The 144,179-nt window shown below is 35.9% G+C and overlaps 2 protein-coding genes and 1 pseudogene across 4 annotated transcripts; 2 read left to right on the forward strand and 1 right to left on the reverse strand.

The window, feature by feature from the left end:
* Positions 1-15,437: 15,437 nt before the first annotated feature.
* RBM11 (RNA binding motif protein 11) lies at positions 15,438-45,473 on the reverse strand. Its single transcript, XM_078452889.2, has 5 exons — positions 45,367-45,473; positions 41,413-41,575; positions 39,998-40,070; positions 29,667-29,763; positions 15,438-27,924 (listed from the first exon to the last, which is right to left on the reverse strand). The coding sequence occupies exons 1-5, from the start codon at positions 45,460-45,462 to the stop codon at positions 27,640-27,642; spliced, it is 714 nt and encodes a 237-aa protein (XP_078309015.1). The 5' UTR covers positions 45,463-45,473; the 3' UTR covers positions 15,438-27,639.
* Positions 45,474-45,475: 2 nt separating this feature from the next.
* Positions 45,476-115,351, forward strand: LIPI (lipase I). 3 transcript variants are annotated; one of them, XM_060640273.3, is made up of 11 exons: positions 45,476-45,589; positions 48,458-48,591; positions 68,113-68,498; positions 70,943-71,051; positions 73,314-73,415; positions 78,292-78,381; positions 79,359-79,526; positions 81,264-81,368; positions 95,141-95,252; positions 101,005-101,181; positions 114,780-115,351. In XM_060640273.3, exons 3-11 carry the CDS (start codon positions 68,187-68,189, stop codon positions 114,868-114,870), a joined length of 1,266 nt encoding a protein of 421 aa, XP_060496256.2. In that variant the 5' UTR covers positions 45,476-45,589; positions 48,458-48,591; positions 68,113-68,186; the 3' UTR covers positions 114,871-115,351. The 3 variants fall into 3 exon arrangements, with proteins under 3 accessions (XP_060496256.2, XP_060496254.2, XP_060496257.2); XM_060640271.3 differs by having other exon boundaries at positions 45,574-45,672; XM_060640274.3 differs by lacking the exon at positions 78,292-78,381 and having other exon boundaries at positions 45,574-45,672.
* Positions 115,352-127,923: 12,572 nt separating this feature from the next.
* LOC132684345 (transmembrane emp24 domain-containing protein 2 pseudogene) lies at positions 127,924-128,488 on the forward strand (annotated as a pseudogene).
* The last annotated feature ends 15,691 nt before the right edge of the window (positions 128,489-144,179 follow it).

The raw sequence follows: 144,179 nt of genomic DNA on the forward strand, positions 1-144,179 counted from the left end.
ACAGAAACAAAGATCTCTAACACAACTACTCAAGTCTCCCATTGCAGTATGCAAGCAGCCATCGACAATGTTGTGGCTATATTATTACAATACATATTTATTTTAAAAAATAAACAGAAAACTGAATGTGGCCTATAGTTCATAATTTACTAACTCCTAATATATGTGATATCTGTCTTTACAATTTTTAAAGACTTGTTTTATGACTCAGTATAAGTTAAGCTTTCTTAATTGTTTAGTGTTCTTGTTGGTGTGATGATAGATAGATGGATATATAGTGAGATAGAGATAATAGTCAAATAATTAAATTATTAGTTACATTTGATATCAATATCAAATATGAATTATCAACATTTTGATATCAATATCAATTATTATTATAAGTGCTGCATTAAATGAGGGTGATTGAGGCTGGGGTATAAAGACCAGGTCATTTCAGTCCAAAACAGGATAGCTCTAATTATGAAAGGACGTTCATGTCTCCCTCTGCCCATTACTGCTCACATCTCCCTCCTTTGGTGTTGATCCCAAGTGTACTCTCTGATAAACATCTTGCACACTAAACTCCATGCAAAATTTACTTTCTGGAGAATCCAAACTGTGACACATCCTTTAAAAAGTGGAACAGCTATATCAAAGGATTGTATAAATGTGAAAGTGGAAAGCTGACAAAATCAGTATAATATACACACACCCTTATTAAGTGAATGTCGAGGTGACAGAGCATTCCCCTGACCCTTAAAGTCATGTTCCAGAAGTTAGAGAATAGCTTTCGAAGGGAAGGGACAGTAGAAATGATACATATTGAAGGGCTCTGAGCAAAGGAGTCCAAAACAAGAGTCCAAACTTGGATTAGAAGATGCTCGGATAAGAGAATACATTTTGGGTAACATAATCTAGCTCCATGAGGTACAGGTGGGAAAGAGCTGTATACTTGATGTTTTTCAGAGACTCTGAATTTTTTTTTAATTTTTTTTTAACGTGTATTTATTTTTGAGACAGAGAGAGACAGAGCATGAACAGGGGAGGGGCAGAGAGAGAGGGAGACACAGAATCTGAAACAGGCTCCAGGCTCTGAGCAGTCAGCACAGAGCCCGACGCGGGGCTCGAACTCACGGACCGTGAGATCATGACCTGAGCCGAAGTCGGACGCTTAATCGACTGAGCCACCCAGACGCCCCCAGAGACTCTGAATTTATTGTGTATGCTCTATAAATCTATCTTACTATGGGTGGCCTTTCAAAACAAGAAAACTGGACCAGAAAGGAAAAGAAAACTAAAATGTAAGGAACACTGGGGTTCGGCTAACATAAGGAAAATAATTATCCTGCAATGTTAAATTATCAGAAACTTCTAGAAACTGTTGAGTTTAGCTGAAGTAGTAGGGGGATAGCAGAGGAAAACTTCAGGCTAGAGTATGTAGCAGATGCTGTGGATGAATCTTCACTCTTTTCTCCGGCCCATCTGAGTTCACTAGCAGTTAAGTACAATGTCCCATAGCTCCCAGCTTTCTCCCTCCAGCCCAGTCAGTCTCCTTTCTGTCTGCAAATTCTCCAGAGCCCTGGAAAGGTTGGAATGGGTAGTTAATGTGCCCAAGGCAATTCTTAGCTGATGGGGGATGAAAGTCCAAGGATAAATGGCCCAGTCTCCTCACCCTCCAGTGGGATGACTCTGGGGTACAACTTTGGATATTGTGATTTGCAATAAGAAATAATGTTTGGTCTTCAACTTCATTTCTGGGATAGGGTTCCGAAAACCCTTGGAATTTCCTAAGAGATGAGAGTTACGAAGGGGTCTCTTGTGATGTTAATGAGGTGACTTTTGGAACCCACCTGAGGGTAGGGCCTGAGTGACAAAAACTCCAACCCTGTGATTTGAATGTTGGACCTTTGAATCCCACTTCCCTGAACTCAGAGGGGGAGGAGGGGCTGGAGGCTGAATCAATAGCAGATGGTCAATGATTTAATCAATTGTGTTCATGTTCATTCAAGGAGCCTCCATAAAAACTCAAAAGGACAGGCTCCGAGAGCTGTCAGACTGGCGAGCACATGGAAGTTTGGGGAAAGTGATGTGCTCAGAGAGGTCATGGGAGCTCTGCACCATTTTCCCATACCTTGCCTATGCATCTCTATTTGGCTGTTCTTAGTTATACATATTATTCATAATAAACTGCTGCTCTAGTAAGTGAAGTGTTTCTCTGAGTTCTGTGAGCTGCTCTAGCAAATTAATTGAACCAAGGCAGGAGTTGTTGGAACCTCCAATCCGGATCCAGTTGGTCAGATGATAACCCAGACTTGCAAATGGTGTCTGAAGGGAGGTATTGTAATCAGGGCCCAAGGGTGCAAGAGACCTGTCTCCAGGGGTCTCAGATAGAACGGATTCAGCTACTCCCTGCTGACAAAATTCAAAGGCAGAGAGAGACGGGTGGCATAGAAACAAGAAAGGAATTTATTTCAGTGAGGTCAACACCAGGAAGATAGCACACTACAATCTCAGTCTCAAAGACTGTCTCCAAAATGCTGAAAATACTTCTAGGTTTATATAAGAAAATGTGGGACAAAGGTCAGTGGGTACAGACAGCTGGGCAGTAAAGGTTGGATAGGTCCTTGTTTTGGGGTCAAACGTGTGGGGTCTTGCTAGAATCAGGGCAGTTGTTATTGCTTGGGTAGGTCAGGTTCCCATCACAAGATGCCTTGCCTGCCAGGTCTTTTGCCTGAGTTAAGAGATAAGCTAGAAAGAACTTAATCAGTGAGAAAGTACAGACTAAGGTCAAAATGGAGGTCCTTAAACTCTTCTTTCACATCTTGCAGGACTGAGCGCTTACTCTCCATGCAGGCTTAAAGAATGAGAAATCAGGGTTGAAAGGGGAAATTGAGATGATAAACTTCTGAATATTTGGGAGCGTACCAAAATAAGAAACCTCAAAAAACCTGCAGACTGGGGCTATCACCGTAGGGAATTCCTAAATTTTATAAGGCAGCAATCTTTAAATATCTCTGAGAAAGGAAATGGGTATATAGATGAACTTTTCCTTCAGATGTGACAAAACACATTGTCAAATTAAATCCTTCAATGGGAGTGGTCTCCAGTTGTTTTTACTGGATCTGGAAAACTTATGGAGACTATGAGGCAGAAACCAGATGTAGCCAGCCTCAAACAGCCATGGAGAATTGCTCAGGCTGCTACCGAGAAGAACACAAAACCACGAAATATTTTAATTTCTTTGGACTCTAACTTAAAAATTTTTAGAGTTTTGGGGCCTTAACTCACAAGGGCAAGATTATTTTATTTCAGTCTATGGGACTTTAATTTCCTTTTCATTTCTTTCAGGTTGTGAGGAGATTAATTTTGTTAATTTCTCCCTGGAAACATTGTCAGTGATTATATTAAAATGAGGAAATCGTATATTGACATTTGATTACTAATGCATTTTTTGCATTTTATTGTTGCAGTATCTTAACATGATTTGACTTCCTGGCCTCACCAGCTGCAGTCTATATTAGTGACCATCGCTGGACTTAGTGGGAACTTAAAATCAGAATTGGCATTTCCAGTTTCAATTCCTTGACCTTGAATGAAAAAGAGGTTCAAATTCCAAGGTGAAAAAAACCCTATGAAATACACCAGAAAACTGCAAACTAGAAAGACCTTTAAAAGAACAAACACAAAATAGAAGAGCTATGAACACCACCTCCTATGGAGTGTAGACACTGACACAACCAAAGGGTGAAAAGTTTAGTTCTGCAGAGCCGACATATGTTCCCAGGACTGTGATTTCTCACATGAGTCCAGGGCAGATGGGGAAGAAGATAGGAGTTAAATCCCTACGACTTCCAGGTTTTTATCAATATGTCCATACAATCAGAAAATATGGATTAACAGGTTTCTTCAAGGAAGAACTCCACACTTCCATAGGGTCAAGTAAATAAGATATAGGATAAGAGGCTACAAAGAATTATTTGGAAATGTCCATGGAATGAAAACATGAGGTGAATGAACAACATATTTCCCTCTAATACCCCCAGGCTTTCCATTCTCTTAATCCATTAGGCTTAACCCTTAGGTCAAAAGCCAATCAGGGACAGGATATTTCCCATTTGAGGGTGAGACTTGCCGCCTACCAGAGCAAACAGCTTCCAACTTTAACAGCCAACTTCTTCAATACCCAACATTGCTCTTATAGATTACCTCCTAGGTCCATTAAGTAGCTGTGTATATTTCCTCCCACACAGCAGAACACTAAAATTAAATGAACCCAAAAGTGAGTTTCAAGGTGACAGAGCATTGCCCCAAATTTGAGAGATATGGTCTAATATTCTAAAGGAACAGTTTTCTAAGGGAAGGCACTAGGTATCATGCTTCATGAAATATTGACCTAGTGCTTCATGAAATATTGACCTCCTTATACTTTAACTATATTAACAACTCTTTAGATATTTTAGGAATTCTGTAACATAAAACTGTTATGATTAAATTTATTTCTCAAGCCCACAGCATTGGAATTAGTACCAATACTGATGCATTAACATTAGAGTTTTCTTTCTGTCATAAAAATATAAATATAAATGAAATAGAATCAAAGAAAAGTTGACAAAGTCATTGGTAGAAGTGACCCACCTCTTCCAGAGCTACCAGGAGACAGAGGCCCTAGGGCTGCTGCTCAAAGGAGGAGCTCACAGTGGATGGGCTGGGGGATCACCCTGTCTGGATGATCCTTCTGCAAGTAACAAATCACACTGTTAGTTTCACCTGCACCTTCTTTGGCTCTAGCTGTCTACAGACCCTGGGTCTAGAGTGCTTTCATTGTTATCCTACTATTGGGAGCAGTATATCCAATGATTATTTGGGCCATGCTTTGCTTTTCTTTCTTCCAAGATTCCTTATGGGTTTTTATCTCTTATTTTTGGTAGATAGATAGATAGACAGATAGACAGATAGGTAGGTAGATAGATAGATAGATAGGATAGATAGATAGATGATAGATGTGTTGATACAGATACATACCTGTCAATTAGGAGAGTCTACTTGTCTGCCGAGACTATTTTATCTGCCACTATGAACTGGTAACCACTTAAAAGCTCCATGCCAATCTTTTACTCAGTAAAGTGTTGTGCATATGTGTGTGTCATATCAAATCTTTTGTGATAGTTAAACTCTACTACTTAAGATTGTTAAGACTGATTCAAATCCCAAATCCATGTTTTATGAAGTATGCAGGGGGCTCCCCAAGATTTCTAGAAATACCCAACATAGTCATAGCCATAGTCATCTTTATCTTCAAATTTCTTCTTCCACTAAATTAGTATAAATAATACATTGATACTGCTCCACACCTTATTAACTCAAACACTGAACTCAGTGGTTTTTTTTTTAACACAAGTGCATGTGTGCTCATGTATACACACACACACACACACACACACACACACACACACACAGGGTCTTTACTGGCCTACTTGACTTCACTGATAATCTGGATGGATGACTTAGGTTGACATTACATTGATGAGTAATTTGAAATTGTAAATAATTTGAAACTGAGTATTAAACACTATCTCTTGGTACTTTCCACCAACAAAGGATCCAGTCTCGTACTATTTTGATCAGCTGTATTGTCTCTCTCTTGCTCTCCTTTCTGTTTTTCTCAATTTCCCTTCTTTACTCTCTCACACAATTCTATTCATTTCTATGCAGTGCTGGCATTTTTTTCCCTAGTTTCCCACTAAATGATTGCCCTCTAATGGCGTCTCAAGGTATTTTGCTAAATAAAGACGCTGCCTAATCACCCCCTTTCAGCTGTTAAGCTAATTCATTTTGAAACTTTTCACTTGCAATAGATTAAGCCAGTTTCAGCATGATTTTTATATAACTTTATTTTCCAACTTCTTTAAATTGTTGAGAAATTGATTAGAAAGACGTTAGTATTTTTCCACTTATTTTGCAAAAACATGATTTCTCTGAAAAGAAATGATCTGTCAATATCAAATACAAATATCTTCCAAGAAGTAATTCACTGGGCCACATATCATCACAATTCATCATGTTTTGTGTAACAGAAGAAATTATTAAAATTAGAGGGTTTAAGGAGACATACCAAGGGTTTTGCTGTTTGTTTTGTTTAATGGCACTGACAACTGGCTTTTATGACCCATATGTAAAATTCTGTTGGCTGAAATAATATTTTTCATTCTCAATGATCAGATATGAGTCAAATACCTATGCAAATACTCGTGTGATTAAAAAATATCTAATGTATTTTAAAGCTGTCCATGGCACCCCTGAGATACAAGTCAGGAGGATTCTCTGCTGAATTTCAAGAGGACTCATTTTTTTTTTTTTTTTTGGAGCAGAGCTGTAACCCCCACTTTTCTCCTTCTGTTCTGCCAAACAATCAACCACATCAAATATCTGCAGTTAAAGCACATTGTAAATATTTGGGAACAAGTGACTGCTATTCAGGAGAGAGTTCAGGGCTGGAATATGGACCACAGGGAGGATTCACAGAGATTATGGATGAGATATTTTTGAGAAATAAAATAGTGAGAGAATAGCAAAGGGTCAAAGGAGATATACTGGTCAGTCTGAAAATATACTGACTGCCCTTGACTCTGTACGTTTTACTAGAAGCTCAAAGTCTAAATCTTCTTGAATTAAGAAGTGAAACTTGATTTTCTTTAATAGATAGATAACTAATTGTTTCTGTCTATCAAATCTCTGGATTTGATCATTCAGACCAAAAAAAAATTCTCTACTCAGAATTAGCTAGATTAATAACCAAAACCTTTGTTTAAAGTTATTTACAAACCCCCAAGGTAAGTGATGATGATTGGAACTCAAGCATCCTATTCTCTGGAAGTAGTTTGTTGTTTGCCCTATAGTTTCTAGGACTGGAAGGATTTTCTTAGCCTTCCTTTGACATCTGCTAAAAAGGGTCAGTGATTCTATATAATTAGTCTATATTCATGACTGCCATCTATCTTCTCAGAAAGCTGTAGGATTATGATATTACAACTCTCAGACACATGTAAGATGTAATTTTTCTCTTTCTTAGTTCTCATTGCAAAAATGAATTTTGTAAGGGACCTAATTATTGTTATATCCATGGTAGCAAAGAGCATGATGAGTCAAAACATTAATGTTGTTTTTGCACAGGTAAAACTATAGAATAAGTAGGGTGATCTGGCGAACACTTGCATGATCTAGTCATATCCCTATTGCTTCACTGCATTCTGGGATATCCAAATAGTGGCCTTGGACTTGTTAAGAATTTTAACTTGCTTTCCTGCTGTGTCACATGGCAGCAATTTATCCCTTACAATCTGACTACACTAGGTAGATAATGGGTAAACAATTTGAGGAAATGAGATATATTCCTCATCTAATCATGTTTTCTACAGAACGAAAAATATTAAAATTCTTCCTCACACAGATGACTTAAATTGGAGAATTGTATCAATTATCTGACTCAATGGATAAACATAACCAAAGAGATATGGAAAACTGAACATAGCAATAACATATCCTTGTATTAATATTGAAAGCTATTAACTGGTGCTTCTGCATTGAGTGTTTTCTCATTGATGTGGAACAGAGCTTTGCTTTTATGTATTTGTATGGCAAAAGCATCAGTCCATTTCCATGTCCCATCTCATGATTACAAACAGAATTCTTGCAATAGATATGATGAATTAGATTTTTGTAGTCCATAAAGAAAAATAATATTTACTAAATGTTTACAAGGTGTCTAGGACATTCTTAGTTGCGTTTATCCTTAACATAGGAAATAGATCATTGTTTTTCACTTTCAAATGAATAAAACTGAGAATAGAAATGGTACAGATTTCATGGGCTATGTTTCTATATTTGATTTGGATTGGATATAGATTTCAGACATTCAGTTTCTTGAAGAAATGTTAAAGGATTTGTTATACAGAGAATTTAGGACAACTAGCATATGGCAATTTCTGAAAATGTCCTAAGTAGCGATATAAGTCAATTTAAATGCATATATTCCTGCCATCAAACTATTAATCAATGCACACTGACTTAAGTGCTAGTAAACAATGATATCTTCAAATGATTGGTAAGAAAAATCAAATATCTAGTCCATTTGATTCAAAGGCACTATAAACGAATTTTAATCTAAAACAGAACCAGAGAATTTAAGATGGAAAACCTCATGGATGTGCCCTCAAGAAAGCAAAACTTAAGGACAGAGAGACTGATTTCCCCCGAATACCTAACAGGTAGAAAACTAGTAATATTCAGATTTTCCTTTTTTAATTTTTTTTTACATGTATTCACTTTTGAGAGAGACAGAGCGTGAGCAGGGGAGGAGCAGAGAGAGAGGGAGACACAGAATCCGAAGCAGGCTCCAGTCTGTGAGCTGTCAGACATTCAGAGCCCAATGCAGGACTCAAACTTGTGAACCACGCAGATCATGACCTGAGCCGCAGTTGGACGCTTATTCACTGACCCACCCAGGCACCCTGGATTTTCTTAAAAGATAGGAAAGTAACCAGAGATTTTGGAAAGTTTTGTTTCTTTTCCAGAGTCTTAAACAAGAAATGACCGAGGTTGGGTTGGCTGGCAAAATGAGTTAAATTAAGCTTTGTATGACTGGACCGGTTTTGGCTGGCTGGGGAATTTTGAAGAAAGGATGGTCTGCATTTGTTTTGATTTTATCAGGCTCTAACTGACCTCCCCCACCCTTTACACTCCTTCCCATAAATACAGCGCACCCCAAACCCTCAGTAGATTTGCTTGTAGCTTGTTACAGTTTGCCTGTCCTGAATTACAATTCCTCTGTTATTCCCGAATAAATTCATCTTTATTAATGATTTTTAAGCTTGCCTCTTCATTGAGGTCGACAGCATTGTATCTTCTTCAAAAGCTGTGGAGACAGAACAGATGAACTTACTTCTATGATACGAGGCTGCATCAAGAGGACTAATGAGATTTTTACAACATGTTTACTCTTTTGTTTCAATTCATTGTGCCCAGAGCATGTATTTAAATGCTTCTCTTAGTAAAAGATAAAGTAAATGATAGAAAAGTATTAGTAATTTGCATTTTGTTTTCAGGATTATTTGGAAATCAGATCCATCGTTTATACAGTATTTTTTCCCCACCTGCTTGTTTTGGTTTCCTTTTTACATCTCATGAATAAAAAGTAGTTCGACTAATGACCTCGTGTCTTTTTAAGAAAATGGCTATAATTAATTTGCCTCACTCAGCTTCGGACTCAAATTATCAATTCTAGAAGCAGAAGACAAGAAAAACTCAAAGTGGCCACAGGAGTAAACTTGTCTGAAGCTGGGAAATTCCCTACCATCTGCCAGGCTGGTGGAAGTGAGAAGAAGCCAATCAGCTCAGCTGTGAGAAGCAGGAGCCATTCTCCCTCCATTCTCTGCCATTCTCTTCCTGTTTCAGAACTTGAAGATCGCTATCAAATAGAAAATTAACAGCTATTCCTCTACTTTGTAATATCAATATCTACATCCCACTTCAACTTTTTCTACACCTAATTAGATACCAAAATTCACATACTACTGGTGGGATAGAACCAGGAGCCACCCAAAATCAAGACTGATGGTGGTGGCTTACTATCCTCTGCAAAGTGTAAGGCTCACAAATAAAGCATTAGAAACAGGGGTGGAGTTGGGAAGATCTCTGGTCACACTGAGGGTTCTACAGATCCATGTGCATTATCTGTTTAGAATGTTAAAAACCCAGGTGGTGAATACAGAAAAGGCTCATCTCATTCCTGCAGGACAGAAATAGATAAGAGTCTTCTAAGTAATCAAAGAGCTTATGAGCTCGGCACATGCTCCTGAAACAGTGTTCTGGATAAAGTCCCAACACAAGAATGGGAATTGCACCCAAGTTGGCACACAATGGACATAAACTCATTCCTTATTGCATGTAATTTGGTAAATACTGTTTGAGGAGAGTTCTCGTTTAAAAATGAGTACATTTTAAAAGAGGGGAATTAAAATGTATGATAAAGCAACAGAATAGAAGTCTTCATAAAGTTTCAGAAAAAGAGGAAACTCCAGAGATTGATTACTTTAAGCAATGTAATAATGAGCATGTTTATTTACCTCCTGACACAAGAGGTTTCCACATTAATTAAACATGGCAGAAGAACCACAAAGAAAGAACAGGTTGGTGTAAAGATGAATAAAACATTATAAAAAGGGAGATGAATGAGAAAAAGAGGGGTTTTATATATACCATAAATGAAAAAAAAAAAAGCAAAATTGGAAGAAGAGGACAGCATATCTCAGGTAGAATCAACAAGAATACATTCACACCTTTAAATATCCTGTAAATGAGATGAAATAAACACCTTGAATATACTCTCAGATTAAAAAAAAAAGAAAACAGAATGATAAAGAGCAAAATCCTAAAAGTATGAAGAGGCAAAAGCTATGTTTCTTACAAAGAATAAGAGAATACTCATCCTGGTCTTAAAGTTCAGCTTTGGAACTTTTTTTTCACATATTCATTGGCAATTTGCTTTTTATCTTCCGTGAATTACTGGTTAGTATTATCTACAGTTTTTAAAACTAAAAGATTTTTAGCTCTATCACTGATTCATAAATGCTGGTTCTTATTTTAAAACTCAAACTATACAGAAATATAAAGGGGGGAAAAGGGTTTATATCTTCTAGTTCTCATTATAACTCCTCTGAAAGTTAACCACTTTCAACTCATGCAGCAGGAACACTAAAAGAGCTCATCCTTCTGAGTCTATGAAGGCCTAGAAATGCATATAAGTAAATAAATTCACTAATGGTCAGCAGTTTGCATAAAGATGTCTGGCTCAGCATGATCTACAATAGTGAAAAACAGTTCAAATTCCTAGCAGAGTAATCAAGCAGTATTATGACATGTAGGTTCTCCAGCCTGCATTAGCTCAAAGTTTGAAGCATCTTTCTCTTGCCCTCACCTGTTAATGGAAAGACAGGAGTTGTTCAGGAAGTGAAGTGTAGGATTCTCGAAATTGAAATACGGGGAGGTTGCATTTTTTGGTAATGGGGCCAGGTCTAATATATGACCATGGGAGGGAGCGTATGAGGTTAAGAATTGAGAAGCTTCGAGAAGAATTCAGGGAACTAAGGGACCAGTCCTTCGGAAGGATCTGCTGGATGTACATTGAAATCACTGAAATTTTAGCGGGAATAGATTTGAAGACACTGATAGTGAGCCAGGAGTTAGATTCTGGAAATGAGAGAACACTGTAAATGATGCAGTGAGTAGGTATGGCAGGAGATATATTCCAACAGAGAGAAGAGAGAATGATCTTGAAGTGGAAATGTTGAGGAAAGAGAAACTACCCCTCCTCCAGGCTGAGCAGAAAGGGACAGGTACATAAGGAGACAGCCTCCTCTTGAGAAGGCTGCAAGGGAACCAGTGTCCTCAGGGGAGACTCCAGTTTCAGTTAGAGCATGAAGGCAACAGAACAGCTTAAGGAGACAGGAGATCTTTCTGTTGAAAGACTGTGAATTCTTTATTTTTTTACTAAAAAAAAATTTTATGTTTATTTATTTTTTGAGAGAGAGAAGCAGAGCACGATTGGGGGAAGGGCATAGAGAGTGGGAGACACAGAATCCGAAGCAGGCTCCAGACTCTGAGCTGTCAGCACAGAGCCCAAGGCAGGGTTGGAACCCACAAATCTCAAGATCATGATCTGAGCCAAAGTCAGAAGCTTTGGCCACTCAGGTGCGCCAAAAGACTGTGAATTCTCAAAGGAATTTAGCAGGAAGTTTCAGGAATTGGGAAGGGATGGAATATAGGTAAGAAAAGGAATTTTCACAAGCCTTCTGGTCCCTATAGTCTGGGAGATGAGGGGTAACTTAATGTGCTTTTTTGTAGCAACTGAAGGAAATCAAGATGAACACCATAATAAGATCGATCTTAATGGTGTCAGGGAAAATAATTATGGGGGTGCTGTGGGTACCAGGATTAAAAGTAGCGGGGGGAGAGAATGGTGAAGCTCTTACCAGAACATTACAGAGCTACAGAGCCCTCCTTTATTAGTAATGAGAGGGAAGAGGAAGGGACATTTTGTCAGCACACAGCTTGTCCCTTTGGATGGAACCCCAAAAATAATCCAGTCACCTGAGGGATTTATAACTCTGATTTAACCACGAAATAGCTATAGAATCCAGATTCTTATTTATAGAATACATTATATTCTATACTTATACCTAGATTCCTACTTAATAGTTATAGGAAATATTGGGGATCCTAATACCACTTAGATGTTTGGAGTTAGAAAGCCTGAGAATCACAAGGCTGGATCTGCATGATGGTCACTGTGAATAAACAGGATGGATTGGGAAAGAAGGTGGGAGGAGCCGACTTTGTCTCCCTGAAGGAAATGTAAAGAAATGAAAAGTGTTGAGTGAGATAAACAGTGCTTTTGTAATATTACTCCATCTGAGAAGATTAAGCTGGGTTTGAAGCTTTCCTAGGTTGTGTGGTTTACCCTAATCATAGTTAAATGTGAAGAAGGCTAAGAAAGAGCTGTACAGATGACCAGCTCAGAGAGGACACCCAGAGTTAACAATAAGCAGAATACGAAAATTCTTAGAACATCTTTAAGGCAAGTTGATTTCCCAAGTCTTTTTAAGGCCAGCTTTTAAACGTATCTGTTTATGGATATAGCATATGATTAAATGGGATTTTTTTATGGTTTGAATTAAATGAGCATTAAAAATTTTACAGATTAACTGTAAGGATTGAAGTCTGTAGTTTTACTTACTCTCTAACCATAAGGAGGGAGAGGTGCCATGGAGATCTAAACTCCCCAGCTAACGGATATGTTGCAAAAGATTAAAGGCAGGTTGACTGCAGAGATGCATTTAAATTGTTCAGTGAGCATATGGAAAGTTATTTGGGTTGGTTAATGGAATGTGACAAAAAAAATCAGTTCTTTCCCCTCCATCTCACTTGTATTTAAAAGCAAATAAAACCAATCAGAAATAAAATAAAATTTGGAAAATTGGGCTTGGCAGAAATGTTTTAGAGAGGGATGAAAACATATCCCCCCTTAGCTTCATCTGACTTCCAAAGATATGGGAAGACAAGGAGTGGCCAAAACATAACTATCTTTATTAATAAAGCTTGGGAGGAAAACCTAGAGTATTACATCTAAATAGTCCCCAATTATTAAACTCTAAAATTCACGAAAGCTTATTAACTCAGCAAAGGTGGTGCTGGTCCAACTTATTGTATAAGGAACAGAGAATACCTATACCTGAGACCAACCTTACCCCAAGAAGATCAATGGAAACAGCTGTTCTTCTTCTCCATATGAAAATGATATGAATGCTTTTCTTCTGTATCCCACCAACTGTAGACTGAGATGTCTCATGCTGAAACATTGTTCCAATTATTTACTGCAATGCAATAAATTATCCCAAAGTGGCTAAAACCTGAGTGGCTAAAAAGCCAAAACATTTTATTTTATTTCATGATTCGGTGAGTCAGAAATGTAGGCAGAGCTCAATGGTGAGGTTCTTCTCCCTATGTTGTTGGCTGGAGTCATTCGGTGTTATTCAGCTGATGGGTCCAAAACGGATTCATTCATATGCCTGGCATTAGCAGGAATGGTTGGAAGGTTGGATTCAGCTGTGCTCTTCTCCCTCTCCATGTAGTCTCAGGACCTCTCCACATAGTCCCTCTAGCAGAATTGCTTACATGGAGACTAAAGACTCCAATGGTAAGTATTTCAAGGTACAGAAAATGGAAACATTAGTCTCTGAAGGCTTAGGTCCAGAAACTGGCATCTCATCACTTTAGCCATATTCTATTTCCTAAGGCTGTCAAAGAGCCCATTTAGATTCAAGGGGAGAAGACAAATACCCTCTAACTCAGTGAGGAGAGAACCAAAGAACTTAGGGTCATCTTTATTGTGTTTTACCTGCCCTCCGACTGCACAGAAAATACATTCAGCCCCTTCCGTGACCCCTGAGGTTCTCATGTTACAGCATCATGCTCAGGTGGTCATCATCTGAATCAGGTCCAGGTATGGATGGGTTCTTTGGCTCCTAGGATGTGGTTCCTCTCTATCTGATAAGCTGTGAACTAAAGAGATACGTTTTTCTGTCACCACAGGATGGTGAGCCAAAAATAAGTGCAGTGCAAATAGGGACAGAATTAGATGCACAGCAGTTACTGGGGTTAGTAATTTTGAAATCCCGAAATGGGGACAGTTTTACTCCTGGGAATGATTCTCCTTGGTTCTTGGCACTGCCTTCTAAGCTCTTGGTTCTGCCTTTTGTGTCCTCATCTATATGGAATGGCAAAGTTTGTGCGACAAAGTGTACTTCTTAGCCTGCTTCCTGCCCACAGTAAATTGGGGATGTCCAAAGACTTTTTATTTTGTACTTTCTAAATCCATGCCATTAAGCATAAACCATATACACACACTGTTGTTTCTTTGTTTGTTTACTGAGACGGGCTTTTTTCTACCTTGGGACAAGAGTAAGAATGATGTGGGGCAACATCTATATGATCTAGCAGAGTACTAGGAGACATGTCCTTAGTTTTTGTTTAAGATGCCAACAAGGGGATTTACAGCAGCCAGACACTTGCATTCTTTACCCTAAGTTTCTTTTAGTATGCTGGATTTTAAAGCTATTGCTATATACTAATTTTATAGCTATTGCTATATAACAATTTTATAGCTATTGCTATTATAGCTGGATTGCTAAAGCTATTTATTTCTTTGAGAATCTTTTTCTGGGTGTAATAGCTGAAAAACCAATCTTATTTTCAAATCCCCAAATCCCTGAGCCTTTATATCTCTTCTAAATTCTTAAAATCTGAATGAAAATGGTACAGTTCTTTCTTTAGTTTCTCTTCCTCTTCCCAGCCGCCCTTCCATCTTGTGTGTAGTTACAGGAAGCTAGAAGCCTGTTGAGATTTTCCACATTCTGTCTTTAAATCTCTCCAGCTAGATCCAGAAGTTCATTAAATACCATTTTTATTTTCTACATTATGACAGGAAGCTATGTTACCAAACTTTTCAATTACAATTTCCTAATTGTTTTTCAAAGTCTCACCATCTTCTGAAGTGTCTTCCAGCTTGACTCTCTCCAATAACGCTAGTATTTCCTGCTCTTGAGCTAGAGGTAATGTTATATGAATTTCAGATTAGCTATATGAATTTCAGATTAGCCTCTTCCTAGTTTGTGGATACTAGAGAACCACACCGTGGGAGGGCTCTCCACGGAGAAACACCTGCCTGACAGATTTACATGTTTAAAGACTAGGAGATCTTTAGTCGTTTTTAAGTATTATGTGTCAATACCACTGAAAATAGAATTAGCACATTTTTATAAGTGGCAAAGAATTTTCAGGAAAAAAATTATGATACAAGAGCTATTAATTAAATGAGGATGAGAGAAAAAAAGACAGTAACATTAGATTGTTCACTTTCTTTTATTTCTTATTTCTAATGATACATTCAAAGAAAATGTTCAAAAATATTGATTGTGTTTTATCCTTTTCACTGTAAATAGAGACTCTTAAAACTGGAATAATTAATAAAATGTAAGTTACTTTGACACAAGAGGGCAGCCTTTTCCTATAGATTTTTCAAATAAATTTCCGGGACTAATTCTGTAGATACTTTAGCTCACTTTAGAAAAGAGATTGAAAGGAATCCCAAAGCAAAATTAGTTCTTCAAGGTGATTATTTTGCCATATTCTTTATGTAATCACTGGCAAGTAGTCCTTTAATTTAAACTATTTTACGTCAATACAATAGAACAAGCAGAAAGACACATTTTAACTACAATAAAACTTTATTGATTTAAATGTTTTATGGAGAGGCAAAAAGGCTATGGAGGTAGAATCTTATATTGTGAAGCTAGAGTAATTAAAACAATGCAATATTAGTGTAAAGCCAGATGGTTCAAAGGAATAGAATAAAAAATACACTTTGCTGCAAGAAAAAAACAAGTAAAATTTTATTATATGACAGAAGAGTCATTTTAACTAACCATTTGGAGAATGAACAAGGTTAGGTTCCTGCCTTATATCACACAATAACATTAATTCTAGGTTGATTATATATTTTAATGCTAAGTATGAAATAAAATACGAGAAGAAAACCTGGAAATAGTCACATAATTTAGTAGGAAAAAAAAAGGTCTTCCTGAGAATGTCATACATGGTAGGTACCACAAGGGAGAAAATGATAGACTTGAATATAAGCTAAATTCTCCAGCTCACAGGTACCTAAACAAAACTGGAAGCAAATGACACACAGTGAAAGTATATTTGCAACAAGTATAAATGGTAATCAAGAATATTCCTTCTATGTAAGGACCTCCTTAAAAATAATTAAGAAAAATATGATACTCCAAAAGAAAAAAAATGGACAAAAGACTTAATTCACATAGAACAGGAAATGATCAATAAGTTAGAAAAAACGCTCATGTTATTTTTCTTCATAAATTTTATTTGTAATAAAATCTATGAAAACTTAAAAAAGAAAAAAATAGCACACATGGCTTATTAGATTGGCAATTATAAAAGAAACTAAATATTGAATAAGGGTAAGGTTGTTGGAAAATGAGCTAGCTGTCTCATTTTGAATGTTTGTATTCCCTAAAATTCATATGTTGAAAACTACCCCTTCAAGGTAATGATATCAGGAAGGGGGACCCTTGGGAGATGATTAGGAATAGATGAGGTCATCAGTGGGGAGTACTAAGCCCTTTCGGATTAGTGCCTGAAGAGTCAGGTGAGAACCTGCTTCACTTTTGTCCTTTCTGCCATGTGAGGATACAATAAAAAGAGCATTGTCTACAAACTGGAAGTGTGCTCTCCCCAGAACTTGACTTTGCTGGCATTAGACATCCAGCCTCCAGAATTATGAAAAAGAAATTTCTTTTATTTATAAGCCACCTAGTCTATGGCATTTTGTTATAGCAGCTTGAACTAATGCTGCTGATAGAAATGTAAATTGGCATAATCTTTCTGAAGAGAAAATCAGAACAAGAAATATTAAGCGACTTACCCTAAGTTAACAGCTAGGAAGTGACCGAAATCAGATTGAGATACAGAGATCACTACCAGTTAAACCTATGGTCCTTACATTACCATAAACTCTTGGATTTAAGGAGTGTATCATTTAGAATGCAAATCAAACACCCAAGCCAAAGAAAGGAATTTATTGTAAAACTACAGGGGTCTTAGGTTGATTTTTTTGAATGAGGGTCTCAGATGTTCTTGTTACCCTCTTTTGTTTCTTTCTGTTTTTCTCCACATATCTATGTTATTCTATTCTGTAAAGGACTTCATCTGTTTTCCTTACCTACAAGATGAAAAGCCAGCTGTAGATAGCCCCCAAATTTTCATTTTTTGAATAAAACCACTCTTTCCTTTTGTTTTTGTATTTTCAGGCAGAAAAGACCATGATTGAGCCTCCTTGGATTGGGTGCCAATCCCAACCAAGCACTTTTGACTACAAGTGGGGGGCGACAAGGATTGGCTTGGGTTGGGTTTTATGCATGTATTCCAAACATGTGTGACTAAGGAAGCAGTGTCCTTTTATGAAATTGCTGTTATAACGTGATCATGGTGAGGCAGGATTGGTCTTTAAATGAGATTATTTAATGTGAGGCAATCCACAATATGTGTGTAGACATAATCATAATCAGTTTCCTGAACTTCAAAATGGAGGACTAGACTCTTTATAGACTCGTCATTTTGAATTTAACAATTTCAGGGAGAACTTCAGCATCCTTATGTTTTCTGAGGTGTTTTCCTCAGTACTAACATCTGGCATGCAGTAGCCTGAATAAATAGTAGTTATTATGGTTATTAACCTTGTACAGCTCCACTCTATGGGCAACAACTCTGTTTTATATTGTACCTTTCAAATCTCAATATAGTCAATATGCCTCAATTTCAGGTTTCTTGAAGCTAGTGACATAAAAATTTAACCAAGCAGGAGCTCCAGGTGGCCCAGTCAGTTGAGGATACAACTCTTGGTTTCAACTCAGGTCATGCATGATCTCATGGTTTGTGAGATGGAGCCCCATGTTGGGCTCCACGCTGGGTGAGGACCCTGCTTAAGATTCTCTCTCTCTCTCTCTCTCTCTCTCTCTCTCTCCCTCTGCCCCTCCCCCACTCAGACTCACTGTCTCAAAAAAAAAAAAAAAGTTACCAAACAAAACCTTCATTAGGAAGGTTGCTTTTCAGGGTGTCTGGGCAGCTCCATCGGTTGAGCACCCAACTCTTGGTTTTGGCTCATGACTTCATGGTTCGTGGGTTCAAGCCCTGCGGCAGGCTTGCTGCTGTCAGCACAGAGCCCGCTTTAGATCCTCTGCCCCCATCTCTAACTTGCCCTCCTCCACTCATGCTCTCTTCCTCTTTCTCTCTCTCTCTCAAAAATAAACATTGAAGGGGCTACTGGGTGGCTCAGTTGGTTGAGCATCTGACTTTGGCTCAGGTTATGATCTCATGGTTGATGAGTTTGAGCCCCACATCAGGCTCTGTGCTGACAGCTAGAGCCTGGAGCCTGCTTCAGATTCTGTGTCTCCCTCTCTCTCTGCCCCTCCCCCACTCATGCTCTGTCTCTGTCTCAAAAATAAATGAACATTAAAAAATATAAAAAAAAACATTGAAAAAAAAAGAAGGTAGCTTTTCATTGTCACTCATCTTGGCAGGAGGTGATTTTCTTGCATTTAAAAGCTTTTTTAAAAATATTTTTTTCTACTGATGTCCCTCTTAAATACACAAACACTCAACGAGTCCATTTAAAATTTCTCACGTTGGGACATCTCGGTGGCTCAGTCAGTTAAGCATCCGACTCCTGATTTCGGCTCAGGTCATAATCTCATGGTTTGTGAGATTGAGCCCTGCATCAGGCTCTGCGCTGACAGTGTGGAGCCTGCTTGGGATTCTCTCTGTCTCCTCTCTCTCTATCCCTCATCTCTCTCTCTCTTTCTCATCTCTCTGCCCCTCCCCACTTTTGGGCTCTCTCTCTCTCAAAATAAACAAACTTAAAAAAATAAAATTTCTCATGTTATGGGGATAAAAGGTACAGCATAGAAAATATAGTCAGTGGTATTGTAATAGCATTGTACGTACTGATGGTAGCAACACTTGTGGTGAGCACAGCATAAGGTATATATAGACTTATTGAATCACTGTGTTGTACACCTGAAACTACTGTAATATCGTGTGTCACCTGTACTTAATACATGTCTCATGTTTATATTTCCTAAATGGTACATATTATCTGGAGAAAAAATCAATGAAATCTGGAGAAATAAAACTGAAATCGGATGATTAGGGTATCAAAGAATAAAAAAGCAGTTTTGCCATAAAATGGTTCTCTTGCTCAGAATATTGTTGGGAAGCTTCCATTTAGTTTACCCGAAGTAACTTTAATAGATTTGAAATTTATCCTCAGGGCAGAATCTTGATAGAGAGCCTCATTTTTAGTCCCACTGACCATTGGGCCCCGATTTCTATGAAGGAGATGTGACAATGACATTCAATCTAGCATGAGGTAATTATGATACCTGTTTACAAATTTTTCTCAAAAGTACTGACCAATTATTATAGATCCTGTAAATAAATTTTTAGTACCAACAGTATAGTAACATATTTAGAGCACTGGAACAGACCTCACAAGACTTATATTCTAGCCTTTTCTCTGCTGAAAAAAGATGTGTGTTTTTGGGCAAATGAGCCTCAGCTTCTTCATTTATAGGGTATTTTTTTTAGGACTAATGTCTGGCATTCAGTGGCCTGAATAAATAGTAGTTATTATGATTATTAACCTTGTACAGTTTCAGCCCCTCATTCATTCATTCATTCATTCATTCATTCATTCATTCCTACTCCCCAAATCCAGTAATGAATACTTAAACAGTAAACAAAGAAGGTTTGATTAATGTTCTTATTTTTTTTTTAATATTGCCTGAAAATTTAGTTCTTTGAAGCAGTTCAGTGAGTTTATCTGCAGTGTTCTTCGGAAAAGTACATGATGGAATTCTGAAAAATTCTTTTCATAAAGTTCCCAATTGCTTCTGTGGGCAGTGGGTGAGAATAATTGTCTTTGTCCTATTTGGATGGCAGGGGGAGGAGGGAAGTAACTGCTGTGTAGGCAGCTGGATAACCCGTAGGTAGAAGGTAGAGATTACTAGTTTATGAGAAAGGCAAACCTGAGATTTTCATCAAAGAAATGACTTGTAACCACCTCACTCCCATTTTCACACATAACCCATTGGCTAACTTTCTGGAGTTCATCTTCTTATTTTCTAACAATGACATTTATTTTTATCAGATTTTTCCTGTGTGCACATATTCTAAGGAAAGAAATTGGGCCAAATGGCTGGTCTCATTTGCCTTCCAAGATCCTGTGACATGGCCCTGAGCTATGCCACTACCTAGGAATGAGGTTTTAAGCTCAGGATACTTTAATTACATTTTAAAGCAATATAGTCACTAATATAAGAATGTCTGGCTAAAGAAACATGCCAGTTTTCCAGACCTAAGTATTGTACAAGCATTTGAACAATAAAAAATAGTATGATATATGGATATACATACAGAGGCATGTTAGTTGAATCAAAACTGCCTTAGCTCATAGGAAATACAGTTTAAATATTACTGAATTTTCACCATTTAAGATGTTTTTTAAAAATGTAGTATCAGGTGTCTTATATAAATATAAACAAGCAAGTATATTTGCTATTAAAGGGACCAACAACCCATCAGAGTGGTTTGAGGATAACTTTAAGCTGAAAACATCTGAACAAATAGCATCCTCAGAAAGAAACTTTATCTAACTTCCCGTTATGGCCTTAAGTAGAGCCATAAACTTTCTCCTGAAGGGGCTCATGTTCGAGAGAATACTGATCCTTAACCCTGTCAGATGAGAGTTAGGCTGCCATAAACGCCCCTTTGGGAGAGCTTCAAGCCAGGAAGGAAACTGCCTATCAGCACCTGCATGAAAACATGTAAACACATGTAAACAAAAGAATCTTCCATACTTTCCCACTGAAGCCCTAACCCTCTCCGCTCATTTGGCAAGCTGGTGTATAAACCATTGGCCCTTGCAATTTGAGGAGCCAGTCCTTATAGTATGCTCCCACATGCATGTGAAGTAACCTTTTCTTAAATTCATTTATTCAGGCAAATAATTTCAAACAAAATTACTGAATTAACCTTTGTCAATTTAATTTCCAGGCTCCAGACTACTTACACCTAAGTTGGTAGCAGAAAAGTTTTCCTCCTAACACTACCCACCTTGGTAATTAAAGATAACCCACTTGAATACATACCCCTACTTCCCATGATGTTAAACTCCAGTATCTTTACGGGAGGCAAACATATCACAGCTTGACAGTTTGGAAACAAGGTCCATTTTCTTAATCTTTGTGTCTTTGGTTTCCGAAAGTAGCTTATAGATTGTTGTCTGTAAGATGGGTCACTTTGGAGTCACCAGCTGTCTTGTGATAGGACTCAGGATGAATTTCTCCTCATCCCATTGATGGGTTCAAGAGGAGACTCCATTGAAACTTAGAACAAGAAAAGAGAAGGCATGGTTCACCGCCCTCCAATTATTCCCTGTGAGAAGCTGCGTGCCTGTGAGTCTATGGGCCAGTGCAGGGGTCACTGCTGCCCCGAACTTAAAGACCTTGGACACATAGGAAGTTGCTGTCTCCGCTAAGAGAGAAAGGTGGGAGGAAGCCACTTATCCCCTAGGGAATTGAGCTTAAGTTGAACACTTGTGGCTGGAAGCAGCAGCAGGAATCCTTATTTTGGCCAGCTCCTTTTCAAAGTAGGTATGTGGGTTATTTTCAGACACTCCTGCTCCTTGCATAACAACTGACAATTTACTTTTCCTTAGAGATTCATTCATCTATTTTCTTAAATGTTTTTTTTTATGACAGCAGACATATTTCCTAAGCTGTTTTTAAATTTTTTTTAAATGTTTTTATTTTTTTGAGAGAGACAGAGCATGAGTGGGGGAGGGCCAGAGAGAGAGGGAGACACAGAATCCGAAGCAGGCTCCAGGCTCTGAGCTGTCAGCACAGAGCCCGATGTGGGGCTTGAACTCCTGAACCCTGATATCATGACCTGAACCAAAGTCAGATGCTTACCTGACTGAGCCACCCAGGAGCCCCTCTAGGATATTTTAAACTGTGTCATATTATTATTTAAGATTTCCCTGACTTAAACTATAGTCAACTTTTAAGTTTCTAAACACCATCAACTGTATCTTACTTCAGTTCCTTAACTTCCTCTAATTTTATTTGCCATATTCTGATCATGCTGTCATTTTCTTACCTCTAAATATTCATTTTGCTGAGAAATAAGCTCCTCATTCTGGATGTTTCAAAATACCACTCATTGTTCTAAATTCAAGTTTAATGTCACCACCTTCATAAACTCTGCCTTGTCACCTTTGTTGACTACACTGTTTATTCTGTGCAAAAGGCTGGCATCACTTCTTTAACTTACTTTCTGCTCCACACTCCCATGACAATGGGTGGGGGCAATAAATTCGGTCACTGGGAGTATTCCCTCCTTCCCTCAGGACTGTATCCTCTACAGGAGTATCTAACATACGAACACAATCACTATTTTAATATAAAAAAAAACCCTTCGGCAAGCATTCCAAAAGAAATTCAAAATTGTTTATATTGTACAAAAATCTAAAGATTTTACCTCTTCATATCCTAAAAAAACACACCATGATCAAAGATTTATGTGTAAAATTGAATTCAGCAAAATTCTAAAACAAAATAGATTTTTTCTTAATCTTTGATTATGAAAGGCTTTCTGGGAAAAATCCCCAAAACTATAGGAAAGACTAATATGTATGATAAGATATTAACTATGTCGTGGACTCTGGGTCTAAAGTTCTCTCTTGTCTAGCAAAAGAGCTGGATGCAGGATTGAAAGTGAGAGATGGCTAATGTCCGGGAAAAGACAAGAGCCCTGAATAAGGGTCCTTGCCCTGTTTTTATTCAGATCAGAAGGCTTACAAACGTGATGGGCATGTACAAATAGACAAAGAAACTGGGAACATTAACTTGGGCATGTGAGGGAAAAGGGGGTATTTGAAGATATACAGTGTTTGGGGGTTTGGATCAATATAACAGAAAATCCGGGCGCAGGGCAGTTGGGAGGAAGGTTGTTTACCGCGGATGTGAGGCAGCATCTCTGTTTATCTTAGCTAGCCTAGGGCATGAGGCAGGTAGGAGGAATAAACTCAGGGTTGACAAGGCACCTTCTCTTTTGGTCACCATCTCTGCTCTGGGCTGCTTGCCTGCAGTGCAGGGTCCATAGTCCAACTCAACAATTTACCTAACCTGGCTCTATCCTACTGTGAAAGCAGCTTTTCTGCCACAGTACTAAATTGGGGGTGCTTCCACCCTGAACATCTAATCTCGTTTATTTCATATTCCTATGTATTGGTCACCTTTGCACCGTTCCTATTTTAGGCCTTTGCCTCTCCCTCTCTATTCTGGGGACTCTGCACCCCCTCTCTATTTTGGGGTGCCTTTGCACCTCCATATTCCTGGCGCCTTTGCACCTCACTATTCCCAGGGTGTTTTACACCCCCTATTCTTGGTGTGCCAATCTGGTTTACCCAAACTTGGGTGTGAGCATTTTATGACTTTGTATTTCTTTATGCTTTGTTAACCCATTGGTATAAACCCGGGGCACTCCTAAGCTTATCCCCCACAAACTATATGAAAATTAAAATCTGCTCTGGAAATTAAATAAAAAAAAACCTGGAAAATTATTTAAATGTATATAAAAAGGAGTGAATTTTCTTAAGATAAAGAAGGATTTAAAAATCAGCAAATAGAAATTCCTTTTAGACCTGACACACTGACATACTGAGAAACAGAGTTTTATCTCCTCGTTCTCCAAAAACCGATTAAAACAAGAATAAGAATTTAAAAAAAGAAAAAAAAATATTTAAGCAGCAGAAGTTGGGAAAAGGGCCAACAACAAAATTTTTGACATTCTCTAGATTTTTAAGAACACAAACTAACCAACCCAATAAAAATCTCTTAACCACATATCTTCCTTATGTCCCTTTCTCTCCTCCCTTTCACAGGAAGAAACTTGAATAAATTACCCTTTTGCAGTCCATTAGCTATAGTTATTTTCTCATTCTCACTCGAAATCAGTCTGATCATGCTTGTGCCAGAATCATTTAACCAAAATGTCTTATATGAAACATCATTGCTAAATCCAGTGACCAATTCTGAGTACTTATCTTACCTGATCTATCAATAGCATTTGACACAACTAATTATTTCTTCCTCCTGGAAACACTGTCTTCGCTTGGATTCCCGGATACCATGTTCTGTTTGTCATTCTACTGCGGTTCTTCCTCATCTCCCTATGGTACAAATACTGGCAATACCCAGGGCACAGACCTTGGAGCTCCTCTCCTTTCTACCTACACACACTTCCTAGATGGTCTTATCCAGTCTTAAGGCTTGAAATACCACTGATATATAATATTTAAATCTTCAACCTAGATCTTTCTCTGGACTGATTTATATGTACAAATTTCTTGATATCTATTAGATTTCTGACATGCAAATCATAATTAACATGTCCAAAATTCTCCAGATTTTGCTCTAAAACTTACTCCTCCATAGTTTTGCCCATATCAGTAAATGGTAATTCTTCCAGTTGCTCTAACCAAATACCTTAAGAGTCATCGGTTACCCTTCATTCCCTCTTTCCCATGATTAGAATGCTTAGTGAATGGTCATCTTTACCTTTAAAATACATCTAGAATCTGACCACTTCTATTGTTACTGTTTTGATCCAAACAACCATGTCCTCTTGACTGGATAACTTCAATAGTCTCAATATTTCTGCCCTTGTCCTACCCTCACTCCCCACACCCCATCCACAAGACATCCCTGCTAAGAATAATATGTCAAGGTTGTTACAATGACCTGTAAGTTCCCATTATCTTCTGTTCACATCTCTGCTGTGATCAACCTCCTCCACCATATTAGCCATATTCTCTTTCTTCCCTGGAATGCTTCCCCCATGGGGTCTTTGACTCTGCTGTTCCCTTTGCCTGGTGTTCATTCCTCAGATATCCACATGGCTTTCTTTCCTGCTTTGAGTTTTTAATCCCTAAACATGTTCTTTAAAATATGTATGTGTGTGTGTGTGTGTGTGTGTGTGTGTGTGTATGTGTGTGTATACATATATATGTGTGTATATATATATATCTTTTTTCCTCAGCAGTTTGCTGAGGAAACATCTAACTTTGTTATTGACCTTAATTTTTCTCTTTCCACTACACTATTCCATAAGAACATGATTTAAAAAATACATTGCATAACCCACGTTCCTGTATCCTTAAGAGGTTGGGGTGATATTGACAAGAGGCAAACCATTTTACTAATACAGGTTTAAAACTTGGAGCCATTCTTCCAAGGATGGGTAAAGAGCAGGCCTAAAAATGTGAGAACAGTTGAGAGTCAGGATAGAAAACTGGACTTCTAGGTATTCTCCCTTTTTTTCTGTGTATTCGGGTGACTGCCTTTCTTCCTCCCAGGATTTATTGTCTTGAGGAATGGAGACTCTCATGCCCTCCTACTGTGCTCTGTTTACCTCTACTATAACATTATCCTGAAATCACCTAACTCTGCATCTATGCCAGAAGACCATAAACTCCTCGAATGTTGGGATCAAACTTTTCCAGTAATGTCTGTCACCTCAGCACCAAACTCTGTGTTTGGAATGATAATCATTCCTTGTTGATTGATTTGCTTTAATGAGTACTCCAAGCAGGAAATGAAGAGAACCTGAACAAGGTCACAATGAGGAGTTAATGACTACTTAGAAATGGGAGTGACAGGAACTGTCTAGAATAACTCCAAGGGTTTTGATTGGCATGCAAGAGAATCTGCAATGTTTTCCCTTGTGATTAACTTAGAGGTGGGATAAAATCAGTGAAGATTTGTTGCCAGCCTGGGGCAAGCAGCTGGGGTGAAAGTTATTTTCCTATCCAGGATATTACTAATTTTCTCATATAGAAATAGAAGCAAAGACATTAATTATTAGGATTCATAGTGTATGGGACTGATTAACAGTATTCACTTACAGTATGTTTTCATTTATTAAGCTCCCCAAGCAAGGTCCAGTAGTTGAAACAATTATTGTTATATCCAGGTTCCTTGCAGTAGATGATGTTCTATAAACTTGTTGAGAGCCAATCATTCTCAGAGTTTATAACACAGGAAATATGTGAGTTTGTATCCTTCCTTAAATACTGGTTATATTTTCTAATTACAATGCAAGTAGCACATGTGTTTCTTAACCCTTATACCTGTTGATGATATAACAAGATGGTATTGGAAACTGAAAAGGAAATATTACTGGGAACCAGGTAATAGATTACTTGATCTCATCTGCTAAAGCAGTTTCTACACACACATGAAGTAATTTTTGCAGTTTGGGCATGACTGGTGGTAGACTTAGTCCACAGTTGTGGCCTCACGTGACCTTGTAGAACCCATTCTGATCAAATAACATCATCACTGTCAACTTCAGAAAATCTCACTTAATGCAAACCAGAGAAGTTGTGTTCACTGATCTTCCTCAGGCTTGAGGTACAGAAGCATCCTTTGTAAAAAAAGATGTCCTTTGAATTTTCTGCATTAAAATATAATTTCTACGGAAATCCAGAGCCCCTCTCTCTCTCTCTCTCTCTCCCCCTCTGTCCCTCTCCCCTGCTCCCATTCTCTCTCTAAAATAAAAAATAAAATAAATGAACCAGAGACAAGAAATATGATTTGATAATAAATATTAAATATCATACATTAATGAAGAATCATTCTATTTATTGTTCATTATCAAGATTTAAGTATGTCAAATATACTATATCAAACCCAGCTGACAAAAGAGGTTGGGTAATACTGTCATAGCTAATTTTCATGAACTACAATTAAGCGAGAAGTAAAGAGGCAGGCATTCCTATTTCTATACAGTCACGTAAAAAGGGAAGGATCTAAAAACTAGTCCCATGATAAGCTTTCCTTTGGTATCCTCATTTTATGAAATAAAGCTGCAGGAGAGTAAGGCTCAGAAACACCATATTTAGACATAAAAGATAAAATGTTGTTCACAAAGGAAACTAAAGCCTGCTTTTCCATCTTTGTTAGGAACAACATGCAACTCCTAAATATTTACACTAGTTTTCATTCAGAAAATCCACCGCTCCATATAGGCAACAGTCTTGGAGAGCAGGGTGCCTTATCCACAAGTGCTCAGGAAGTGACTTCTGATTGAGAAGTTAGTGCAATGCCATCATCAGTACTAAAATATAATAACTCAAAGTGTATTTCTTGTTGACAATGTGTCAAAAATACTATTACAAATACAAAAAGTACTACATTATATTATTTTTAAGTCTTTGTCATTCAAGACAAAAATTTTTGTCAATTAACAGGAAATCAGATGTCATATTATTATATATTTCAAACAGCACAAGAAAGCCACGAAACTGGTCATTTAGGAGAATACAGGTTGTTTGTGTTTTTGTTTTTGTTTTTTTAAAGAAAATGAAGAGCAGTATAGACAAATTTCATTTGAACATAATCCCTAATATCTTTTCTTTTTCTTACACTTTCGGAACTTTTGGCTATATTCATTTCCTCTATTATTTTCTGTGCTACTGTCACTGTCACTGGTTTGTTTTTGTCTCTTTCGTTTATTGGTCTGATGAAGGTCAGGTTCACTGGGCTGTTGGTGAGTCCATTCGTAAGAGCTGGGTCCAGCCTCTAGATCTGGAACACAGTTTAGGGGAGAAGACATGGCCGTGCTACTGGGAAGCGGTGCCGTCACCTCGTAGTAGGGAAGCTGCAGTGCTGGGTTATACGCGTGCCACTGCCGTGAAAAAGAAGATAATCTTCTACCAAAACAAGCCCAAAACGTTTAAAAAAAGTTAAGTTACAAATAACTACGAGCAAACTAAACCACGTGTTAGAAGGACAGTGACTTTTCAAAACAGGAATGTGGTAGTTTCCTTAAATGGTTAATGTGAAGATTGAAGGTAGTATATGCCTTATTACAATACAGATTAGTGCTGCCTTACAGAAATACAGTACAAGCCACAGATACAGTTTTACATTTTCTAGTAGCTACAATAGGAAAATAAAATATTTTGTTTATAATACTGTTTCTAATATTAATAATGTATTTTATTTATCCCAAAATATCCCAAATACTGTCATTTGAACATGTGAATAATATAAGAATTATTAATGAGCTTTTTTACTTTCCCTTTTCCATACCAAGTCTTTAAAATTTGGTGTGCATGTTATACTTATAGCACGTCTCAATTAAGATGCTACATTTGCACAGACAATACTTGATCTGAATTTAGATTATCCAAAATTTACATTTGAAAAAGGAGATTCACATACCCAAGGTTTCAAATATTCTTAAAAATATTCTAATAACTGAGGGCGCCTGAGTGGTTCAGTCGGTTAAGCGTCCGACTTCGGCTCAGATCATGATCTCCTGGTTTGTGGGTTCGAGCCCTGCGTCAGGCCCTGTGCTGATGGCTCAGAGCCTGGAGCCTGCTTTGGATTCTGTGTCCCCCTCTCTCTATGCCCTTCCCCTGCTCATGCTCTGACTCTCTCTCCATCAAAAATAAACATTAAAAAAATTTAAAAAATATTCTAATAACTGAACTGAGTATCTGTTTTTAAATTTTAATAAAAATTAAAATTAAGTAAAATTAAAACTCAGCTCCTTATTCTCACATGCGGTAATGGCCACCGTACGATAGAGCATGTTTGTCCACTATTAAGATAGAGAGACACTTTCTTGTTTTTAATTCAAATTTCTAACTACACAAAGTAGATGAAAGATTAATAGAGACAAAATGAACTTGTGTGTGTGAGTACATGCATGGGTGTGTATGTTTCTCATCTCTACCAACAACATGACATGTAGGAAGAAGGGTATTGACAGTTTTGAATGAGAACTAGTTGTCTGTGAATATCTCACTGTAACTAAGAAAAATTTTTTCCAGAAGTTCAATTCTCGATGTTCCTTATGTTTACAAAATGAAAATGCCTACCTGAAACATCTGAAGCTCACATATATGTTGGATATTTAAAAAAAAAATCACAATCTGTGAATCACACTACTTGTGTTACAATCCCACATCTGTCACTGACAAGCTGTCTTGGGCCTATTTGTATCCCTCAGTTTTATTAGGCATAAAATGAAGAGTTAAAAGAAAAATATTTTCCTAAGTTCCCCTTTAACTTATTGTGACCATACTAATAATTTCTAGGCTGGAACTACATTTTTGAGAGCCTTTGGAAATAATGCAGTTTACTCTACCAACTGAGAAGCTAAATTAAATTAAATTTAAATGAGAACTCTCTATTCAAATTTTCCTTGGACCACAGTGCATCCTCACTACCATCTACCCGCTTTGTACGGACACACTTACTCAGATACTAAGTTTGAGACTGAAGATGCCTGTGTTAGAGCCGACCACCACTGGGCAGAAGACAGCCTCTGCCTTCACTCCAGGTTGAGATTTGAGAACCGTAAGTTCCACCATAGTCTGTATTATATTATACATTGAACCAAAGGCATATCAAACTTACCATTTTCTGAAAGAAAAAATATTCTTGAGGTAAAGTTGCACCGTTAATTGGAAAAAACTGCATGGGAAAGGAAGATCTGCCCACAACTTCTTCATTTCTTTGGGAAGGGAAAAGAAAAATTAACGAACAGTTAAAATTCTTACACACAAATGTCCTTTTTTCTAAAAAACAATAAAAAAATAATAAAAGCTCTTTGTAATTAAAAAACAAAGCTTCCCTAAAACAACTCGATTAAGATTAATTAACTTTAAACATATACATACAAATGATCAGACATTATACTGATAAAATAGTGACCTCATAGTGCCTTATATCTTATTAATTACTAACACACTGAAATTTAAATATATAGAGTCACATCTGACTTTCTGATAGGAAAATGTTCAATATGTTATACTTGTACAAAGAAAAAGAACACTTAGATATGAAGAGAGCAAAGCTAGTCATTAGTAACCACCAAGAATGCATTTAATTTTCTACAGATATAAAAAGTGAAAGAAATATAGAATTTATCCTCAATTTATTTTGGAAGGTATCTTCACTGTTTAACTAGAAAAATTATGCTCTTTCCTAAATGGACTGCTAATGTTGCCATCAAGCCATGTTTGCTGATTTCTTTCACACATGAATTAAGATAATAAAAATCCCTAATTCAAGAACAGTTGTGAGCTAAAGTTTCATTTGTAAGTATAATATTTGCTTCTATGAAGATGTTTAATAAATTCCAATGTTAGAACAACTAGCCTTCATTTGCTACTTGCTCCTCAGTATTCCACAATTTTAATGCTAATACGACTAATCCTTAGGAAAGAGATGTGCTGGGAGAAAGGGTAAAACTAACACAGGCATGTTTTTGGGACCTGGGAAGATGGCGGCGTAGGAGGACGCTGGGCTCACCTCCTCCTGCTGATCACTTATTCCACCCACATTGGCCTAAATAGCCCAGAAAACCATCAGAAGACTAGCAGAACGGACTCCAGAGCCAAGCATAGACAGAGGCCCATGGAAGAGGGTAGGAAGGACAGAGAGGCAGTGCATGCTACACGGACTGGCGGGAGGGAACCAGGGCGGTGGACGGGCAGCCCACCCGGCAGGGCAGAGCCCCGAGTCTGAATTGCAAAAATGGAGGGGCTGGACTCCGTGAGTTCTGACAGCCAGCGGAACTTAACATCTGGAATGTTATAAGTCAACAGCTCTGCTCTTGGAGAGCAGGGAGGGCGAGAGGACGCCAGGAGAGTTGTTGAGCCCCGGAAGACAGAGCTCAGCTCAGCAGGGGAACAAAGGCACTGGCAAGTGCCCTCTCCCTCTCTCATTCCCCAGCCAAAATTCCAAAGGGAACCAGTTCCTGTCACTGAACTTGCTTGCACCCTGCAAACACCCAACGCCGTGCTTCTGTGGATCCATCCCTCCAACAGGCCTGCCTCCCTCCAGGTGCTGCAGGGCCCCTCCCGCAGGGGACCACCAATGTCAAAGTGAGCTAAGCCTGCCCCTCCCATCCCTGTGCACCTTGTGGATCCACCCCGGCTAACACGCCAGATCCCATCGAAGCAGCACCACAAGCCTGGCAGTGTGCAAGTAGCCCAGACAGGGGCCGCACCACTCCACAGTGAGTCCTGACTCTGGGAGAGGGGAAGATAAGGTACACACCAGTCTGACTGTGGCCCCAGCAGTGGGCTAGGGGCAGACACTGGGTCTGACTGTGGCCCCGCCCAACAACACAAGTTACTCAGAACAGCACAGAAGTGCCTTGCAGTTTGGAGCCACCACAGGGACTACCCAAAATGACAAAATGGAAGAATTATCCTCAAAGAAACTCCAGGAAGTAGCGACAGCTAATGAATTGATCAAAAACAATTTAAGCAATATAAAAGAACAAGAATTTAGAATAATAGTCATGAAATTAATCACTGGGCTTGAAAAACACATACTGGACAGCAGAGAATCTATTGCTACAGAGATCAAAAGACTAAGAAATAGTCATGAGGAGCTAAAAAAATGATATAAATGAGGTGCAAAATAAAATGGAAGTGGCCATAGCATGGATTGAAGAGGCAGAGGAGAGAATAGGTGAATTAGAAGATAAAATTATTGAAAAAGAGGAAGCTGAGAAAAAGAGAGATTAAAAAAAAAACAGGAGTATGAGGGGAGAATTAGAGAACTGAGTGATGCAATCAAATGGAACAATATCCATATTAGGAATTCCAGAAGAAGAAGAGAGAAAGAAAGGGGCTGAAGGTGTACTTGAAGAAATAATAGCTGAGAACTTCCCTGATCTGGGGAAGGAAAAAGGCATTGAAATCCAAGAGGCACAGAGAACTCCCTTCAGACGTAACTTGAATTGATCTTCTGCACGACATATCATAGTGAAACTGGCAAAATACAAGGATAAAGAGAAAATTCTGAAAGTAGCTAGGGATAAACAGGCTCTAACTTACAAAGGTAGACACATAAGAATAGTAGCAGACCTATCTACTGAAACTTGGCAGGCCAGAAAGGAATGGCAGGAAATCTTTAATGTGACGAACAGAAAAAAATATGCAGCCGAGAATCCTTTATCAAGCAAGTCTGTCATTCAGAATAGAAGAGATAAAGGTTTTCCCAAAGAAACAAAAACTGAAGGAATTCATCACCACTAAACCAGCCCTACAAGAGATCCTAAGGGGGAATTCTGTGAGTGAAATGTTGCAAGGACCACAAAGTGCCAAAGACATCACTACAAGCATGAAACTACAGACATCATAATGACTCTAAACCCATATCTTTATATAATAACACTGAATGTAAATGGGCTAAATGTTCCAACCAAAAGACACAGGGTATCATAATGGATAAAAAAACAAGACCCATCTATTTGCTGTCTACAAGAGACTCATTTTAGACCTGAGGACACCTTCAGATTGAAAGCAAGGGGATGCAGAACTATCATGCTACTGGAAGTCAAAGGAAAGCTGGAGTAGCCATACTTATATCAGACAAACTAGACTTTAAATTTCAGGCTGTAACAAGAGATGAAGAAGGGTATTATATAATAATTACAGGGTCTATCCATCAGGAAGAGCTAACAATTATAAATGTCTATACGCTGAATATGGGAGCCCCCAAATATATAAAACAATTAATCACAAACATAATCAATCTTATTAATAAGAATGTGGTAATTTCAGGGGACTTTTAATACCCCACTTACAACAATGGATAGATCATCTAGACACAGGATCAATAAAGAAACAAGGGCCCTGAATGATACAGTGGACCAGATGGACTTGACAGATATATTTAGATATATCTGCATCCCAAAGCAACAGAATATACTTTCTTCTTGAGTGCACATGGAACATTCTCCAAGATAGATCACATATTGAGTCACAAAACAGCCCTTCATAAGTATAAAAGAATTAGATCACACCATGCACACTTTCAGACCACAATGCTATGAAACTTGAAATCAGCCACAGGAAAAAGTCTGGAAAACCTCCAAAAGCATGGAGGTTAAAGAACACCCTACTAAAGAATGAATGGGTTAACCAATGGAAACAAATGAAAATACAACAATCCAAACACTTTGGGATGCAGCGAAGGCAGTCCTGAGATGAAAATACATTGCAATCCAGGCCTATCTCAAGAAACAAGAAAAATCCCAAATACAAAATCTAACAGCACACCTAAAGGAAATAGAAGCAGAACAGCAAAGATACCCCAAACTCAGCAGAAGAAAATAAATAATAAAGATCAGAGCAGAAATAAACAATATAGAATCTAAAAAGCTGTAGAGCAGATCAATGAAACCAAGAGTTGGTTTTTTGAAAAAATAAACAAAATTGATAAACCTCTAGCCAGGCTTCTCAAAAAGAAAAGGGAGATGATCCAAATATATAGAATCACGAATGACAATGGAATTATTACAACTAATCTGTCAGAAATACAAGCAATTATCAGGAAATACTATAAAAAATTATATGCCAACAAATTGGACAACCTGGAAGAAATGGACAAATTCCTAAGCACCCACACACTTCCAAAACTCAAACAGGAAGAAATAGAAAACTTGAACAGACCCATAACCAGCAAAGAAATTGAATCAGTTATCAAAAATCTCCCAACAAATAAGAGTCCAGGAACAGATGGCTTCCCTGGGGAATTCTACCAGACATTTAAAGCAGAGATAATACCTATCCTCCTCAAGCTGTTCCAAAAAATAGAAAGGGAAGGAAAACTTCCAGACTCATTCTATGAAGCCAGCATTACTTTGATTCCCAAACCAGATAGAGACCTAGCAAAAAACAGAACTACAGGCCAATATCCCTGGTGAATATGGATGCAAAAATTCTCAATAAGATACTAGCAAATTGAATTCAACAGTGTATAAAAAGAATTATTCACCATGATCAAGTGGGATTCATTCCTGGGCTGCAGGACTGGTTCAACATTCGCAAATCAATCAATGTGATACATCACATTAATAAAAGAAAAAATAAGAACCATATGATCCTGTCAATCGATGCAGAAAAAGCATTTGACAAAATTCAGCATCCTTTCTTAATAAAAACCCTAGAGAAAGTCGAGATAGAAGGAACATACTTAAACATCATAAAAGCCACTTATGAAAAGCCCACAGCTAACATCATCCTCAATAGGGAAAAACTGAGAGCTTTCTCCCTGAGATCAGGAACACGACAGGGATGTCCACTCTCACTGCTATTGTTTAACATAGTGTTGGAAGTGCTAGCATCAGCAATCAGACAACAAAAGGAAATCAAAGGCATCATAATTGGCAAAGATGAAGTCAAGCTTTCACTTGTTGCAGATGACATGATATTATACATGGAAAACCCAATAGACTCTACAAAAGTCTGCTAGAACTGATACATGAATTCAGCAAAGTCACAGGATACAAATTTAATGTACAGAAATCAGTTGCATTCTTATACACTAATAATGAAGCAACAGAAAGACAAATAAAGAAACTGATCCCATTCCCAATTGCACCAAGAAGCATAAAATACCTAGGAATAAACCTAACTAAAGATGTAAAAGATCTGTATGCTGAAAACTATAGACAGCTTATGAAGGAAATTGAAGAAGATAACAAAGAAATGGGAAAACATTCATACTCATGGATTGAAAGAATAAATATTGTTAAAATGTCAATACTACTGAAAGCAATCTACACATTCAATGCAATCCCAATCAAAACTGCACCAGCATTCTTCTCAAAGCTAGAACAAGCAATCCTAAAATTTGTATGGAACCACAAAAGACCCTGAATAGCCAAAGTAATTTTGAAGAAGAAGACCAAAGTGGGGAGCATCAAAATCCCAGACTTTAGCCTCTACTACAAAGCAGTAATCATCAAGACAGCATGGTATTGGCACAAAAACAGACACATTGACCAATGGAATAGAACAGAAACCCCAGAATTGGATCCACAAATTTATGGCCAACTAATTTTTGACAAAGCAGGAAAGAATATCCAATGGAAAAAAGACAGTTTCTTTAACAAATGGTGCTGGGAGAACTGGACAGCAACATGCAGAAGAATGAAACTAGACCACTTTCTTACACCATTCACAAAAATAAACTCAAAATGGATGAAGGACCTGAATGCGAGACAGAAAACCATCAAAAGCCTAGAGGAGAAAGCAGGAAAAAACTTCTCTCTGATCTCAGCCGCAGCAATTTCTTACTTGACACATCTCCAAAGGCAAGGGAATTAAAAGCAAAAATGAACTACTGGGACCTCATCAAGATAAAAAGCTTCTGCACTGCAAAGGAAACAATCAACAAAACTAAAAGGCAACCGATGGAATGGGAAAAGATATTTGCAAATGACATATCAGACAAAGGGCTAGTATCCAAAATCTATAAATAACACACCAAACTCCACACCTGAAAAACAAATAATCCAGTGAAGAAATGGGCAGAAGACATGAGCAGACATTTCTCTAAAGAAGACATCCAGATGGCCAACAGGCACATGAAAAGATGCTCGACGTCGCTCCTCATCAGGGAAATACAAATCAAAACCACACTCAGATACCACCTCATGCCAGTCAGAGTAGCTAAAATGAACAAATCAGGAGAATATAGTTGCTGGCGAGGATGTGGAGAAATGAGAACCCTCTTGTACTGTTGGTGGGAATGCAAACTGGTACAGCCGCTCTGGAAAACAGTGTGGAGATTCCTCAAAAAATTAACAATAGATCTACCCTATGACCCAGCAATAGCACTGCTAGGAATTTACCCAAGGGATACAGGAGTGCTGATGCATAGGGAGACTTGTACCCCAATGTTTATAGCAGCACTTTCAACAATAGCCAAATTATTGAAAGAGCCTAAATGTCCATTAACTGATGAATGGATAAAGAAATTGTGGTTTATATACACAATGGAATACTACTTGGCAATGAGAAAGAATGAAATATGGCCTTTTGCAGCAATGTAGATGGAACTATAGAGTGTTATGATAAGTGAAATAAGTCATATAGAGAAAGACAGATACCATATGTTTTCACTTGTATGTGGATTCTGAGAAACTTAACAGAAGACCATGGGGGAGGGGAAGGGAAAAAAAAAAGGTAGAGAGGGAAGGAGCCAAACCATAAGAGTCTCTTAAAAACTGAGAATAAAGTGAGGTTGATGGGGGATAGGAGGGAGGGGAGGGTGGGTGATGGGCACTGAGGAGGGCACCTGTTGGGATGAGCACTGGGTGTCATATGGAAACCAATTTGACAATAAATTTCATATTAAAAAAACTAACACAGGCAGGTAAAGGCAAAAATGAGGACAGGTGAATGACAGGAAGCAGTTAGATGGATAGGCAGAGATCCCATTTATAAGCGGTGACAGTATTGCAAAAACCAGAGGAAGAGTAAATTTCATTAAGGAAGGAATTAGACAGCTGTCAGTTATAAAAGAGGAAGTGTATGGGAAGTAAAGATGTGAAGGATGAAAGATTTTTCGGTGGGGGGGGGGGGAATATAATAGCCTGATTTGGAGACAAGGTGCAAAGACCAGAACATGTGTATAGAACAAGCGATAATAAAGAAACAAATGGAAAGTGCAATGATATTCTAGAGTAGGGAAGATATGACCTCAGTAGCAGAAATAGTGAAATTAGCACCATCATGAAAGCAATTACAGATTCTCTAAAACCATGATCCTTCCTATGTGAGTATCTGGGCATGCACAGTTGTCTACATAGAAGAATTGCATGTAAATTGGGAAGGGTTATGAGCTAAACTGTCACCTCCAAATTTATTATTTTGAAATCCTAACCCCCTATACCTCAGAGTGCGACCTTATTTGGAAATAGGATTGTTGCAGATATAATCAAGAGGAGGTCATACTAGAGTAGCATGAGCCGCTAATCCAATAGGACTGGTGTCTTTATTTTTGTATTTTTATTTTTTTAAATGTTTATTTATTTATTTATTTTGAGAGAGAGAATGAGAGACTGGGGGGAGGGCGAGGCAGAGAGAAGGAGAGACAGAATCCCAAGCAGCCTCCGTGCTGTCATGTGTAGACGCTGATGCGGGGCTCAAGCTCATGAACTGTAAGATCATGACCTGAGCTGAGATCAAGAGTTGGACGCTTAACTGACTGAGCCACCCAGGTGCCCCAGGACTGGTGTCTTTAAAAAAGGGGGAAATTTAGAGATGGGTGCACACAGGGAAAACACCATATGAAGATGAAGGCAGAGATATAGGTGATGGGTCTATAAGCTAAGGAATATCAAATATTGCCAAATAACCAGGAGATGCTAAGGCAGAGACACAGAACAGACTCTTTCTCACAGCCCTCAGAAGGAACTAACTCTGTGGGCACCTTGATCTTGGGCTCCTAGCCTTCAGAACTGTGAGACAAAATATTTCTGTTGTTTAAGTACCTGTTTGTGGTACTTTGTTATGACAACTTTAACAAACTAATTCAGGAACTATTTATTAAAAACAGAAGGTATGAGAGGCAATCAATAGAAGCACAAAAACCCTTTTCCAAGAAAGACCAGTGAAAGATGAAGGGTTTGACATGTACACCACTTTTCTCTGGACATTACTATAGCCTATTCTCATTCTTCCTTTATGATATAACAAATAACTAGAAGATAAGGTACTACTACCGATGAAGTGTAGTATTATGGAATATACTTATAATTCTGATTTTCTACCCTAGAATTTGTGATGAGTTAGTTTGTAAAACGTAAGTACAGAATACAAGAGTTATGTTAACATCTTATAGGGTTTGTCTTGTCTTTCTACATCTGCTCAAATCGTAGCAATAACTTGTTCCTTCCTAATTCCTGAGAAAAAAGAGGTATATTTTACCACGAGAAGAGAGGAAACTCTCATATTAAATATATAGCTCAATTCAGGAGTCTATAGCACTTCCCCTACCAACACAGTTAATTACTCTCTCCTTTTTGGTAACACTGGCTGAAAGTGTTCACTGAATACTTGCTATGTGTCCAATATTTTAAATACATTGCATTTATTACAAAATTTGACTCTCATAATAATCTTTGAGGTATTATCTTTGTTTTATTTATTTATTTTGAGAGAGAGAGAGAGAGAGGGAGAGAATGAGCAGGGGAGGGGCAGAGAGAGAGTGAGAGAGAGAATCCCAAGTAGGTTCCGCACTGTCAGTGCAGAGCCCGACACGGGGCTCGAACTCATGAACCATGAGATCATGACCTGACCTGAAACCAAGAGTTGGATGCTTAACTGACTGAGTCACCTATGCGCCCTTTATCCTCATTTTAAAGACAGGTTATGGTATGGTGAAATAACCTGTCCAAGGTCATAACATTAAAACAGTGGTAAAAGCAGAATTCAAATTCAGGCAATTTGATGTCAGCACCTACTTTTTAACTTCTAATATCCCTGATACAGAAATGCTGGGAAGAAAGATGATGTGAAGCACACTGTGTTTTATTTGGGATGAAATAGTTTTACTACAGATAAGCCTGTGTAATTGTCAGTCCTAAGAGGCACTGCCTTATGCCTCAGAGAGACAGGAGTTTCGGCTACAGCTAGTTTACTTGAGAATATTCGGTTCTGCTGCAGAAGGCAAAAACAAACAAGATGGATGAAATGCTTGTAATAGACTCTAAGTTAGCTGGCGGTTTATGGAACAGTGATGAAGCTGGGTTAGAGATAGAATAAGCAAATCACTTGAGAGATAAAGGCAGAATTTATAATATATATTAAATATAGATAGGAAATGTTAGTATCCTGCCAGACATGCTATAGATAGAGTCAACAGAATATAGGATGGAATAAGTAAGAACGTTACTTATGGACAGAAAGGGAAAGAAACACCATGTCCTCATCATGTCACCCCTGGGCTAACAATTATGTTGCTTCTCTTATCTTTGCTCTGCCTCAGAAATTCAGATAAAACCTGGGGGCATCTAGCAGACTAACCAACAAGTTACTTGTGTGGTCAGGTGTATTTGCCCCTGACCCTCTTTGAGAAGGAAAATTCTGGGAATATTCCATCTGAATGGATATCCTTATTGAACCTCAACTCTAGTTCTCAGAAGCACGCTAGCAGTGAGGAAGGCTGATGCAGCAGAGCGAAAAACGGTGCATGAATATTAGTGTAACCAGAATGCGGTATGCTGGTCCTTCGGCCCACTTGTACCCACTGCTTAAGTGTGCTAACCTATCCAGTATCTTTCTTGTTGCTTTTCACTGTGTCTTTTAAATTGGTTTAATAAACAGCGTGACTCAAACATCTTAATTCAGTTTGAGAGTCCTTCTGTTCCATGACCTCTGGGATAGCTTGCCTGACAATGTCCTTAGAGGCTAATGTTGCATCGAAAAATCAGCCAATGCAAAATTTTAGAATATTTGGAAAATTACAATAGGGAAGTTCTAAAAAGTAGTAAAATAAATAACAGAATGGCTTAATGGCAGAAGGCTTTATTTCAAGACTAGCCACTACCACTTTTTCATCTTTATGACCTTAAAAATTAGTTAACGTTTGCATTTCAATTTATTCAAATATAAAATATGGATAATGGTATCTCTGTGATCATCACAATGACACCTTGGATGCTTAAGTAATTTAACAACTATGACAGGCACAAGGTAAACCATAAAGAACACTAGAAACATAAATCTCTCCCACCTACTGATGAAAATATTAAAACCCCACTTTAAATGAAAATATTTTGTCACTTTTCATGGTTTCAGAAAAAAAGTGAATTGCTTAATTGTATCCTATGTCTAAATAGTAAGGTTTTACAATAGTCCAGTATATATAAAAACTACTGCTGGTATAAGAACACATTTATTTGCTTTACCTTTTTGAAAAAAAATATTTTTAATTACCTGTAGCTGTGTGAATTTATCTTAACACAGCTCTCGAAACTTTGGTTGGCTGGTTCAGAAGAGCGAGAGCTCCCTATGGAAGAAATAGAACAACTGATTACTTAATGGTACATTTTTTTTTTTTTTTTGAGTTCTAACATTAAGCCATACAGAAACTCGAAATCTGAAAGGATTTAGCACTGGTTAAAATTCCTCAATCATATAATTAAGATACCCAAATATATCTTTGATCTCCCAAGTTATATTTATAAATTATTTACATCACTGCAAATGAATGAATTACAACCAAGATTTGTCCAAAGTAATGGCTATACAGAAAAATGATACTGATATAGGACCATAAGGTCCCTGATGTTGTATTGTTCTACATGCCTGTAGACTAACAATGGCAAACATTTGCGTTATTTGCATCCTTTGTAGAATGCATGAGTTCTCCAACCCGCACTGGCAAAAGCGGATGCAACCTTAGGATGCTGAGCAGCTGGCTGGGATGTGTCAGAACATACTATGTCGTGGCCCATTTTACCAGTCCTTGTGAGTTAACCAGAAAGTACTTGAGAGCATTATACAGCTAATTAGCTTTGAGAAAACATTAACAAAATAAATAAAAGAAAGAAACACAAGGAGAAACCCTTTTCCTTTGCAATGAGGTATTGTTTTCTTATTCTTATTCATTTTTAGTATAATGAGAGGAATAAAAAACAAACAAGGAATACATCAATATCCTTGAATAATCTGGGGAGGGAGGAAACATAAGCATCCCAAGCCCTGCACCATGAGCATAAGCATCGCCTCTATCAGTCCCTCAAAGCATGAAAGAGGTAGAGCAGTAGCACAGTGTTCCCTGGTATTTAACCAGTTGTTGGGGAGTATGCAGGAGAAGGCATTTGAGGTCATTCATGTCAGGAAGCTTTCCTCCAGTTACTGAGGGTCACTCTGCAGCCACTTTCAGCCAGCTGCTCTTGCAGGGACTTTGATCTAGGCAATATGTAGAGCATGGTTTTCCCAGAAGAATGACTAAGACACTCACTATACCTTCCAAATAGTAGGTATTTGATACCATACATTAGCACTGACGAGAAGATTAGCAAATAGCCTTGCTGTATAAAGGCTAGAGCTGTGTGTCCGCAGTTCATTTAGATCTGCTTAATTTAAAACAGCAAATAGCAATATCGTAGCTACCTTCTGGCTGGTACTAAGATAGAACATTTTAAATTTTCATATAGAAAAAAGTGCTATAGAGTTGGCAATACTAATTAGTCATATAACATTTTCAATGTCCACATGTATTTTGAGAAAATTTAACAGAGACCACAAGGGCCCTATACATCATATAGAACACACAATATTTACACCTCTGAGAACAACACCATCAACAAAACACACTTGGAAGATTCATCGATGGCAAGACCTACCAAATCGATACTGTACATTAATTGGTCTTCCATATAAACGAATTCCATTCAGCAAAGCTATGGCATAAGACACTGATTCAGGGTGTTTAAAGCAGACAAATCCAAAAGACTTCGGCTTTCCTTCTCTGTCTTTGCATATAGTCACTTTGGTTAATGGCCCAGCCTATAAGAAACTTAAAAATTATTTTCTCATAAATCTAAAGATTTTTTTTACATTCAGATAAATCAAGTATATTCAACTTCAAAGTTAAAAAAATTTGTTAGCAATAATAGCTTTATGTAGTTCTGCAAATAATACATTTTACTAACAGTAATATTTCATCACACTTTCTGGTATTTTTTGGCTGATCAAGGAAACATTTGTAGTATTAGGAACAGAAAACCCTCTGTTAGGCTTAACAAAACAATGTAGAGAGCATTTAAATCTAAGAATGAACTACTACTTTTCTCCATACATATTAACTGTGTAAACTCAAAAATAAATTGAAATCACCAACCTAATGTTATTTGAGTGATCCTAAAAAAAGTGTTAATATTCTATTGAGCCTAATTTCTTTTGTCAAGATTAAACATTTTTACAAGAGAAACTAAATTTATCATGTGTTTTGAGCTAATAATCCTATTTGGTAAATATTTCCAAAGAAAAAGTTGTAATATCTTTAAAACTTTTAAGTAGGTGCACTATTTATATGAATGAAAGATTAGAAAGATTCCAAATCCAACAATGGGTGAATATTATTCCATTGTGTATTGCTAAAGTGGGATAAAATAAATTTAAAATATTCAGATTGTATTTATAGTAAAACCTATAATTAGCAAAACAGAGTTAAAAAGTAGATGCAAATATTATAAAAAAGTGTTAATTAAAACTAAAAACTTACATCTCCCCCATTATAAGTGTCACAGGTAGTACACACAAAGATTTATAAACAAGATTTAATGGCAAATGGTTCATACTTTTTAATTGTATATTAATGATTGATTACTTTTCTCTGTAGAGTTGGATACATAAACTGCCTTTAAAGAAAAATGCTAACTATTATCTTTAAAATTATACTATATTTTAAGATTCAGTCTTTCTTTTTTTTCATTTTCTGCTTTCCCAGGGACTAGCTCATCCTTCCCTCTGACTTCAAGGACCACTTCACCAACAAATCTATTTGTTATACTCATGACTCCTAGAGACCTCTGTGTGACTGTACTTCAGACTCAACACATTTGAAACTGCATTCATTATCTTTCTCCCCCACATCTTTACTTCAGTATTTCTTAGTCAAAAGTACAAAAATATTAAACCTGATTTTCTCACGTCAAAGGATAATGAGAAATTAAAAAAAAACTAGTAAGAGGATAAATACACAGTAATAAAATAAAATCAATTTTAATCAGTATTGTTCTTCTACAGATATTATATATAAAATCACAAATGAACAGAATATGCTTAAATGCTTTGAATTTCACAAATTCAAAGATATACCAAAGCATTTTTAAAGATAAATTTCAACAAGATTTGCTCATAGCAACAATCCCATCACCTTTCAATCTTTTTAAAGACTAAGGTTATGGGGCGCCTGGGTGGCTCAGTCGGTTAAGCGTCTGACTTCGGTTCAGGTCACGATCTCACAGTCCGTGGGTTCGAGCCCTGCGTCGGGCTCTGGGCTGATGATGGCCCAGAGCCTGGAGCCTGCTTCAGATTCTGTGTCTCCCTCTCTCTCTGACCCTCCCCCATTCATGCTCTGTCTCTCTCTGTCTCAAAAATAAATAAACGTTAAAAAAAAAAATTAAAAAAAAAGACTAAGGTTATGTTTTTTAAAAAGCCTTTTTAAAAGATACCTCACTTTAGCAAATCCTTCCAGAATACAGAAGGACCAGGGCAAAAATAAAAACATATGCTTGGTTGCCTGATCTCTAATGGTGAAATTATAAAAAATGAGAAAATTTTATATATTTGTGTATAATTTATATATTACATTATAATATAATATAATATAATATAATATAATATAATATAATATAATATAATATATACATATATATGTATATAAATAGATGGATCCAGGCCATGCTGACTAGAAATAATGTAAGTGCATGGGGCCTTCATGATTATCCCCAACCCCTTTACCAACTCCCCGCCTTCTTTTTGGAAGCTCATCATTAAAGAAGCCTTCAAGGGAAAACAACTATAAGGCTTCTTTCTGTTTTCCTTCCTTCCTTCCTCCTTCCCTCCCTCCCTTTCTTTCTTTTTTTTTTTTTGTCTTAAAATTTTTTTTTCTTTTAGTTAGAGTCATAAGTTTCAAATGATATTTGGGGAAATAACTATAGGAAACTATCAGAACAGATTAAAAAAGGCCAGTTTTTTAAACTTTTTAAACTTAAGTATCTTTTTAAGAGGGCATATTAGAATAAGCATAAAAGTCTTAAAATCAACAATATTTTTCAAATAATAACAAGTTTTATGTTCCTGGGGTGGGGAGGGAATTCTCTCTACCAAATTGTGTGTATCTATAATTAGCAGTAGACAGAGACAAAGTTAGGGGTTTTCAGAAACTGTATCAAGAACCCTTTTCACCACCAGTACTCATACTTAGTCCTAGAAATTTAGTTTTGCTATAGTCTCCCTTGGAACTTGCCCTTATTAGGGCAGAGAGAAGTCATTCTTTCTTGATTTCTCTTGATGTTAGTAGTAATAGTAATACTATCAGTAGTAGCAGTAGTTTGCAGCAGCAAACGCTTACAAGTGCCAGGCTCAATTCTAACTGTTTTACCTGGATTAATTTATTTAACCTTCACACCACATCATACTGTAGATGCTATTACTACCATTTGACATTTAAGGAAACTGAAGTACTGAGATATTCATTTACTTGCCCAGTGTCACTTTGCTGACATCAGAGTCAAACAACTACGGTATATTACATATCCCCCTCTTTTGTAGATTATCTTAAATCAAAAATTTAATTTAAAATTTTCCCTTTTAGAAAAACCAAGGCCTATCTCTTAAATTTGTATGCTCAGCATCTTACTTTGTGTTTGCCATGTAATTTTTGTACCATTAAAAAGTTAGACAGGGGCGCCTGGGTGGCTTGGTCGGTTAAGCGTCCGACTTCGGCTCAGGTCATGATCTCACGGTCCATGAGTTCGAGCCCCGCGTCTGGCTCTGTGCTGACAGCTCAGAGCCTGGAGCCTGTTTCGGATTCTGTGTCTCCCTCTCTCTCTGCCCCTCCCCCATTCATGCTCTGTCTCTCTCTGTCTCAAAAATAAATAAATGTTAAACAGTTAGATAAATAGCTGGATGAAGATATCTCTTTAGCAAGTGACACCTAATAATAGGTGAGTGTTTAGAGGAGACAGAGGAGGCTTACTCATGGAAGTCCTAGGTCTCAAAAAGTTTCCAGAAGGTCCTCTTGGTATGAAATACAGGGAGCTTCCCAAGGAATCAATTGGTCAGCTATGATGCGGCTGTCCAAATCACTAAATTTCATTTACCATACTGGAGTAAAAATACCCTCCATATAAAAGGGATTGGGGGCATAAGTAATGTATAGGGCAACATTTTAAAATCTATACCTCTCATTTCGCTGGATGTAAGGCGTGAGGGTGCTTATTGCCTGAAGGAAGGCAGTGACAGGGCTGTTTTCTGTTTTGCCTAAGATACTCAAGGCCCAGGCAGTTTCTGGGAAGCCCTCACTCAGGGCTGGGCGCTGGGGGGAGCCAAGTCACCCCCTACCCGCAGAACTGTACAGTGGGGACGGCGATAGGACGCACATGATATCACTTCAATGCCAGCTGTTCACGTAGGGACAGGTGCGCCCAAACGGAACTAAACTATAAACCTAGGCTCAGGATGGGGCGGGAAGGGGGCCGGGCACCGGGTGGTCCAGGTGTGCCCCGCCCCTTGGGTTGCGCTTCCGGCTTGACGCTCCCCGCCCCTCCGCCGCCCCCCGCAGACGGTACCTGAAGGAACAGCTCGTAAAGAATCTCTTCCCGTACTCGGGCCTCTAAATTCCCCACAAACACCGTCCTGTCGGCCTCCTCCTGAGCAGGGAACATCCCTCCGGTCTCGGGCCGAGGATAGAGGAGGCACCCAGACCCCGCCCCCTCTCGCCGTGTTACTGCGCCGCTCGGACTAGGGGAGTCGGGCGGACGACGGGAGCGCGCGCGCCAGGGGCGGAGCGAGGTAGGGGCTACGCCCCCCGGCGCCCCGCGGGGCCGCCCACCATGCCGCCCCAACGCCCTGGATCCGGCCGGGACCGAGGGGGTGTGAGTGAGAATAAAAAAGATTACTGTGCTCGGGGCTTGCCCCTCTTGCTTGTGGAGTGCCCTCCATTTTCTTGGACACACCGTTATTAATTGACTTCGGATTTATTCAATCAAAATTTTCAATAAAATGTGTGTAGAGAGGCTTTAAGACGTACTAGCTGCTGTACAGTCGCTCCTAGGCTAATGGGGGAAGATTTGTTTCCAAAGAGTAAATGTCTAAATCACTAGGATTTTGAATGTATATTCTGTACAAAATGCTTTTTGAAAGAATAAATCCATGCATGCATGGCTATGGGTGTGGAATACAATGGAGTGCTAGAATTAAAGTTTATTTACCTAGGAAGCGCACCCTAAAGAAGTCTTTGAAAATGGGCATAGACGTTTTAGGTGGACTCCAGAAGGCATTTCTCAGGCCACAAGGCCTGAGAAAACATCCTATACCTAGGAACACTAGAAAGAGTATAGCAGGTTTTATGACTGAAGCCAGAATTCTTGAGGATGGCTGCAGGGCGCTTGTAGCGGGATCCAATGTTTGTATACAGTGACCAGGGTGAAGAATTCATTCTTTTTTGAGGAGGGTTAGGAAAAAAAAAAAAAAAAAAAAAAAAAAGTAGAAGAAGAAGAAGAAGAAGAAGAAGAAGAAGAAGAAAGGTAATTAAAGGGGGAAGAAAACCTACTCAGAATGTCAATAGATTAATAAATCAACTGACAACTATTAACTTGGTTTCCTTTCTGAAGAATCCATGTCTCCAAAAGACCCTGAAATTATCCTGTAAATAAACAAGGAATCAGGACATCATTTGGCCTTTAGTTAGGAGTGGCGATAATTCATTTTGCATTGCACGCATTTACTTAGTTGGTGGACAAAAATGCCCTTCGTTTCTAATGAAAAGGAACACATCTTTGGAAACCTGATTTCTAATTGAACTGTGACATTATTTAATTTCATGATTTTACATAAGTAATTTCACTTTTAGGAATTCAAATTCTATTTCTTAAGGAATGTATTGAGCTAATGTAATTACAGTACTTCATTTAATATTTTCTGAATGCTTACTATGTGCCTGCCTCTGTCTTTAATCCTTGGAAAACAAAGATTAAGTGTAAAGATCTGTCCTAGAGCTTTCAGCATGAGAGAGACAGACTTCTTCCTATACAAATAAATACAACATAATGTGTCAGTAACTTCAACAGTCACCTTCTGTTGATATATCAGAAGTATACAGGTCTTGTCTCCGTTTTTACTTTCCTCTGCCATCAACATTATTGTGGTAGGGTAGGAAGGGGTTAAAGAAACTAGCACATTGTAGTTATATAACAAATATGTGTTGATCAAGTGAATGGACACCCGAAGATTTCTATTATGTATAATTCTGTTGATTTTTAAAATTCATTTATCTCATAAATCTTATCCAAATGAACATATTTTTTGTTTCCTCTCAGTCACACTGATCTGGGAGCTGTATCTTCAGGTTTCATTGTAAAATTTCCAGTGCCCATGTATATGATTGTGAATGATACAAAACTTTAGCTATATTTACAAATAGTTGATAATCATGTTGTCTTGCTATATTGAGGTTTGCATCATAGTTTTGAGGTTTGCATCATAGTTTTTTTTTTCTTTTTTTAGAAATGTGTATGATTTTCATGTTCTTATCAATCCTCTTTTCTTTTGGCAGGACTAAGTTTATGGTGCTTGTATTTCTATGGTACTTTTTTTTACTGTTATAAGCTCTGGGGTGCCTGGGTGGCTCAGCTGGTTAAGTGTCTGACTCCTGATTTCTGCTCAGGTCATGATTGAGCCCCATATCATAGGCTCCTGCTTCTCTCTCTCTCTCTCTCTCTCTCTCTCTCTCTCTCCCCCCCTTTCCCTCTGCCCCTCCCCGGCTTGCTTGTATGGGTGTGCTCTCTCTTTCTCAAAATATATAAGCATTAAAAAAATTAATGTTATGAGCTTTGAAAGCTCGTGCAGTTAACTGTTCAGAATTTGACCTTAATATATATCATTTTTCTAACGTAAGCTTACTGTATTTCCTAGCTTCTGTTGAATGAACACGTAGTTATAAACGTAGCAGTAGCTAAAAAATAATTCACTTATTTTTAATGTTTACTTATTTTTGAGAGAGAGAAAGAGAGTGAGCGCGGGGGAGGGGCAGAGAGCAAGGGGGACCCAGGATCTGAAGTGGGCTCTGCTGACAGCAGCTAGCCTGACTCAGAGCCCAAACCCATGAACCATGATATCATGACCTGAGCCAAAACCAAGAGTCAGCTGCTTAACCAACTGACCCACCCAGTTGCCTCAAAAAGCCACCTTCTTAATGGATTTTAAAAACTTCACTTTTTGATTTTGCTTGGTTTAATTTTTTTTTTTTTTTTTGAGAGAGGGAGAGAGAGAGAGAGAGAGCGCGCGAATACAAGTGGAAGAGGGTAGTGGGAGAGGGAGAGAAAGTGAGTTCATGACCTAAGCCAAAGTGGGACACTCAACTGGTACCCCCAAATATAATTCACTTTATCCTCAGCATTTCCTGGACCATTAGCCAAATATAAGTTTTAATGTGTTAAGTGCATGGTACACTATAAAGAATTAGCCTTTCTTAACTCCTATCAGGATGTTTTATACCCCTAACTTTATGTATTCAAAAATGAAAACGTTTACATATAATAATATATGTAAAACTATAAGCTATATATATAAATAAATAAGTGTATCTATTTACCTATCTAGCTAAAACTAGAGCTTCTTTCTTCGCTTCTTTGCCCAACTGACTCTTACTCTCATTGGCAGTTCAGCCCAGGCAGCATGTCCTGAAGGTCTTCCCTGAAGTCTGCACTCTAGATTAGCTGGCGGTCCTGTTGTGTGGTGCCATAGTTTCATAGATACGCCTTTTTCAAGCCCTCCTCACTGTGAATTGCTATAAGGTAAATAAAGATATTTCAGTACTTAGGACAATCCCTGACATATCTGTGGATATATCATAAATAATTGTTGATATAGTACAGTTTGAATAAATAAATGTCTCTACTTTGTATGTTCGACAACTACATTATACCTGGAAATTAGTAGATGCGTAATAAAAGTTGGATAAATGAATGAATGAAAGGAGAAACTTGATAAATTAGTATTAAGGGACTCTAGTTAGTGGATGCTTTTTCTAAAATTGACCTCACTTTTGACTTCACTTTTTTCCTACCTTCATTTTTTATTTATTCTGATTTTCTTAACTGTATCTGTCCCAAGATTTTTGTTTGTTTTACTTGTATTAGATACTTATTGTAAAGAAATATTTTTAATGTTTAAAGAAATAAATAAGAAAGTAAAAATCATCAATAAGTCTACCATGCAGACATAAACATTTTGGAGGAAAACCTTCCTTAGTTTGAAATATACATGTGCATATACATATACATATACATATATACAAAAAACATTTTAGGAAAATAAATCTTACTATACATACTGTTTGTAGCTTGCCTTTTCTCCCTTTGTGCTATGTAACGGAGACTTTCTTTACCAATAAATAGTGATTTATACACATCAGTTTTAATCCACTGTATGTATCCAATTAGATTAATTCCCCCCCCCCCCCACTATTAGACATTTACATTGTTTCCATTGTTTTTTGCCATTAAAAAAATACTGATATTAACATCCTTGCTCATATGCCTTTGTGCACATACGTTAGTAAAAAATTTATGTAGGAAAATATCTTGGATGTTTAATTGCTGAATCAAAGGGTAATTGACACATATTGCTAAATTATACAAAAGATTGTGCCAAAATATATTCTGATAAACAATGACTACCCCATCTCAATATACACTACTCAGCTACCTATTATAATTACCTATAAACTGCCTGGAAGCCTGCCTGGTACACAGAGCTCAATCAATTTTATATCTTCATCCTCATCATCCTCATTATCACCTTTATAGTATTATTAATAATGTATCCATGTCTGTAAGCTTAAAATCATTTTTTATTTCTCAGGAGGACTAAAAAAAGCACAGAAATATTGTCTTACTAAATTATAGACATTTTATATAATATTTTGTTACTCCTCAGTATTATGCTATTTAATGCAATGGACATTCATCTGTTTTATCGCTATTGACAGTAAGTAAAAAATATGAAAACAGTATAATTTTTATATTTTGTTACTGCTATGTATTGTACTGTCTTAAATGCCAAGTTGAGATTTTCTTTTTTTTTAAATTTTCTTTTTAACGTTTTTATTTATTTTTGAGACAGAAAGAGACAGAGCATGAACAGGGGAGGGGCAGAGAGAGGGAGACACAGAATCTGAAACAGGCTCCAGGCTCTGAGCTGTCAGCACAGAGACGACACGGGGCTCGAACTCATGGACTGTGAGATCATGACCTGAGCCAAAGTCAGACGCTTAACCGACCAAGCCACCCAGGCGCCCCCAAGTTGAGATTTTCAATATAAGCTCTTTAGAATGACAATGATGAAAATAATGTATAAGATTCATATTACAGTGTCACATCAAAAGCACAAAATAAAAGAAGAAGTATATGTTAAATAGGAAGGGTTTATCTTTTAATTTAAGTATAAACTTGTTAATAATCTCTTTTAACATGTACAACAATTGCATTACATTTTTTCCCACATTTTGAAGAGATGTGGTTTATTTATATTTTTGTTAGAGAAGTACAGTTGTTACAGCTAAGTGATATTAAAGGACATAGGTTATTTGGTGGTCTCCAGTCAAATTATAGTAATGGCCCCCTTCTAAAAATGAAGTTTCACATAAACCCCCTAGAGATCAAACAATTAAAAATCATGATTTTTACATTTTTCACAGTTTTTAAATGAATATCTCATTTTGTTTGTGGATTCTTTGAAATATTTCCCTAGATTTCAGATTAGTTTCTGCTGATACTGTTCTTAAAGTATCTTTGCAAATTTATAGAAACTTGAATTTACAAAAAACAAATTTAGTTTTGAACTGATAATGCATGTACTGAAAATTGTTCTCTATTTTCCTGACCTACTAAAGTCTATTACTGGAAGGAAAATAAGGGGAAAAATAAACATGCGAAAAGAAACCTATAATAATTTAAAAAAAATGTTATATTAAAAACAAAAATACGTTTTTTTGATTTTCCAATTGTAGAACTCAAGAGACAAGCTAGCATTTTGAATTTTAAAATAGCCACTGAATTTGGGTTGCAAAATGATATAAACATGAAAAGGTCATATTTTATATCTGACAGCTTGATGGATATGGATTTTATTATTGATTTTATGGTATATGAAGACAGCTTGGTTTGTAATCAAAATGAACATAAACCACAACGTTTTCTGACTTTTTCCATTTCTAGCATTTTCTAACATCACATTTGCTCTAGGCTTTCAATAAACATATTCTTCCTGACCGCTTCTGAAATTCTGAGGTTAAGAGGAATAAGGAAAGATATAATTAGCTTTTTCTTTCCCTTCAATTCAACTTGGGCAGCTGTTTGTGACTTATTACAGAGTTTTGACTTAAAAATCCTTTTACAACCACAAGCCAGATGAGAGGGAAAAAAAAAAAAAAAAACAACCTACCTTACCTTTTCAACAAACAGGGAGGAGCAAAAGATCAGGGATCTTTTATGTTAAAACCTACCAGACTCTGACAATCTTACAAAAGAGACATCTTAATGAATTTCAGAATTTCTTTTGTGTTGAATCTCAGAGCTGCTTTTACTTTTACTGGATTCCAAATGAGAGTATACATTTTTCTTTGTTTGATGTGCTGGGCAAGATCTGGTAAGAACTTAATAATTTGATTTATCTTACCAAATTGTGTGTCAAATAATGAGTATAGTATTTTGATTCTGGGATAAAAAATTCTGTGACATCATGGTATGAAAGGAAATAGTATGATTGTGAATACTAACTGTATCAAATGGTTAATTATGAATAAAGTTTGTGTGTGTGTGTGTGTGTGTGTGTGTGTGTGTGTGTTTGGTAAATTTTATATTCTGTATTTTACTTAATTTCCAGTTAATAACTAGAAAACCTTTTATAAGAAGGTGTAAATAGAGAACAAATATTCAAGAGACAGAATAATTCAGTAATAGAGAAATTAAATCAATATTTGAAAATCATGACTTGATAAACATCTTATTTCAATTTGAATGCTCAAATAATCTTACTTTTGAGGAAAATGTTTACATAGGTAAATTGTCAATTGCAAAACTAACAAGTAAACGTATACTACAACTTTTTTTTTGTCCTATTATGCTCAAGTGTGACTAAAACCAAAATTAGTTTATAGTAATAAAGTAGAACTTTATTCTCCTGTTTTACAGATTTATGGTAATAAAGTTACTAATGTTAGTAATATCATTTATTTCTTTCTGGTAATAAAGTAGAAGTACTTGTTCTACTTTATGATAATGTTATAAATTTAAAATTCATGATGCATATAGATTTTGGTCCCTTGCAAAGGCAGATGATTTTGTTTTAAATTTTCTTTTAAAAAATTATTGAATGCATACTTGAATAACCTTAAAATATCACCTAGAAATTCAAATTATTTCTTGTTTCTTTTCAATTAGATATTTGAGTTTATCATAAATTCTAGAAATGTTGAGTTTTATATTCAAATGCAGAATCTAAATGGTGTTAATATACAGTTTATTATATTTTTTCTCATTTAGATTTTTCTTGGTAGGCATTTTATATTTGTGTAATGCATGATAGTGCCACCTTAAATTGGAAGTCAGAGAAATTTGAAGTCTAAGCCCCTAACTTTTATGTCATTTAGAGTTGGCATTATCTTAGTATCATAGTTTCTACTCCAACCTCATGTGGCAGACTTTCTAAGATTATTGTTTTGATTAGTAGTTAGGAATTACCTAATTTTTCAATTGGGAACCCTCAGATATAATTACTAAGTATGTTTCTGTCTCTGTTGACTGAAATAGAACAGAAGACCTTTTAGATATTAATAACAGTAAATAGAAAATAAGGTAAAGAATTCATCTGTTCTCAAAATCATTTGTAACCCATGCAAACTCTTGTGCTCTCTGTCATTTTCCTCGAAATCCCACATGCCTAGGGAATTTTGTTGAATTTTCAGTAATTACTTTCATGTAAGTATGTTTTATTTAAACCATACATTCTCCTCCCTTCTCTGCTAGAGATTCTTATAGATGTCTCTTAGCATCTCCTCAATCCTCACACTCCTCAACATGAAAATCATTATATGGTTATATATGCCTTCAACAAAGGAAAAACATTCTGAAAAACTGAGATTAGTCAAATGTTTTAAAAAAATTTTTAATGGAAAAAATGGGAATGAAGAGATGGCTGAACAAACTGTACAGATATGTAGCGGTATGCATATATATTCAAAGTATATTAATATATATTCTTGTTACAGTTTTTTGCTCATATAAGTGCTTAAACGGTAGTTGTAGTTGCTGCTGTTATCATAGCAAGGGGCAGCAAATGTTTCTGTAAAGGGCCGGTTGATCAATATTTAAGGCTTTGAGGGCCATATGATTTCTGCTGCATCTATTCAGCTCTGTCATCATAATGTGAAAACTGCCGTAGATAATTCGTAAATTAATGAGTATTGTTGTGTTCTAATAAAATTTATTATAGACTCTAACATTTGAATTTATTGTAATTTTCACGTGTCACAAAATATTATTTTAATTTTTTTCAACCATTTAAAAATGTAAAAACCTGCCTTATCTTGCCAGCCGGATTTGGCCTTCTGACCATAGTTTGCCAATTCTCTTGTTCCGGTAATCTGGAAGAGATATTAAAGATAAATTAGGGGTTCATAGGGGGCTAAGTCAGGTAAGCACCTGACTCTTGATTTCAGCTCAGGTCATGATCTCACGGTTTGTAGGTTCTAGCGCTGCATCAGGTTCCATGCTGTTAGCATGGAGCCTGCTTGATGTTCTCTCTCTCTCTCTCTCTCTCTCTCTCTCTCTCTCTCTGTCTCTCTCTCTGCTTCTTTCCTGCTCATTCTCACTCTTTCTCAAGATAAATAAGAAAGAAACTTAAAAAAAAAATTCTTCTTTCTCATTTTACAGTTGAGGAAAGTGAAATTCAGAAAAATGGAGTCACTTTTCTAAGATGATAGATAGCACTTATCATATATGTAATACAAAACACCTGGGAGTCTTGTTTAAAATACAAATTCTTATCCCATAGGCAGGAGGTGAAGTCCAAGATTCTGCAGTTCTCATAAACTCCCAGATGATGCCTGTGGGTATATGGGACTGCACTTTGAGTAGTGAGAGTATAGATATTTGTAGAACTTTATTTAGTGGGCTGTTTGTAGGGCAGTGGTCTTTCTGAAACTCATGGCATTCTAAGCTCATGGACTCAATAAATTCATCATTATGTAATTGTATAAAAATTTATATATTTGTATAAAAATTTTGTACAATTTATGTAAATTTGTATAATTTGTATTTAAAAATCTGATATGACTAGTAATTCATTTCCACTGATCTGCTAAAATCAGATGACTACAAGCAACTTATTGTACCAAATTTATTGGTACAATTTATTGTACCAAAGTGTCTTTAAAATAAGGGGAACATGCAAGAACATGGAATTTGCAATTAAAAGACCCAGATTCAAGTCCTGGCAGCTTATAATCCCAGACAAATCACTTAGCTCCTGTGAACCTCAGTTTCCTCATTTTTAAATGGAAGTAAAAGTTATAATACTGTCTCACTGCATTGAAAAGCTCAAAGGAGATAAAGTATGATTTGGTCAGTTATAAATTAGGTTAGAATAATCTGCTGTTTTCTTCCCATGTACCCTTTCTCTGTAATTGTCTCAGATTAACTTCCAGGTATAAGTCTTCATGTTATATCTACCTGTACACAGTTGTGGTAGACTTGTATGGACTACCTATATCGGAAATCCCCTGGGTTATGCATTTTAAAATGCAGATTTACCTACCAAACCAGAATCTCTGGGGATGGGACCAGGAAACTACACTTTGAACAAACGTTCCCAGTCATTTTTTACACCCATTTTTAAAACCATGCTTGAGAATTCTTGGCCTCAAGACCTATCAGACATCAAGTTTATTTTTTGTGTGTGTAGTCAGCTTCATTTTTAACGACTTTGCAAACATTTGCACAGTTGGAAGAGTTGTGGATTGAATATCTGGACTACTTATGACTTGTTAAATAAGTGTACATTTTCTAAATGTGCTTTGATTGCTTCAGAATCAGAAAATTAAGGATACTTTTACCTTTAATTTTGCTTTCTGCCTCTAGCCTTCCGAGATATTACAGTTCTACCTACAGTTTTGTGTCTTAACTGGCTCTATGACCATAAAAATCTCTGATTTTGTAGCTATAAAGTCAGTCTACTGTTTGGTACCTGATATTTTGCTAGCCCCCAAAGGTCTTCATTCTTTTTATTACACATGAGTATAATTAAGCTAGTGAACTTATGTTGCTCAACTGTTTACATAGTAACTTGTGCTGTGAATATGGTTATGCTTTTCAGATATCACTCATAAATGTTCTGTTGCTTCTAATTGTGTGACCTTTCTTCATATATAAAATGAGGGAAAGGATAGCAAATACAAAAGCACCACAGTGCCCAACACAGAGTGAGTGCTAAATAACCATTAGCCATTATTACTATCATTGATGGTTTTGTTTATAGGTGTTAACAAATATGTTTTGTTTTCAGAAATGGGGAAAAGAGAAAAGAGGTTTTCATGGAGTCTTTTTAGGGTGAGTGTGGGATATCAGAGGATTATCAAAGGAAGTAGCAGTAGACCTTTCCAGAATGTGTTGGGATTGTTGGCTTTCTTTGGCTGGGTTTTGAGGCTCCTCTGTTATTGGCTTGGTCAACACTGAAAGTTGCAAGGCAGACTAACTGGTCTTAGCAGCTTACTGAGTATGAAAATGGGTTTGGAATCAAAGAATGTTAGAATAATACAAGTCATAGGGAGCATTTGCTTCAACTCCTTGCATTTAAAGAAACCAAGACTCAGAGATGAGAAGATTTACTCAGAGTCACAAGAGATATTTGAGGAGGCTAGAGGCACTTGGGTCTCAGCTGCCCATGTCCAGGGCACTGTCCATGTTTCTGGACTCTGTCCATTTTGATCCCCTTGTCTTCATCACAGCCATTGTCACTGTAATGGAAATATATTTCAGAGATACAACTGAACAACTTAGAATGATTATCCTAATTCCACCATATGTCTTTGATATTTTTTAACAATTTTACTGCTTCTAGAATTGAAGTCTCAGAAGATTGTCAGAATTCTTTCTCAGTGTACCTCTGTTGAGATTACTAGAGTCATCATCTCCCTACATATTTGGCAATGGAATCTGATACTGTGCCCCTGCTACTGAATTTCTTACCACAATAGAATTACTTACTGTATTCTCTAGACCCTCAATTTGTTAATTTTTCAAACAGGATTTAAAAAAATGATACTTGCCTTTCTGTTCTTGATATATTCATCCTTTTGCTGTTAACTTATTTTTGCTATTGTCATTATCAATTAATTGAAGCCTATTTAAATCATTTTTCATTAGTGTAAAATTAATGCATATTTTAGATCTAGAACATTTAGAAAATGGTGAAGTACAAAAAATAGAAAACACACATAAAAATACAGAAAAAATGACTCCAATATTGACAATAACTAAGTTGTTTTATTTCCTATCAGTTCTATTATAATAAATATGTATGTGTGCACAAATGTGTATGTTTTTAGTATAATATATATATATATATATACATATATATAACAGATAAAACTTACAAATGTATATTAACACACACATATATATGGATTATATAAATTTTTTGGTTGCTGCTTACAGTCCCCATCATATGGATACACCATTAATTTATTTTTCTAGTCTCTCATTTCTGTGCATTTAGTTGATTCTCAAATATTCACTGTTAAAAATCCTGTGATATAAATTGATGTTATTAATGGGTATAATAAAAATATGATAAGAAAATATTATTGTAATTTTTATTTGATTTTTAAGAAGATTAAGTACATTTTGATAACTCTATGAGCCATTTTCATATTTTATTTTATAAAATATTTGTTTATATCTTTCACTTGGTATTCAGGTGGGTATTCTTTTTCTTCATTTATACTTACTTGTAAGCATATCAATTCCTTTCCTACCTTACATTGAAAATATTTCCCTAGCTTATATATTTTGTCTTTTGGCTGGTATATAGTTTTTATGTACAGAAGTTTTAAATTTATGTGCTGTGAAACCTATTAGTCTCCTACTTTATAGTTTCTTTTGTTTTTATGCTAAAAAGTCATTCCTCAAACTGAGGTCATGCACATATTAACTATATTTTTCTAGGTCATATAATTTAATTTTTACATGGCATTTTTAAATAGGACTAACATCAATTATCCTTGTCATTGTTTATTTAAAAATCCATTATCTTTGACCATGGATTGCCATAATTATTATGGGTAATATAGTTTATTTCTGGGTGTTCCCATTCAGTTTCATTAACCTGTATATCAATTCTTGATGCAGTTTCTGGGCCTCTTTTTAATTAGTTTATAATATAAACATAATTTTAATCATGCCCATTTATTATCTTTAAAATATCATTCATTTTCCTTGAGCATTTATCCCCTCCCTGGAAACATCTCATTGAGACCTTAATTCAGAATCATATTACACATATAAATTTAATATGAGTAGAATTGATTTTGTGATAATAGATCTTCCATTCTGGATCATGGTATATCTCAGTGTTTATTCAAATCTTTTACGTTCCTTTGTAATATTTTTAAGCTTTGTTTTTCTTTTAGGGGCACTGTATATTTCTCTTTCCCTTCTGGTCTTCTTTCTTTTTCTCTTTTTCCTCCTTCTTTTCTTCATCCTTTCTCTCTTCTTTCTTCTCCTCTTTTCAAAGGGCTAGTTAACTTGCAAATCATAGGAACCTGGTTCAAACTAGCTAAGGAAAGAAGGAACTTTATTTATTTATTTATTTATTTATTTATTTATTTATATTTAAATTTTGTTTAGTTAACATGTAATGCAATATTGGGTTCAGTTGTAGAGTTCAGTGATTCGGCACTTACATACAACGCCCAGTGCCCATCCCAACAAGTGCCCTCCTTAGTACCCATTACCCATCTGGCCCATCTCCCACCCACCTCCCTCTGTCAACCCTCAGTTTTTTTCTCTATTGTTAAGAGTCTCTTGCGGTATGTTTCCCTCTCTCTCCACCCCCACAACTTCCCATATATTCATCTGTTTTGTGTCTTAAATTCCACATGTTAGTGAAATCATATGGATTTGTCTTTCTCTGATTGACTTATTTCACTTAGCATAATACATTCTGGCTCTATCCACGTTGTTGCAAATGGCAATATTTCATTCTTTTTGATGGTTAAGTAATATACATATATACATATATATATATATACATATATATATATATATGTATATGGAACTTATTATGTCATATAACTGAAAAGTTTTGCATTAAATACCACTGGATCCAAGTACTGAAAAAAAAAAAAAAAAAGATTACCGTCTGTAGCTTCAGGATTTATTTCCTTATAGCTTGAAATCTGGAAAGAAAGCCACTTTCTCTCCCATGGTCTATATCCACCCACCCCAAAGGGTCCTGAATGGACCCGTTTGGATTTTACATTCCCCTGTGGTCTAATCTTGGGTCTAGGTTGATTGGGTATTCAAATTGGTCTAGGATGAAGGGAGAGCATATCTTTATGGTTAGCTCCAAAAATTCACTTACTGTGGGGGAAATTTTGAAAAAGAAAAGCTGGAGAACTGTAAATATAAAATATATTTGCAGCAATATTATTAATATTTATATTTTTGTGGGTTTTAATAATTTTATTATATTTTATATTGACTATTGCTAATATGAGCCAAGGCTAATGATTTTTATATATTTATATATCTATTTTTTAATATTTATTTAAAAATTTTTCAAGATTATTTATTTTTGAGAGAGAGACAGAGAGTAAGCGGGGGGAGGGGCAGAGACAGAGGGAGAGAGAGAATCCCATGCAGGCTCTGAACTGTCAGCACAGAGCCCAGTGTGGGGCTTGATTTTGCAAACCACAAAATTATGACCTGAGCTGAAACCAAGAGTCAGAGGCTTAATCAACTGAGCCACCCAGGTGCCCATTTAGTTTTATTTATTTTTTGAGAGAGAAAGACACACACAGAGTGAGCAGGAGAGGGGCAGAGAGAGAGGTGACACAGAATATGAAGCAGGCTCCAGGCTCTGATCTGTCAGCACAGAGCCTGAAACAGGGCTTGAACCCATGAACTGTGATATCATGACCTGAGCCAATGTCAGAGGCTTAACCAACTGAGCCACCCAGGTGCCTCTTTTATATGTGTATATTAAAACTTCCCCTTGGATTAATTTTTTGAGTTTCTGTTTTCATATTTTTAATAGAATATATCACATTAAGCAAGTTATGTCTGTACCCAATGATTATATTTCTTTTCTTATATATATTTTTTGCTGGGGGGCCTTGAATTTTTTTATTTTATTTTTTGAATTTTTTAAAAATAGTTCATTGTAAAATTGGCTTATATACAACACCCAGTGCTTATTTCAACAAGCACCCTCCTCAGTGCCCATCACCCATGTCCCCTCTCTGCCCCTCCCCGTCAACCATCAGTTTGTTCTCTGTATTTAAGGGTCTCATGTGGTTTGACTCTAGCTACTAGCTATCATAGGGTAGTTCTATTTTTAATTTTTTGAGGAACCTCTACACTGTTTTCCAGAGCAGCTGCACCAGTTTGCATTCCCACCAACAGTGCAAGAAGGTTTTCTTTTATCCACCTTCTCACCAGCATCTGTAGTTTCCTGATTTGTTCATTTTAGCCACTGAGCTGTGTGAGGTGGTATCTCAGTGTGGCTTTGATTTGTATTTCCCTGATGAGTGACGTTGAGCATCTTTTCATGTATCTGTTGGCCATCTGGATGTCTTCTTTGGAAAAGTGTCTATTCATGTTTTCTGCCCATTTCTTCACTGGATTATTTGTCTTTCAGGTGTTGAGTTTGGTTGTTTTTCTTATATTGTTGCTGAGTTAGACAGAAGAATGTATGACAGCAGATGTTTTATATTTTTTTAATTTTAATGGAAATAATGTCACTAATGTTTCATCACTAATACGACAATCGTTATTGGCATGTAATAGGTAATATTTTGTCATTTTAATAAAATATACTTCTATTTTTAATTTATATAATATAGTATTAACTCTTGTTCTAGTTTTATGCTGTGGACTGTGCTATGGACTGTGTATGCTTGTGAGTGTGTTATTTGGGAATTTTGCCTTTAATTGTTACATGAGTTGTAGTAATTTATAGCTCCTGTATCTATCTATGTGGATATTTGCCCTATTTTTGTTATGCTTGATATTAGAGATATTCTAGCTTCTAAAAATGATTAAGCTTTATGTTTTTCTCTGTTTTGTAAAAAAATTAGAACTTTACTATAAGTTTTTTTTAACTTTATTGAGGTATAACTTATATATGCTAAAATGTACTCATTTAAGAGTATACTTTGATGAGTTTTTAAAAATATGTGCACCACATTTTACATGGCATGTAACAGTCTTATCAAAAAATAAAATATTTATTGAGTTACCAAAAGTTAGCTCTTTGCAAGTAACCCCCTCTCCTTGTCTGGTTTTAAACAAATCTGACCTGCTTTCTGATACTCTAGATTAAATATCCCTTTTCAAGAATTTCATAAAAATGGGATTAAACAACATGTACTTTTCTTTGTGGAACATTTTGTTCATCATCATGTCTTATCAAAGTTGTTGCATGTATGGGCAGCTTATTCCTTTTTATTGCTGGGTAGTATTACATGGTATAATTATGCCACAGTTTGTATATCTATACTCCTTTTATTGACATGCAGGTTTTTTCCAGTTTGGGGTCCTTATGAAAAAATGTCTATGAGCTTGTACATGTTGTGGACAAATGCTTTTATTTCTCAGAGGTAAACAATTGAAACTGATTTTTTAGGGTCATAAAAGTATATACTTAGTATTTTGAGAAATTGCTAAATGGTTTTCCAAAATATATCATTTTGTTACTTCCCTTAGCAATGAAGGATGCTTCAAGTTGCCCTACATCCTCACCTATACTTGGTTCTGTCCATATTTTTTTTAAAGTTTATTTTTGATAGAAAAAGAGAGAAACTACGCACCAGTGGGAGAGGGACAGAGAGGGAGAGAGAGAAAATCCTGATGCGGGGCTTGATCTCTCCAAGTGAGAGATCATGACCTGAGCCGACATCAGGAGTTGGATGAACCAGCCGGGTGCCCCTCCGTCTTTTTAAGTGGGTGTGTAGTGATATTATTATTTTAATTTAACTTATATTTTACTGGTGACTAGTGATGTTGAGCATGGATCTTAGGCCATTATACCATCTTTTGTTAAGTGTCTTCAATTATTTTGACAATTCTGAAAAATTGAGTTCGTGTGTTTAACGTATATGTGTATATAAACACTCAGATTCCATCCACCCCACCATATTCTGGATACAGGTGATTTTCAGGTGTACATATTACAAGCCTACATATTCACATTCTTAACGATGAGTGTCTTTTCAGGAACAGACATGTTTCATTATGACTGTCCAATTTATCACCTTTTTCGTTTATGTTTCACACTCACTGTAATCTTGTCTGAGAAATATTTGCTTACTTCAAGATCATTAATATTTTCTCTCAATATTACAGACATATAGCCTGTCGCCTGCCAGAGAATGAAGCTGAATCAAAGCAAGTAGAGTTGAGAGAATGAAAAGAGGAAAAGATGAGTCTCTTTCACTCTAGAGCTAGTTTAGCTCTCTTAAAACCAAATGTGACCTTTCTAGGGTCTCTGTTGAATGTCCATGATGTTCCTTAAGGTCTTTCTACTCTGGCTAGCCAGGGCTTCATTGTCTCCCAGAGCATTGTGACCTCTGGAACTGTTCAGTTTACAGCTCTTTGTGGAGTTTCACATTATGCATGCATAGGTCTGTATACAGCAACCGATTCTTGGGGACCCCTCTGCAGATTTCAAGCCTCTGCCTCTGTAGAGCCACTTCTTTTGCAGCATATAATCTAGAAATTCTAGTTGTTTTACTCTCCCCAAACCCTGATCTTTCTCCCCAACTTGGTAACATCATCATGCTCTCCTTGGGTCCAAACTTTCTGCACTAAGGGAGACTATCTCCAGGTAGGAAGCTACTAGATTATAGTGTTCACATAATTTGTTTCCTTTCTTTTAGAGATCACAGTTCTGTGCTTTTTGTTGTCCAGTGTCTAAAGTTTCATATACACATTTTATCCACTGTTCGAGTTGTTTACTGAAGTAAGAGAAGTATGGAATCTGATATATTTCATGACAGGAATTGGATTCTAGAAGGTTTTGTGTTAATTGTGGTAAAACACATATAAAAATCGCCATTTTAATAATTTTTACAGTTCAGTGGCATTAAGTACACTCACATTTTGTACAACCATTGCCACTATCCATCGCCGGGACGTTTTCATCTTTCCAAACTGAAACTCTATACCTATAAAAAACATAGTTCCCCATTTTCCTCTCCTTCCCAGCCCCTGGCAACCACTATTCTATTTTATGTCTCTCTATCTTGACTACTGTAGGTACTCATGTAAATGTAATCATGCAGTGTTTGTATTTTTGTGACTGGCTTATTTCACTTAGTATAATGTCTTCAGCGTTCTTCCGTGTTACAGCACATGTCAGAATTTACTTTCATTTTAAGGCTGAATAATATTTTATTGTATGTGTATACCAGATTTTGTTTTTACATTGATCTATTGATGGATGCTTGGATTGCTTCCACCTTTTGGTTATTATAAATAATGTTTCTATGAACATGGTGGTATAAATATCTCTTTGAGTCTCTGCTTTCAGTTCTTTTAGGTGTATACCCAGAAGTGGAGTTTCTAGATTATATTGTTATTTTATTTTTAATTTTTTAAGGAACCGCCATACCATTTTCCATTCCCATCAGCAATGGGCAGCATTCCAATTTTTCCACATTCTTGCCAACAATTGTTATTTTGTGTTTCTTGGTAGTAGCTACATCTTTTACCTTCAGATTCTAATGGAATTGAAGTGGTATCTCATTATGGTTTTGATTTGCATTTCTCTAATGATTAGTGAGATTGAGCATTTTTTCGTGTGCTTATTAGCCATTTGTATATCTTATCTATATGTCCATTCAAATCTTTTGCCAGTTTTTTAATTGGTTGTTTGTTGTTATTGAATTATGGGAGTTCTTTATGTATTCTGAATATAAATCCCTTATCAGATATATGATTGTTAAACATTTTGTCCCATTCCCTGGATTGCCTTTTCACTCTGTTTATAATGTCCTTCAATGCACAAAAGTTTTTAATTTTGATGAAGTACATTTCATCCTTTTTTCTTTTATTGTCTGTGCTGTTTTTGGTAATTCTCAAAAAGTAATTTTGAGACCCAAAGTCTTGAGGTTTTCTCTTGTATTTTCTTCTAAGAGTTTTATGGTTTTAGTTCTATTATGTCCTTCTTTATCTCTTGTAAGAATTTTTAACTTAGAGTCTATTTTCTCTGGTAGAAGTATAGATGTCCCAATCTCTGTTCTTTTCTTATCCCAAACTTTATTGAGGAATAATTGACAAATATAATTGTGTATATTTAAATTTTACAATGTGATGATTTGATACACATATACATTGTGGAATGATTACCAAGATCAAGATAATTAATACATCCATCACCTCTCAAAATTAACACTTTTTCTGTGCATGATGAGAATGCTTAAGATTCACTCTCAGCAACTTTCAAGTATGCAATATTATATTATTACATAATCAAATATACAGTATCGTATTATTAACTATAGTCACCTGATGCACACTAGATCCTAAGAACTTATTTATATTGTTACTGGAAGTTACTGTACCTCCACATTTACCAGTCCCAAGCCTCTGGTAACCACCATTTTATTATCTGTTAATATGAAATTGTTTTTTTGTTTTTTGTTTTTGTTTTTAGATTCCATTTATAGTTGATATTATACAGCATTTGTTTTTCTCTGCTGGCTTATTTCTCTTAGCATAATGCCCTCTAGTTTTATCTACTGTTCCAAATGACAGGATTTACTTTTTTATGGTTGAATAAATTCTATTATGTATATATACTACATTTTTAAAATCCATTCATTCACTTAAGGAAATTTAGGTTGTTTCCATGTCTTGATTATTGTGAATAATGCTGCAGTGAACATGAGTGTGGAGATATCTCTTCATATCCCTGCTCTCTTTCAGTTACTTTTTGCATTGAATATCTTGTTTGCATCCTAACACTTTCAACCTATGAATGTCTTTAAAGTGAGTCTCTTGTAGACAGCATACACTTGGATGTTGTTGTTTTTTATCCACTCTTTCAATCTATTTCTTTTTATTAAGTGGTTTAATCCATTTACATTTAAAGTTATTACTGATAGGAAGCACTTATTTTTTTCCATTTTCTTATTTGTTTTTTATATGTCTTAGAGCTCATTTTTGTCTTTCATTTCCTCCATTACTGTCTAGTATTTAATTTTTTTTTTTAGTGACACATTATGATTCCCTTCTCATTTTCTTTTGTATATGTTCTATAGATTATTTTCTTTTTGGTTATCATAGGGATTACTTGTAACATCCTAAAGTTATGACAATCTATTTTAAATTGATACTAAGTTAACTTCAAAAAAATAAAGACTTCAATAAAAAACTTAACTTTTACATAAACAACTACTCCTTTATAGCTCTGCTTTCCTCATTTCAGTTGTTGATGGCACAAATTTTGTATTTATATTGCATACCATTAACATAGATTTATAATTGTATTTATGCATTTGCCTTTTATATTCTATAGAAAATAAAAAGAGTTATAAATCAAAATTTAAAAATACTATTTTTTGTATTTGTTTATACATTTGCCCTTTCCAGAGCTCTTTATGTTTTCATATGACTTTAAGTTATTGTATAATGCCATTTCATTTCAACTTGAAGGCTCCCATTGTTATTTCATGTAGAGCCAAGTCTATGGTAGTGAATTCCCTCAGCTTTTGTTTGTCTAGGGATGTCTTAACTTAGCTCTCATTTTTTTAAGGGCAGTTTTGCTGGATATAGAATTCTAGGTTGAAAGTTTTTCTCTTTCATCACTTTAAATATATATCATCTCACTGCCTTCTGGGCTACAAAGTTTCTGCTGAGAAATATGACAGTATTATTGGGAATTCTGATAAGTTTTAGATATATAGAACTTTATTTTTCTATTCCTAACATCTACCATAATTCAGTTCAATGTTTTTTTTAGGAGTTCTACTGTATACTAGTGTAACGTTTTATTATCTTTTAAAGACATTTGTTTTTATTTTCTGTACCTGATATTAATATTACCAGTGAAATAAATTATATCATGTCACAGTAAAGCCAAACACCATGGAACAGAACAAAACCCCAGGCCCTCAGTAGCATTTGGCTTAAAGCAGCATTAGTCATACTTGTGGAGTCAGGTGGGGATTTTGTGGTTAGGTAGCACTGCTCTTCTGTTGGGTTCACTTGCATGTTTTGCTTTTGACTGGCTGTCAGTCACCTGGGGTGACCAGCTGGGAACTTTATGAGCTGGGCTCTTCTACACCTCTTTCTCTTCTTCTAACAGGCCAGACCAGGGATATTCTCATGGTGATGGCCAAAGTAGGAGAGGCCAACCCCGCGATGTATAAGCCCATTTTAAGTTTCTGCTTGTATTATATATACCAAGATCCTATTTTCCATGGCAAGGAAAGGGGGATGAATTGGAGCCACCCTTATAATCTAGTATACCAAACAGCTTTCCTTTTATTTTGTGTAGAATATACCTTCCCATTTATTTAAAATTTCTGTGTACTTCTTTTAAATAACTTATAGCTAAGTGTCATTTTTTTAATGAAAACTGAAGATTCTTTGTTTTTGAATAGGCAATCTTTATACAGTTACATAAGTATGTATGTATCATATATTTTTTTCTCTAGTATAATTGTATTATTTTTTTTCATGGATTTAACTTTCTATATTTCTCTTTTTCATTTTTTCTTATATATATATATACATTGCTGTACTTCTATGTTTTTAGTGTGTACAAAGTTACATGTACTGTTTTACATAGTACAGGGTTTAACATTTCAGGTTTCAATATCTTTTTAAAGCCACATTTAACTATATGTTAAAATTAAAAATAACTGACATCTTTTGAATCCCCCAGTTAAAGAATTTTATCCACACCTACTTTTTTGATACTACTTTTAACTGAAATTCCCATCTTATTAGTATATTGACTTGTCTTAATATTTAAATATTCTTATCAAGCATTCAAATAAGAATGCCTTTTGATATTGCATTTGTTTTACCCAGTTTTTAATATTTACACTTATATTGGTGTCTAACCTATTTCTATGCTCACTTTCAATCTTTTTATACTGTGAGTTTCTGTGGATCTGGTCTTCATTAAATATAGCACTTATTTAACAATGATGATGTCGGGAACTGTACTGTGTCATTTGTGAGTGGTGCACTTAAGGGAGGATATAAAATTCTTAGGCCACAAACTTTTCCACTTATAACCTTCATTCATTACACTTTTATCTGTCTAATGTATTGCTTCGGAAGGCAAATCTGAAGTCATCAAGACTTCGTTCCTCTATTTTTAACATGGATTTTCTGCCTTGATGTTTTTAGGATATTTTTCTCTTTCATCAAAACCCAAACCAGTTTCTAGGAAGTCTCTTGATGAGTCTAATTAACTGATTTCCTCTAGATTGTGTTGAGTCTTTCAGTTTGCACACCCTGGTGTGCAATTATTTCCTTAGTTATTGTAACTGCTACCCTCTCCTTCTCCAATTATTTCCCATTCCAGTAAAACGATGATTTTTAACTTGAATCATCATTTCCTGTCCCCAATCTTTGTTTCTCCTCCTAATTGAAATCTTTCTTCCTTTTTTATATGATTAAATGACTCTTTTCTTGGGATAAATTTTTAGAAGTAGAATTATTGACATGAAGTATATTAATGATTTTGTGAATTTTTGATATATACTGGCAAATTGTTTCCCAAATCTTTTAACAAGTAAAACCTCCAGAAACAGTACAATCATATGCTCTCATAAAAAAAAAAATTGAGGGGTGCCTGGGTGGCTCAGTAAGTTGATCAGACTCTTGATTTCAGCTCAGGTCATAGATCCCAGGGTCCTGATATCAGCCCCCTGTTGGGCTCCACGCTGAGTGTGAAGCAGCTTAAGATTCTCTCTCTCTCTCCCTCTGCCCCTTTCTCCCACTCACATGCTCTCTCTCTTTTTAGAAATAAAAACAAATGGGATTACATGCTTACTTTGAAAGAAATTACAATTCTGAGAACCTATGGAAAAGAAAATTAAAAAAGCAGCCATTGTTTCACTGCCTAGCTATGATTCTTGCTATTGATTTGGCTTAGATATTTTATTTTCTTCCGTACTTCCTTGTAGGATAGATGGATGGATAGATAGGTAGGTAGGTACATAAGATAGATAGATAGGCAGACATATAGGATGCATGCATTGATAAAAATACTATAAGATGACAGGGTGCCTGGGTGGCTAAGTTGGTTAAGTGTCTGACTCTTGATTTTAACTCAGATCATGATCTCATGGTTTGTGTGTTCAAGCCCAACATCAGGCTCTGTGCTGACAGTATGGGCCCTGCTTAAGATTCTCTCTGTTTCTTTTTCTCTCTATGTCTCTGTTCCACTTGTCCTCTTGTCCCCTCAAAATGAATAAATAAACTTAAAAAAAGTAGAAAATACTAAATGATGATATTTAAGTTGTTTTAAATTTTTGTACAATTATGCATAAACCTGTTATTAATGTCTTATATTTAATACAAATTGTTTATTTCATTAATATAAATCCTAGAAGGAAAGTGAGGAAGAATACATATTTTTAAGATTATGAATGTGTACCACATAATTTCAATTTCAAAAGGAAAGGATGTTATACCAATTTATACTCTTAGCATTCATTTATATAATTATGTGTCAAATTTACCTTCACAAGTATTAAGTATTAATATGATTTTCTTCATTTTCTTTAATTTGATAGGAAGAAACTTATACCATATTGTTTTGATTTTTTATTTGATCGCTAATTAGATAAAATATATTTTTGAATGATTATTATTCACATGTAAGTATTCTTCTGCAGAATTTCTTTTAAAGCTCACAATCAATTTATGTACTTTTACTGGTGTGAATAATACTTTCGTTACTAACAATATTAATGATTTTAGTCACAACATTGCTGTTTTGTACAGATAAATAAGAATTGTATCAAATACTATCCCAGTACTCAGCTTAACTGAATTTTTTTTCAATTTCAGAGAATAAAAGACCATGCCTTGAATTCTCTCAGCTAAACATATTGCATTCCATCAAAGATTTGTTTTCTCCCCAAATGGACATTGTTTTGATGATGTATACAAGAAACAACCCTTCCTGTGCTGAGCCACTGTTTGAGCAGAATAACTCACTTAATGTTAATTTCAATACAAGCAAGAAAACAGTCTGGATTATTCATGGATACAGACCAATGGGCTCCACTCCTAAATGGCTTCAGAACTTTCTAAAGGTTTTGTTGAATCACGAGGATCTGAATGTAATTGTAGTAGACTGGAACCGGGGTGCTACAACTTTTATTTACAACAGAGCAGTTAAAAACATCAGAAAAGTTGCTGCTACTTTGGGTACATACATTCAGATTCTTTTGGTAAGAATTTTATATATTAACGTATGTTATACAATATACAGTGTTTTATGCAATACCACAGAGTGGTAGTAAGATAAATACTTTTTTTTTCTATAAGCATTAAGAATTATTGCTTTTATATGCTACCATTTACAGCCATCTTTTCTTTGTGGAAATGGATAAATGCCATACGTAGATGTGTACTGTCTTATTTTTAGAAGAAATGTCTTAAAGACTTAGTTATTACATTTTGTCTTAAAAATCTTTTAAGATTTTTGGGGGCACCTGGTGGCTCAGTCAGTTAAGTGACTCTTAGTTTCAGCTCAGGTCATTATTTCACTGTTTGTGGCTTCAAGCCCCACATTGGGCTCTGTGCTGGCAGTGCAGAGCCTGCTTAAGATTCTGTCTTTCCCTCTCTCTCTGCCCGTCCCCTGCTCACATGCGTGCATGCCTGCACGTGCTCTCTCTCTCAAAATAAATAAATAAACTTAAAACAATCTTTTAAGATTTTTATCCTTTTGTAACTTTACCTATACTGACTTGAGGTTAAGGTAGTGATTCTCTGTGCACCAAGGAGATAAACTATATAATCATTAAGTTCTTTTCTAAGGTATGGCTAATATGTTTATAGTTAATTGAGTGTGAATTGGTAAAAAGTGAGGGAAAAACATCTTAAAAATTTGCATACTTCTGCCAATCTTCGAGACCAGTCTTAATACTATTTAGATTTGTCCAGCATTTAGGTCCAGGGTTGGGATGAGTCTAACAAATTGAGGCTAATTTGGGCTTATCAGGAATTTACATCTACATTGACTATGTCAACCCATATGGCGATCAGTGTCTATTCTAGAGAGAGATGTGGTGGTGATGAGCGCTTGAGAGAAAGAAAGGTAATTTCTGGGGCTTTCATGGGCTTGAAATCTGTTTTGAGTTGTGCTCAACTCAACTTGCTCAGTTGTGCTTTAAGAGACTCTCTTAAAACTAAGCAAGCATAACTGATCCAAGAAGCAGTTACATATAATGGTTAGGAGTCAGACTGGAGGAGTTCAAAGATCAAATCAATCTGTTATCCTCTGTGTGACTCTGACCAATTGTTTAATCTCTCTGCCTCATTTATTTATCTATATATTTCAGATAATCAAACTTTATGACAATATTTTATATAAGTATAAAATGACATTAATTCTTAGCCAGGACCTGGCATAAAATCATCTGAGTAAAAATCAGGATCAGTATAATTTATACATCCCCAAGTTTGGACAAAACCAAACCATCTCTCTATAGAGAGACAGAGGAGGTGATTGATTCACCTGTTCTTATCACCTGTAAACTACATAACTGATTTTTACTTATAGAAGTGGTCTTTTCTCTAATAAACATGTACTTCAAAGTGTTGGAAATATGATTATTAAATATAGAAATTTAGAAAGAGGCTTTATATTAAGGAAAAAAAATGAAAAGATTAATAACACTAAAGTTGACAACAATACCCCTTCAGGTTTCTGGGCATTGCTCTGAGAAATTTGAAGAAAATTAACCTGTGGCTGGAAAGCCTGGGTCTAGTTTCTCATTGGCAGTAAATGTTCCACATCTTTCTCCAAGCCATCAAATGTGTCACTCTGCTGAATGGACCATAACCTGCTTTCTGAGAGTGTGGTGGGAGAAACTTTCCCTCCTTGTTAGCTCCCTAGTGGCCCTCCAGGGCTAAGACTCTAAGAAGTGCTCAAAACTTGGGCTTGGAAGATCAGATTCCATCACTCTCCAGCTTGTGGATTTGGGAAATCACTTAAAATCCATGAGTCTCATTTTATCATCTCTGAAATGAGAATGATAATTCACACTGTTCCAGTCTTCCTAGGGATTTTGACACAATCTGATCAGATAAAACAAGGAGGCAGATTAGTATATATTTTGGAGTTAAATAGGCCTGGACTTGAAGTCCATCTTTTTCCCTTACAGTAATAAGTATATTTGGCTTTGGGCAACTCATTATCAAACTATTCATTCAACACTTAATATGTGCTCTTAATAACTTTGGGCAATAGGATAAAAATAAATAACTCGTAGGGTTAGTGTGAATATGAGATTTACAAAACACTTATTCAAGTTAATGTGAATATGATAGTTATAAAACACTTATTCAAGTTAAGTACCTGTTAATGTCTATTACTATTATTACAAAATTATTTATTAATTAATGTATTATTTTGCATATACTATTTTAGATAATAGATAACAAAGGTTTTTAAAAGCTTAATGTTATTACTAAAAATATATTGAGAAAAATCAGATATCTTATGGAAAAATTTGAACAATATGTTGTTTTGAAATTATAAAATCCCATTCTCTATCTCCCAGAAATGTATTAAACCAGAAAAAAAATAGTGAATACTATAATATTGATGCACAAGGCATAATTTGTGATTTCTGAAATGAAAATCATAACACTTCATTTTCAATTGCAGAACCATGGAGCGACTCTTGATAATTTTCATTTCATAGGTATGAGCTTAGGGGCTCATGTTAGTGGATTTGTTGGAAAGATATTTCAAGGTCAACTTGGAAGAATAACAGGTAAAATATTTTTGATAAAATTAGTGTTTTAGCATAATTTTAACCATGAGAAATTACTTTATTTACAAGTTAACAGGCACAATAGTTAAACAGTAAAAATGATGCACATTATTTTTTTCTATATTATATTCAATGCTCGCCTTTGTTTTAGTTAGATTCTAAAGTCTTCTTTCTTGTTTAGTTCTAAGCAGTGTTGAAGTGCTCATATAGAAGTGGGAGGAAGATCAATTTCTGCAGCTCCATGTGAATTTTAAGAACCTATTATTGTAATAATCCAGAGAAAAGCTTGACTCATTAAATATAAAACTTTTTTATTTTTTTATATTAAATATAATTTATTGTCAAATGGGTTTCCATACAACACCCAGTGCTCATCCCAACAGGTGCCCTCCTCAATGCCCACCACCCACTTTCCCCTCTCTTCCACCCCCCATCAACCCTCAGTTTGTTCTTAGTATTTAAGAGTCTCTTATGGTTTGCCTCCTTCCCTCTGTAACTCTTTTTTTATAAAACTTTTTTCATGTATTAACTAAATATATACCCATGTATTTAATTTTCATTAACATATTTCAGTTCTTTTAAAAATTTTACTTGAACATCAGAAGAGAGAATCAGGAGTTGACAACCAGGCTTGAGGGAGTCTAGATCCTGATTCCTCTCATAGTTTCCTTCACAGAGTTCCTGCATGCAGAAAGTTTAGTAGCCAAATAATGCTGACGTGGATTTTCATGCTTCCTTTTGGGAATGGTGGTGATTTTAGAACCAGAAAGTTAGTATCCTTCCCCAACCAATTTAGCTTAAAAAAAAAAAAGGTTTATTATTTGAGAGAGAGAGAGAGAGAGAGAGAGAGAGAGAGAGAGAAAGCATGAGAAGAAGGGCAGAGAGAGAGGGAGACTGAGAATCCCAAGCAGGTTCCACACTGTCAGTGTGGAACCCAAACCATGACCTGAGCTGAAATCAAGAGTCAGACACCTAGGTGCCCTATAGTCAGGTTACTCAAGTGCCCTATAGTTGTTTTTTTAAAACAATTATTGAGATATGTGTCTGTAGAAGATTTATAATGATTTTGAGTGTTAATAAAAGTAATAGAGTATTAAGTGAAGCAAAGGGGGAGGGGAGAGGTGAATAAATTGCATAAGTAAGAGCTTTACAAACTTTAAGTATACCTTTCTTACTTTGATCAGTTTTAGTAATATCCCTGTTATACAGATACGAAAACAGGTTAACTGAATGAATGTAGGAAGGTCAAAAAGTTCTTAACAGCTAAGCCAGGATTTATGCAAAGCTTTCTAGCAACCAAAGCCTATTTCTCTTTCAACCATCACAGTAATCCTACTTTATGTTAAAGTGTGTTTATTCACACATTAGTCCAGTTTGAATGGCTCCACATGTCAAGCAATCATCAGGGTTTAAAATTCCAGCAAGTGTAGTAGTTCTACATCAGAATTATTTATGAAAAGAGAAGTTTCTGCCTCATTCAGTCAAGTGGGCTAAATACACTAGGGAAAATAGAAGGGCTTGGGATGAGCAACATTATATTTTAGTTTAAAAAATCTCTTTTTTGAGATGAGCGTATCTCCCATTGCACAGATGTTCTCAAGGTGTTGAATTTTACCTCTTTGCCCCTTTTTGACAGTTGCCAGTAGGTCATGAGCCTAGAATTTCTATGTAGAATTTCACATGCACCAGAAATAATATCTATATTCCATGGAACTTTTAATACATTTTTCTTTTCTTGTGTGTATATGGGAAGCTTTTGGTGGAAAATAAATGATAACATAACAATAATTATGTTTTATACCCCACCACAAATTGTATTTGGCACTTAAAATTCATTTTAGAACTGCAGATAGATCTGGGATGAACTAGTAAGGCATGAAGTTCAAGATAGGACCAGGCTATTACTCATTCCCCTTCCCCTCCAGGAAAAGTAGTAGTTACTTATTAACTATAAAAATACTACCAGTTTATCTCTAAGTACTTCTTAAATAAAAATGCTAAAAAAAAAAACCTACAATATTTTGTTGAGGCATTTCTAGTGTGGCTTAACACTAGATTGTTGGTAAACTTGGAAGATTGGTATAAATTATTCAGATAATGAAGATATTTGCTATTCATCCAATTTCATTTATATTTAGATTAGTTTTTAGACAAGTTTAAAGCTGTATAGACTTATGTTTATAATATAATAATGCAAACATATGATCTAATAAACACTATAGTAGAAGTTGCTTAATTGATTGATAGTTTCTTGAATTTCAGGTCTTGACCCAGCTGGGCCAAAGTTCTCTGGACAGCCATGTGATCTCAGATTAGATTACACTGATGCAAAGTTTGTGGATGTCATCCATTCTGATATCAATGGTAACAATGTAGGATTTATTGCTTAATTACTTGAAAATGAAAAGGAGATGTAGACATTGGGATGCGGAGAACATAAAAGGAGGAAGATTAGTGGATAAAGTGATGATGAGTCTGTAATTATAAAATGATTATGTTTCCCACAAGTGGTATTTCTTGGAGTTAGTGATATCCTATGGTGTTAACATGGCACTTTTTGCCTTCAATTTACCTCCTTCAGGTTTCAAGACCTGTCCTATCATCCTAAAAAGCGGAAATTTGATTAAAAAATACTTCATCTTGTTCATGCTATTGACAATTTTGATTTGATCACAAATTCTCCCATGCTTAATGTTCCTGATGTATTTAGGTTACCATTCTCCACTCATTTTCTTGCTGTGATATCTATCAACTAGAAATGAAAACAGCGTTTCAGGCACAGGTAAAGAATACCTTCCCCTAAAGGTAGAGAAATAATTTCTCTATTGTTTTTAATTATCTTCCTGAAAATGTCAAATATACTATTGATAGTTTGGTCCAGAATGCTTTGGACAGGCACTTTCAAGGAATAAGTTAGATGGCCCTAAGCCCTTTTCTGATTTGGAATTGATGATACTAATATTTATTGAGCACTTCCTATATACTTCAGGCAGTGTTTTAAATGTTTTATGTGAATTAATTATGGCATTCTCCTAAGTTCCCATGAGATAAGTAAATGTCATCTCTTTTTTACTTATGGGGAAGCTAGAGTCAAAGTCACAAGGCCAGTAAGCGGCAGAGCCACTTTCAAATTTCAAAATTTCAAAAAATTTGAAATCTTTTGATTCCAGAGCCTGCCTTCACCAGTTTCTTGCTCTGATTAGCTGATAATTTACATGTGTTGTCACTGTGGGCATGGGGAGGTTATGGTGCTACCATGGAGAAAGGAGGAAGTGATGCAAAGACTATTCTGATTCTCCTATTTCCTCAGGTTATTTTTCTCTTTGGTCCAGGTAATTTATTTGCTCCCATAGTCCTCTAAATTGACTTCATGGTGATCCATACCAGTGCCTTTGCAAGAGATACAAATGCTATAAATGCCATAGATGACAATTTCTCAATATCAATGCCTGGGCTAACCCTATATGGGTACAGTTTTGCTTCTAAAGTGGAATCTGAGTTCACCTATATCTCACAGGGAGTCAGTGCCTAAGGTTCACAGTTGTAGTGTGATACCTCAACCTCTCAAGTCTTCCTTATCTCTAGCTCTTATATCAGCTTAGCATTCCCACACATGATACACCTACTGCCCAATTGCTCTGCAGTTCTTTGTCTGAGCTCTTCTTTCTGAAATCCCAACTTCAGCTCTGCCTATGGCCTTGGAATTAGCTCTTCCTACTTTTTATTTTATTTTTATTTTTTGGATTTTCCTAATAAACTGTTTTGTATTGTCTTTCATTCTCAACATCTTTTGATGACCCAACCTATCAGATCTAACTTACCACTAAATGCCACATTGTTTTGGCACCTTTGGTTGATCTTTTCATGACCATCACAAATGAGGGACACAGAATTTTGATGCTGCATATCCACCTGTCTCAAGGAATTTCTGAATGAGATATTTGGGGTCAGTACATATCTGACAGATTAATTCTTCCTTGAATACTATTCAGAGTGCATTTTTACTTACCAATAGGTTTTGTCCTTATTCAGTTGTATATGTTAAAAAATCTATGTTGCCTTCCAAAATTGTGAATTAGGTAATTGGGCTAATATTCCTGCTGGGATATCAGGGAAAACTTACCAGTCCAACATCTAGAAAAATTCTAGAAGTGAACTGGCGATTTGGAGTCACTTTTCTCATAGTAGGTTCTCTGATGCAGAGGTATCAGAAATATTTTTGAAACCCATACATGAAGCTTGTAAAACATCTCATTTTTATCTTCTTTCCATGAAATGAAGGAAATATAGAATGCTTAAATTTTATATATCACTCTCCATGTTAATATATTCTTTGAGAGAAAAAATAGAACAAAGAGAGAAGACACAATATCAATAATAAACAGGAGATAGTGTTACGGATGCTACAGGTATTAAAATGACTGTATTATGATATAATGAACAATATTATGCAGAAATGAAAATATATGATTATATGGTATGATATATAAAATAGAAAAAATTTATGAAGAAGAAAAAGCATTTACCAAACTAACAAATTAAGAGAGAAAATTTGGTTCTATAATTATTAATGAAATAGAAACTGTAATTTAAAAATCCCAGGGTGCCTGGGTGGCTCAGTCAGTTAAGCATCTGACTTCGGCTCAGGTCACGATCTCATAGTTCATGAGTTAGAGCCCCACATCAGGTTCTGTGCTGACAGCTCAGAACCTGGAGCCTGCTTCAGATTCTGTGTCTCCCTCTCTCTCTGCCCCTCCCCCATTCACACTCTGTCTCTCTCTCTCTGTGTCTCACAAAAAATAAATAAATGTTTAAAAAAAAATTAAAAAGTAAAAAAAATGTAGGAAACTGTTTACAACCTTTTTAAAAAGCCTTCATAAATTTAATGTCAAAACTTGAGACAGACATTACAGAAAAGAAAATTTGTGGACATTTTCTATTATAACCATGGATACAAAAATTCTACATGAAACATCACACTAGTAAACCAATTCAGCAACATATAAAAATGGATAATGAATCATACCCAATTTGGATTATTATAAGAAAGCAAGTTTATAATAAAAGCATACATAAAAGGATACATGAATATGAGTCAATTTTTATATGGGAAAATATAAATTGTAATGTTTTGGGAGGCATCCTTAGAAGCTAAAGATTAGCAAAAAAATTATTTTATTAAAAGGTAGTTATTATTATTGTAGGAAAAGGAGAAGCTGGTGATTAGATAAGAACACTGTAGGGGTTTCCAGGTGCTATATGTTGACATTGGTGTGGTAGCTAATTGACTATTTCCCTGATAGTAATTAATCCATAGCTTTATGTTTTCTTCATATATGTATTATAAACTATAATAAAAAGAAAATTTAAAAAGCCATATATGCTTTTCCTATACTTCCTCAAATGAAGGAAATGAATGACCTAAATGACCAAACTGCTCATCTTCCTCCATCTGATAAAGGGAAAATGACATCAAGGGCTGTTTGTTAAGTTAATATAAATGTCTTTTGCTTCTCTTTGATCCCTGAGGAGTCTTCTTGGCTTGATTCTACTTTAGTAGAAGATTGGAGAAAATGATGGCTCCAACCTGGAACCCCTGTTCTTGGAACTCCATGTTGAGTTCAGACATAAGGAAATTAAAGGTCTCCAAAATCATTGGCCTTTTTGTTTTTTGGGGCCATATTTAGGAAATTGCAGGCAGTTGATGGAATATAAAGAGGCTATCAAACCCTCACCACTGTTACAGTCAAATCACACTTATGCTTCCCAATTCTAAGGAGTTCCAAATTGTTCTTTGCTGGGGTGCCTAGGTGGCTCTGTTGGTTAAGCATCCGACTTCGGCTCAGGGCATGATCTTGTGGTTCATAAGCTCTGTGTGGACAGCTAAAACCCTGGAGCCTGCTTAGGGAGCCTGCTTCAGATTTGGTGTCTCCCTGTCTCTCTCTGTCCCTCCCCCACTCACATCGTCTGTCTGTCTCTGTCTCTGTCTCTCTCAGAAATAAATAAACATTAAAAGAAGGAAAAAAAAAAAAGAAAAAAAATTGTTCTTTGCCTTTCCTTACACATTGAATCCCCTCCCCGATATTGCACATGCCCAGTGTTCTTATGCTCTGGTAATAAATACCTCACTAATGGTTATCTTGTTCTGTTACATACCAGAACTAAATCATGTTGCTGCATCTTAATCTTGACTGTCAGCCGCAAGTATTTACTTTGTTATATAAATCTATTGCCGATCACTTTTAAGAGTTTATTATGTTGTAGGAAATTTGTAGTCCCTAAGCCAAAGCCCAGCAGGCTTACTTGGCAGCAAGATTTTCATTTCTAATCATAGTCCTGAGTATTCTGAACTTGGTACCCTCTTTCATTCCTATGACTTCCCCAAGTTATAGATCCCATATTGGTAATCATGGACTCAGAATTTGTAATTCTCCAGTGCCTTGAGGATCTACAGATATACAAAAGCCCTTAAATCATAGCTACAGGTTTATGTCACTCTGGCCCAGTTTGTTCCAGCTGAAGCAGCATCTTTAGATTTTTCCAGTTAGTGAATCTAGTACCAAGTCTTAGGCCTTATTATCCAGGGTACAAGCAAATCATCACACTGGCTTAAAAGGTCCTGTATGACTTGGCTTCATTCTTTCCAGTGCTCCCTCATCCACGTTGTACTCCAGCTAGCCTGGCTTCTTTGAATACTTTAGGTACGCTCACATAGTTTTCTGCTTGGCTCACTGTCTTACATCTTTCACATTTTGTGTGACTCTACCTCCTCAATGGGAATTTCCCTAACCAAACTGTTTGAAAGAGCAACCTGCCACCCTCACTAGGCACTAACTGTACTCTTGTTCTACTTGTGTTTTCTCTACAGCCCTTATTATTATCTGGCATACTATATTCTTACTTGTTTATTAGGTCTTTCTCTCACTAAAATTTAATTTCCACCAAAAAAAAAAAAGGATTTTTTCTCTCTTTTTCTTTTTTACTTGCATATTCATAGCACAAAGAACTGTGATGGGCATAGTAAATCGGTGACTGATAAATATGTTAAATTAATGACATAATTTTCATGAGGAGTTAATTTGAGGCATTAAAATGCGTCTTTTTAAAAATAGCATGTATTTTATTTTCAGTTCAAACTGTAGGAGTCACTTTCAATGGAATTTATAGGAGATGCTATTTGTACAAGTGTTGCTGACCTGATTATGTTCACTTTGTGATTCTCGAGTGCTTTTCTTCTCAGGTTTAGGCATTAATGAACCTTTGGGACATATAGATTTTTATGCAAATGGAGGAAAAAAGCAACCTGGCTGTCCTAAATCCATTTTTGCAGGTATACCAATAATATTTTTGAATGAATTACAGATGATTCAAAATGATGAAAGAAAATCAGTTTACTTTTTTTCCCTCTTAATCTATGGGCAAGATTTTGATCACTGTTGCTCATGATTAATGAGAGTCATTGGTGAAAAATGGTTTAATTGGATTTTTATTGGTTCATAAAGTTGACCAGTAGATATACCATTTGGTCATGATGAAACCTATTACATTAGTTTCAACAGTTGTATTTCATTATTTTAAACATTAGGAGAAGTTCTGAGTTATTGAAGAAGCAATCTGGGCAAAGTATCACATAACATGAGTTTGGTTCCAGGACTTAATCTTTACCATCACTGTAGTATTGTACAAACACAGATTCATAATCTCTTGCACTTGGTTGTTACATAAATAGCCAAACAGCTGCTCCAGGTGTGGAGTTTGGCTCAGTTCAGAGCCATAGGAAGCATCTACAGTGACACCTGGTCAAGTAACATATGGCCAAAGCCCACTGTAGCTAGAGAAGTTTGATCAAAGGTTATAAGGATATGAGAAGTTGAGGAAAGAAAGGTACATAATGAAGTTCTAATGTTACCTGGTTTCATAATCATCTCTGACATTAAATAGAAATATTAGGGGTGAGGGATTAGAAGAGAACCATGTGTACATAGCCATTAAGTGTTGTGGCACTGTGCTTGTAGTGTGTCAGATTATTGAAATTAAACACGTTTTTCCCCTGTGGTAATTATTACTTTAGAAAAATGTCTTTTAAATCTCCTGTAAAAGCATACTGAATTTACATTTTCAATGGTACTACCTCTAGCTGCTTGAGTTAAAACGGCACAATGTGGTCAGGCAACATTTCAATATTCACAAGTGCATGGTATTGAGTAGAACTTAACCTTTAATTTTTTCTCTAATTTGCTTGAACTTGGTTTAATACATCTGCAGTTCTTTTGCTTGTTTTTTGTTTTTTGTTTTTTAACACTTAAGGCATTGCATTTATTAAATGCAGTCACCAGAGAGCCGTTTACTTGTTCATGGCATCTTTGGAAACAACCTGCAATTTTATTTCATTTCCTTGTCCTTCACACAAAGATTTCCATGCTGGTTCATGTGTGGACTGTGACAACTTCAAGGAAAAATCATGTCCTAGGCTAGGTAAGTGAGATTGGTATGTTGACTATAAGATTTTGTGGAAAATGAATAACATAATTGTTAGTATTTTTTGCTGGAAGCTTTTTATTTACTTACGAACGTGTTAGCATTTTATGGAAAAATTGCCTGTGGAACAACCAGACACAAGAGTTTATTTCCTACTAAGTATTTTATAAGGTATTTAGTGAGAGAAGTTTAATCAACTGCCTTTCTATGCTCAGTGTAGTGTACAGATCTGGTGGTCTCATGAGGATCTTTGTTCTTGCTTTGCAGAGGACTCTCACTATTTATCATCCATGTATATTTCCATTAAAGAAAGAGACTGCTTTCTTTCTTTCTTTCTTTCTTTCTTTCTTTCTTTCTTTCTTTCTTTCTTTGAGAGTTGTGCATTCTTAGTGGCATTGAGGGTTTTTATTTTTATGGAAAGCTTTAGGAGCAAGTGGAGAGGTATAAACCATTGTTAGCTTTTCATTTGCTATTAGCAAGTAGACATGAATCATACATGGTTCACCTTCCAAATTGATAAAACTTGGCAAGAGCAGTTAAGTATTCCAACTTTCGATAACTACAGCCTGCTGGTGGGAAATTATAGAGAAAAATGAATCCACATAAAAATAGAACGTAAGAGCTGGAAAGAATCTCAGAGGTTGTTTGTTCAGGATTTTCCAAAGACATTACCAACCCCCAGGCATGTTATGAGCATGTAAACATCTGATCAGTGTCATGATCAGGATCTGCCAGAAATGTTTCCAGAGCCAAAGGGGCTCTATTAAATGGGAAGCAATTACAAAGGCTGAATTAAAAAGCTTCCTGCAGTTTTCTTCAGCAGGAGGTTTATACTAACATGCATAGAGAATTGCTAGGAGAGACAGGCAATATGCAGGCTTTGTCAGACTTATTTTCTTGTAGACCTCTTCTGTCCAGAAAACATCCTGTGGGATTCCTTTTCTTCAGACCTCATGTTGGGGATTGCTTTTCTGGTTTCATTGCTCTTCCATATAAATGAGAAAATTGTGACCCGGTGTGAGCATAAGTATTATGTAAGGACACAAGTGAGAGCTAGAGTTAAAATCCTTAATTCTCAATTCAGTGTTCTTTCTACCTTGTTCACATTTCAAATTCAGAGGTAGAAAGTGGAAAGAGACAAATACATAAAGTGGGAAGCATTTTCAATATATATGTGTGTGTGATAATATTTCAAATTTAGTAATAATGTATATATTGGAAATATCCATATTATATACATAATATATAGTGTATATAGATGCTATCTACACTTCATGTATTATATATAATGTACAGACATATATACTGTATCTCTTTGAATGTGTATTTGTAGGAGAATTGGGGGGTGTACTCATGGAACTAAATTCTGTGTTTATTTTATCTAATAATTTTATTCTGCTATATTTACTAAAAAGATACAAATAAAATTCTTAATTTATGATATATTAGTAAAGACTGCTACAAATGGATTGTAGCCATATAGAGTATTCTAACCTCTGATAAGATTTCCAGGCAGTAGATTTGCTTGTGAATCTTTAATTTGAAGTATCATGTAATTAAAATAAATATAATGTAAAATTATTTGAAAAGTCATTTTTAAGTTATAAAGATCCTGAACTATAATTATAATAATTATTATAATACATTGATCCTTTAGTTCCTTTAGTGATTTGAAAGCTTTGTGTGCTATTTGCTTGAAGTCTAGTTTCTAATGTTTTCTTTCTCAAATCTCAGGTTATCAAGCTGAGCTATGGAAAGATGTTTTAAAAGAAAGAAAAGAAAAAAGATTTCTCAGGACCACTGTGTTTTTGGATACTACTGCCACAAAACCATTCTGCAGTAAGTTAACATTTTCAACAAATGAACAAATAATTAGTTTTATATACTAATTTATATATTCTCCAAAATGTGCTTTCTACCCACTCCAATTTCATCATGTAATTTCAAGGAACTCTGAAATTTGTTGGAGCCAAATTCAAATAAGGACTTGATATTTTAGATAGAATGAACATATGCTTTGGGCAATATTTTCCCAAAGAAACGATAAAGTCTGTTTGTTCTTTTCCTCCAAATTTGCCTGATTATCCTTCCCACCTTTAGAGTTATGTCAACATATACCAGATTATAGAGTTCAAGACATCTGTCTACACTATTAATATCCTTTGGGAACTGAACCTAAACTATATAAATACAAAATGTATAAGTAAATAATAACCTCCCCTATATATTTAGAGGCAAGAGAAAATTCAATGAACAAGAGAGAATCTCTTAGAAATATATTAAATAATTAGACTTATGAGGAGCTATTTTAAATTTTATTCTGTTTAAAGATGAAAAGCTGGTAGTTGTTTATAAATAGAGGTAAATCCTATTATAAGAAGAATCTTACGAGAAGTTTCAAGTCACTGCCATTGACTTTAGTTACTAATGGATAAGTACTTAAAATCGATTCTCGTATTTAAAAGTATTTTGGGGGCTCCTGAGTGGCTGTCAGTTAAGCATCCAACTTTGGCTCAGGTCATGATCTCGCAGTTTGTGAGTTTGAGCCCTGCCTTGGCTCTGTGCTGACAGCTCAGAGCCTGGAGCCTGCTTCAGATTCTGTGTCTCCCTCTCTTTCTCTCTCTGCCCCTCCCCTGCTCGCACTCTTTTTCTCTCTCTCTCTAAAAAATAAATAAACATTTAAAAAATAAATAAAAAATAAAAGTATTTTTAGGGCTGTTAGTGTTAATATTTTGCAGACACAGTTGCTATCAATTTTAAGATATTATAATTTTTAAAATATTTTAAAATAATTTTTAAAATATTAGTGTTATATTGTACCATTTGGAATTAGGCCTATTATTTAATTAAAATTTTTACTAAATTAAATTTAGATTCAAATGATAGAAGAAATACAGAGAGCTCCTGTGTACACTTTATCCAGTTTTCCTCAATGTTAATATTTTGCAACATAATATAATTATAATATAATATCACCACCAGGATATTCATATTTCCCCAGGCACTCCTCTGTGTGTGTGTGTGTGTCTGTGTGTGTGTGTAGTTCTGTACAATTTAATCATACGTTTAAGGCTAGTATCTGTCACTACAGTGAAGATCGTGAACAGTTCCATCACCACAAGGATCCTTTGGGTGATACTTTTATAACCACATATACCATCCTGTCCTGCTTTTCTAAAATTTTGTCATTTTGCTCTTAATGAGAGAGAACAAACTGAGGGTTGATGGAGGGAGGTGCATGTGGGATGGGCTAGGTGAGTGATGGGTATTAAGGAGGACACTTGTGATGAGCACTGGGTGTTGTATATAAGTGGTGAATCACTGAATTCTCCTGAAACCAATATTGCCCTGTATGTTAACTAACTAAAGTTTAAATTTAAAAAAAAGAAAAAAAAGAAGATACAATAAAAAATAAATAAAATTTTGTCATTTTGAAAATGTTACATAAAGGGACTCATTCAGTATGTGACCTTTTAATTGCCTCTTTTTTTTTTTCACTCAGCATTCTCTGGAGGTTTAGCCATCATTCCTTTTTATTGCTGAGTAGTATTCCATGGTATATATGTACTACAGCTGGTTGAATTGTTCATCTCTTGAAGGACACGAGGGATATTTTTAATTTTGGCTTTATGAATAAAGCTATGAACACTTATATACAAGTTTTTGTGTGAATTTAAGTTTTTATTTCTCCAAAGGCCTAAGAAATGCACTTGCTAGGTCAGAAGATAATTAACTTTATAAGAAATTGACCAAGTGTTTTTCAGAGTGCTGTATCATTTTGCAATCCCCTCAGCAAAGTATGAGTGATCCAATTTCTCTGATTTCTTACTAATAATTGGTGTTGTCATTATTTAAAAAATTATTCATTCTAATAGGTGGATAGTGATGCCATATTGTGGTTTTAATTTTTGTTACCCTGTGGTTTATAATAATGAATATCTTTTCTGTATATCCTCTTTGGTGAAACGTGTGTTCATATCCTTTGCCTATTTCTTAACTGGATATTTTATTTTATTTTATTTTATTTTATTTTATTTTATTTATTTTTATTTTATTTTATATTATTTATTGTTTTTTATATTTTACATCCAAATTAGTTAGCATATAGTGCAACAATGATTTCAGGAGTTAGATTCCTTAGTGCCCCTTACCCATTTAACCCATCCCCCCTCCCACAACCCCTCCAGTAACCCTCAGTTTGTTCTCCATATTTATGAGTCACTTCTGTTTTGTCCCCCTCCCTGTTTTTATATTATTTTTGTTTCCCTTCCCTTATGTTCATCTGTTTTGTCTCTTAAAGTCCTCATATGAGTGAAGTCATATGATATTTGTCTTTCTCTGACTAATTTCACTTAGCGTAATACCCTCCAGTTCCATCCACGTAGTTGCAAATGGCAAGATTTCATTCTTTTTAATGGCCGAGTAATACTCCATTGTATATATGTATACCACTTCTTCTTTATCCATTCATCCACCCATCGATGGACATTTGGGCTCTTTTCATACTTTGGCTATTGTTGATAGTGCTGCTATAAACATGGGGGTGCATGTGTCCCTCCAAAACAGCACACCTGCATCCCGTGGGTAAATGCCTAGTAGTGCAATTGCTGGGTCCTAGGGTAGGTCTATTTTTAGTTTTTTGAGGAACCTCCATACTGTTTTCCAGAGTGGCTGTGCGAGCTTGCATTCCCACCAACAATGCAAAAGAGATCCTCTTCCTCTGCATCCTTGCCAACATCTGTTGTTGCCTGAGCTGTTATTGTTAGCCATTCTGACAAGTGTAAGGTGGTATCTCATTGTGGTTTTGATTTGTATTTCCTTGATGATGAGTGATGTTGGGCATTTTTTCATGTGTCAGTTGGCCATCTGGATGTCTGCTTTGGAGAAGTGTCTATTCATGTCTTTTGCCCATTTCCTCACTGGATTATTTGTTTTTTGGGTGTTGAGTTTGATAAGTTCTTTATAGATTTTGGATACTAACCCTTTATCTGATATGTCGTTTGCAAATATCATCTCCCATCATGTCAGTTGCCTTTTAGTTTTGCTGATTGTTTCCTTTGCTGTGCAGAAGCTTTTATTTTGATGAGGTCCCAATAGTTCATTTTTGCTTTTGTTTACCTTGCCTCTGGAGATGTGTTGAGTAAGAAGTTGCTGCGGCCAAGGTCAAAAGGTTTTTTTCTGCTTTCTCCCTGAGGATTTTGATGGCTTCCTGTCTTACATTTAGGTCTTTCATCCATTTTGAGTTTATTTTTGTGTATGGTGTCAGAAAGTTGTACAGTTTCATTTTTCTGCATGTCGCTGTCCAGTTTTCCCAGCACCACTTGAAGAGACTGTCTTTATTCTATTGGATATTCTTTTCTGCTTTGTCAAAGATTAGTTGTCCATACGTTTGTGGGTCCATTTCTTGGTTCTGTATTCTGATCCATTGATCTGAGTATCTGTTTTTGTGCCAGTACCATACTGTCTTCATGATTACAGCCTTGTAGTACAGCTTGAAGTCTGGGATTGTGAGGCCTTCTGCTTTGGTTTTCTTTTTCAAGATGGCTTTGGCTATTTGGGGTCTTTTCTGGTTCCATACAAATTTTAGGATTATTTGTTCTAGCTCTGTGAAGACTTCTGGTATTATTTAGATAGCGATTGCATTGAATATGTAGATTGCTTTGGGTAGTATTGACATTTTAACAATATTTGTTCTTCCTATCCAGGAGCATGGAATCTTTTTCCATTTTTTTGTGTCTTCTTCAATTTCTTTCATAAGCTTTCTATAGCTTTCAGTGTATAGATTTTTCATCTCTTTGGTTAGATTTATTCCTAGGTATTTTATGGTTTTTAATGCAATTGTAAATGGGATCTATTCTTTGATTTCTCTTTCTGTTGCTTCATTGTTGGTGTATAGGAATACAACTAATTTCTGTTCATTGATTTTATATCCTGCAGCGTTGCTGAATTCATGAATCAGTTCTATGAGTTTTTGGTGGAATCTTTAGGGTTTTCCATATAGAGTATCATGTCATCTGCGAAGAGTGATAGTTTGACCTCCTCCTGGCCGATTTGGATGCCTTTTATTTCTTTGTGTTGTCTGATTGCAGAGGCTTCCAATACTATGTTGAATAACAGTGGCGAGAGTGGACATCCCCATCTTGTTCGTGACCTTAGGGGGACAGCTCTCAGTTTTTCCCCATTGAGGATGATATTAGCATTGGGTCATTCATATATGGCTTTTATGATCTCTAAGTATGCTCCTTCTATCCCTACTTTCTTGAGGGTTTTTATCAAGAAAGCATGCTGTATTTCGTCAAATGCTTTCTCTGCATCTATTGAGAGGATCATATTGTTCTTATCCTTTCTTTTATTGATGTGATCAATCACGTTAATTGTTTTGTGGATATTGAACCAGCCCTGCATCCCAGGTATAAAGCCCACTTGGTTGTGGTGAATAATGTTTTTAATGTATTATTGGAGTCGGTTGGCTGATATCTTGTTGAGGATTTTTGCATCCATGTTCATCAGGGAAATTGGTCTATAGTTCTCCTTTTTAGTGGGGTATCTGTATGGTTTTAGAATCAACGTAATGCTGGCTTCATAGAAACAGTTTGGAACTTTTCCTTCCATTTCTATTTTTTGGAACAGCTTCAAGAGAATAGGTGTTAACTCTTCCTTAAATGTTTGGTAGAATTACGCTGTAAAGCCATCCAGCCCTGGACTCTTGTTTTTTTGGCAGATTTTTTATTACTAATTCGATTTCCTTACTGGTTATGGTCTGTTCAAATTTGCTATTTCTTCCTGTTTCAGTTTTGGTAGTGTATATGTTTCTAGGAATTTGTCCATTTCTTCCAGATTGCCCATTTTATTGACATATAATTTCTCATAATATTCTCTAATTATTGTTTTTATTTCTGTTGTGTTGGTTGTGATCTCTCCTCTTTCATTCTTGATTTCATTTATTTGGGTGATTTCCTTTTTCTTTTTGATCAGACTGGCTAGTGGTTTATCAATTTTGTTAATTCTTTCAAAGAATTAACATTGACCTGTTCTACTGTTTTCTTGGTTTCGTTAGCATTAGTTTCTGCTCTAATCTTTATTATTTCCTGTCTTCTGCTTGTTTGGGGTTTTATTTGCTGTTCTTTTTCCAGTTCTTTAAGGCGTAAGGGTAGGTTGTGTATCTGAGATCTTCCTTCTTTAGAAAGGCCTGGATTGCTATATACTTTCCTCTTATGACTGCCTTTGCTGTGTCCCAGAGATTTTGATTGTGGTGTTATCATTTTTATTGGCTTCCATATACTTTTTAATTTCCTCTTTAACTGCTTGGTTAGCCCATTCATTCTTTAGTAGGATGTTGTTGAGTCTTCAAGTATTTGTTACCTTTCCACATTTTTTCTTGTGGTTGATTTCGAGTTTCATAGCATTGTGGTCTGAAAATATGCATGGTATGATCTCGATCTTTTTATACTTGCTGAGGGCTGTTGTGTCCCAGCATGTGGTCTATTCTGGAGAACGTTCCATGTGCACTGGAAAAGAATGTGTATTCTGCTGCTTTAGGATGAAATGCTCTGAATATATCTGTTAAGTCAATCTGGTCCAGTGTGTCATTCAAAGCCATTGTTTCCTTGTTGATTTTCTGATTAGATGATCTGTCCATTGCTGTGAGTGGGGTTTTGAAGTCTCCTACTATTATGGTATTACTATTGATGAGTTTCTTTATGTTTGTGGTTAATTGATTTATATATTTGGGTGCTTTCACATTTGGCACATAAATGTTTATGATTGTTAGGTCCTCTTGGTGAATATATCCCTTGATTATGATACAGTGCCCTTCTGCATTTCTTGATACAGTCTTTACTTTAAAGTCTAGATTGTCTGATACAAGTATGGCTACTCTGGCTTTCTTTTTTTTTTTTTTTTTTTAATTTTTTTTTTTTAACGTTTATTTATTTTTGAGACAGAGAGAGACACAGCATGAACGGGGGGAGGGGGGACAGAGAGAGAGGGAGACACAGAATCGGAAGCAAGCTCCAGGCTCTGAGCCGTCAGCCCAGAGCCCGACGCGGGGCTTGAACTCACGGACCGCGAGATTGTGACCTGAGCTGAAGTCGGACGTTTAACCGACTGAGCCACCCAGGCGCCCTCTGGCTTTCTTTTGTTGACTATAAGCATGATAGATGGTTCTCCATCCCCTTATTTTCAACCTAAAGGTGTCTTTAGGTCTAAAGTGGGTCTCTTGTAAACAAATGTATCTTGTTTTCTTATCTATTCTGTTACCCTATGTCTTTTAATTGGAGCATTGAGTCCATTGACATTTAATGGGTGAGTACTGAAATATATGAATTTATTGCCATTATGATGCTTAGAGTTTCTGGTGGTGTTCCCTGGTCCTTTCTAATCTTTGTTGCTTTTGGTATTTATTTATTTGTTTATTTATTTATAATTTCATCTTTTTTCCTCTCAGAGAGTTCCCCTTAAAATTTCTTGCAGGGCTGGTTTAGTGGTCACAACCTCCTTTAATTTTTGTTTGTCTGGGAAACTTTTTATCTCCTTCTATTTTGAATGACAGCGTTGCTGGATAAAGAATTCTTGGCTGCATATTTTTCTGATTCAACACATTAAATATATCCTGCCACTCCTTTCTGGCCTGCTAAGTTTCTCTGGATAGGTCTGCTGCACACCTGATTGGTCTTCCCTTGTAGGTTAGGGAGTTTTTTCCCCTTGTTGCTTTCATGATTCTCTTCTTTCCTGAGTATTTTGTGAATTTGACTATGATGTGCTTTGCTGATGGTCGGTTTTTGTTGACTCTAATGGGGGTCCTCTTTGCTTACTGGATTTTGATGTCTGTATTTTTCCCCAGGTTAGGAAAGTTTTCTGCTATGTTTTGCTCACATAACCCTTCTACCCCTATTTCTCTCTCTTTCTCTTCTGGGACCCCTATGATTCTGATGTACATTTTTAATGAGTAACTGATTTGTCTAATTCTTAAATCATGCTCTTTTGCCTTAATGTCCCTCTTTTTTCTGCTTCATAATTCTCCATAATTTTGTCCTCTATATCACTGATTCTCTGTTCTGCCTCATCCATCCTTGCCCCTGAGGCATCCACCCATGATTGCGGCTCAGGTGTAGCATTTTTTATTTCATCCTGACTAGTTTTTACTTCTTTTATCTCTGCAGAAAGGGATTCTAATCTATTTTGAACTCCAGCTAGTATTCTTATTATCATGATTCTGAATTCTGGTTCAGATATCTTGCTTGTATCTGTGTTGGTTAAATCCCTTGCTGTCGTTTCTTCGTCCTCTTTTCTTTTGGGGTGAATTCCTTCGTTTTGTCATTTTGAAGGGAGAAAATGAATTAATGAGGTAGAAAAATTAAAATTAAAAAATATTAAAATTAAAAAATTAAAAACACACTCATACAAAAATCGAATAAATGATGCTAGATCCTGGGTGTGTTTTGGTTTCGGTGTTGAAAGTGTTTGAGAATTTGAAAAAAATGAAAATACTGAAATAGACTAAAATGAAATGATGGAAGTAAAATAGAATTTGAAAAAAATTACACAAAAGTAAAGAATATAGTAGAAAAAAATAAAGAAATATATTTTTTAATAGAAATTAAAAATAAAAACTTTTTTCTCTTTCTGTATTCAAGAAAAAGAGGTGAAAAAAAGAAAAAAAAGAAAATTGAATAGATGGACCTGCTAACAGATTGAAATAGTACTTAAATTACTTCATTTCCCCCTAGAAGTCAGACTATGAAGCACTTTATAGTACATATACTGAGCAAGCGGTGACACTTGTGTTCTTGAAGAGCTTGGTCAGCCCAGTTGGTCGGGGCTTAGTGTAACGGCTCCCTTATCCACTAGATGGCACTGCTAGCCTACTGGGGTGGATTGTTGTGGCACTTGTAGGTGCATATGCGCATGTGTGGGAGCAGTGAAAATGGTGTCACCCAGCTACTCGGTCTCTAGTATTGGAACTCTTTTCTCCCCAATCAGCAATCGTGCACCCGTCCTTCATCTTCAGCTTCTGTCCACTCGCCACTTCCACACCATCAGTGACCAGACCCCAGGCAGCACCTCCCTCCAGAGTTTTGTCTCAGATGCCACTGCCTTCCCCATCCCCCCACTTCTGAGGTACTGTGGCTTTGACCTGCTCCGCCCCTCTGCAGAGGGTCTCACAGAGCAATAGTCGGGTGCCGGCCACACCCAGGAATGCTTGCGGGATCATGCTGCTGCCGATGCCCACTAACTGCGGCTGGGTGCTAGCCCGCCCCAGAAAAAGTTCGTGAGACAGTGTAGCAGCAGCACCTCAGGGGTATGGAAAATAATAACACACATCTGGCACCAGGCTTCACCCCTAATGACTTTGTTCCAGCACCAGTGAATGTGGCCCTTCTCTGGGGTCTGCTGGGCATAGGTGGCCTCACAGCCTCTAACAAACGTCCTTCCAGCAGTGGAACCGCTTCTCTCCAGCAGTGGAACCGCTTCTCCCCTTGTAGCCCGAGAACCTGTCGGACCCCACTCTGCTCCTGGGGATTCACCCTTTCCACCAGACCACTGCCAGGTATTGAGCTGCAGAGTTGCAGACTGTGATCCCCTTGTTTACAGTCTTAATGGAATTTAAACCCTCTCCTTTCTCCTTTCTCCCTTTTTAGTTCAGTCCCTGCAGCTGTTTCCAATTTTCCACTTTCTCTCCAGCTGCTTTTAGGGAGGGGTGCTTTCCCCTTATTCTCCCCCACCATGTCCGTCCTCTCTCTGCATGCAAAAGCAGTTCCCTGCCCTCCATGTTTTCTCTCTCCCCAAGTTCACCTCTCCATGCCACGTACCTGCTGAATTCTGTGGTTCAGGTTGTGTAGATTGTTGTGTTAATCCTCAGATTAGGTTTCTAGGTGTGCAGGATGGTTTAGTGTTGGTCTGGCTGTATTTCATGGATGTGAGACACACAAAAACTTTCCATGCTGTTTCACCATCTTGGCTCCTCCTCCCAGTTTTCTGAAGTTTAGTTATGAGATGACATGGTGAGGATTTGTTTAGTATCCTGTTTACGTTCACTCAGCTTCTTGAATCTTCATGTTAGTTTCCTTCACCAAATTTAGAAAGTCCTCAGCCATCAGCCATCATTTCTTTGAATACTCTTTCAGCCTCACTCTCCTTTCTCTCTTTTTGATATGATGATAGCACAGAAATTACATCTTTTGTTTTAGTCCCACAAGTGTCTCAGGCCCTGTTAATTTTTCCCCCCTAAATCTCTTTTCTCTACATTGCTGAGATTGAGTGCCAAATTGATCTGTCTTCAGATTCACTGATTTCTATCCTTTATCATCCACTCTACCGTCAGGCACATGCAATGAGTTATATATACATTACTGTAGTTTTTACTTATGTAATTTCTACTTTCTTTTCCAGTTTCTATTTTTTTGCTCAGATTTTTCTATTCATTTTTTTCAAGAAACTGACTTTGAAGCATTTTTATAATGGCTTCTTTGAAATCCTTGTCAGATAATCCTAGCATCTGATTCATCTCAGTGTTGGCATCAATTGATTTCCTTTCTCACCAAAGTTGTGATTGTCTTTGTTCTTGGTATAATGGGCAATTTTCAATAATGTTTTGAGCGTTTTGTCTGTTATGTTGGAATTTGAGTCCTATTTAAATCTTTTATTTTGAGCAGGCAGCTATTGTTTAGATTTTAGCTTTATTCTGAGACCATGGCTTCTTAGATGTATAAAAGTTCAGGATTTTTATAGTTGCCTGGTGACTTCCTTCTTTTTTTCTTTGTACATAAAATTGCCTCCTGATTTTATCTTATTCTATCACAACATTTGTCTCATAGACCCCTTGAATCTGTGTCTTCTTTTCCATCTTGAATATTATGTTCTATAGTATTTTATTTCACTTGTTGTTTAACAATTAGTATTTATTATGGATGCTATTACATCAAATACTCTATTTACCAGTTGTTTTTCTACATTTTATCTGGCCTTCTTCTCCCTCCCCTACTTCTTCCTTTTGGGTTTAACTTCTATCTTACTGAGCTCCTTTACTTAGCATCATGCCTCCTGTGCATGGAAGCTGATATGCATCCTCTGTCTCCATGCTAAATCTAGTTCCCAGGTCGTGTAGGGATCCAGGGCTTCAGTCCTCCTTATGTTTTGCCTTTATTTTCTCTTCCTTTCTGCCTTGTGATATTTTCCCTGCCTTCATCTGAGCTTGGTTTTGTATTGTATTTAATTTATGGATTGTACAGTCATCATTTCCATGTACTTGTAACATGAGATGGGCTTTTTCTGTGACATCTTAATATGTCACACTACCAGAAATCATCTGAGAGAGTCTGAACACCTACTTTTCTGGATGAGGTGAAACAAAGTCTTTTGTCTAAAGCTGGGGAGTCACTTCAGAGTAAGAAGTGGTTCTTCAGTCTCTTGTGTTAGAATTTCTTGAGGTCCAGTGGTAAATAAATTATCTTATTTAAGGTGGTACTAAGTAAGCATCAGGCATAAAACAAGAAGTTACTCTTGTCTGTTCAGTAGCAACATTTAACACCTAGCCTGCATGGTTTTACTACATGTATTTCTCACAAGATAATTTCATACATTCCATGTTCTGTTTTTATATGTTTTCTTCTAAGAAATAGTTCACAGTACAGGGAATAGTGTCTACCTCCCTTATATAAAGTATGATGGAGATGGACTGTACATTCTAGTCCATAAGTTACAATATCACAACAGGATTGGGATAGAACTAAAAGAATGGGTATTGCCTTACCCTGGATTGCAGCCAAATGTAGCCCACTTGGCTGTTATTGGTACTATGGTATGGGCATCTAAGCAATAATAGCATTGTGCTTGAAATATAGGAGGAAGAGTGGATATTGATGTTAGTTGGTAAAAGGGGTAGATGTAGTGCATACTTAAAAATATTTCTTTGATGTGAATTTAAATCTTCCCTCTGGGTATTTTCTGTCCAGATGTGTTACTATTTTCTCATCATAGAAATGAAAGTGTCTTAAACTTGCTTTCTTAGCTAATCTTCTAGCTCATGTTTGGAAGTGGTAGCAATGGGATCTTGAAGCAGTCTGTCCTGTGATTTTGGGGCAGTGTTTCTGGCTGAGCCTTGTTCTCTGGCCCTGAATGATTGTTTGAGCTACATATTCCTTAATAAATTCTTCTGTGCAAAAAAAAATCTCACAGGGAGTCAGAACTTTCTCTATAGTTCAGACAACACTGAGTATGGGGGTGAGTTCAGTATCCTTGCCTCTGAAATATGTATCAATTTTTAGCTGGGCATTTTTTTCTTCCTCTTTTATTTTTTTAAATTTAAATCCAAGTTATTTAACATTTTATGTAGTAATGGTTTCAGAAGTAGAATTTAGTGATTCATCATTTACATTTAACCCTCAGTGCTCATCCTGATAACTGCCCTCCTTAATGCCTGTCACCCATTTAGCTCATCCTCTCACCCCATACCCCTTCAGCAACCCTCAGTTATCTGTATTTTAGAGTCTGTTATGATTGACCCCCTTTCTATTTTTATCTTCTTTTTCCTTCCCTTTCCCTATGTTCATCTGTTTTGTTTCATAAATTCCACACATGAGTGAAATCATATGATACTTATCTTTCTCCGACTTATTTCACTTAAGCACACATAATACACTCTAGTTCCATTGACATTGTTGCAAATGGCAAGATTTTATTCTTTTTGATCACCGAGTAATATTCCTGTGTGTGTGTGTGTGTGTGTGTGTGTGTGTGTGTGTGTGTGTCAGTGGACATTTGGGCTCTTTTCACAATTTGGCTATTGGCAATAGTGCTGCTTTAAACGTTGGGGTGCATGTGCCTCTTCGAATCGGCATTTTGTGTCCTTTGGATAAATACTTAATATTGCAATTGCTGGGTCATAAGGTAGTTCTATTTTCAAATTTTGGAGGAACCTCCATACTGTTTTCCAGAGTGGCTCCACCAGTTTGCATTCCCACCAACAGTGCAAAAGGGTTCTCCTTTCTCTGCATCCTTGCCAACATCTGTTGTTTCCTGAGTTATTCATTTTAGCCATTTTTACAAGTGTGAGGTGGTATCTCATTGTGGGTTTGATTTGTAGTTCCCTGGTGATGAGTGATGTTAGACATCTTTTTAGGTCTCTGTTAGCCATCTGGATATCTTCTTTGGAAAAGTGTCTGTTGATGTCTTTTTCCCATTTCTTCACAGGATTATTTGTTTTTTGGGTGTTGAGTTTGACATGTTCTTTATAGATTTTGGATACTAACATTTTATCCGATATATCATTTGCAAATATCTCATCTTATTCTATCGATTGCCTTTTAGTTTTGCTTATTGTTTCCTTCACTATGCAGAACCTTTTCATCTCAATGTAGTCCCAATAATTCATTTTTGCTTTTGTGTCCCTTACCTCCAGGGATATGTTTAGTAAGAAGTTACTGTGGCCAACATCAAAGAGGTTGTTGACTGTTTTCTTCTCTAGGATTTTGATGGTTTCCTGTCTTACAATTAGGTCTTTCTTCCATTTTGAGTTTATTTTCGTGTATAGTGTAATAAAGTGGTCCAGGTTCATTCTTTTGCATGTCGCTGTCCAGTTTTCCCAACACCATTTGCTTGAGAGACTGTCTTTTTTCCATTGGATATTCTTTCCTGCTTTGTCAAAGATTAGTTGCTCATACATTTTTGGGTCCATTTCTGTATTATTTATTCTGTTCTATTGATCTATATCTATTTTTGTGTCAGTACCATATTGTCTTGATGATTACAACTTTGTAATACAGCTTAAAGTATGGAATTGTGATGCCTTCAGCTTTGATTTTCTTTTTCAACATTACATTGGCTATTTGAAGTATTTTCTGGTTCCATACAAATTTTAGAATTGTTTGTTCTAGCTCTGTGAAGAATGCTCATGTTCCTTTGAAAAGGGGTTGCAGTGAATATGTAGACTGCATTGGGTAGTACTGACATTTTAACAACATTTGTTTTTCCAAACCAAAAACATGGAATGTTTTTCCATTTCTTTGTGTCTTCTTCAGTTTTTTTCCCATAAGTGTTATGCAGTTTTCAGTGTACAGATATTTTGACTGGGTATTTTGAATAAGAGCTACTACGAGCTGGGTATGTATAAAAATACTTAATTTTACAGTCATTCCTAAAAAACAATGAAATTGGGAATTATATTTGTCAAGCAATTTTAGCCAAGACAATTCCTCAGATAAATATGGAAACTTATCATATTTATTTTAGGTGTGCTACTGAAAAATAAAAATTGTTTCATTGACCTAAACTATGATTTTTTTTGGTTTGCACACCAGTTAGTATTCTCTATTTGGCCAGCTCTTTACCATACCCATGACTTTCTGGCAGGTTTTTCCATTTCTCATTTTCAAGTCTAGTTAAAAATTGACAAAATGAAAATATATTACCCATGTACAAAGTGCCTCTTGATATTATGTGCATATATAATATGTGTCTAGATTACATGTATGTAATTACATGTGTTACATGTATATTACATATAATACATATATTATACACACATATTTACAAACACATATATATATCTGTATAGGTACCAAAAATAAGTAGAAAATAATAATAATGTCAATTGCATTCTATATTTTTTGTAGGCTATTATTTTGTTCTCAGTATAACTGTTCTGGATAACAATATGAAAAATGGCTATATTACATTTAAATTATTAAACCAGCTTGGAATGGTTGAAGAGTCAAGAGTCTATGAGTAAGTATAATTTAGTAATTTTTTTCTTTCATAAATTAAATGTTTGTTTTCTTGAGCATCCACTTTGGAATATAATACATATAGTGTAAATTTTTTCCTCCAGAGAGTCTTAAAATATTAAATATTAAAATATCTCAGGTGTTATATTCTAATTCATTCATTGTCTGCAGAAAGATGTGGAATATGAAGTCTACTACTTAACTTCTTTATGTCATACACACCTAGGGACTACAAACATTAGGAAAACTTTTTTTTTTCTCTTTTGATTGTCATTCCTGTGTTCTTCTTCTCAAACTACCTTGCCTTCTATTTCTCTCTAGTTTTCAGGCAACATTGTATTCACAGTGATATGACCAAATGTCAAGTAACTTCTGTCAATAGAGCGACCCAGTTTCAGTATTTCAGAGAAGCACTTGCAGCTACAAATCCTACAAAATAGAAGAGGGTTTTTTTACTTAATCTTCTATTTAGCTTTTTGTGTATAGATGTATGTTACATATACATATTTTAAAAGTTATCTAATCATCTCAAAGAATGTTCTCAGCTTGAATTTGTTGAAGGTATACCTGTCTATTTCATAAGTTCTCAAACAAGGAAATTCATTTTCTGGTAAATAAAAGAATGGTATGAAGATGCATGCTACTATTAAAATTGTGGTTTCCTCAGGGTGCCTGGGTGGCTCAGTTGGATAAGCGTCCGACTTCAATTCAGGTCATGATCTCTCGGTTTTTGAGTTCGAGCTCTGCGTCAGGCTCTGTGCTGACAGTTCAGAGCCTGGAGCCTGCTTCAGATTCTGTCTCCCTCTCTCTCTGCCCCGCCCCCGGACCCCCATCTCTCTCTATTGAAAATAAATAAACATTAAAAACATTTTTAAATAGTAGTTTCCAAACTGCTGTGCTAGACTTCTAGAAATCTATTAAATAATGTAACTTTTTGAAAGGCTCACAGGTAACATATCTAGTGATGCGATAAAAGAAACACTTTATTTTATTACACCTGGACTTACAACAGTTTGGTTTAAGTTTAGACTGATTACTGATGACATCATTCGAATTTCAGGAAGCATAGTTGGTATATCCAATGTTTACTGTTGTCACAGTCTAGGTAGTTACAACACCTGAATTGACTAAATCTAGTGTGTGATGGGATTCAGACTTGAGTACATCATGACATCCAAATTTATGCAACCATTAAAGTGAACCAGGGAAAAGTCTCTGCATGCTTATATATTTGCATATTAGTGTCACAAATAATGGCAGTGATGTATGTAATTTTACAGTATTATTATGAACCTTTGTTTAAAATCTAAAATAACAAAAATATACAAAGTAGCCATAGCTCATAATGAACGAAGTTTGTTTTGTAGATAAATCTTTAACACCTTAAAATCCACAAAGAAAATAATAGTAAAAGAAGTATATTATGATCAAATAATGAGAACCTGTGTACTGACATAACATAGAAACTATTTATAGTATCATGGGATACTAAGGCCACTCTTGGAAATAACATCCTGAGTCATAAGTCAGAGAAAATTTTTTTAACTGTGAGATAAATGTATTTTTAATATTAGAGCCTTACCAAATTAGTTTTCATAAAATTTTTAAAGGCTTTGCAGATAATTTAGTAGTTGGATGAAACTTGTCCTGAGTGAGCATCAATTATTTTTGTTTTTCCCTTTTCTCAACTTCTTTTCAGTCACCCAAAGACTATTAAGTAAATCAAACCAGGATTTCAATCTAAATTCTTCATTTACATCAAGGCCCATATTTTAATAAGAGAAACTTCAAATTCTTTCCACCTAATTCTCAGTACGATTGACTGGGTTATAATAGTTATTTTGTAATAGTTTATTGCTTTATGTTGCTTAAAATAGTGTATGTATGTGCCTATCTGTGCACACACATATGCGTATGATCCTTTATTTATTTTTCTAAAACATATGCTTTCTTTGCTTTTGAATCCACTTATTCAACAGGGTTATTCAGCACCACTGAAACTTATTCAGGCATTTCGCTAAATAATGGATACTCAAGCTAAAATAGCACTGTTACAGTTCTTAAGGAAGTCACAGAACACTGAAGGAGACTGATGAGTAATTACAGCTTTGAGTAAGAAGTTCTATAGTAGCAGAATACTTATGTGCTGTGGGTGTATGAAGAAGATGCAAGGAAACATTTAAAGGAGAGATATTGCAATCAAGGAATGGAGACAGTGTTTTCAAAGGCATGGAGATAGGAGAGTACCTGAGTTCAGTAACAGCTCACAGACTACAGTCCTAGAGAAGTTGTTTCCAACTTGTTCAAAAGGCAAATTGTGATTCTTCATTTCCTTTATAAACGTCATTGTGTATGCAGAACACCATGAAATATTGATATATTTTATTCACGTCCTTGAATTAGTGCATTTTTCATGAAGGATGATATATTCATGACAAATCTGTCCATCTGTGACTGGCCAAGGGCTTTATTGTTCTTCTATTAACAATTCTTTGCTAATAACTTTAGTCATGCTTTGAGATTTAAACTGTTTCAGAAACCAGGGAAGTCAGAGATTTTTAAATGACCTTTTGTTTCCCTCTTCAAAATTAAAACAGGAAGATTTGCTTACTGTAGAAAATGTGTCATATTATACAGTAGAAAATGAGAATCATATATAATTATATCATCCAGGGATGTTCACATTTACTATGTGGTCTACAACTATGTCTCCTCTTCCTTTACCTCCTCTTTTTCCTCTCTTCATTCTGGTATATACCCTTGTGCACACACACATTATTTTCTTCATTTAGCAAAATTAGGATCTTACCACAAATGTGTTCTGTATCCTGATTTTTATACTGAATGCTACAGTGCAATCATTTTTTGATGCCGCTAAATATTACTCACACGTTATAATATGATGCTAAATATAATAATATATAAATATAGGATTTTAAACAAGAGGTATCAATTCTGGACGTTCTGGTTGGAAGGATTCCCCCAGAGGATGAGTAATGGAGAGATTAGAGTGGCATGTGTCCAAAGAGGTGGCTGTTTTAATAATTTATGTGAGACATGATGGAGGTCTAGACTCAATATGTGGAGGTGTTTCTTCCTTTTTTTTTTTTTTTTTTTTTAGGATTTAGGATAGATATTTTTTATGATTAATTAAATATGTGAAAGTTAAGTAAAGAAACCAGTTTTAAGATAACTAGTTAAATTATGATGCCATTTATTGAGCTAGGAAGTCATGGAGAGGAGCCAGTTTAATCATTCAATATAATTTCTTGAAAGCTTCTATAGGCCAATAACTGTACTAGAAATTAGGGATACCATTCTGGACAAATTAGATTGCTGTCTTTACATAACTTCTGTCTAGTGCAGCAGATAGACTTTACACATACATAATACAAATAAAATGATGATGTTCATCATTCCTCTATTCAAACAGAGGAATCTACATTGAGCAGGGAATTTGCTAAGTGCTGAAGATACTGTGATGAGAAAGATAGACATGGTCCTACCCTCTTTAAGCTTAAAGCCCTAATGAAATATATAACAGTTATAAAAATTAAATAAAACTACATAAATAAAATCTGAAAAATGTCTCGAGGCAAATTATAGTGTGCATGGAAACGTGAAATAAGGGACATGAATTAGTGAGGTCACTAAAAGTTTCTCTGAGAACATTTTATATTAGTTGAGACCTAAATGAGGGACAAGATTGATTTTCTTTGCTATATTACAGGACAAAGTATCAACAAATGCACAGATCCTGAAGCAGGAGGGAACATAGCCCATTTCAGGATCTGAAGGAATTTTCTAATGTCTTAGAATGGAGGCAGGATCAGCAAGAGAGATATGAGAGAAGTAGAGAGCCCCTGGATTTTGTAAGAACTAGAACTTGTAGGGCATATTTTGGGATTTATATTTTTCTCACTGAGCAAATGAAAATCACTAAAGGGTTTTAGTTGGGGCAGTTTGGTTGGAGCCGGGTTGGATTTTCATTTTGGAAAAACAATTTGACCACAATGTGTTGACAAGGAAAAAGACAGGATGCTGTTGCAAGAATATAGGAAAGGAACAGTGGTGTCTGAGTGCTTGCTGTGGAAATGTATGAATTCAAAGCAGATTCAGGATATTTAGTAGGAATAATCAGTAGGAATTTATGATAGATTGGATGTAGGGATTGAAAGAGGGGGTGATATCAAGGGCGAATCCTAGTTGTCTAGCTTGGGTAATAGGTAGTGGTGCCATTTAAAATAATAAGAAAATTTGTTAGTTGTAGGTTTTATTTTTATTTATTTTTATTATTTATTATTATTTTTTTTGTGTGTGAGAGATGGGTGTTGGGAAAGATGTCATTTAGATTTGAACCCTACTGAGTTTTAGACATCCTTAAGGTATGCAGGTACACATGGTGAAAAGCCATAGATATCAGCAAACAGAGCTCAGATAGAGGCAGAGGTTTGGTGGTCACGAGCAAATAGTTGGTATTTGAAATCATTGAAGTGGATGTGAAATTGTAGGGAGAGATAGCACGTTCCCATCTGGACATACTGACTCTGAAGCATCTCTGAGAAATCTAGATAACGTCTTAGAGATATGAACAATGACATTATATTCCATGAAAGAGGAGATAATATCAGTTCCTGGGGGGAATAGATATGGGCTTTGAGGAGAGTAATGACAACCTTTTTGGAGCCCAGCTGTTTCGAAGAATCAAAAGCAGGAAAGAGCAGGGATAAATATAAGATGGCACAAGAGCTGGAGACACCACTGGTTGCTCCTCAGCTGTTTTACGTATGATTGTTGCCTTTGCTCAAGCAAATCATTGTCACCTTGGAGGAAATTAACACGACAGATTTTTAAATTTTTTTTTGCTCTCTCCTCTTTTCTCTTTCCTTCCTTCCTCCTTTCCTCTTCCCCCTCCCCCACCTTCCTCCTACTCTCCCTCCCTTTCTTTCCTCCTTCTCTTACTTATCCTGCTCCTCCTCCTCCTTCATCACCTTCTTTGGAGTTTCCTTTGTAGTCAAGCAGATCCATATTGATCTGACTCCAGGCCCCCCCTATGTTTCTGGCACATAGGGGTGAAGAATTTGAGTAGAGTGATGAAGAAGAGCATTGACGTGGCTGTTTGTTTTGCATTCACTAGCTTTGGAAAGTCATTTGTATGCTCTGATATTCAGTTTTCTCATCTGTAAACGGCAATACTAATAGTACCTAGTAAAGGGAGTTGTCAAGATAGTTAGATAAGGTCAAGCATGTCAAGCTTCATTATAGTTCTGGGTACACTGTAAATGCTCAGGAAATTGTACTTATTAAATTCTACATTTATTTTTTTCCTTTTGAATCTGAAGCTTTTGTAACAATTCACAAATATTTGACAAAATGGCACAGATCAATTAAGAATTATTATTTGAGTATCCTGTCCATTCAGGGAACTGTAATAGTTGTTACGGTGTCTAAAACAGGAAGCATAAAATGACTCCTGTAATCTTAGACAAATGTACAATCTAGACACCAAGTCAGAAAGACAAGATGCCCCACTTTTTTTTCTCAAAAAGTGTCCCCAAATAATTTTGTATGAGGATACATATATTATTATTTTATTTTGTTTCAATTTATTTTAATAAATACTTCACAAATATGTTTTGGCTTTTTTTCCTTTAAGATTGTTGTTTCTATACTACATTAAGATTATATTGACTTTAGAGTTAAATTAAATTTTAAATTACTAATATGGTGAGCATATTAAATTTTCTGTTTAGGAAGAACAGATCATTTTATCAACTTCAAGAAGTCAAGATTCTTGCTCAGTTTTCAAATGATGTTGTAAATATTTCAGGCATTGGTTTGGGATATTTTCAGAGCTCAAATTGGCAATGTTTCCAATATAATTACAACATCCACCGTGTCATGGTACAATCACTTACCTATCCAGAAAGGTAAGAAAACTAAATTTTGATTTCAGTATATTATCTTTTAAACTTGAAAATACCAGTATGCTAAGAAATGGCTTAAGAATTCATATGTTCAGATATATGTTTATTGTGTATTTCAGATTATATTTTACACAAATATTAGAATATCTAAAAGGTGAAAAATGCACTTTTTAAATGAAAATTAGTTTGAATGAAGTTTAGTTTGGAGTCACATTACCTAGGCAAAGAAAAAACACAATCATTTCATTAGACACAATAAAAATGAAAAATGTGAGACAAATATCTGCCTTAGAAGTTGATCAATAATTTCTTACATATACATATATATTTATAGATTGGTTGAGATTCCTTTTGTACAATTCTTTAGATGGGGTTCAATGGCTGAAAACTCTATCATGAAGCATATCGTCATAGAAGATAGAAGTCATCAGGACTTTCAATGATTTTTCTCTTAACTTTATTTTTATTTGGGAAGAGAAAAAAATCCATTTTTATCTATTATATATCAGAGTCTAGACATCACTGGAGATTCAACCCTAGGAATATATTGACATCAGTGAAGCTCTAGCATATATACAATAACAGCAGGAGGAAAGTCTGACTCCTATGCCTTGGTTTCTCTGTTACATCACAAATATCTCCATTACACAAAAATGTGATACTATCCTGACTTGATGGGGATATTTGAAGACGATAGACTGTATCAGTATTTTTCTTTGTCCATTTAATATGCTTTTCTTAGTTCCATGTTCTCACAACTGGAGAGGTTTTCCTACTATCCTTGTGCCCATGATATTGATGTACATGTTCACCATGACAGAATTCATATTCCCACAGAAACACCTCTGTGAAAACATTAAGAACCACTAAGACCCCTTTAATGAGCTGACCATCTGTCAATTTGGATATGTGAGATGTGAGTTGTTCCAACTGTGAGTGCCAACTGAGAGTCAATAGCAATGGGTTTGTGAATTGCTAGCACTTTTTTAGTTGACTGTAGATCTTTCTTTTTATTTCTCTTTATTTTTCTGTATTTGTATATTTGATTCTCCAGTTACCTTTATATGAATGTTGAACAGAGTAAATAAGAAGTTTTGGAGAATAAAAATAATAAATGACAAGACCATGCATTTAGATGAGGTCTATATTAACAGAGGAAAACTGGAAAGATTGTTTGAAGTGTAAATTATTTTGTAACTTTTGGTATGAGAATATTTAGTCACTCAAAAGTCAATAATTAAGATGTCATTATAGTGGAAAAAATCTCAGGGTAATTCTACTTTTCTTTGCCTTTGATTGAAATACCTACCAAAAATACCAAAATATTTGAAATTTTCAGCTAGAAATATTAGTGATATTATTCCCTGCCAGAGTATACCAAAGACAGAGAGAGAGACAGACAGACAGACAGACAGACACACACACACACACACACACACACATTAGGGGGTAATGTTTAAAGGACTAGTCTCAAGATTTGTAATCTTCAACTGATCTCTGTATTTATTATCTTAAACATGAAAATCTTCTGGTAAACATAAGAATGCAGACTATACTTGTGTTTCCAAAAGCTAGGTTTTAAAGGGACCAAACTTGTTGCACCATCATAGCCTCCTAATTTCCCCCATTAATACTCCTCTGAGCTTAAGGAAGGTATGAACAGAGAAGTTTAGAGGTTGTAATTTTATACCTTCCTTCTGGTACTTAAGTGTAAAGAATTCATATTGTCCCTGAATAAAGTCTTTTCCCTATATATCACAACTGGAAAAAGAAAAAGAATTTTCTCTTCAGTCTAGAAGCATATAATGTAAGCTTTGGCCAGATACCAGGTATTAGCTAGAACCTTTATACATAAAATAGCACAGAAGCTCAAGATGAGAAAGAGAAATTTAACTACATACACAAGGACAATAACAGGAAATAAGGATAATCCACCCTTTGTTTATATGGGCAAATGATAGGACTGGATATTGCTTTTATCATTTAAGCAAAAGTGAACAGGGAAAACACAAAAAACGATAACAACAACAACAGTGACAATGACGACAACAAAATGCTGCCTATTTCAGCATAAGCAACATAGAAAAAAAGATCTAACAATCAAGATTTAGAAATAAGGTTGACCCTTTAAAAGATTTATTATAGGAAATAGATGGAAATTGTACAAATCATTGCTTGGTGTTCTTAATAATATTTAAGAAAACATTAATTCATTAAAGAACAAGAGAAGAGCACTTGTTTGTGATTATGAAACAGCTGACTATGATGCAGAGTGAGCTCACAGTTAAACTAAAGACAGTATCAAGTTTAGTATCAACATTAAAAATAAAAAAAATAGAATTGATCACTAATGTAAAAAACTCATTTTATAATAATTTACAGAATAAAGTGATATACATAATATAAAAGATTGAGGAACAATTGTTGGGAAAAAATAATTGAAATGCAAAATATAGCTATCTGGTGTTGTTGAAGAGGAGACACAACAGAAGAACTAAGTGCAGATGTGATACAAGAAAACTGTCTTCAAAAGAAGACAAATTGATAGAGTGAACTAAGAACCAGAAACTAAAAGAGACCAATCTTTAGACTCACTCTTATATATTTTATTTTTTAAAATTTGGTGATAAAGAAAGAATTCTGCGAGTTCCTGGGTGGCTTAGTCGGTTAAGTGTCCAACTTCGACTCAGGTCATGATCTCACAGTCCATGAGACCAAGCCCCACATCAGGCTCTGTGCTGACAGCTCAGAGCCTGGAGCCTACTTCAGATTCTGTGTCTCCCTGTATCTCTGCCCCTCCCCCAGTCATGCTCTGTCTCTGTCTCAAAAATAAACATAAAAAAAATTTAAAAGATAGAATTCTGTGGGGCACCTGGGTGGCTCAGTCTGTTAAGTGTATGCCTCTTGATTTCGGCTCAGGTCTTAATCTCATGGTTTGTGAGATTGAGCCCCTCATCGGGCTCTGCACTGACAGCATGGAGCCTGCTTAGGATTCTCACTCTCTCTCTCTCTCTCTCTCTCTTTTTTTCTCTCTCTCAAAATAAATACATCAATAAACTTTTTAAAAAAAGATAGAATTCTGCAAGTGTTCAAAGAAATCTTCATAGAGTGGAAGATTAAATGTTGTAGCAACTGACGTGTCCATCAAATGGATGAATGGGTCACTATATGTATGTGTGCATATGTGTATGAATGTTATTCATCATAGAGGAAAGAAGAAAGAAGGACATGCTGCAGTTTGTGACAACATGCATGGACCTTGAGGACATTATATTAAGTGATATAAATCAGGGAAGCATAAATACTGTATCACTTGTGTGTGGAATCTAAAAAAGCCCAACTCATAGAAATAGACACTTGAATGGTGGTTACCTGGGCCTAAGGGGCAGATAAAAAGGTAAGATATTGGTAAAAAAATACAAATTTCCAGTTATAAGATGAATAAGTTCTGGGGTTATAATGTATAATGTAGTGATTATAGTTAACAGTACTGTATCATATACTTGAGAGTTGCTACGAGTAAATCTTAAATGTTGTCTACCAAAAAATGGTAATGGTGGTAATTGTTTTGTAATATATAAGTGTATCTAATCAACATGTTGTATACCTCAAACCTACGCAGTGTTATAAGTCAGTTATATCTCAATAAAGCTGAAAAAATAATTAATTAAAAAAGATATCTTACAAATCAGTAATAAAAGGATGAATATATTACGAGGATAAACAGACAAGGACACAAAAGAGAAAATGTACAAACTACAAAAATGATCTGAGCTTTTTATTTTATGTTTTATTTTTCTTTTGTTGTATAAATAATGTGTAATGAAGATGTAAACAAATATACTTTCTAATAGCTGTGGACATTCTGCCAAGTGCTTCCCCCTTACCTGTTTCACCAAATGGCTTATTCATTAAAGACCTTATCCCTGCTGCTCAGAGTTCACATGAAGCAAAAGGCAAACTCTGTCACCACCTGCTCAGTTGTCTATTGTTTTTTTTTTTTTTTTTTTTATTGTTGCGGTGGTAAGAGCTCTTAACATGAGATTTACATTCAACAAATTTTAAGTGCACAATATGATAATGTTTACTATAGGCACAATGTTGTATAGCAGATAATACAAACAAGCGAACTCCCTACTACAAAAGACAGAAAATCCAACTACAAGTCCCTAAAGATAAAAGGGTCATGTAGTCAGACATATCTGAAAATCCCATGGAAGATATGCCTCCTGGTTTGGCTGCATTCAAAGAACAGTTCTGTGCTAGCTCTTGGCTTTACCATTCACATTGCTTCATACTCTGTCTATAGAATACCAATTTGGCTACTACTTGATTCCAAGTTCTAATCCCATGAGGATGGGTGGAGAAAAGATTTTAAGGTCTCCTTGCATCTCACTGACTTTGGGCAAGTACATACCTTTGAACCTTACACTGTGGTCAAGGAAATAGATTCTTCTGATTGGCCAGGGAAATAAGTCCTTTGGTTTATGCTTACTCTGAAACAAGATGGAATCGAATTCAATCAAAGTTTATATATCGAGAGTGGGATAAAGAATGATAAAGGATATATTATCAAAGAAGATTATATTACCTGAAAGGGAATAGATGCTTGGTGGCAAAAATAACAGGACACTACAGAAAAACTGAAAATATTTTGATAAATCGAGCAAAACATTAATTGAAAGTACATTGGCTTGTAATGTATCCTACTAAAGTTACATATTGGTTTAACAAAAAAAAATCAAAATTTGTTTGCCAGATGCAATTAACCTGTGAATGAAGGCAAAAAATGAATATTTAAGTGGGAGTACTCAAATTCAGATTTTTCAAGATACTTTAAACAATTTGGGGGTAAGTTAGGTTTTTTAAGTGGTTATATTTATTGTTCTGGATGGCTACAATGTAATATTTTGCCTGTAAAACAACTTGAGATTGAACATTGTAGTAACTCCTCAAATAATTTCCTCCAGTATATCTTGGAGGGCTTATAAATACATTTAGACATTTTGTACTTTTTCAAATTAATTAAATATTTCGATCAATAATTTTGTAGCTTTTGCCTGAATGCTTTACTTACTTCCTGATAACTTCTCTAGTTATTTAGTATTGCATTTAGTTGAATGGTTTCCAGATTCTTTTGAAAATACTATACATGGAACTTAAATTTAATGAGAGTATTTAGTTAGGAAAAGGCAACAGTATTGTCTTCAACTTAAAGAGTAATCTTAGAAAACCCATTTACAGTTACATTATTTGTGCTAAAGTCTTCAACCTTGCATTTGTGTCTTTGAAATTGCCTGGCTGAAGGCCGACCCGTGCAGTACTTTGGGGGAATATGAGGATTGGAACTCTAGAACTCTGAAGGGTGTTTACAGGTAGCAATTTTGACATAACTCATTTTACATTTTCCCAAAATTTGTTCATCCTTCTTGAAACCTGTCCTCCATCTTCAATATCCACACCCCACTTTTTCCTATGTCCCCAAATGATGTTCTCTAGGTCACTGTAATTTTGAGAGGTGATATGGGTCAGGAACTCCAAAACAATGTCAACTGTGTGAGTAGTGTATGCATATAGTGTTTCTATATGTAATGTAAGCTACACCTCATATAAGAATTAAGTAGTTTTAGGATGACTGGAAATGAGCTTTTTCCTTTCTGTTCTTTTCTGTTCTTTTCTTTGAGAGAGCAAGAGAGTGGGGAAAAGGGGCAGAGGAAGAGAGAATTAAGTAGTTTTAGTATGACTGGAAATGAGCTTTTTCTTTTCCCTTTCCTTTCCTTTCATTTTCCTTCTTTCCCTTCTTTTCCTTTCCTTTCCTTTCCTTTCCTTTCCTTTCCTTTCCTTTCCTTTCCTTTCCTTTCCTTTTTTCTTTGAGAGAGCAAGAGAGCGGGGAAGAGGGGCAGAGGAAGAGAGAATTAAGTAGTTTTAGGACGACTGGAAATGAGTTTTTATTTTCTTTCCTTTCTTTTCTTTCTTTTCTATTATTTTCTTTGAGAGAGAACAAGACAGCAGGGGAGGCGGCAGGAGAAGAGAGAGAGAGAGAGAGAGAGAGAGAGAGAGAGAGAATCTGAAACAGGCTCCATGCTCAGCTCACAGCCCTATGTGGGGCTCGATCCCACAACCCTGGGATCATGAGCTGAGTCGGAATCAAAAGTTGGATGCTCAACTGACTGAGCCACCCAACCACACAAACTCTCATATTATATACTATTAGAGTCATTATTGAACAAAAATGTTATACCTAAATATTTTTAGAAATTCAGTTTTTTAATTATTAAGGGACAAGATAGTTTTATTAATATTCTCCTAACATTGTTTTAGATTAAAATTCTCTTGCAGTTATATAAGGATTTTTAAAATATTTGATAATTGAAATAAGTGGTTCTCTTTAATTTGCTTAAAAGTTATGATGACATAATTCCAATTTGCAATTGTAAAACTGGACAACGTAATCAGGGTTTTTCAAGTTGTAATCATAAAAGGTACAACATATATATTTTCACTATGCTGTTAGGTGCAGTTTATAGTTATTACACAAATATCCAATAAGCAATAGAAATCTTAACAACATTGAATTAAAAGTACCTTACATAAATATATAACAAACAAATATATTTTCAGTCAATCCTTACTGTTCATAAAACAATTGTTTTTTTGTATATTTGTCTTGTGATTTAATTTGCTCTAAATATTTTCAGTGGCAGAATATTCATAAAGTTTATACTTGGATGATAATAGATGGCCAATTAAAGCAATCCCTTTTTTCTCATTTTTCTTCTCTTCTCTTTTTGGTCCCTAATTTAACTTTTCTTAGACCTCATTTCACCTGTAAATACACAGCTAAAGCAAAAGATTGACCAAGCCAATAATTACATGAAAGAGATCTGTTTGTCTTGTTAAAGCAATTCGTCCTTAAAATGCCTCATTCCCAATATTTTTATGAAACTGTCTCATTCTCCATATATATATCCTTCTACCTTCTTGTAAAACTTTCCTTTTGTAGTCCTTTTGAAACTTCCTACACAAACTCTGTATTCGCTTTCCCACACTATCCTCTCTGATAATGCTGTGATCAGAATCTTCACCCAGTGGCTTTGTTGGGGACATAGGAAGACTCTGAGACAATATATTAAGAACTTCAGAGAAGAAAACTCGCATTGATTGCAATTTCATCTCATAAAGTGGAACTTATTGTCCAAATTATTTGCCCTAAATGTAATTTAACTTTCTTTTTTAGGGAACTAGCACACATGGAAGGGATTTTTTAGGTGCATGTTTTGTATGATGTATGCCATTTAAGGGAAAATTCTTATGTACCAAAGAAAGATGACTTCTTTGAAGAGGTAGGCATGAAAGAGATATCCCAAAGTTTTCTTTTTTCTGTTAGTAAGCTGCTTTCAAGATGAATAATAGTGGCTAAATTTGTTTAGATCTACTACATCCCAGACATTATTTTTGCGATCCTTGCAACACCTTTCTGAGGTAGGTATTTTCTTTGTTTTATTAGTAAAGGAACAGAAACGGAGGGGTTTTGTATAGCACATCTACGGTTTCTAAGCCTAGAAGTGCCTTTGCAATGATTTGAAGCCTGGCTTTTCTTCGGTTTTTAATGTTCTTGTTTTCTTTTGTTTTAGTTGCTATTATTTTTATAGGAATAAACATTTTTTTTCATTAATTAATGTAGTGAATTATTTCCATTATGGAGTATTCAGGCAATTTAATTCAAATATAATGTTAAAACTAAGAGATACCACTGTTAATATTTTGTCATGCTTACTAATAATCACACATGTTATAACTGAATCATGAATCTAATTATTTTTTTAAGTTTATTTTGAGAGAGAGAGAGAGAGAGAGAGAGAGAGAGAGAGAATGAGCAGGGGAGGGGCCAAGAGAGAGGGGTGGGGAGAGAGAGAGAATCCCAAGCTGGCTCTGTGCTGACAGCGGGGCTTGAATCCACACACTGTGAGATCGTGGCCTCAGTGGTAACCAACAGTCAGATGCCTAACCAAATGAGCCATGCAAACGCCCCTGACTCTGATTATTTATGTTAAATTATAAGCAGGCTTTCTGTGTAGAATCATGAAGCTTATTCACTGCAGTAGCTTTGGGGGAATCACTGTTTACATAGATAACAATGTGAACATAATGTACTTGGGGTTGTGCAGTACCTTGGACCTGATTAGAAGCAATTTTTTCTTCCAAAATGTAAGTTAGTGGCTGCCATTATATTCTGTCTTTTGTGGAACATTCAAATTGGTCTTTCCTGTTTTGTTGAGTACTTTGTTTTTTTTTCCCTCAGTGCTTGCTTATCATAGATACTGATTTTCTGTGCAGAGACAACTATCTGCACGGTAAACAATTTTCCTTGTTTTACATTCATAGAAGGAACATCAAGGATGAAGAACAGTTTCAAATCTTGCACCTTAGCACATGATGTTCACACCTTCATACAGATTGTTGGCGAGCCGTAGAGAGTTGACTTTTTCCATGCATTTCTCTTTTCTGAGTCACTCATAAGGGGAAAAGAAATGGTAAAAGCAGACAGATGTGTCCACTATTATATGTCAATCCCTATTTTCTTAATCATTTTTATACGGACAAATATTGTACACAATTCATTCATTGGTTAATCAGTAAAAATAGGGTAATGTAATCGAATATGCTATAGAGAAAAAATAAGCATGCATGTAATTTTAACTTTCATGTAAAATATAAACAGTGAATAGACTATGAAAATTTACCAAATTTATACAATTTAGATACAGTTGTTTCTACTCATGAGGAAAAACAAACAAACAAACAAAAAAACTTGTGGGTGGTTAGCAAAACACAGCATTCCCTGCTGGTTGAGGGTGCTAACAGATGCTTGGATGAAATGTATAGTTTAAGTTTAATTACCGAGATAATTGCCATAACTGTTTAGTTGCTTTTCCTATTTAGATCCGTCCCTACAGATAATGTGCAATTAATGAGAATTAGCACTGCCAAATTATTGGGAACGTGAGTTATAAAAGTGGGACGCCGTATGGCCCAGATATACTGTGTATGCATTCAACCAGTAATTATCTCTCTGTAACAAACTCTGATAGAGACTACAGCATCGTTCCTTCAGGGCATTTCCAGGAGAGTAGGGCCTTTGAACTTAGGGATTGAGAGGAATATTTCTAGTGGAAGTGACCTGGGATGACTTCCTGCGAAAAGTGGGACTAAATCTACTTTTAAAAATTTTACCTAACAGTAAAATGTACTCTTTGGTGTATAGTTCTATGAGTTTTGATAAATTCATAGAGTCATACACCACCATCACATTCAAGGTACAGGACATTTCCATCAATGACAAAGACTGCCTTGTGCTGCCCCCTTATTTTCAACCCCACTACCCACTCCCACTCTCTGGCAACCACTGTCTCTAGTTTTTTCTTTTCCAGATCATTATATAAACAGAATCATACAGTATGTACAGCCTTTTAAATATGGCTTTTTTCATTCAGCTTCAAACATTCCAAATTCATGCATTTTGTTGCTTATATCAATGGAATGTTATTGATGACTACCGCAGTTCGTTTAACCACTCACCAGTTTGAGGACATATGGTCTGTTCACAGTTTTTGATATCTATCTATGAATAAAGCCAACATAAATATTTGCATGTAGGTTTTTATGTGAACATAAGTTTTCATTTCTCTTGGATAAATACCTAGCAGTGAAATCGCTGGGTCATACTGTAAGTGTATGTTTAACTTCATATGAAACTGCCAGACTGGTTTCCAAAGTGACTGTACATTTTGCAATCCTGTCAACACTTAGCAGAGTTCCTTTGCTCTCCTGCATCATCATCAAGTTTTTTTGTTGTTTGGTTTTTATTTTCTCATTACTAATTTGTGTTTTTAATTTGGATTTCTCAAATGACACATGATGTTGATGGCCTCTGCCATTTAATTGAGGGTATAAAGATTAGTTAGTTTAATGTGATTATTAATATGGTTGAGTTTAAACCTGTCATCTTATTATTTTCTTTTCTATTTGTCCCATCTGTTCTTTGTTCCCAGTTTTGTCGTTGTCTGCCTTCTCTTGGATGAATTGAGTAGTTTTAGGATTATGTTTTATTTCCTTTCTGTGTTTATTATTATTGTTATTAACTCTTTGATTATTTTGGTGGTTTATTTGGGGTTCATATTATAATCCTTAATTTATCAGAGTCTACCTCCAAGTGAATTTTATCACTTCACATTTAACATGAGAACCTGAGAGTAGTATAATTCCATTTCTCCCATCCTGGCTTTTGTGCTGTTGTTGGCAGACATATTACTTGGATATATGCTAAAAATTCCATAATACAGTATATCATTTTTGTTTAAAGGGTCAATCTATTAAAGAGATATAAATAATTAGGAAAAGTCTTATATATTTATATATTCACATAGTTACCATTTCTGATACGCTTCTGTTATGCCGATGCATATTTTTATCTGGTGTAATTTACCTTTGGACTAAAAGAGTTCCTTTAAGGTTTATTGTTGGTTTGGTTTGGTTTGGTAGTCTGGGTTTGCTGGTGTGAATTCTTTCAACTTTTATGTGTCTGAAAAATTCTTTGTGATGCCTTGATTTTGAAAAATAGTTTCTCTGGGTATAGACTTCTAGTTTGACAGTTTTGTTTTTTTTTTAATTTCAGTTAGTTAAAGATGTTGCTGGACTGTGTTCTACTATGCATTGATCCTAATGAGAAATCTATTGCTATCCTTCCTTTGTTCTTGTAAAGATAATATGTCTTCCCCACCCCCACCGCCCCTGACTGGCTGGTTTTATTATCGCTTTACTATTGATTTTAAGCAGTTTGATTATGATGTGACTTACTTGTAATTTTCTTCATACCTCTTGTGTTTGGTATTTGTTAACCTTTTTTGGACCCATAGTTTTATAGATTTCATCAAATTTCATCTAAAATCGTGACTAGTTTTTAAAATACATTTTTCCATGTCCCCCCTCTCTCCTGTGCCTTTGGGGACACTAATTTCAAGTTCATTAGGCTGCTTGAAGTTATCCCACAGCTCACTGATGCTCTGTTAATTTTTATATTTAATTTTCTCTATGTATTTTATTTTGAATACTTTTGTTGTTATGTCTTTAAGTTCCTATTCTTTTATTCAGCAATGTTTAATCTGATATTAATCCTATCCAGGGTATTTTTGATCCCAGACATTGTAGTTTTCACCTCTGCAAGTTTGACTAGCATCTTTTTGTATTTCTCATTTCTCTATTTACTATTTGAACATATGAAATAAAGTTATAATAACTCCTTTAATGTCCCCTGCTGATTCTCACATCTGTGCTTTGTTTTGGGTTGGTTCCAATTGATGACCCTCATATGGGTTCATTTTCCTGCTTCGTTGCATGTTTGGTAATTCTTGACTAGATGATAGATTTTTGTGTATTTTATTATGTTGGGTGCTCTATATTTTTATATTCCTGTAAATATTCTTCAGGTTTATTCTGAAGATGCACTTAAGCTCTTATAAACAGGTTGATTTTTTTTCGGGTCCTGTTTTCAAGATTTATTAGGCAGTCCTGGAGTAGTTTAGGGTTAATTACTCCCACTACTGAGGCAAGAACCTCCATATGCCTTCCCCAGTGACCTGTGAAATACTGGCTTTTCCCATCTGGCAGGTGGGAACAAGCACCTGAATTAGTGCTGAGAACCTTAAGTAACTTTTAAAAACAGTATGATAAGCTTGGATGTGGTGATTTATTGTACAAAGGCCCTAGGGACCTTTTTAAAATAAGGAAGTACATGTATTTTTTGTAATTTGGAATAATACATGGATTTAAGTTTTTAAAAAATGAACTATGTTTGAATTTTAGAGTTTTTTATCACTAGATTTCTTCTGTTATTTTATATAATCAAAGTAATGTATTTATCTCACTAATTGTGGTAAGTAAAGCATTTGAAATGCAATATTCAGTGTTCTTTTTAAAACTAAACAAGTAAACATATAATAATCTCCCCATGGTAGTTCAATATATAACACAAGTTTTCTTCTAAATTATAGTTTTTAAAAAATTTTATAGGTTGGAGAGTAGGAACTAATAACATAGAATAAATGATGTCAAAATTAGAGTCCTGGCAGAGGAAGTAGACAGGCTTTTCACAACGTAAAAACAAAGAAAATTAATATTTCTCATACATTTTGATGAAACTTAACTTTTGGTAGGTATTATAAACCTGCCCCAGCTGACTTGTAATGCTTGCAAAGATTTGTAAAATGTAGAATATTTAATTCAAAAATGTGCATTTATTATATTACTGATTGAACATATTGTAATATTTTATTGTAGAAAACAAGTAAAACCACATTTGTCTTTATATTATAAATATTTGAATAGAATAATTACTTAATGGTTGAGGTAATTTGCCTATTAATAAGTCTAATGACACACTTGTTCTACTATGACAACTTAAAAATGAGGTAGATCAGGGAGGTCCAGAACAGTGAAGTCACATTCAACGGATAAGCGGTATAGCGGCATAGGTAAAGAATTGACACGAGTATATATACATTTGTTTGGAGAAGTGGTAAAGTCATTCCTACACCTATTTCTTAATAATGAAGGAAGGTTGATGATCTCTGATAATGTGACAAAAAACTACTTTTGCTAACACCTAAAATTCTTATGATTGAAGTATTATCATTTTATATTCACTGTTATAGCATTAAAATTAAAATTCCAAGGTGCCTTTATTATTTCAAATAGAAGATACTCTAGTATTCTGTTTCAGTTTTTATAATTAAAAATGAGTATGTCTATATTTTATTATTTTAATCAAATTTGCAGACATAGAAAATTGATTTATCTAAAAATGAATAACTTGACTAAAAATGCTGTTGAATATTTTAAAAACTTGTTCAGTGGTGTCTCAAGCAAGCTAGAAGGAGATTGGGAGAAATGTGTATCTTGAATTAGAGCAATGCATCTTTTCTTTAGCTCCTTTCCTAAACTTTAACCTATCTTTTCTTATCCTCCTTGATTACCTGTTTTGAAAGTTTTTAAGACATTAATGGGAGATAAAAACTAGACAAGATGCTCGATTCACCACAGTGATTTGACTTTTCAGAAATATTCAAATGCTAAATACACAATCTCTCCAAGACACAGAATTCTTTACTCATTATTACTTCCATTTTAGCAGGTGGAAAAAAGGAATGATTACATTATTTTGACAGAATTTGTCTATGCAGTTAAGCTCCATTCTTTCATGGTGGCTCTCCCAGTAGAAAAAGTGGCCCAGCCACTAAGAGTTGAGTTCAGGCTTCAGCTATTTCAGTATCCAAAAATATTTCCCATATAAAGTTAGTATCCCAAAGAGGCATCAAGGAGAGAAGAATTTGAAACACAGTTTTTTTCTTTCTCATAAATATTGTGTCTACTTCATCCCTGTGTAGCCAAGTGAGATGGAATGGAAAGGATGCTATAGATTTTTCCCTGCATTTGGAAAACTAATTAATTACAGGCATTGAATATTCTAATGTTTATGAGAAAAAAAATAAACTTTGCTGCTTTTTATTAATAATTATTTCTCTCTCTCCCTTGCTTTTTCACAGACCACCACTTTGCATATATAATTTTGTTCTTAAAGGAAATGAGGAATTATTTCTCAATCCAAGCACATGCACATCAGGATTCGGTTTGTGATTAAAGAACTTGTAAATGGGAACAATGTAATCAGCATTTCTTTATGAAGGCATTGTTCAATCTGGGATTCACATATTTCTACTTCCTGAATAAATTTTAAAAATAAAAAATATAGAAAAATGTTAAAATGCATATAGTAAAGCATTCTGAATATATTCTAAAAGCTGTTTATCTCTGTTTACCTCAATCAAATGTTTATCATTAAATGTTTCCCTTAATTACTTAATAGATAATATGTCTTTAGAAAAAAGAGAAGCCTATTGTTTCAATACACTGTCTAAACTATCATTTTCTACTTGTCAAACTGCAGTCATAAAAGAAGTATTTTTAATTGTAAATTTGTCACTTGGAGAAGTCGCTTGGATTAATGTAAATTTGGTAAACATAAATCCACCTTGTGTTTAGTGATCTATTTGGCATTTAGAGATATATTTGATTTATTTGGCATTGTAAATAAATTTATTTCTATGGAGCACAGTAATATATGGGTCTGTAATGTTTAAGGTCAGACTTTGGGTCCACCTACTGATGGTGTGAACTTGAGTAGCTAAACTTTATCATGTTTCAGTCACCTAAGAATTTTTGTGAAGATTGAGTCAATATTTTGACTGGTGTCTTTTCAAATTAGTATAATAATAGTAAGAAATATGTAATGAAAATAATAATAAAAATACTGATAGTTAACACTTACATACATCCCTGTATTGCTACACAGTTTAATAACACATATATCAATTCATTTAATCCTTACAAAAACCCTATGAGATTGACCTCGTTATTTCTGCTGATAAAGACATTGAGGGATTCCTGGGCCTCCACTCTCTCATGTATGTCTGAATACTCCCAAGGTTTGTTTCATGTGTGTTTATAAACCAATATGTCAACTACAGTCACAGTCCGTGTGTTTTGACTTCCTGCTATTAGTTTGCTACAGCTTCCACAGCAAAATACCACAGAATGGGTGGCTTAAACAACATAAATTTATTTTCTCACAGGCGTGGAGGCTGGAAGTCTAAGATCCAGGTGTCAGTGGGCTTCATTTATTCTGAGGCCTCTCTCCTTGACATGCAGATGGCTGTCTTCTCGCTGTTTCCCCACATGGTCTTTGTTCTGTGCATGATGTCTCTTCCATGTGTCTGAATTTCCTCTTATGAAGACACCAGTCCAGTTGGATGAGGGTCTACCCTAAAGGACTTATTTAAATTTAATCACTTCTTTACAGACCCCAATTCCAAATATAGTCACAGTCTGAGGTGCTGAGGGTTAGGCTTTCAGCATATGAATTTGGCGGTGGTGGGGGTGGTGGTGGAAGGGAGTGGGGTGGGGAGGCACAGTTCAGTCCATAATACCTGCCATGACTCATTAGCTCCACAATGATGACCTTTGCCTGATAAGCCATTTGAAGATTAATTGGGGTCATTTTTGTTGCCCATCTGGAAAACACTGATGTGTGAAGACTCTTGATGTACTAGATGAGTGTTCCAGGCAGAAACAAGTAGAAGTCTCCTCACTTTTTGTCCAGGGATTTAATCAGTGCAGCCTGTACCTCAACTGATAGTCCTTTTTGAAAACAGCGCCTTCGGGTTTTGCCTCAGCCTTCACCACACAGGCCTCTGACTCAAGTCTGCAGAGACACCTGTTTGCTCCTCTCTGTCTCTGAGGTGTCTGCTCACATTCTTAAACAAAACCACAAACCCTCATGTAATTGCTAATCCTCTCTAATTAATTTGCCAGATATTCCCAGCAACTTTTGGATCTGTTTGTGATGGGAATGACATTTAAAATTAAATGTCAATAAATGCACTACAGATAAATTATGAGGACCAGAAATTCTGTTCCAGTATTCCAGTTTTTAGGGTTTCTGGATAATAGAGAAACTTATAGCATTTTCATGGCTCCTGTAACCTTTATAATAAAACTTCTTGCCACAGGTGATAGACTCTCCCAAGTATAACTTGAAGACACAAGCTTATAAAATATTTATAGGTTTCCATATTATAATATCTTCCAGGATTCTAATTATTCCCATTTTTTAAAAGATAAAAACAGAGAAGGGAAAAAGGCTGTGACTCCTCTGACCTCAAGTTCATAGTCTTTAAGCAACATTTTTTATTCTACTTTTTTTTTTAAATTTGTGGAAATCATAGATCAAAAATAAAAGGGGAAAAATGTGTTTTTTGGAGGATTATGGTGAAGCACAGGTATTCTATAGCAATAATCAGGGACAACAAAAGGAACAAATAAGAATTATGCACAAAGTATGTTACACCAGGATGCTTTGAAGGCATGCTGTTCTGGAACAGATAGAAAAGGAAACAGAGATGAGATGTTTAATTTCTATCTTTCATGATGCTTACTTGGCATGAATCAAGACTCAACCCTGTCTTTCAAAGTCCTTTCAACAATGCAGTTTGGTTATTTTTAGGTTAGTTTTAGGATTTATCTAATTAAATAATATATTACAATTTTATTGATGTGTCTTCTTGTGTTTCCATGGAATAATAAATTTTATATTTAAAAAAATCACCAACAAAGCAACAAATCATACCTTTGTTCCAATAATGGTTGACTGAAATGAGGAGTAAATATAATCCTCGGCAAACTGTATTTTGTTTTAATAAACTACACATTAAAAAAACCAAATTGCATCATTTGCATTGGCTGTAATATCATTCTAATATTGGATAATTGTGTGTGTGTGTGTGTGTGTGTAGCCAATATAGACAAGGAAAAATTATGTAAGAATACTTAGAAATAGTTTTATTCATAAAGGTGTTGTTGTGAGTCATAAAATTTATGGCCTATGTATTAGTCCTGTTTTTTGCATTATTATAATAATAATAACAAATACACAATGAATACTTACTATGGGACAGTCTGTGATTGATTGATTGATCGATTGATTGATTTTTAGTAATCTCTACACCCAACATGGGGCTTGAACTCATGCCCTTGATATCAAGAGTCTCATGCTCAGGGCACCTGGGTGGCTCAGTTGGTTAAGCGTCTAAATCTTGATTTTGGCTCAGGTCATGATCTCATAGTTTGTGAGTTTAAGCCCTGTGTCGGGCTCTGTGCTGATGGTGCAGAGCCTGCTTGGAATTCTCTTTCTCCCTATCAAAATAAATAAATAAACTTAAAATAAAAGAGTCTCCTGCTCTACCAAATGAGCCACCTAGGTGCCCCACCAGTCTGTGATTTTAGCAAGTCCTTGACTTGCACTATTTCATTTAGTATTGAAAGCTACCATATACATTAGGTAGTTTTATTACCTTCAGTGACTAAGGGGAATAAAAGAGTAAAAAAAACCCCTTTGAACAATTGGCAATACTTGAAAGATATGTTTGTTGTATTTTGTTGTCTACCGAGTATGTAATAAGCATTATGTGAATGTTTGTGGATGAATAAATGGATAGATGTGTGAACAGGAGCTCAAATCCTCTGGAAAAGAAGCATAGGACAAAAAGAAGAGCCTGACTCAGAAATTGTGATGGGGCTGGTGAGTGCCTGCCAACTGCCAAGGGGCTTGCTGGTTGTAACCATTCCAACAAATCACCAGGCACATGTACTGGTTTTCTGGCATGTGCTTTTAGGATCTTAGTATGAAGACATTGTTAAAAGTTACCAAATACCTGACTCCTGCCACAACACAATACAATCTGCTTCTCTGGGTGGCATAAACAACACTTTCAGAGAATATCAGTAAATGACTTTGGGATAATGAAATGTAGGACTTCAAAGCACAGAAAACATTTTCATTCATAATTTCTTTTTTCCCGTGAACATGTGGTACATGAAAAGGAAGGAAATATGGGAGGTGAACAGCTGGTTATGCAGATGGTGTTGAATTGAATTTGGATTTCTGTATCACGACTTAAGTTTCTGGAATGCTAGGCTCTTGGCTAAGGGTAGAATTATTTCTCACAGGGACATGGAAGAATGTGTTTGCATGTAGGCTAGCAGTCATGATTAAAGTGTTTTAAATGGAACATAATATTGTAAAAGCGTATGAAGATTCAAAGCAACTTATCATTCACCCAGATTCTCTAGGACTCAGTTGAATAGTCTTCCAGCTTTCTTGTTTGATCCCCATCAGAACCTTCCAGTTCCTAACTCGGATTTGTCTTCATAGCCTCCTTCTCACTTGGGCCTTTTATTGGCCTTTTCCATGATCAGTTTGTTGCATATCTCCCCAAATGACTCCTTCCTTTGCTTTTGCCTCCTCCTGTGTTTCCCAGAGATGCTATTTCATGTCTCTGTTACAGCCTGGGATGTTAACTCTTTGCTTACTTGTCTATATCCGTCACAAAGATGTGATTTTCCTGAGTAGGAAATTTTTGTATTATACATCTTTGTATTTTCAGGGTTTAGATGACTGCCTCGCCTGTTTCAAGGGTTCCATGAATATTTGTTGAATGATAAATGTAAAATTAAATGAAGCAGTAAATATTTTTTAGCTTAGTTGGGAAGAGTGGGCAGTGACCATTTACTGCAAGCTATTTAGAAGAACAAAATGTTACAAGTGGTTCTGGCTAGAGATCACAGAGCTCTCCTGTACAGCAAATTTGAGATTATCTATGCCTTAAGCTCTTTTCTAATGTAGTAAATGTAGTAAAACCAGATTTTAACATTAGATGATGTTAGTCAAAACAGAGTATTTAAGAATAATTTTTGCGTTTAGAGCTGAATTTTAAAAATTCTTTCACACATATCACTGAAGTATTAAAACATTAACACTCTAAACACATAGAAGAATGATAAAAATTCAGCCCTATTAAAAATAACTACCTGGGAAAAGGAAAAAAAACACACACACAACAAAGTGTGCGAAAGGTATAGATTCCGAAACCACTGGACCTTTTTCAGTTGTACTTGTCATAAGTTATCAAAGAGTTTTTTTATTTTCCAATACTTGTTAATTTTGTGTTACTCTTTAACAATTGATAGGAGACATGTTTAATTGGGAAAATGTCTATGGAGAACGTTTCTAAGGAAGATAAGGGTTGTCAAAGTAAATGAAGAATGAATAACTTGGAAAATGGGCTTACTGTTAGCAGAGCACTTTTTTTAAGTTAGGGGGGTATGGGATGAGAGAGAGAGAGAGAGAGAAGGAGAATTAGAATTTATCAGTATTACATCTTATTTTAATGATTAAATGGAATGTATTCTCAGAACTACATGGCCTAGGACACCCCCCGAAAAACTTTCATTCTGAAACACAAGATATAGTTTCTATGAAATAATGAATTACTGATCATACAGACTATTTTATTTCAATCATATTCTCCTAAAATCTGTACAAAAAAAAGTAACACTTGACCAATATTTATAGATTTGAATATAGGCACAATTTTAATATAAAGAAAAATGTGGAAAGCACCTCAGGGTTATGATGATGGCAAGCAGTAGTGCCAGATTCCCCCTTACCTCCTTTTCATTTGAACAAGTCAAGGAAATACACAGAACCTAGGATTGAAAATATCTGCAGCATAGGGAAATTAAATATAATATTCCAAATTTCAGCAGGAAGTTATAATAATCACACACAAATGGGACATCCAGGCAGATAATTGAGCTGATCCCCATTATGCCCCCATTGGGCAGGAAGAGAGGTGACCCATTGCACTGTGATTCCATTTCACTTTCCAACTAGAGGTGTATGGACATTTACCTACTGGAAATCCGTAACTTTCTGAGAGCAAGAAAATTTCCACTCTTCGCATTCTCTTCCATTATTTGACTTTTTAGTCATCAGTATCCCACAAAACCAGGAAAATTATATGATTGGAAATTAATATAGACAGGCTATGTGGCTTTCCACCTGTGGTAGATTGTTTCTGTAATATTGCCTAGTTTGTTCAAATCTCCTAGTAGTCATTCCCATATGTAATACCCTCAAACCCTGAATCTGGGCTTGAACATGTGTCTTACTTTGGCCACTGGGACAATAGCAAATGTAACCCAACCTGAGACCTGACAAATACTTCCTGCCCTTGGGTCCCAGGGACATCATGTTAAAATGCTCAAGCTAAGCTGCTGGAAGGATGAGACACTGAATGGAGGAGAAATGATACACCTCAGCCAACAACTGCCACTCAACAGATTGACCACAAGCAGAAAGATTGGTAGAATTGGCCCAGACTTGAAGAAATGCAATAGACCAAAGCACTGTGTTGGGATGGTTTGTTATGTAGCAAAAGTTAAGCAACATACTTTCTGAAACATGGAGTAGGTATACCATGGATGGTAGCAAGAAAAACTATGTGGTGCTTCTAGAAGGATGTGTTACAGAATGTGCAAATTAGATACGTTTACATAAACATTCATTTATTCATTCATCCAAACATATACCAAATGTTTATTATGTGCCTGACATTTTATTGGAAACACAGCTATCAGCAAAGTGAGCAGGTTCTTGAACTTAGAAAGCTTAGTTTTTAGTGGGTAAGACAAAGACTAAATAAATTAACAAAAATATAATTTCAGAGAGTGATAAGGCAGTAAGAAAAAATAACAGTGAAAAGAGTTAGTGATACTAGAGGGACCGAGTTAGTTGAAATGGTCAGGGCAAGCCTCCCTGGAAGAGACCTGGGGGATAAGGCAGAACCACCCATGTAAGGATCTAGGGAACAGCATTTGCAGCAAAGGCATAGCAAGTATAATGACCCAAGGAAGGAAAGCGTGTTGGAGAAACAGGAAGAAGGCCAGTGGAGCTGGGAGTCTAGAAATCCAGAGGCATGATTGCAGGAGTTGAGGATGATGACATTGGCAGATGCCAGATTTTAAACATCTTCTTGGTCATGGTAATAGTTTGCATTATATTCTAAATATAATATGAAACCATTAATAATATCATTCACACATGAGAATAACAATGGCTGTGTTTCATTACTGGAAGGGCACCTTAGGTAGGCAGGTAAGTTTGGAAGCAGAGAAACCACTAAGAAGGCTGTGTGATTGTGGTGGCTTGGTCTATGTTTTTGTTGCTGTTGTGTGTTTGTCTTGTTGGATGTAGTGGTTAAGCTCAAGTATTCTGAAGGTAGAACTAGGTCATGCCACTTATTAAATATGGAAGGTGAGGGAAGGAAAGCTCCAGCATGACCTCATCTTAACTAATTACATCTGCAAAAACCCAATTTTCAAATAATGTCACATTCTTAGGGTTTGAATGGATGTGGACTTGGAGAGAGACTCTTCAACCCAGTACAAAACCTAAAACTCATCTCAAAAAATGGGAGGACAAAATAAAACTTTATTAAACTACAAATAAAAGGAAAGCTTTCATTTTCATTAATAATACAACAGTCAAGCTACTCTTGTTGAAATCATAGTCAAGGTAAGGTAACCTGTTAACACTATTAGTAGTATTTTTATCTGGAAGTTTTGCCCAATTAAAATGTGAACTGGAAACATATGCATATATAAAACACGTATAAATTTGATAGACAACAAAGAAGATATATGATGTGTAGCTTATATAGGTATTTTATGTAATACACTCTAGTAACATATTGTATTATGTATTACTACCAACTACAAGCACCACTAACTCTACTCATTTCTAAAGTTATTTGTTGATGGTAGTACTGCCTCACAACAAAACACAATACAATCAGCTACCCTTGTAACAAATAAAATGCTGGAGAGTAGTAGGATGTAAAAGAATATAGAGAAATTAACAACTTCTTTATATTACTAAGTTTGAAAGCACTGAAACTACAACTGTAAAAGAGATATAATTCACATTGACAATAGAGTATACCTACATTATTTGTATGAAACATTGATTTTTTTATGTTTATATCAGTGGCAAAAAATGGACAAACAAAAAGAAGTGGAATTCAAAAATCATAAAATCCTATCCCTATTAGCATTTCCTCTTAGTTTCTCTTTTTCTCTCCCCACATCACACATGTATATATGTATAAAAATACACGTTAAATTTTTCAGATCATATTTGTCAATAACTTAGAAGGGTCTGAGACGTTACCCTACTTGCAAGCTAACAAGTTTTCTTGCCACAGTTTTATGGATGCTCACTAAAGACATAGGACTTCTGGCTCAGAGGTTGCAGGGTGGGGGGGGCGGACAACAACAAACCATTGCTCATAGCAACAGCATAGCGGGAGTACACAGCTCTCACAGGACAACACAAAGGGGCCAAGTAATGCCTGTACGTGGTACCGCAGGAGGATGACCACAAGCTTAGGGAACCTACATCTTCTATTATGGCAGCTCATGTGCCAGAACTTTTCGCCAAAGAGAGAGACATTTTCTATATTACACTGGACAGTAAGCAAGCCTTTCCTTTGCTCCAAAAGGAGACACTAATCTATAATCCTGTTTCCTATACAGATGTTCTTGAATAGATATTCAAAAAAGGCAGCCAGTGCTTATAAATTGGGCAGAAATGAGATACCCACGAACACCTCCCAAATCCAGTTTTTTTTTAATCCAGTTTTTCTTAACCAGTTATTTTTCTACATAATAATGCACCACCAGTATGCTATCATATTCTAAAATGGTATTAAGAAATACTCCAATTTCTGAGTCTAGAAGGATAGTATGAATTTAATTTTATTTAGTACTAGTTTAAATAGGAATGGTTGAAATAACTAAGAGGTATTAACTTTATATTATTAAGAAAAAATGATAATATTGTGAAGTGACATGCAAAAATAATGCCAGTCATTATTCCTAGTTGTCATACTGAGTGTAGAGTTTATTTTATGTTATAGAATTGTTAGACTGCAAAGAAAAATATTAGAATAAATGAATTAAATGGTTCATTTTCAAATGTAGGTGGGTAAAATGGAATTGGCTTTTGAGAAGAAATATCTCAACAGAAATGCCCATGAAGTATCATCCCTTAATGGTAAGAACTGCCTGGACATCAGAATATCTAAATTAGACAGAAGAACTCTGTAGAACTCCAGGATGTACCAACTGCTATGGTATTAGGAACAAAAGTAAACTCAAACTGGAATACCTACATTCAAGGATACCAAGCAAGAGGTAAGGAATCTGGTCCATGAATGTCCCTATATCTGAGCCAAAAGAGCCTGAGAATGGGATTCTTTTTGAAGCATTTTCTCAAGATTATAAATACTCTGCCCACTTTCTGTACATTTTACCAGATTGAGTGTATCTATTTATAACTGTGCAATGAGCATACAAACTATGTGTTCAGGCATAAAACGTTGTGATGAATAAATTTATAAGAGAAAAAATGCTGTGCCTCTGTTACTGTCATGAGTTCCTCCCTGAAATCCCATTTGACAAAATAAGCTACAGAAGGTTAGTGGTCGTCCTTCAGGACTTCATGTCTTAAACCCTTCTGAGTGCATTTGCACAGACCTGGAATGCCTAGGATTCTGACTCTGTGGGAGAGGACTCCTACAACGGGTCTGTGGTGACTGAGAGTGGTTTCAGGTCCAAGCCCAGAAGCTAGGCTTCCCGAGTTCAAATCTTGAATCTGCCACACACCATCTGTGTGGTCTTCATCTGACTACTTAAGCTCTCTGCCTCAGTTTCCTCAGCTGAGAAACGGTGATAATAATCATGCTTTCTTCACAGGGATGGTGTGAGGATGAAGAAATTATAATGTCTAGCACATAACAGAATAATACACTATTACCTGGATGTGGGGTAACCACTCCCTTTACATGTAGTAGAGGCAAGAAGCAAGGTATTGTCCATTGGTCATTGGTGTCAGCTACTTTAGCAGTTACAGAGCAGCCATGCTGTGTGGACAATATATGTCAGGGCAAGGTTGTGCTATGAGGTCATTAGAAGCTGGTCATCTGGCTTGATTGTAATCCACGTGGTCTCAATTCAGACCTGCCTGAAACTGCCTGAAACATTTTCTTTTATTAAAACTTTATTATTTTTTTTTAGAGCAGTTTAAGCTTCAAAGCAAGAGTGAGGAGAAGGTACAAAGATTTTTTTGTATACCTCTTGTAGGGATGCTGATAATACCGACCATATTTGGCCTTCTGTCTTTTTTACACACTTGCAATGACCTTCCTTGGGGCTACATGTTCCAGGCCCCTTGAAGGTTATTGTATATCCTGACCTCAGTGCAGGAAGGCTTGTTCTGATCTTCCCTAAAGTTGGTCAGATAACTAGTAGAGATAACATAGTTCTTTCCCCTCCCTCTCCTCTAGCACACAGATGGCATCACTTTAGATAACTAGTATCCTCTCCTTTTATACAATCAGTAGATTAAGATCCAGATTTGGGGGAGAATAGCTGCATAGCATCTGGATCACCTGCCTGCCTGATCCCCAGTCAGTAAGTTACCTTGAATAAAATTGTGTAAACTGCAGGAGGGACTTGCTTTGTTTTTTGGTCTCAAAGTGCCTTCCTAATGTGGAGCATACTTCCCCTCCTCCACCTTCTAACACCTCTGCTCACACACTTGCAGAGCCTCCCTCCTTATCAACATCCCCCACCAAAGTGATACATTTGTTACAGTTGATGAATCTACATTGATCCCTCATAATCACACAAAGTCCACTGTTGACATTATGGTTTACATAGCTTACATTATTGGTGCTGTACATTCTATGGGCTTGGACAAATGTATCATGACATATATCGATCACTATGATTATCAGTCGAGGTATTTTCATGACCTTAAAAATTCTCTGTGCTCTATTTATTTATCCTTTGTTTTTCCCCAATCCATGGCAACCACTTGTCTTTTTATTGTTTCTATAGTTTTGGTTTTTACTCTTTCCATAGTTTTTTGTTTGTTTGTTTTTTTGAAGGGAATCATACAGTATACAGCCTTTTCAGATTGGATTCTTTCAGTTAAAAATATTCATTTGAGATTCCTCCATGTCTTTTCATGGCTTGGTAACTCATTTCTTTTTAGCACTGAATAATATCCCATTTTTCTAGATATATTACAGTTTATTTATCCATTCACTGACTGAAGGACATCTTCCTTACTTTAAAGTTTTATCAGTTATGCATCAAGATGTTATAAACACTAATGTGTAGGCTTTTGTGTAGACATAAGTTTTCCATTCCTTTGGGTAAATGCTAAGTACTACAATTGCTGGACTGTATGATAAGAGTATGTTTGGTTTTTTAAGAAATTGCTAAACTGTCTTCCAAAATGGCTATACCATTTTGTACTGCCACTAGCAATGAATGAGAGTTCTGTTGTTACATATTCTCACCAGCATTTGGTGTTGTCGGTGTTGTGGATTTTGGCCATTTTAATAGATATGTAGTGGAATCTCACTGTTGTTTTAATTTTTACTTCCCTGATGCCACTTGATGTTGAGCATATTTTCACATGCTTATTTGCTATCCATATATCTTCTTTGTTAGGTGTGTATTAAGGTCTTTTTTACATTTTTCAGTCGGGTTGTTCATTTTCTTATTGTTGGGTTTTAAGACTTTTTTGTATATTTTGGATAAGTCCTTTATCAGATGTGTCTTTTATAAATATTTTCCCCCAGTCTGTAGCTTGGTCTTCTCACTCTCTTGGCATTGTCTTTCAGAGGGCAGAAGTTTTTAATTATAATGAAGTCTAGCTTATCAATTATTATATTCATGGATCCTGCCTTTAATGTTGTATCTAAAAAGTCATGGTCATGCCAAAATTTGTCTAAGTTTTTTTCCTATGTTATTTTCTAGGAGTCTAATAGCTTTTCATTTTACATTTAAATATATGATCCATTTTGAGTTGATTTTTCTGAAGGGTAAGATCATTGTCTAGATACATTTTTTTTTTTTTTTTTTTTGCCTGTGGATGTTCAATTGTTCCATTATTCAACCATTGTTGAAAAGACAATCTTTGCTTCACTGTATTACCTTTGTTACTTTATCCAAAATCAGCTGGCTGTATTTATGTGAGTCTATTTCTGCATTATCTATTCTGTTCCAGTGATCTATTTGTCAATTCTTCTGCCAATACCACCCTGTCTTGATTACTGTTGCTTTATAGCAAGTCTCAAAGTCAGGTAGCTTTGCTCCTCCAGCTTTGCTAATCTCCTACAATATTGTCATGGCTATTTCTTGAAATACTTTTTAGAGGGTGTATCCCTGAAGTCTTGCCTTTGAAGCTTTAAAATATTTTGAAAACACTCAAGTGTTTTTCATGCATCTCCTTGAAAAGAGTGTGGTTACTGTGTACTTAAACATCTCAATCAATCTCTTCAATAAGCCTTTCTCAACTATGACAGGTATTTGGAGTATAAAAATGGAAAAGCTTGAATTCTTAGACTCAAAGAATTTATATTGTAATGAGAAAGCTACTTGTTTGTATAAACATATGTTGTGATATACCACGTGATAACTGATGGAGGGAGCATAAGGCAAGCTGAGGGCCAAACACAAGCTAACAATATCCCGCTCCCCCAAGTGGGAGATGGCTGATATTCTTCAGGCACTCCTGGATGAACAAAGGAAAGGACAGAAAACAAAGGATTAAACTGATAGAGTCTCCATCAGTTTACAGACATTTTAGTACATTACAAGAAAGAGGCAATCTTATCAATAGCCTAATCTCCAGGAACTCCTTACTGTTTTAATGATAATGCTTTTCTACAGGCAAACAACCTTAGTTTGATACTAGCTAGGCATCCAGTCATCTTTGAGTCTTCTTTAGCATATAGATCCCATTAAGAACCTTCCTCTTGATATTGTCTCCCCAACTCCATAGCATATAACCAGTCATTCTTCACAACCCCAGTGCAGCTCTTTCTGCCCACTCGTCCTGTCCCAGTGCTGTAATAAAATTACCTTTTTGCACCACAGACGTCTTCAAGAATTCTTTCTTTGCTGTCACCTCCAAACCCCCGTCACTCCAAAACCCCATCAGTAGCTGCAGAAATAATGATTACTCCAAGAGGCGGCGTAGAGAAAGGCTGAGTATCAGTCTCAGCAGAGGAGGTTAGGGAAGGCTTGGTGGATAACAGAGATGATTAAATTGGTTCTTGATGAAGGAGCTGAGGTGATGGTGGCTGAGGAGGCAGTGGTGGTGGTGGTGGCTCTGGAAGCCCTGCTCTGGGTCCTGGCTTCAGTCCCAGTCTCACCATGATGATGATCCCTGAGTGGCTGGTGCTCCTGGCCACAGCCTTGGGCTACTTCATCGGCATTGATGTGCATGCAGAGGAGTGCGGGTCGCCTCAGGCACCAACATGGGCCTCATCTTCCAGGTGGCCAAGGGTGACTTCCTGGACATAGATGTGGAAATTACAGGGCCTGACAATAAAAGAGTTTATAAAGGAGACAGATTGATCAGTGGGAAATACATATTGGCTGCTCATATGGATGGAACATATTAAGTTCTGTTTTAGAGACAGGATGTCTACCATGACTCCAAAGAATGATGTTCACCACTGATATTGGGGAAGTCCCCAAAGGACAAGGCATGGAAAGAGAAGCTCATGAGAACAAGCTAGAAGAAATGATTGATGAGTTGGCAGTGGCAATGACAAGTGTAAAGCATGCGCAGGAATGCATACAAGTTCGGAAGAGAATATACAGAGTGAGTAGTGGCAACACAAACAGCAGAGTGGCCCTTTCGTCCTTCTTTGAAGCTCTTGTTCTAGTTGCCACAACACTGGGACAGGTCTACTACATGAAGAGAGTTTTGTGAAGTGTGGAAGATTGTTCAGAAAGCCTTTTTTTTGATGATCTCAAAATCATAATTCACTGTTTACCAAATATTTAGGTCATAATAATGTCATTAGTTTCTATAATTTTACTTTTGGAACTGTATATTCACAGCTTATGTTTCTTTGTGATTAATAGATATTGGGGGCGGAGCGCCTGTGTGGCTCAGTTGGTTAAGCGTCTAACTCTTGATTTTGGCTCAGGTCATGATCCCACATTTTGTGAGACTGAGCCCCATATGGGGCTCTGTGCTGACAGTGTGGAGCCTGCTTGGGATTCTTTCTCTTCTTTTCTTTGGCTCTTGCCTGCTCTCTCAAAATAAATAAGCTAAAAAAAAAAAAAGGTATCGAGTGAAAACGCCTTTTTAGGAAAGTTATAGTGAAGATCTGACAATCGGTTGGCATAATTTCTTACTTGAATTCTGCCTGCATTATACAGGTCTGTCAGAACTCAAACCCCGTAAGCGAAAGATAGGCATATAGTCCCGATTATATCTTCCTTTTGTTTTCACGATAAAATGGGGTTTGTTTGGAATAGTACGTTACTGACAGTACTTTAACTAAAAGGACTGCATTCTTTGGATCCCTTACCCTGCAGTTAAAGTATTAAAGATTCATTCTGTTCAGTCCTTATGAGAAGCAACAGTCTGAATCTTGACATTTTGTACCCATCCTGTTGGCAGAGCTCTGACTGGAGTATGTTACCAGGTTGGTACTTTTATACTTGTCTCTCTTGCTTTTTCTTTAAAGATAAGTCTTAACCCAACTACACCCCCCCCCCCCCACACACACACCAAATTGGTATTTTGAACCTTAGGACTCAATCACTTCCAATTAAATTGATGACACAACCAGCTAATAACCATTTTTCGGTTTCTGCCTAGCCTTGTAAGAAGTCTCTCCTAAAGCTAGTTCTCTCTATATTGCAACAAACAGTACCTCTTTCCTTGCTGTGCGGGCACATCCACATTCTCTACTCTCAGCATGTAGGAGACACCCATTCATGAAATTGGGAAAATCTGGATTTCTGATGCCAAAGGGTTAAAGTCCCTTGAATTTAATTGCCATGATACACAGCCACTGTTTTATCAGTGGCAGTTTGGCCTTTGTTTAATTAGGGTACTGAATATCACTGTCAGTACTAGGATTTTGTTTTTGTTTCTCTTGGGCCTTTCTTTTTTGGCACATGTGAGCTTTGTCTTGTATAAAATGAAAAAAATTCTCTTGGTCTCTGATGACAGGCTTAAAATAAAAGAAACATTTGGTAGTGGTGAGGGGATGATCCAGAATTATATTGTGACTGAGGTATATTAGTTACTTGTACTTTTTTTTTTGGGGGGGGGGGTTCTTTATATAAAGAGAAAACTAATGAGTTTCATATAATTAATTTGAATTTGTTACAGGTTTTCTTGTTCAGGACAAACAGCTTTTCAGTCTTGGGTAAAATTACTTACAACATTTTAAGGTGACTATTTTCCCTTAAGACAACTATTGCAATGCCAGTGTGTGTGTGTGTGTGTGTGTGTGTGTGAAAGCACTTCAAAATTGAATTACAAGATGTAAGCTTGGGAGTGTCTGAGGGGCTCAGTTGGTTAAACGTCTGACTTCAGCTCAGGTCATGATCTCTTGGTTCAGGAGTTTGAGCCCCGCATTGGGCTCTGTGCTGACAGCTGACAGGCTGGAGCCTGCTTCAGATTCTGTATCTCCCTCTCTCTCTGCCTCTCCCCTGCTTGTTCTCATTCTCTCTCTCTCTCTCTCTCTCTCTCTCTCTTTCTCTCTCTCAAGCAAATATTAAAAAAAGATGTAAACTTAAAATTCGTTGTTACCTAATCTGCCCCAGTTCAACAAATAATCAATTCTTTTTAAAAACAAACTAATAAAATTGGTTCTTGATGGATGGTTAGGGACTAGTACATGCAAAGAGAGAAATATAGAAGAGTATGGTACAGTTGTAGAATGAGAGGCAGGAAGGAAGAACAGAGGTGATACAGGCAGGTGAGATTATATGAAGTTTTGTGTATCACAGGAAAGGATTTAGTATAAATAGGATCTACTTAAGATTCTCAGGTAAGAACAGGGCATGAACATACTTATATTTTCAAAAGGATGTATCTTTCATATCCTTTACTGAAAGAGTTGTCTCCTACCTTGGTGGTGGGGCCCTGGGCACACGGAGTAGGATAATAAAAGATGTTAGGCGAGGACAGCAAGCATCTCCAAGAAGATGGAGCAATTCAGCATAGCAATGCTTTGCATTTTGTCACAACTTTCTGCCAGGAGAGAAAGAAAAGTTTATGTGTTGTATAGATGTAGCCTTCTAATGTGGCATCATTTTTTCATCCTTTTTCTAAATATGTTGAGACCCCCTTTGCAGCCCCATCAAAGTGAGAATCTAGCAGAAGTTCCGTAAGCGGGCTCGAATGGAGTGAGGGGCAAAATAAGAGAAACAATTGAGGATTACTGTAGATCATCCACTTAACAATTGCATGGGCTTTAGTTTAAAAAGCTTAATAGAGGGGCGCCTGGGTGGCTCAGTCGGTTGAGCGCCGACTTCGGCTCAGGTCACGATCTCGCGGTCCGTGAGTTCGAGCCCCGCATCGGGCCCCTGTGCTGACAGCTCAGAGCCCGGAGCCTGTTTCAGTTCTGTGTCTCCCTCTCTCTGACCCTCCCCCATTCATGCTCTGCCTCTCTCTGTCTCAAAAATAAATAAACGTTAAAAAAAAAATTAAAAAAAAATAATAAAAAGCTTAATAGACTTTCTCTTCCGGCAATAGCAGAGATGTGAGGAAAACAGCAGGATGAGTTGATGTACATAGTAGAGGTCAATCTGGCTGGTACCTGCTATTTGAGGGGCAGCCAGTAGAAGTGCTTTGCAAATCCACGCCTGCCAATCATATATATTCTGAGTTAGGTTAATCCTCGGTAGCTCTGAATTGCATCCTATCTCTGTCATTTGTTCCCCAGAATAAGGATTTTTTTGTTTGTTCCTTTTTTTTCTTTTTAAATGGACATCACGATAAAGGATCCTCAATGTTATTTTTATTTTCTCCTTTTTCCTAGGAAAGCTCGCTGACTTACAACTATATATATCTGCTTACATCCCCCTGTGGGCGAGGGGAAACAGGGTTAGAAATCTCCTCAATTTTCAAGCGAGCACAATTGAATATAAAAATTGAACATGTAAGTTATGCTGTGAATAAAAATAAATTATCTACTTATTTATTAATCATACATATTATGTAAGACATTTAGATTTCTTTGACATTTTTAGAAATTCTCACATATCATGAAATAATTTAATCAAATGCATCACATGCATTTTTTTATATCAATGTCTTTTTATCAGTTAAGACCCCTTTAGCATATATAACAGGGTTTCTAGGCCATATGTTTCATGTCTGTATACATTGTATGAATTATAGAACTTTTGAAATATATTTAGAATGTTGTCAGAAAGAATTTCCTATTCCTTATTTAAGGGTTTAGTCTCTTGACATGACAGTGAATCAAAGTTTACTAAAAATACATCTATCCAGAGTTCCTTGCCCTGGAGTCAAAGCTATTACCAATCTCTTCTATATCCCACTGGAGTTAAACTTTTTATTTAAGTAATCATTAAAGTTGTGTTTAATTGCAATTTTGATGTCACTCTATTAGGAATAATTATTGTCTTTGATAAATTAATTTTCCTCCCTCCTCTCACCCCCTTTTTTTTGGTAGCTTGACTCTGATGGGTCTCAAATTATCTTAATTTGGAGTAAAGTAGCCAGGACTTTATACACCCACATTTGCCAGTCTTTGGATACCGGCTGTCTCTGAGAAGGCTCTGTGAACTTGTTTAAGATGTTTTTATTCACCTGTGACATTTCTGCAAGGAGTCAGCTGTCAGCACCTGTAGGAGCTGGGAGAGTGGTGCTTTAGTGCTGAAGAAGGCATCTGGGTGTCAGAGCACAGCTTTGGTAAGCAGAGTCAGAGCGTGGGGATGGATGGTAGTCAGGTGTTCAGTTGACTGTCTGCCTCTCCTTTGCTATTCCTGCAGGACCCATTGAGGCCCACAAGTCCAATGTTGCTTCTTGCTCATGCCTGGAGTGCAAACATCCTCTCATGAGTCTGCCCATGGCCCCTTCTGCCTAAACACCATTGTAACTTTTTAAAAAACTTTTTCTGGGATCTTTACATCTCACGGGGTATTTCTAGGAAATAGCTTCTAGGTCTCCACTGCCGATCAAGGGACACTTCTGTTTTCCCCTCCTCTCAACCATGAGGACAGAATGTAGAGGTGCAGAGAGTGGATTTCTTCCTAATCTAGGGAAAATCTGTCTCCTTTCACATTTAGACTGTGTTTCTCAATCATAAAAATATTTTTCTCCACCAGTTCCACGATTCTTTTAAATTTGCTCTAAGGCTTAAGTTTTTAGAAGTTATAAGTCAGAGAGAATTGTAGGTCATTTACTATTACTTTCCATAAAATGCTTTCTTTACATTCCTCTAAGTCAGTGAGCCCAGAATAACTTTGAACTGGTAAGAAGACCTAGAAAAAATACTGGAAGAAAACAAAATTAACATCACAAAACACCCCAGTCACTATATTTGTAACTATAGGGTGTGATAAAATGAAAAGGGAACAGTTTCAAGAGATATGGAGAGAAAATCCACTGAACATCCACAGAACGTTATAAACGCTTATCATGTTGTATTCAAATTGTCTACAGTGTTGTTTTTCCATTACAACTCAGTTCCTTAAGAGTAGGGATTAAATATTTTCATTAATACATGTCCAGCATCTAGGGAGTACTTAGCATATAATAAAATCCTGTGTGTCTTACTCAAATGTCAGGTGTCTCCAATGTTAGCTGTTTCTAGTCTGTTTCCCTAGTTCTCTACAGAAAAGCTAAGTACTTTCTCTTCTATATTTCCAGGTGTAGTATTTACACCTGTACTGTAGCATTTATGATATTTCTCTGTAATTGCTTACATGACCTATCTCCTGCATTAGACCAAGAGCTCGTCAAAGCCAGAAGATATGAACTATTTATCTTTCCACTAGTGATACTTACTGATTAACTGACTCTTCAATATGGGGGTGACATTCATAGTTACAGTAACGTAGATGAGTTTCTAAGTTCTATGATGTATGCTACTGACACCTCAGTGTGTAGCAAAATTAACTAATTTTTTAAAAGCAGAAAAGTGGGCCATACATATTGGAAATATATGTATTAATAAATTAGTTAAATAATGAGATGGGTTTAAATTTCAGTTCCCAGGAACATCTACCTACTCAAAACAATCCATTACCTAAAATTGCCATAAAAGCAAGATATTTTTTAACAAAATAAAATTTTTGATAAAAAAAAAAACTACATCGAGGTTTTATATCTGTTTAATGCTATTATGAATTGTATTTTAGAGGGTATAAGGTCATTTTACCAGTAAAACATACAAGACGTTGTCACAAGAGGGCAGTCTTTTAACATGAATTGTTCCCCAATCTGCAGACCGTCCTTGAAATTTTAAGTTACTGAGATCCATACAACTATATAATAAAACAATACAAAACATTCATGCAGATACTTTGCTTTATGCATGTTGCTTTTTTCTTCATTACTGCTAACAAAAAATATTTTTTAATCTATAAAGACAACAAAGGCTGAAATTGTCTCATGTAACAAAATGGGTTGACACAAATTGTACTTTTTAAACATTAAGTCAGTAGATCAATGGCTGGGTTGAGTGAACCAAAGTTTTATAAAACCAAAGGTGTCTAACCAAGCAAAGGCAAACTGGAAGTATCAAGACTGATACATTAGCCAAGGGCAAATTAATATCACTGGATTGCTTGTTTCTAGTTTTGAAACTTTTAAGTGTCTAAAGACACAATGACATTGGATATATTGATAGGGTAAATTGCAAGGTGTCTTGGTGTATGCATGATTTGGGTCTATAACACGGGTGAATGGTTACCTCCCCCAACGCCATGAGTCCTTTCCAGGAGTAGCACCAGGTGTTATAACCACCTGACCTCAACTTGCCCCACCTTTCTCCAATTTAGGTTTCTCTTCTTATTGAATCAGAAACTGTCCCAGCCAATTGTGGCTTCACAAGCCCTCCAGGTGATTCTGATTGAGGAGTATTCGCAGCTACTGGCAGAGAGCAGCAAAGAACCGAATTTCCCTGTATGGGTGAAAGACTGCATCTAATTTTTCAGCCTTAATACATCTCTCCTATCCATAGCCTGGCCGTTTAGTTGCCCTCCCCTTCCCCTTTACTACCCCAACACACCAATATCTGTATACTATATTTGACTCTCTCTCTCCAGGACCAATTTCGATCTATGACAGAGGGGTTAAAAGCCCTCATGTTTTGAAATTGTATTTATGCATCACCTCTGACAGTTGTAGAGTATTCCAGTTATAACTATGAGACAGAGGAACCTCTCTGTGACCCCATCCTGGACACTGCTTTCAAAAAAGAGCAAGGTGCTTAATCAAATTAATGGATTTCACGCAGTGGGTGGAGTGACAGGGGAGCTTCATAATTATTCTGTGGACTTGAGCTAAGAAATATTTGTTCTACAGACCTGGCAGATCTGGAGAGGGCTTGTACTTGTGCCTGGGACAAAGTGGACACAGCAGTGATCTCCAGACTAATGAGTAAGTCTACCTCTGTGGTTAACATTTGGTGCTACTTCCAACCTAATGCAGTCGAAAACCCCTGCCTGGTCCCTGGAATCTAGATGCAATTCTGGGAAGAGGATGGAGGAGAATCTGAACAGATAATTAAATTTTGCCACCTAGTGGCTTTGTACTTGACATCCATTTGATGGCAACTTACAGCAATTTTCAGCCTTGTAACTAGGAGAGAATAACTTTCTTATTTAAAAAAAATTTTTTTTTAATGTTTATTTAGTTTTGAGAGACAAAGAGACAGAATGCGAGTGGGTTGGGGCAGAGAAAGAGGGAGAATCAGAATCAGAAGCTTGCTCCAGGCTCTGAGCTGTCAGCACAGAGCCCGATGCGGGGCTCGAACTCACGAGCTGTGAGATCATGACCTGAGCTGAAGTCGGAGGCTCAACCGACTGAGTCACCCAGGCATCCTGGGAATAACTTTCTTAGTAAGAAGTAATCCTTTCTTTTATAAATTTATAAAATGATGGGAACATCACACACACCTATCAGGCCAGATGTAAACATGGAGCACACTATGATCTTTACCTCTGAAGATTAATAACATGCACACAGCTAATCTTCATGTGAGATGGAGTGGGATTTATTTAAATTAGTGAGATTTAAAAAAAATCTTTATTTTACGTTCTGATAATAAAAATCATAGTAACTCACCAATTTTCAATCTAAAATAAAAGTTTAAAATATAAGTTACTAGGAAAACTAGATAGTATATCAGCAAAATATGTAAAATGGCATTGAAAACATTTTATCTCTATATAATAAGGCACTAAATATAATCACTATAGGCCATTTTGGTCTCAAGCTAGAAAAAAATATGATTCAATCTGAAGAGAAATACTAATGACAATATTTAAATATATATTTAATAATATAATATTGAATATATATATATATATATATATATAATGTGTGATATGAACTTGGCTAGCTTTTCACATTATCCCTATAATTCAAAGCCTTATGCTCATTAATCAGCATTTTATGCATTGAATGTAATTCAATAAATTTATCAGTTTGTGGCTTAAGGATTTTAGATGAGTAAACTCCAAAAGAAATACCTGTAAATTCAATATTTTGAAACGTATAGATAGTAAGTTTTTGTTTGCTTGTTTTTTTGAGAGAGAAAGAGTGTTTTCACGTGTACCTGAGAGCACAGTGAGCGAGGTGCAGAGGGAAAATGAAAATTTCAAACAGGCCTCAAGCCCAGCACAGAGCCTGACATAGGGTTTTTCCTGTGATTATGAGGTTATGACCTGAGCCACCCAGGCACCCTGATACTAAGTTTTTAACACCAGAAGATTATTAACCTAAAAATTAAACTATTTCTATGTGATGTGGTATATTCATTTCCTGTATATTAGCAGGTTTGGGCCTAAATGATAAAAGCAGTTAGGAATTCCATGGAATGATGTAGTTTCACTGTGGAGACTTGAAATTTCTTTTTGATGCTAGACTGAGTATACTTCTCTTTCTGTCTTTAAACAAACAACAAAATTATTTGAGTAATTTCAGATATATTCCTGGATCTAGCATATAACTAAAAATAGAATCATTTATCAGTAAGTATTGGTTGAATAAATAGATATATTATACTTTCTAAGTAACTAAGTGGTCAAGTTTGTAGTCAAAACTGGCTTTTGTATAGAAAAACAGGGTTAGAGAAATTGAATGAGGTGGATGTGGTTGAACAAGGCAGAGGTTTGTAAGTCTGACTGCATGGCGGAATCACTGAGGACTTTAAAACACAAAAATTAGAAGCCTGAATAGTACCCATTAAGATGCTGATTCAGTTCTTATGGATATTTTAAATTTTTCAAGAAAATCTACTGTGGTTTTGAGTGATGGAAAAAAGCAAATGGTATGACAATAAACATTCCAGAGAATTTAGAGAATTTAATTAAATTCTGTGTTTAGAAAGTATATAATTTAAACAGTATTTTTTTTTTCCTCTATATTCTTCATTTTGGAAACATTTCTCTTGATCTATTCAAGTTTATTGATATTTTCTTCTACCGTGTCTGGTAAGCCTATCTAGTAAAGTTTCCATATTGGATATAGTATTCATCTGTTCTAGAATTTATATTTCCTTATTTCTATAGTTTTTATTTCTTCCTTGAAATTCCCTATATATTCAAATGTATGGCCATCTATTTCTCTAATTCCTGAATACTTATACCAGCTAATTTAAAGTCCTTGCCTTCTAATTCCAAAATATAGGCCATCTCAGTGTGTCTCTCCATTGTCTACTTTTTTCCTGTGTGTTATATTTTCCTGTGACTTTTTATGTCTAGGTATTTTTAATCATATACTAGATATGGGGTTGATACATTGTAGAGACTCTGGGTTCTGTTATTTTTCTTTGAAGAGAGACTCTTTTCTAGTATTACTCATCTATCTATTCTCCAACACCAAACCTTCAAACCTCTGTAGTGTATAGTGGTTGAAATCTCTGCTCTGTTCTCATCCTTCAGCCATTGCTTTCTGCTGGAATCTATGGAGTCCCCTCTATGCATGTGCAATTTAGGGGTCACTGATAGTCTGAATAGAGTTTATATTAATATTTCAGATCTTCACTACCTGTGACATTCTTTTCTGTGACTTTCACTTATAAGGGAGTCTCTCCAACTCCACTCAATCCCCCAGCTCTTGAGTTTTTCAGCATGGAACTCTGTACTGTTATTCCTCACACTAGAACAGAATTGCTGCTTCATTTTAGTCATCCAGTTCTTCAAGACTGTGGTGTAATCAGGTGTAAATCTGTATTAAGGCAAACTTAACTAGTGCAGTTATCTTCCTTCCTTGGTCAAACACTTGATCATTGGTTGAATACTCTGATATTTCTGCCTATTTTCTATTTTTTTTCCCTCAAAACATCAGAATTCTGTTTTTGTTGCTTTTTAAAATGTTTTGATTAGAGTTGATTAGAGTTGATCATTTTTCCTCTGCATTTGGATTAGTCAGATATGAGCTACTACCACATCATTGTAATGTAAAATTTTGGTCCATCATCTTTTGAAAAACCTCTCTATATTTACGGAACTTTCCAAGTGGTGAATTCCCCTGTAAACTGAATCAAGGCTCAAATTCTTTACTTCCTTTGTAGGCAGATGTTCACATGAAACTTAAGCTCAGCTAATCATACACACTCGTACATTTGAAAGTGAGAAAAGTGGTAAAAGGCCCTGTTTGTTGATATCGTTTTGATACAGGGAAGAGCAACAAGAACCAACTTTTGCCAGAGAATTCTATCCTCAGTGATTGTTTTCCTGTTCTTCTGGGTACAGAATTAGATTTGGCATGGTGTTAATGCTTGATTCTGATAATATTCTGGTTTTGTCTTTTTTTTTTTTTAAATGTTAAATCACCTCTGTTTCTGGTCCTGCTATCTGTACAGTACATAATCACTCCTATACAATTTGATTCTAGCTTTTTGGTTCACAGCATAAACTAGATTTTGGTGGACAACATCCTCACTTTTGAATAAAAGAAAGAGTTTTGGTTAGCATTAGACAGAAATAACAACAAGGAGGAAAATAAGGAAATACATCATCTTAATAACGTTATATTAATGAAACATTGAAAAGTCAACAATCTCTTTTTAAAAAAATAGAAAGTTTCTACTGTTTCTCATTATCTTCAAAACAATATAATTAAATGTGATTTCTGCCTCATGAAGGATTTCCAGAAATATGCAATACTTAATAGCATCCAGATCATTAGGGGGGAAATGGATAGAAGATTGAAAGAGGTAAGCACTGTGCAGTAATCTAGATGGAACACAGTGTGTGCATGGAGCCTTAATACTTTTTATCATGGCATTTATAAAATAAAAGTTAGGTTCCTGTGAACTTGCTAATTAATATGACTTTCATGACATTTCATTAACCTAAACAGTTTAGGTTTCCTGTAGATAGACCACATGTATTCTCATCTTTAACCTTTCCATAATGTTTCCTAATTACAGATTCCATTGATTCTTAATGGCAATAGAACAGTAGTGGTTTAAAAAGTTATGTTCTAATTTTGTACACCAGTTTTTACACTAGTATGTAAAGTGATTTTGCCTTTCATTTCCCCTCTAGAGCTAATTATGCATTCTAGGTTAACAAAAATTCCTGATCATGCTACTATTGGCTTAAACTTTACAATGAAATCATTATTTCCATTTATTACTAGCCTGCATTATGGTGATATGTGGCTAATGAGTTCTCAGAATGTTATCTGAGAGGTTAAAGAGTACCTCAAATAAATGCTAACATTAATTTATTTATCTGAAATTTTTTAAATTTTCTTTTTAACCTCAAAGGATACTAATGAGGTTAGAGTATGAGTACTCTCTGGTTAATAAAATTGAAAAAGTTAAAATGAACTATATCAACTTTTTCCAAAACAGTGAAATTGTTTAATTTTTAAAGGCTGTTTTGTGTCTGTTTTATTCAAAATGGTCAGCTCCTTCACTTAGCTGGGTTTTGAAATTTGACAACCTTTTTTTAAAATTTTTTTAAAAGTATATTTATTATTTATTTTGAGAGAAAGGACACAAGTGGGAGAGGGGCAGAGAGAGAGAGAGAATCTTAAGGGCGGGGCTTGAACTCAGGAACAATGAGATCCTGACCTGAGCCAACAAGGAGAGTCAGATGCTTAACCAACTGAACCCCAAGCGACCTTTCTTTCTTCTGTTTAATATAGTTGCTGACCAATCCAGGCCTCCAGCTTTACTGGTATATATGAAATTATATAAAGAGTAATTAGACAAAGTAAAGCTGATGCCATTCTATAACAACCTTTGGGTTTATATTATAAATCCTGCACAACTGAATCTTAATTGCTTCAGTTTATGAGTTGTGGAATACAAATGAACCCTATATAGTAACAGCAGCATATAATTTAAATTATGCAAAAATTTTTTGAAGAAAATTCTTCTAAAAGTGCACATAAGTTAAGAGCATATGAAATCTATAAAAAGTTGTCCACAGCCGAATAAGCAAAGACACCTGTGAATAAAACAATGTTTGATATAGATGCTTTTTTTCTACATGTAATATCTTTATGTTGAAGGGTTTACAAAAATATGTAATGCTACAAGTCACTGATCATGAGTAACAGGCAAGACACAAAGGATGGAGTGGAGGTGAAAATGAGGAACAAATAAAAACAGACCTTTAAGTGGAATTGTTCATATAAGAAAATTATCAAACGGGAGGTAATTTCAAAACGTGACTTTACCAGGTAGCATTTCTAAGTGTACCACATGAGATGATTGATCACCTGTTTATGTAAATTATGTCATGAAACAAGCAATAAAGGCTATTTATTATGATCTTGAAAGTGGTTGATAGTGGATGAATTATTTATACTCATGTTAAAAGCAATAATCTTGATTTTTAAGGGGTGTAATGACCTCCTGAAACTATCCCTCAGTAGATTTTCTAGAGGTGTCTCCCTGACAAAAGCTCAGCCAAAGAGCTAATCTCTATCAAAGTGTATGGAATATTTACTGTTTCATTTTCAGCAAGTTTCAAGTTCTGCTTGAAAGTTTATAAGATGACGCCTATCAGAATAAAATATTAAACAGTACAATTAATTGAATCCTACAAGTAAAAAGCTAGATCACTATATTTTTCTTTCTTAATAATTGATTTTTATAGATCATTTTATTTACGTCCTTGTAAGTGGAATAACACTCTCAAGATCTTCTTGTAAGACCCATAGCCACCAATTTAACTGCAGTTTATAACTAATTAGCCCACCTACAGGGGGCTGGTTAAATTTAACCAGAAGTAATTTCCTAACTGGCATAGCCTTGAATAAATATATATATATATATATATATATATATATATATATATATATATATATCTACCAGGGGCGACTGGGTGGCTCTGTTGGTTAAACATCTGACTTCGGATCAGGTCATGATCTGACGGTTGTGAGTTCAAGTCCTGCTTAGGGTAGGTGAGCTGGTAAGCTGGTGCCCCACTTTGGGTGAGCTCAAGACCTGCATTTGGTGAGCACAAGCCCTGCTTCAGGTTAACATGAGCCCTACTTCGGGTGAACCCTGCTTCTCTCTGCCACTCAGGGGATTTTCTGTCTCTCTGCCCCATGCTCACTTGTGCCCTCTCTCTCTCTCTCAAAAAAAAAATCTAATAGCATTTGTAAAAGAGTATAAGCTTAAAAATATTTTCATTAAATTTTACAAAATATAAAATATAAATTTTGATCTTCTGCTTTGAAGTTTGATACTGTGTGTTGTACAATGAACATGCCAACAGAGAACATTTGCTTATCAAGCAAGTGTATGCAAAAGCTTTGGGACGGGTCCGGCTCTAGGTAACGCTGTAAAGTAGTTAATGCTTGTGTTCAGTATTTCTTTCTCTCTTCCTGACATAACCCACATATCAAAAGATACATGGAGCCTGGGCAGAGCTTCCCAAAATTGCTGGTGGGAAATGTGCCACACATAAGCAAAGCTCAGTAGCCTGCCTCTCCCATGAGCATCTCAGGCAACAATTATAACACTGCTGTCCATTCTGTCTCCAACCACTCTTGCACTTAGCAAGCCCAAGGAACATACTTGGCTTAGATGTGTCTAGGTTACAAGATATGTTTATTTGTTACCAGGAAGTTAATTGTTCTCACTGTAGAATTCAGTAAATCAATTATTGATGTAGCAATAACCAAGAAATAAGCAAAGTCTTAACAACTCTACTTTATCAAGGGAAGTAAACATTGGGATAAACCCCAAGTTAGATCGCTGGAACATATAATTATGGTTAAGGGCACTTAAAGTCACAAGACCAGTTTTTAAATACAGTTGACTCTTGAATAGCATGGGTTTGAACTGCACAGGTCTATTTATATGCACATTTTTACAGCATAGACTATAAATGTCTTTTCTCTTATGATTTGCTTAATAACATTTTCTTTAGTGTACTTTACTATAAGAATGCAGTGTGTAATATATACAACTTACAAAATATGTGTTTATTGGCTGTTTATGTCACTGGCAAAGCTTCCAGTCAGCAGTAGGCTATTAGTAGTTAAGTTCTTGGGGAGTCAAAAGTTAAGAAGTGATTTTTCAGTTGTGTGGGTCCAGGGTCAATGCCTCTAACCCCTGCATTGTTTAAGGGTCAACTGTATTCAGGGTGCCTGGGTGGCCTAGTTGGTTGAGGGTCGGAATCCTGATTTTAGCTCAGGTCATGAGCCTAGGGTCTTGGGATAGAGCCCTGTATTGGGCTCCATGCCTGCTTGGGATTCTTGCTCTCTCTCCCTCTGCCCTTCTCCCCAACTTGTGTGCGCACTCTCTCTCTCTATCAAAAAAAAAAAAAAAAAGTCAGCTGTACTTATTGAATGTCCTATACATTTAGCAGTCTTATCAGTGGAAGGTACAGCCCAGAAAATCAATAGATTTGGAATTATTGAAGAGACATAAATAGCACCAGCACTTTGAATGTATTCAGACTCAGATCAGGCAGGATTCTGGGTAACCCATTTATCCTGCACCAATATTTCATCAGTGCCTTTTTATCTATAGATTCTCTCTTTTTGATGTTGTCTAGATGGCTGTAGGTATGGATGCTCTTGATGTTGGTGGAAAATGGTGTCATACATCAGCAAGATTTAACTGCCCAGCATTTATATCACCTCACTGAGTGAGGTCTATTTTTTATTGTTGGCAATGGTAACATAATATAAAGCAGTAGTTGGAAAATTAGTGTAAGATGCTTCTGGAACAACTGATTGATGAAATCATATGTGAACAAGCAGAGACTCAATAAATCTGTTCAGGTCATTCGTAACCTGGGGAGATACTAAGTGAAACTGGAAGTTGTAACCGTGCAACTTTCCTTTAAGTGGTTCTTGCTGTAAATAAGACCTTGTTTCTGTTTGTGTTGGAGCTATAGTGTCCATTTCCCACTAAGTCCCTATAGTAATATCTCATAATGAAAGAATTAATAAATGACAGTATTGAAGTGCCCACCATGATTTCAATAGATGAAAACTGTGTTTGCTAAATTCTGATCATCTGAAATGGGAAGTGACTTCCTTCCTGCTCACATGGCTGTTCTCCTGAAATGCTGCAGCTGCCAGAGAATGTGTATCCGATAAATCCTGGAATTCTCTATTGCTGCATAATGAAGATCACATGGTATCAACTGTGGCAAATGTTTACATTATAAAGACATGTATTTTCAGGGTGCCTGGCTGGATCAGTTGGTAGAGCATTGTTGTGAGTTCAAGACGCACGTTGAGTGTATAGCCTAATTTCAAAAAAAAAAAAAAAAAAAAAAGGAAAAAAATGCATGCACTTTCTTGTTAATCTCCAAACAGAGCAGGCATTGGTCTGTCTTGAATGTTTCTGTAGTTATTATGGCCAAAAACATGGGTCATGATTTTCTGCCTATTTATCATAGAAGACATGAGACTTGTTTTATTCAAGTGTAGTTGATACACCATCCTATGTTAGTTGCAGGTGTACAATTTTGTAATTTGACAAGTTGATACACTATGCTGCGTTCACTACTAGTGTAATTACCATCTGTCCTGTTCCATCACTATTACAGTATCACTGACTATCTTTATACTATGACTTTTATTCCCATGACTTATCCATTCCATTACTGGATGGCTGTATCTCCCTCTCCCCTCCACCCGTTTTGCCCAATCCCACATTCCCCTTCCCTTCCGGAAACCATCAATTAGTTCTCTGTATTTATAGGTCTGATTCTGCTTTTTGTTCTTTTTTTTAAAAATTCCACTTATGAATGAAATCATATGGTATTTGTTCTTTTTAATATGTGATGTGAAATGGAAGTGCCATTTATGAGTCTACCTTCCAGCCATTTTAATTGTCAAATTACGTGTGGTCAAGAAACATAGTTTAAGGCCTTCACTGACAACAGTATGTAGATATAGATAGATTGGGAAGGATTTTGACCTTTCTCTTAGATCTCTGGGTTGGAGAGCTGGGAATATGTATTTCTTT

The sequence above is a fragment of the Panthera onca genome, chromosome C2 (genome assembly GCF_046562875.1).
Source record: "Panthera onca isolate mPanOnc1 chromosome C2, mPanOnc1 haplotype 2, whole genome shotgun sequence".
NCBI classification, from domain to species: domain Eukaryota; kingdom Metazoa; phylum Chordata; class Mammalia; order Carnivora; family Felidae; genus Panthera; species Panthera onca.

Bases quoted from the DNA above. Each gene is read 5' to 3' on its own strand.
- RBM11 (XM_078452889.2), bottom strand. From the start codon at position 45,462: ATGTTCCCTGCTCAGGAGGAGGCCGACAGGACGGTGTTTGTGGGGAAT. The intron at 41,576-45,366 runs GTACCGTCTGCG...AGTTTCTTATAG, and splicing joins TTTACGAGCTGTTCCTTCAG to GCTGGGCCATTAACCAAAGT. The intron at 29,764-39,997 runs GTAATTAAAAAT...CCCTTCCCAAAG, and splicing joins ATAAATTCACACAGCTACAG to AAATGAAGAAGTTGTGGGCA.
- LIPI (XM_060640273.3), top strand. From the start codon at position 68,187: ATGGACATTGTTTTGATGATGTATACAAGAAACAACCCTTCCTGTGCT. The intron at 73,416-78,291 runs GTAACAATGTAG...TTTTCTTCTCAG, and splicing joins CATCCATTCTGATATCAATG to GTTTAGGCATTAATGAACCT. The intron at 79,527-81,263 runs GTAAGTGAGATT...CTCAAATCTCAG, and splicing joins AAAATCATGTCCTAGGCTAG to GTTATCAAGCTGAGCTATGG.